This window comes from Lacerta agilis, chromosome 15, assembly GCF_009819535.1.
Source record: "Lacerta agilis isolate rLacAgi1 chromosome 15, rLacAgi1.pri, whole genome shotgun sequence".
Lineage (NCBI taxonomy): Eukaryota > Metazoa > Chordata > Lepidosauria > Squamata > Lacertidae > Lacerta > Lacerta agilis.
In genome coordinates, this window is record NC_046326.1 from 30,545,515 (window position 1) to 30,686,926 (window position 141,412).

Below are 141,412 nucleotides of genomic sequence, written 5' to 3' on the forward strand. Positions count from 1 at the left end.
GATCTGACCTCCTTATAAGGTTTCTGGGGAAGCCCCACAGTCAGCTTTGGGTCTAGCTCAGAGCAAGACATGCCTATATGTCTCCAGCTTCCATAATCAGCCTAAACTTACAAACAAAATTCTGGCCATTGTTATTTGTAAAATAGAATAACAAAATTCTGGCCATTGTTATTTGTAAAATAGAATAACAATGGCCAGAATTTTGTTTGATGTCTCTTGCAACATGACTCTGTGGCAACAGGAAATCTGGCATGGAAGCAAATAGGCATGAATTACCACATTCCACCAGCAAAGTGTTGCAGAGTTCCCTGGGGTATGGCTCATTGAAGAGTTTGCCACCTTTCCAATTTTGGAGAGCCTTCCCCCATTGGGACAAAGCCAGCTGTGCCAGCCAATCGGTCTCCACCCTCCACCCATTTCCACAACTGACCTCTGGCACCTCTGAATCCAGCAGGAAGAGGCTTAGGATAAATAAGAAACTCCAAGGCAAAGCTGCGTATTGAGATCCAGAGCAAGGGGCAAAGCCAGCTCAGAGAATCAAGTTCATCATTTATCCAGCGGCACTTTTTCTGTGGGGACTTTACAACGTTTACGTCAGCTGGGTTGCATAAGAAAGAACTATCACTGGGATTCCTTAAAAGAACTTTCAGTTCCAACTTCAGAACAGGTTAGTGGCTTTCAACCCCAACCAAAATCAGAGCAGTATAAAACAATTGGGCATGGAAGAACCACACCAGAAAAACCATATCAGAAAGCTGAAATCAGAAATCAGTTGGCTTTTTATTTGTGGAAAGATGTGTTGACAATTGCCTATTATAAGCCTGACAGAATAGAAAAGTTTTCAGCAGGTGTTTAAAAGTTGGCACAGAGGCCAGTTGCTTAAATCTCTAGTGGCAGAGCATTCCGCAAGACTGGGCTGATGACACTAAAGGCTCAGCTCCTTGTTGTTGTCAAATGAGTCTCACCAACCCAGGGAATGACCAGTGGTTCTCTTACAGATGATCTCAGCGATCGAGCTGTGATATAAGGGTTCATGCAGTCCCTTGTTCCCTGGACCCAAGTAGTTCAGGGCTCTGTAAATTACAGCCGACTCACAATTTACATGCATTTAACTTGTGCAATTACAGCTTTACATGCTGGGGGGGGGGGAGAAGGGAGGACTGTCAGTAATCTCACCCACCTGGGGGAGTGTGGTAAGTTAAGTGCTGTGCTTCTTATGGCTTTTAAGGGTTGTTTTGACTATATCTGATTCTAGCTGTAGGCTCTATCCCCAGAACATAACCCCAGTCAGTGTAAGCCAAGAGTGGACCTTGAACTTGGATCAGTGGTTAAAGGGCAGCCAGTGCAGCTGTTTAAAAAAAGGCGTTGCATGCTATTGGCCAGCTGCCTCCATCAGCAATCTGGCCGCCACATTCTGCACCAGCAGGAGCTTTTGAACCAGGCCCAAGGGCAGCCCCACACAGACTGCATTACAGTAATGCAGTTTCGAGGTTATCCATGCATGGACTACAGGTGAGGCTATCCCTGCCCAGGAATGGCTGCAGCTGGCGAATAACACAAAGCTGGCAAAAGGCTATTCTGGCCACAGAAGACAGTTGAGCTTCTAGTGACAAAAATGTATCCCCCTCTCACTCCCAAACGTGATTATTTGACAGCAAGTCCCATGGATTTCCAGGGGTCTTTTAATTTTATTTTATGGAAGTGGGCTGAAAATAGAAGCAGCAGAATCCTTTGATTAGAAGAAATGCTTTTCTATGGAAATAGCTGCTGAGTGTGGTTTAGATTTGAACAGAAGGACGCCAACTGACTGGTTAAGTATCTGCCTCGCAAACGGAAGGTCCCATGTTCAATTCCTAATGGCATCTCCAGGTAGGGGTGGTAAAGATTCCTGCCTGAAACCCTGAGAGCTGCTGCCCATCAATGTAGACCAGAGGTGGGGAACCTGAGGCCAGCCAGATATTACTGGACTCCAACTCCCATCATCGCTAACCAGCATGGCCAGTGGCCTTGGGGGGGGGTAAGGGTATCAATAGATCCTAGACACAATAATGGCTATGTTTTGGCTCCACTGTGGGAGGCATCAAATGCTTCTATTGCTGGAAACCACAGGAAGAAGAGAGTGCTCTTGCACTTAAGCCCTGCTTGGGGATTTCCCACAAGCATCTGGCTGGCTACTGTAAGAACAAGGATAAGGTTGGCCCTGGTGAATGATGACATCCGCAGACATATTTGCCATAGCCACCCAAGTACCTTTAGATGTGTTTATGCCAGGTTCAAAATGTAACACACTGGGTTTGATTTGTATTGAGGCAGAAGAACATCTAATTCTGGGCAGACTAGCTTTGCTGTCTCTTCTAGGCTTATCCTGATAGCTCCAACAGGATACCTGAAATAAGAGGAGGGTGGGGTGAGAGAGCTTGAATGATTAATCGGTATCAAACAACAAAAACAATAAAATATGGTGCAACCAATCTGGATTGCTTCAAAGGAAGATTGGACAGATTTGTGGAGGGGGAGGCTATGCACAGCCGGGAGGAAGCATTGCTTCTGGATTCCAGTTGCTGGAAGCTGCGGGAAGGGAGAGGGCTCTCGTGCTCAGGTCCTGCTTGCAGGGTTCTACCTACTGAACTATTAGTTAGCGCTTTAGAGCATCTGTGAGAACAGGATGCTGGACTAGATGGGCCATTGGCTTGATCCAGTAGGAATAAAGGGGAAAAGATACCTCAGAGGTACGCTAGAAGCCAACTTGAGTGTGAGGACTCTTTCTCTGGGAGGGTCACAGCGAAGACAACCTTTGTCACACAGCATGCAGGGCTGTTTCAGCTGGCCCTGGATGAGCTTTGTTCAAAATTGCAAGTCAGGCTGTAAAACACTACACACAATGGTATGGTGCCACCATATAATTATCAAGATTACGATGAATAATGTTTCATATTATTAGCATACGGTTTTATATAATTACTTATATAAAGGCAACCCCATGGCCTTAATAAATTCTCCTGCTGATTGAAGCTCTGGAAATGTGAGGAAATGTCAGCAGCCTGGGGGCTTCGCCTGTTTCATGGTGAGGCTGACCTCCATTAGAGACAAAGAAATGGGTTTTTGCATTCTCCTGAAAGTAAACTCCACCCCCAGTGAGTCAGTGATGATATTACTGTATTATTATTATTATTATTATTATTATTATTATTATTAAGCCTTCAGAAGGGACTTTTGGACCAGTCAGCCTGGTCAGTTTGGCACTCTTGCTGCTTTTTTAAATGCACATTTTCCTGCTGCTTGTTCCAAAAAGAAGGCGTCATAAATGCTTTATTCCAGGGGCCCCCAAACTAAGGCCCGGGGGCCGGATGAGGCCCAATCGCCTTCTAAATACGGCCCGTGGACGGTCTGGGAATCAGCGTGTTTTTACATGAGTAGAATGTGTCCTTTTATTTAAAATGCATCGCTGGGTTGTGGGGCATAGGAATTCGTTCATATTATTTTTCAAAATATAGTCCGGCCCCCCCACAAGGTCTGAGGGACAGTGAACTGGCCCCCTGCTGAAAAAGTTTGCTGACCACTGCATTAACCTAAAACAAATCTTTCAGTCTGGTTCCCCTTGCAAAACGCCCGACCAATTGGCCTTCTGGGGTACACGCCCCCAACTGCGCATGCGCCGTCCCTTTAAAGTCTGACTCCCTTCTGGTCCGAGCAGGACGGGATGTACCATTACGCGCGCATGTAGAGGGGGAGATAAAGATTGAGAGGCGCGTTGGGAGCGCCCGCCTTGCCATGAACTGGAATGGTGGAGGGGATGCCGTTTGCTACTCCCCCGCGTCTCTCAATGGTAGAATCCTTCCTCCTCTAGCTCCGCCCCCTTCTCCCCTCCCTCCCTCCCTCTTTCTCTCTCCCTGCGCGAAGGGAAGGCCCTGCTTGGTTCTGCTGCTGCTGCCGGCTTGCACTTCCCAGCGCCGCTTTCTAGAGGGGGCTCCTCGGTGAGTGGCGGGGGAAGGGGCCCGGACGCCTGGGTTCTTGGCGGGGGGGGGGGGAGGGAGGAAGAAGAGCAGGACGCCTGGCTCGCTCTTGCTTTAAAGAGTCTGAGAGCTGAGGCCGGACGCCTGGGTCCCTTTTAGAAACTGGGTGGGGGGAAAGTGGAGAGGAGAATCTGCCGGACGTCTGGGTCCCTTTTGCTTTTGAAAGAAGGAGGGAGAGTAGAGGTCGGTCTCCTGGGTCCCTTTAAAAAAGGAGGGCGGGGAGTACAGAGTCAAAGCCGGACGCCTGGGTCCCTTTCATTTGTAAAAGAGGAAGAGAGTTAGAAGCCGGATTCCTGTGTCCCTTTTGCTTTGAAAAGGAAGATGTGAGCGGAGGCCGGACGCCTGGGTCCCTTAGAGTAAGAAGTACGAGGAAAGTTCAGATTCCTGGAGGTGTGAGATGGGGAAAGCGTCTTGTGCTTGTTCTGCAAGAACGTGAGGGAAGGAGGGAGGGGCTGAAGGCAGCAAACAACTAAATAAATCGGGGACCTCCTTTTAAGGGGACGTTGCAAGGGTGTCTTACAGAACCAGGAGTCAGGGTTTCTCTGATAGTTAAGTGCGAATGGTGCTGGATTCCTGTGCTCACTAGGGACGCAGAGGAATGAAGTGAACTCAGACCTCTGAATTTTCTTTTAAGGTCTTAAAATATATATTTTGTCTTTGCTAAGTCTGTGACTTCTGAGTTCCTTTGGAGCTGCTGCAGGGCTTCCGCCTTCTTTGAGGAACAAGGAATATGCTTTGAAGAGCCAGAGTTCCCCAGCATAACAGATATCAAAGCCTTTTTAAAACAGCAATCATACGCACAGATTTTTACTGTTGTTGTTGTGGGGATGAAATGTGGATAGGTGGGAGAACCGTGTATGTGTCCTTTGAGGGAAATGGCATATAAAGACAATATACAGTGGTACCTCTGGTTACAAACGCTTCAGGTTACAGACTCCGCTAACCTGGAAGTAGTACCTTGGGTTAAGAACTTTACTTCAGGAGAAAACAGAAATTGTGTGGTGGTGGCAGCGGGAGGCCCCATTAGCTAAAGTGGTACCTCAGGTTAAGAACAGTTTCAGGTTAAGAACGGACCCCCGGAACGAATTAAGTTCTTAACCAGAGGTACCACTGTAAATAGATGTGTCTCAGGGTTGGGGACCGCCTGTGCCGCTCTGAATGTTGCTGGACTGCAACTCCCATCATTCCTGTCCATTGGCCATGGTAGCTGGGGCTGCTGGGAGCCCGAGTCCAAAAAACGTAGTGAGGCCTACATGGCGTTCCCCATCCTTGATGTTGAGGGTGGGCTCCTTCCTTCTGGACCCTGGGGCTTTCAAATACCGGTACTTGCAGCCACTTTGATCCTGGCTACATGTATGCTTTACCAGAATTGTCTGTCAGAGAGAGCTTGTACTCTGGAAAGAAGCTTCAGGGGGAAAGGTAGGGGATAGATAAATAAATAATGATGGGGATGGTGATGACAGCTCAGTCGATAGAGTGTGAGACTTTTAATCTCATGGTTGTGGGTTCAAGCCCCATGCTAGGCGAAAGATTGCAGGGGGTTCAACTAAGATGACCATTGGAGTCCCTTCCAACCCTACAATTCTTTGAATGGAGGCCAGATTCTGGAGTGTTGCTTGCTGTGGGGGTTATGCAACGTGGACACCAGGGATCTCCTGAATAAGCACAGTGTTTGTGAGCCAGGAGCATTTGTTCAGTTTTCTGCACCGTGGATAATAAGAACCAGCTTCTTTGGGATTAGATGTGACAGCAAGGAATGTTTTGACTATCATGGCCCCCTGGACTCCAGTCTTTTCTGGAGCATGGGCATCAACAGCTTTTCCCCAAGCAAACCCAGACGTCTTTCACCTGGTTTTACTTGAGAGTCTTGGTAGATGGCTTTTTCTCCCCTTGCCTTTCAAAGCACGTTTTGTAGGTGGGTTGAGATTTATATGCTGTCCCCTGGTATCGGAGGCAGTATGCTGGGGATCTTGAGCACTGTTGTGTTCAGGTCCTGCTTGTGGGCTGCTACAAGGGATCTGGTTAGCCACTGTGAGAACAGGTTGCTGGACTATAACCCCCATCCCATCCCTTTGGCCTGATTCAGCAACCAGGCACGTCTTAGGGCCATGTGACTCATTATGCTAGGCGTGACTTCAGATGTTAGTAGCTGATTATAGTGACTCTGATTATAGGAGAATGTTTTATTAGGCCACTTTTTCACCTCCCGTCAGTCAAGGCCTCCAGCTGATTTGCAAAGTAGTAAAAACAAGAAACTATGAAATGCGACCAATATTTTCTAAAAAAAATCAAGATGTGAAAAACAGCGCTGGCTAGGGCAAAACTAGCCAGAGAGTGTGCATGTGGGTAGCTTAATGAAACCCACAAGTACCCATTTCCTTCCCCATGCCTGTTTAAAACCAGTAAAAGGTTGGAGGGCGGGTAATTAAAGTCACGAGCCCTTCCCATAATTTTAGTCCTCTCTTCTCTATAGCACTGAAGGAGGATAGTCACAAAAAAGGGAACGAGTCCCCAGGATTAGTTTAACATAAACGCTTTGCTGGATCAGGCCAATGGCCCATCTAGCCAGCATCTTGTACTCACAGTGGCCAGGGAAACCTGCATGCAGGACCCAAGCACAAAAGCACCCTTGGACGTCCAATAGTTTATAGCAACTAGTGTGTGTGATCTTGGATGTGTTGGGTCTGGTTTGTTAAAAGTGGTCGGATGGATCCCCGTGACAACCCCCATCCTGGAGGACCGAGTTTTCAAAGGGCATCAAAAGCCTTGGCCTCCTTGGCCAACTAAACGACCACTAATACTTTTGTTTTCTGCTTCCTGGTTGCAATTTTAAAACTTGTATTTGTGCTGTGGTTTGTTTCCCTATGACTCCAGGGTCTATGGTTTGCTGTAATTTTATGTCATATATTCCATATTTTATGTTTTTATGGGCTTATAGCCGCAATAAATTTGAATTTGAATTTGAATACCCTTGGCCTCCTTGGCTCCTCTCTACCCCCCAATGTGAGGTAGTCAGTTCTAGGTTAGTGTTGACCTGGTCTGAAATGGAGGCAGAATGCCTTTCCACAGTCAATATCCTACAAACGTGAGATGATGGGTGCTCCAAACGTCGCAATAGCACAGCAGCAGACAGAACATTTCTGTCTGATAATGAACAAATTAGTTGTCCCCAAAGGTACATCAAATGGCCATGGATCAGCGATCACTTAAAAGCAGGCCTCCTCAACCTCGGCCCTCCAGATGTTTTGAGACTACAGTTCCCATCATCCCTGACCACTGGTCCTGCTAGCTAGGGATCATGGGACTTGTAGGCCAAAAACATCTGGAGGGCCGAGGTTGAGGAAGCCTGCTTAAAAGTGTAGTAAGCTGATCAACACCCACCAAGTGCCTCCATTTCAGTGATCTTTGACAGTGTCTTACCACTCCTACCATTCCTGTTCATGGAGCATTTGCTTGATTCTTATTAGTTTGTGACTCCATGCATGCACATATTATATGTCTTCTGTTTATGAATTTTGAAACAGTATAGTGTTATAAAAACATTGTCAGTATTATTATTGGCCGACATGTTGCTCGTTGTTGTTCAGTGTTCTGTTTTCCAGCCCTGGTTGTGCTGACCTGCTTTGGGTCCAAGCTTCCTGAGCACTTTTGTTTGTCAAAGCTGCATGTTCCCCCCTGTGATTCTTGGAAATTATTTCTCTCCCGTTGCATAAGGCCCTCGACTTTGCTTGTTCCTTTCCAACACTTGAGGAAGGAGCAACCTCAGGTTTTTGCTTAGGGTCTGGCTCCTTGCCAGGCCGTTGGATTTAAAGGGACGGTGCCACCTGTTGGCTCAAGGACGTCATTGCTTCCGTTGGGACAAGGCCTCCCAGCAAGCCTAAGCCGTTTGGGCAGTCCTGGTCTGGCACTGGCCTTTGGGATAACCTTTGCCATGACTTGGCAGGGTGGTGTCTTCTCTCTGCGCAAGCCAAGCTTGGCATGTGCCCCAGAATGCACTGGCCCTGAAATGGGGTTTGTTCCTGGTCTCTGGTTGGCCAGGTGCTTTGAGAATCTCCCTCCCACACCCCAACCACTTTGTCTCATGAAACTTTTGCATTGCATAATATTTCTCTTTCCCTGCTGTGAAGTTCTTCTAATGGAGAAGGTTTAGGGCAGGCATAGGCAAACTCGGGCCCCCAGATGTTTTGGGACTACAACTCCCAGCATCCCTGACCACTGGCCCTGTTAGCTAGGGATGATGGGAGTTGTAGTCTCAAAACATCTGGAGGGCCGAGTTTGCTTATGCCTGGTTTAGGGACACAGTCATCTCATGCATTCACAGTGTTTTGATTCCACTTTAAGCAGTCATAGCTCTCCGCCGCCCCAAATTCTGGGAGCTGTAGTTTAAGGGTGCTGGGAGCATTTGCATGAAAATACCATGAAGACCCACCACATGCTTTAAAGAGTGGCCCCATTTTAGACATGCACAAACCAAGTTTTAGACACTCAGATATAAGCTGGGCAACAGTCACCAAAACAGAATGCCTAGTTGTCGTTTTTGGGCCAGAACACCTCAATATTTTTCAATATGATTTTTTTGGTTCCTGAAATTCATTCTGATTGTGCAGATAAAATTTAATGGGTAGAATTCCTACAGGATGTGTTGCTGGTGTATGAAAAACAGTAAAGATCGTATCCCCAGGCATGTTCCGCCAAATGGTGGATATGTCAGGAGCTACCCTTGCAGTATTCAACTGTACAGCACAACTTTTACAGGCTGGGTGCTGAATTGTGGACAAAAATAATCAGGAGACCGCAGGCTTAATAGACTATAGGGTTGTAACAGCATTCAAAATTCCCTAGGCAGTGGGCACATTTTGTGATTGGTGTGGGTCCAGTTGCAACCACATGGAGATCTCTGGATGCCAGGTTGGTGATTGACATCTCTCCATCTGGCTGGCCTCTCCAGCTTTCTTAACCAGGTAAACGGAAGAGCTTATTTATTGCTTCTATATCCCACCATTTTCTCCAAGGAGTACATGGTTCACTCTCCTCCTTGGCTAATCCTAGAACGACCCTGTGATGTAGGTTAGGAGGCTGTGACTGACTCCAAGGTGACCCAGTGAGCTTCCTGACTGAGTGGGGATTTGAACCCTGATCTCCCAGGTCCTAGTCCAACACTAACCACTACACCACACTTCCTAGAGTCCTTCTGCTATGTGGCAGCTCTATAAATGAAGTACTGTAGGTGAATAAATATGGAGAAAGCAAAATATCACTTAGAGAAGGATCAGAAATATTTTCCTTGAAACGTGCATTCGTTTTATTCTGGATTGTTTTATTCGATGTTTTGATGTGATGTAAACTACTTAGAGATTTATTCTTTAAAATATAAAGCAATATAGAAATTATATTACAGTCGTACCTCGGAAGTCGAACGCCTTGCGAGACGAATGTTTTGGCTCCCAAACGCCGCAAACCTGGAAGTGATTGTTCCGGTTTGCAAACGTTCTTTGGAAGCCGAACATCCGTCGCGGATTCTGTGGCTTCCGATTGGCTGCAGGATCTTCCTGTAGCCAATTGGAAGCAGTGCCTTGGTTCCCAAACGTTTTGGAAGTCGGACGGACTTCTGGAACGGATTCCATTCGACTTCTGAGGTACGACTGTGTAATTATTATAATTATTATTTGTTAATCCCCGCAGGGCGAAAGATGGCACCTAGACATTCTGTTGTGGTGACCGTAACCTAGGTTTAAGGTGCCATTTGGCAGTTGACTTATATATCTACGTCTCTATCACTGGACCTCAAAAGGGTAATCAAATCCACCCCACTGCAATGCAGGAATCACAGCTAAAGAGTCCCTTGGGAAAGGCTACCGTAAGAAAAACTTGCAATGTTGGGGACAAGTGTTTCTCTGAGTTTCTTTTGCAAGCCATTTTGGAGAGGGTTGTGTTGAGTGGCTGAGCTGTAATTGATCTCCCTGAGACTCTGTTAGAATAAAGAGACTCTCATCCCCGCCCTGCTATTGAGATTGTGTTGCTAACTGGCATTATAAATACATAAATGCCTCCTTTGGTATTATATAACTGCCCTGTTGAGTATGGCTGGATGTTGTTCTTAAAGCTGTACTGGAGCCGTTCTGGGGACATGCGAGGTGTTATTTACCCAGGTTTGGTGGGGCATCTTGGTCTGCCTGAGGTGCGATGGGTGGAATATACAGACCATGCCCACCTCACTGGCACTGGGCCCCACCACCCTGACAATCCCCGAGTCTTGCCTTGGTCATGTTCCCATAATTCCATGCAGTCTTCCCATAATTCCTCTCAAATTACTTCTGAAAGTGGAAATTGCCTTTTAGGGAAAGCCTGGGAAGCTACAGCTTTATTTCTTTTTACACTTTTATAGGGCTGCCATCCATATATGGGGTTTGTCTGTTAAAAACAGCATCTAGGAGAACCCAGGAGTATTGCAACCCATGTCAGAAGTGTTGAAAAATTTTTTGGTCAAATTTCTTTAGAAATAGCTTTAAAAATACATTTTTGGGGGAGATTTTGCAAAAAAAACAACAACAAAAAACAACAACAACTGAGCAGCTTTGCTCCCCACCTCCACAAAAAATATCAAGAACGGTGGCCATTTTCAGTTTTTGAAATATGGCAACCCTACTGTATTCAATTTTCACATATGTTGAAGTTTTTATATTGACTGCTGTTCACAACTGTTTGGTTCTCCTTATAAAGTACAAAGTGATCTACTTGTGTTAGAAGTTTTATATACCACTTGATTGTAAGAAAACATTCTAAGTGGCTGGCAAAAATATAAAACAAAGCCTTAAAATTATTGATAAACAATTAAAAGCAAGTACTGTATATATAAAAATGGGTATTATGTGGTCCTGTTACAGCGCCAGTTCTGTGGATTGAAGTGCTTGAGTGGGTGCATATGGGATAAGGTTTTTTTATATATACTATATATAAAAAATATGGGGCAAGGTGACCTCGCAGGTAAATTGGTCCCAAGTTGTTAAAGGCTTTATATACCTTCAACTTGACCTGGTAGCAAATTGGCAACCGGTGCAGTTCTCTGAGCAAAGGCGTGTTGTTGTTTTTTTGCTGAAAAGGTCTCACTCCTGTTAGCAATTGGATTGCAGCATTCTGCACTAGCTGCAGCTTCCGGATCCAAGGGCAAGGGAAGCCCCACACAGAGTGCATTGCAGTAATCCAATACTGGAAATCGCCATTCCCTGAACTATTGGGGCCCACGTCTCCCGGTACATTATTTATGTAAGGTAAAAAAGGTAAAGGACCCCTGGACGGCTAAGTCCAGTCAATGGCGACTATAGGGTTGCGGTTCTCATCTCGCCTTCAGGCCGAGGGAGCCGTCGTTTGTTCACAGACAGCTTTCCGGGTCACGCGGCTAGCATGACCAAACCGCTTCTGGCGCAACTGATGGAAACCAGAGTGCACGGAAACGCTGTTTACCTTCCCGCCACAGCAATATCTGTTTTATCTACTTGCACTGGTGTGCTTTCGAACTGCTAGGTAGGCAGGAGCTGGGACAGAACAACAGGAGCTCACCCCATTGTGCGGATTCGAACCACCAACATTCTGATCGGCAAGCCCAAGAGGTTTAGTGGTTTAGACCACAGCACCACCCGCGCTCAGCCTTCCTCCAAAGCATGGTGCCCTCCAGATGTTGAGAGAGGAAAAATGTTCTCTACCTACTTCTGTCATGCCATGCATACTTTAAAAAACTAGAACCACGTTCCTCCTTTTGTAGTCTGATCAAGTATGTATAGTGCAGGATTTTGGAACAGCTCATTCCAAAATGCGAGTGTAACCTTAGAAGTCTGCCTCACTGAGTTGAATTGGACTTACTCCTAGATGAGTGTGTCTAGGGTTGCAGCCTGAGTGAGCTTGTGGGGGCTAACGCTGTTATCGTATTAGCAGCTCAGCATATGGTTGTGTCCTTGACAGTATCTCATCCTTTAACTCAGATAAAGGGACGCGGGTGGCGCTGTGGGTTAAATCACAGAGCCTAGGGCTTGCTGATCAGAAGGTCGGCTGTTTGAATCCCTGCGACGGGGTGAGCTCCCATTGCTCGGTCCCAGCTCCTGCCCACCTAGCAGTTCGAAAGCACGTCAAAGTGCAAGTAGATAAATAGGTACCGCTCCAGCGGGAAGGTAAAGAGCGTTTCTGCGTGCTGCTCTGGTTTGCCAGAAGCGGCTTAGTCATGCTGGCCACATGACCCAGAAGCTGTACGCAGGCTCCCTCGGCCAGTAAAGCGAGATGAGCGCCGCAACCCCAGAGTCAGACATGACTGGACCTAATGGTCAGGGGTCCCTTTACCTTTAGACATCATGGTATGGCTTGTCCAAAAGCAGGCTCCTTTATTTAACCTATTGTGAACTGATAGAATTGAACAGAACCACCATTTAGAACAGTGGCTCTTAACCTTTTTGGGACCACTGATCCCTTTGAGAATCTGATGAAAGCTGTTTGCCAGAAAAATGCACACAAACACAAAACGTTGCATGCAAATTATTTTATTGCACTGGGGGGGGGAATCTGGTTCACAGACCCCCTGAAGCCCATCCATTGACCTCCTAGGATCCATGGACCCCTGTTTAGGAATCCCTGATCTAGACCCCTGATTAGTGGACTGTTTCATTCCATACAAACACTGCCTTTGACAGAGTTGGACCATTGGTCCATCCAGCTGAGCATCATCCACACTGACTGGTAGCAGCCATTCAGGCTTTTGGGCAGGGGTTTCTTCCAGCCCCATGCTGGGGGATTGAACCTGGAATCTTTTACAAAAGCATGTTATCTCCCAGCGAGCTACAACGCTTCCCTCTAAATCAGGGATGGGGAACACGGGGTCCTCTGAAATGTTGCTGGACTCCCAACTCCTATCAGCCCCAGCCAGCACGGCTAAAAGCCTGGGATGATGGGAGTTGTAGTCCAGCAACATCTGGAAGGCCGTAGATTAAAGCACACTTTAATGATTCTTTGTGTGTATTTGCATACAATTTGGAGCGAGAGGTAGGGATCGTGCTGGTTAGCTGTGTCTTCTGGTCCAGAGGAAAAGGTTTCCCACATCTTCTCTAGAAAAGGAATTCAGAAAGCAGGAGCTTTGGTTTCAAAATTGCTTTTCTTGAATTTTGACTTCTTTATTAAAAAAAAAAATCTTGGCAAAAGAGCTGGGGAGGATCTCCAAAAACTAATTCAGTATTGTTCAAGAGAGGCTGTCAGGCAGATGTTTTCCTATCTCAGGCTGAGTGTTTAAATGTCAGATTGACCCCATTTGAGGCCACTGCAACTACTTCTCTACTCCCCAAATATGAAATTTTGTGAATTGCACCAAATTATGTACACTCAGGAAGTTCTTTCAGTCCCATTTTGCTTTCTATAGCCTCTTGTCTGAATAAAACCCAAATTACCTTTAATGGGCAGATTAAGAGGAGCAGCTCTCAAAAAGCAAATTTGCTCAGATAATATTTCTGCGCTGCCTGGGGGGTGGTTTGTGTGCCTATGTGTGTATTATGTGTCCACACCTGCTGCAAGAGACCAAAAGAGCCCTGTGTTTAATGGCTCTTATGTAAGACACGTGGGGCAGAGAATGTAACTTGACCCTAACTCTACAGCTAGCTAATCTTTGCACAAAACATTGTAGCTGGGCGGCTTCCGTGCATGCTCTCGGACAAGGTGTGTTCTTCAAAATGGATCAACACCTGAGAGGTTTGGGTTTTGCGGTGCCCAGCCCCTGCAACGTGAGCAGAGACGACGTCGTGGCTTTCAATGTTTTAGTGGCATGTGTTTTTGAAAGCCTTGCCTTGCCCTTTTCAGATGGTGCTGCCCTCTTTCAGATGCACCTGGCTGGTATTACTTTTAATCAGCCAGGTTTGGTGGTAGAGCATCTGCTCTGTATGCAGGAGGTCACAGGTTGAATCCCCAATGGCGCCTTCGGGTAGGGCTGAGAATGCCCCTGCCTGAAACCCTAGAGAGCTGTTGTGTTGCTACCAGCCTGTGTAGGCAATGCGAAGCTAGATGGACCTTCGCCCTGTGGTGCCAGGGCAGGCTGCAACAATTCAAACACGATATTAAAAACTGTTTAAAGCAACTTCCAATCGCAGAAATAGGGTGGACCCAGAAAGCGTACACCTGACCTCAGGTGTCAAAAGCCAGGGTAAATAGGAGCATCCATCCTTGGGATTTACGAGTTCACACCCTAGGGGGCTACCACAGAGAAGGCCCTCTCCCAACCCCACTGAGCCTCTGAGGATAGAGGATCAGCCATATGACCCCCTCTGCTGATTGTTGTTGTTGTTGTTTAGTCGTTTAGTCGTGTCCGACTCTTCGTGACCCCATGGACCAGAGCACGCCAGGCACTCCTGTCTTCCACTGCTTCCCGCAGTTTGGTCAGACTCATGTTGGTAGCTTCGAGAACACTGTCCAACCATCTCATCCTCTGTCGTCCCCTTCTCCTTGTGCCCTCCATCTTTCCCAACATCAGGGTCTTTTCCAGGGAGTCTTCTCTTCTCATGAGGTGGCCAAAGTATTGGAGCCTCTACTTCAGGATCTGTCCTTCCAGTGAACATTCAGGGCTGATTTCCTTAAGAATGGATAGGTTTGATTTTCTTGCAGTCCATGGGACTCTCAAGAGTCTCCTCCAGCACCTGAAGCAGCACCCAAAGGGGGGGGGGAGAGGGGTCTGTAGGGAAAGAAGCTGTCTTTCAAGCATTTGTAGCCTGAGGCCTTAAAACGCTAACATGAGCACCTTGAATTGTGCCTGAAAATGTACTCTCAACCCACGCAGCTCTTTTAGAGCAGGGGTTGTCTGAGATCTAAACGAGACCCCAGCCAGTATGGCTGATGCATTGAAGTTTCTGCGTCATCAAGGGTAGCTGGATAAGCAAATGGGTCCCTGCCCCAAGGACCATGCAGTCCTAAATTTGGAGCGGGTGGGGAGGAAAAGACGAGGGCTCAGATTTAGCTGGAGTCTTAAGTAATGAACATAGGAAGCAACTTATATGAACTCAAGCCACTGGTCTATCCAGCTTGTATTGTCTGCCCCAGGGATGTGGAATTTGTGGTCCTTCAGGTGTTGGGCTGTCTCTGTCAGCAGGATTACAGTTTGAAAAGACAAACAACAACAACAACAACAACAACAACAACAACAACAACAACAACAACAACACATATAAAAACATAGTAAAATGTCAAACATTGCACACTTCCTGGTACTAGCCTGTTACTGGCCTGACATTCTCAATTTCTAAAATAATAATAATGCCCTCTGCAGTAACGCTGACCAGTTTGGGAAGAGTCAAAGGCTTCTGTTGTGTCATGGAGTTACAGCACATGTCCCACTGGGTGGAACTCGCACCCTGATCTGGGTGGGAGGCGAGAGTGACAGGTGAAATCCCAGGTGTTCGTGTGCCAGCCTCCTCCTCCTCCCACTGCATCTTGAGTAAGTTAGTGGCCTGCCCTATCAACAGTTGCAGTTGTCCCATTCCACACGTACACAACTCTATGCACTGGTCTACCTGGGGGGTAAGTGGTTTATCTTTGCGTCTGTATAGGTGAGGTGTAGGAATTGCCACACCGCTCAGGGGTAGAGCACCCACCTCCCATACAGAAGGTACCAGGTTCAATCCCGGATACCTCCGATTAAAAGTATCTGGCGGGGGACGGGACGGGACATGGAACCTTCCTTTGCCTGAAGAACAATGTTGGGTGAAGCTGGATTATAGAATTGGAAGGGGACCTCAACGCAGCCAGGCGCCAGCCAGGTGCATTTTGCCCCTGACTATTGGCCACTTGAGGGACGTGGGTGCTGCTGTGGGTTAAACCACAGAGCCTAGGACTTGCTGATCAGAAGGTCGGCGGTTTGAATCCCCCTGATGGGGTGAGCGCCCGTTGCTCGGTCCCTGCTCCTGCCAACTTAGCAGTTCAAAAGCACGTCAAAGTGCAAGTAGATAAATAGGTACCACTCCGGCGGGAAGGTAAATGGCGTTTCTGTGTGCTGCTCTGGTTTCGCCAGAAGCGGCTTAGTCATGCTGGCCACATGAGCTGGAAGCTGTACGCCGGCTCCCTCGGCCAGTAAAGCGAGATGAGCGCCGCAACCCCAGAGTCGTCCATGACTGGACCTAATGGTCAGGGGTCCCTTTACCTTTACCTATTGGCCATTTGTGACGAAGTGAAGATGCTCGGGGGCCAAGATAGTGCTTGACGTCTCCACCATCTGGAGATGCATGTCTGGGGGGGGGGGATCATTGGGTCTGCACTGTTTTCGCACTCCAAGACCACGTCCTGCAGAATTCCACCAGTTATATTTTATCTGCACCATCAGAACGAATTCCAGGAAGCAAAAATGCTTTTTCGGTGCAGCCTGTGCAGGAACAGCGATCAATGTTCTAGTTAATTGTTGTTGCTTGTCTTCAGTTACCCCATCCCACTGCCCTGCCCAGAGTTGTGAAGAATATCCCTACATTATGAATGGTGGGTGTCACCATTAAGAAAAAAGAGGTAGGAATAGACCATTTTATGTATCTGGACTGTCCCTGGATCAAGAGACTTTTCTTCTTTTAAGTGCTCAAAGCTCTTAACCTAGCTCATGATTGTCATCTGAAATAGCCAGGTGTTTAACAGAGAATCGATCACAGTCAGTACATCATTTGAAAAATAAGACTTTAGAGCCTTCTTGCCCCCAAATGGCAAATAGACGTTCCGTTTTGGCGACTGTAACCTTGGTTTAAGGAACCATTTGGCGCCTAGCTTAAATACCTGAGTTTCCAACACTGGTTTGTGCATGGCTAAAATGGGGCCACTCTTTTAAACCAGGTGGTGGGTCTTCATGGTATTTTCATGCAAATGCTTCCTTCAGATGTGGATGGCAAAGGCAGCCAAAGCAGCGGCTACTGTCACAAGAGAGCACCTCCCTCTTCTAAGAGGTCCTGTGGCCCAGTGGTAGAATGCTCTGCATGCAGAAGGTCCCAGGTCCCAGTTGCATTTCCAGGCAGGTCTGTGGCAATAAATCAGTGGGTTGCTATATACCAAATAAATTGGGACTTTGGGGTCACCATGCTAGAAATGTTGGGAACCACTGGGCCAGAATTCATGCACTTAATTTAATTTCTTTTGGTTGGGTGATTAAAAACTTTGTAGAGACAGTTAATGCTCTTTTTGACGCAGGAAGTTTGATCTGAGTTGACCAGTCCCAGTTTTGTCTACACGGACTGTCAGCCCCTCTCCAGGGGGGGCAGTCCTATCTGGAAGATAGGGGATTGAAACTGAGAGCTTCTGCCTCCAAAGGAGATGCTCTGTCACTGAGCTGTTGCCCGTCACCTAAAAGCAAACTAAGTTTCTAGTCCTCATGCCTCTGGATAAATGACTGAATTAAACAGGAATGTGGGATGCTGCTTTAAACTGAGTTAAGCCACTGGGTCCATTTGACTTAGTAGTGTCCGCCTTGGCTGGCAGTGGCTCTTCAGGGGATATTTGCAACCCTCCGTAGAGATGCCAGGGATTGAACCTTCTACATACAGAGCAGACCACTGAGCCTGCAGCCCTTTCAGATTGGCATCTGTGACAGGCAGCAAAACAATAATAACATCACAGAGTTGGGAGGGACACCAGGGGTCATCTAGTCTGACCCCCGCTGCAGTGCATGGCTCACAGCCAAAGAATTCCTGACAGGTGGCCACCCAACCTCTGTTTAAATGCCTCCCAAGTTCTTCCTAATGTTTATGATGCAGAACTGGTTTTCCGTAGTGCTAGGCACTGTTCAGGGAGGCTTTTGCCCTGGAGTCCTTTGTCCCTCGTCTGCGCTCTCAGCTGATCACCTGGCTCCTGAGGAACGTGACTCTCAGCTGCCCTTCCCAGCCACAGGCAGATAAGCCTCCATTGCATTGCTGCACGGTTGCATCAACCCTGCTTGCACAACTCTGGAGCGCAGAGAGCTGGCACGATGTGTGCGGGAGGCTGGGCTCAGCGCCCCGCAGTAGGCATTTCCGTTTTGTGTGGGCCGTTGTGCTGGGAAAAGTTGCCACGCCGGCCTCTTTCCTCACCCGCGTTTCGATATCAAGTTTACCAGCTGGCCTGGAATAGGGGAAAGCCCCGGGTTGCCTGCCTGAAACAGGGGTGTTGGGTGGATGAGATGGCGTCAAACCACTTCTCTTCCTGCAGCTCTCCGGTGCCACCTGGTTTCTGCACGACTCCAAGCAGGGCTGAGGAAGTCATTTGCCCACACCTCACACTCAAGCCTTGCTTGTTGACACGCTACCAAGAAAATCACAGCTTTGTAGGGAATTCTTGGCCCCGTGCCCACGCTCAGCAATAAGAACGGCAGGGAGAAATCCAGGTGTTTTATCTGAGAGGCAAGGCCAGCAGGGAGAAGTGGGAGTTCAATTTACGGAACCGATCTGGGCAGTTCGGAAGACGTCAAAGTGGCCGTCCTTAGCTGGAAGATTCCGCCCCCCCCCTTTAAAATATAAAATGGCGTAGAAATGAAATGGACATCAAGAACCACAAGGCCCACTGGGGGAAAGAACGGCGCCTAGACATACCATAACTGAGCTTTAAGGTGCTGTTTGGCAATTAGCTTATTTATCTGAGTTTCTAATGCAGCCCCATTCCATTTGATTCCAGTTATTTATTGCATTTATATCTCCCCCTTCTTCTCCAAGGAGCTCAAAGTGGTCTACGTACTCCCCCTCCCCATTTTATCCTCACAATGACCCTTTGAGGTACAGTGGTACCTTGGTTCTGGAACTTAATCCATTCCGGGAGTCTGTTTGACTCCCGAAACCATTTGAAAACCAAGATGCGGCTTCCGATTGGCTGCAGGAGCTTCCTGCACTCAAAGCGGAAGCTGCACCAGACGTTCGGCTTCCGAAAACGTTAGCAAACCGGAACACTTCCTTGCGAGTTTGCGGCGTTCAGGAGCCAATTTGTTCGGGACCCAAGATATTTGGGAACCAAGGTTCCACTGTAGTTTATACTAAGAGGCAGTGACTGGCCCAAGGTCACCCAGGGAGCTTTGTGGTTAAGTGGAGAGCTGAACCATGGTCTCCCATGACACTCTTAACCACTTACACCACTACTGGCTCTCGAGTCAGAACATTGGTCCATCTCGTCCAGTATTGTCTCTACACTGACTGGCAGCAGCACTCCAGGGTTCCAGACAGGGAACCCTCCCAGCCCTACTTGGAGATGCCCTTGGTGATGGAACTTGGGACCTTCTGCATTCAAAGCACCTGCTCTCCCCCTGAGCTGTGGCACTTCCTAATCTCCTTTATACGCAACTAGGCTATTGGTTCCTCTAGCTCAGTGTTTTTCAACCACTGTTCCGCGGCACACTAGTGTGCCGTGAGATGTTGCCTGGTGTGCCGTGGGAAAAATTGAAAAATTACTTTATATATAGTCAATATAGGCACAGAGTTAATTTTTTAAACATTTTCTAATGGTGGTGTGCCTCGTGATTTTTTTCATTAAACAAGTGTGCCTTCGCCCAAAAAAGGTTGAAAAACACTGCTCTAGCTCAGGCACCCTCTAGGGTTTCAGGCACGGGATATTCCATCTCTACCTGGAGATGCCAATTGGGGATTGAACTTGGGGCCTTCTGCATGCAAGGCAGGTGCTCTTCCACTCAGCTGTGGCCTTTCCCCAAGGATGCTGGACAAGGTGAGCTTCTGGCCTGTTATAAATTGGGGCTCTTTTCATGTCCACAAGGATTCTTTGCTTTCAAGGCACAGAAGCCTGGCCACCTGATGTAATCCAGCTGCATTCTTGCACCAGATTGGAATACAAATGTTGCCCTCTCTTGAACTCTGACTCCTTTCTCTCTTCACCAAACTCTTCCAGCATTCTGCTCATTCCTCTGAGCCACTCCTGCTTCAAATCCTTTCTTACATATATTTACACACACACCTTGGTCTTTAAGCTGCCTCTTTTTCTCCCTCCGCTTTGCCATTTCATCTCCCTCTCCCTCTTCTGGACCCCACTCTTTGCCTTTCCTGCCCCTCAGGCTCGCCATTGGCTGGAATGCTGTGACATCAGAGCATCCTTTGCCTGGCCCGGTCCCTCTTAAGACATCAGAGCCTGCCACCATTTATTTATTTTTATCACCTCCAGATGTTTTGGACTGCAGCGGGCTGGGGCTGAGTAATTTGGGGGTCACAACTCCCATCAGCCCCCAGCCCGCTGAAATCATAGCTGTCAACTCCCCCCCCCCTTTTAAGGGAAATTCCCTTATTCCGAATAGGATTCCTTGCAAGAAAAGGGAAAAGTTGACAGCTATGACTGAAATTGGCAAAGGTGGGCTTGAAATGCAGATGAACCCATGCAGAACAGAGTGTGTACTCTCCTTTTACTGTTATAAACACACCTGTCAGGTTACCATTGCTGCCTGGCCTGTTTAACTGCTAACCGCCATGCTCTATAAATTCCCTGCCCACTTCTCTTCCTCGCAGGGAAAGCTCTTTTCAGGAGGCAGAAGGTCAAAAATGCACTCAGTAAAGGGCTGTGCCTTTTATTTCACCTGAGGACATTTTTGGGTCTTTGAGCCTCTTCCCCCGCCGCCCCCTCCCCACAGCTCAAGCAGGAAAGGTGTACACTGATGAGCCATGGAAAGTGTTTTTTCCCCTCTTACACAACCTGTTGGCTCTTCCCACGCCCTCGATTCCAGAGTCACAGCTTTCTTGGAGTCTTTCTGACAGTTGAGATGTCGGAAACAGCCATAATCAGACCCTGCTTGGCTTTGCATATTATCAGGGCTTGCATCAGGCATAGGTCAGCAACAAAAATCACCCCAGGCCGGTGAAGTTAAATCTTTACTCAAGGATACGAACCACAGAGCTCAAGTCTCCACAACTCTTCCTAGCAGGTCTTGCCTCGATGATGCAGTTTAAAGGACTGAGGGTCTCCGCCTTCCCACCCCCCTCTCAGACTCCTCTCCAGGCTTTCCCCCACACAATCTGCATCCAACCAATCTTTGCTCTACTCTTTTCATACTTCTGTGTGTCCTGGGAGAGCAGTGGGGAGGGGAGCTGGTTGCAGCAGGAGGGGGAGACTTCCTGGACTCTTCAGCTGCCTCTTTACCCCTCTCCTCTCCATCCTTTGCTTCAGCCTCGGAGTCTGGACTGCTCTCTGCCACAGCCTCTTCCTCCTCACTAAACCCTGTTGCCTCTTCAGCTTCTGACACCTCCTCCTCCCAGTCTGCTCCCTCTTCTCCCTCTGACTACTCATTGCCCATCTCACCACCAGTCCTCTGGCTCTCAGCTGCCTTCTCCTGGGGGTTCCCTAGGGGGTTCCCCAGCTGCTGCCTCACACCGCTCCTCTGCATTCAGGCAGTCCATGACACATATGTGCTAGAAGTTTTATTTATTTTAGGATGTGAGAGAGGGGGTGTGTGTTGGGTGGGAAAGAGAGCGAGCGAGGGGACTGTGGAAACTTTAGTGACGGACAGGAGGGGCGAAGGCTTTGCATGCAGGAAACCAATCATTTTATTGTCTGCTGTCAGGCTGTGTCCTTATCACATTCAACCCCCAGCTAAGACAGAGAGGAAAAGCCCAGGTGCCAGGGTAGATAAAAATCAATGCTTTTAAAAAAAAATTAAATCAGTTTTTTTATTTAAATTGGATTTTTTTAAATAAAATGCTTTTTGAGGAAAATATATTACCACCCAAAGGTTATTCAGTCATGAAATAAAGATTAGTTTTTTAATTATGTAGAATTAAGGCTGTATATGTTTGATTTTTTTGGTAAATAAATTCCATTAACCCATTCACAATGTCATTTATGCTCTTCCAGAGGTTTTTGTAAGATTATTGGGCAGTTTCTCTGCCTACAATATATTATCACAGATGCTTGGTTTACTTTTGCAGTTCTCAAAACTGAATTTGACTCAGCAGAGATCACATGCCTCTTCTTCACAGCAAAAATGTTATAACGTGAACAGAGTTGAGAAAAAGACCTTAATCCTATTCTACAAACCTATGAATACAGAATCAACCCCTTCAGTACTAAGTTTCAAGAAGTTCAGTGAATAGAACAGAAACAATATTTTTCTGATTGTTTGGAGTGGAATGAATCTAATAAATCTATTTAAATTGTTATTATTAAGGTAATGATTATTTTTCTCCTTCCTAAGTACAACAGAAAAGTTGTCCAAATATGAATGAATAACCAATTAAACTGGGGATAAAAAAAAACTAATATGAAAAGTTGTTATTCTAAAAATCTTCATCTACTTGCATATTAAAGTTATACCAGCGAGAATTAGTCTTTATGTAGAAAACTGTGATTTGAATCAAGCCTTACTGACTAGTGATTTAAATCAGTTTGATTTAAATCAAATCCACCCTGCCAGGTGCTTCATTGTTACTAATAAAACAAATTCTGGAGTGGGCGCCACTGTCATTTCCTTTCTCTCTGCTGTGGCCCCGTGAAAGCCAAACACAACCCACGTGCAGAATAACAGGGGAAGGCTGTGTCTCGGTGGTTAGAGCACCTGCTTTGCAGGCCGAAGGTCCCGGGTTCAATCCCCGCGTAGGTTTGGGAGAGACCTTGGAGAGCTGCTGCCAGTCAGTGCAGACAGCACTCAGCTAAATGGGCCAGTGGTCTGACTCGGTATAAGGCGGCTTTCTCTTTGAAGTTGTTCTTCTGTGCTGCTCGTTTGAATTGTGTGTCTTTCATGCCCCTCCTTACGCCATGCTCTTTTGCAGCTAAAAATAACACGAGCTGCCTTGAAGCTGACATCTAGAAAGGCAGGGTTAAAGCTTGTGCCGTTGTGAGAGAAAAGGAGCGTTTGCCCTCTCTTGTGGAGTAGACTCACTGACGCGCTCATGATCCTCCCACATGCCTTGCGAAATTTTATAAGGTGTGGCAGTGCCGACAGCGTGCTGTCAAACTCTTTAAGTCAAATCTTCTAAAGTTGTAGCGTATACATCACTTGCTCCTCTCTGTAGGTGGCTGTGGTTACTCTGTTTAAGAAACTCTGGCTATGCTCAGGGGTGCTCTTTATTATTCTTTCACAATATTCTGAGGTTGCTTCTCGCCCACTACAGAGCTGATCCCTGCTCATCTCCCCGCAGCCGGGAGGTTGCTTTGGTTCCGGAAGTTCTGCTTTCTTGCCAAGACCTGAAACCGATATGTGACATGTGACGGCTATCTCTTTTCTCCTCCTCGCTTTTAGTTTTCCCATTGCCATGGGGACAGCATCATCCAAGGATGAGTCTCTCTCCGCAAAGACCCCGGAGGCTTCGGTCCCGTTCAGCATGATGGACGTCTTCCTCTTCTCCATCATCATCGGCCTGCTGACGTACTGGTTTTTCTTCCGCAAGAAGAAAGAGGAGGTCCCCGACTTTACGAAAATCCAGCCGCCAACAGGGTGAGTGGGTTGGTGGCGAGGCACATGGGTTTCACCCAGGACGGCACACACCCAACAGCTTCAGAGAGGCGAGTGCTGGAGTCACGTTGCACACGTAGCCTTTGGAAAGGGTTTGGAAGCTTCGGCTGGCCCCAAATCCTGTGGCCAGACTGGTGTCTGGGCCCAGGTACAGGAAGCACGTTAAGACAACTTCAGTGGCTAACAGTCTGTTTCCAGGCACAGTCCAAACTGACGATTATGTCCTACAAAGCCCTAGGTGTTTTGGGTGCAGGCTACCTGAAAGATTGTGTCTCCCTACACAAACCTGCCTGGTGAGCCCCCTTCTCTTGACCCCATCAGCACCAGAGGTGTAGCTGGTGGTGACCCAAGACAGAGCCTTTTCTGTGGATGCCCCCAGATTGTGAGATCCCCTCCCAGGAGAGGTCTTACTCCCTCCCCCCCTGTTATCCTTCCACCAGCAGGCTAAGACCTTCCTCTCCAGGCAGGCCTTTAGAAACTCATGTGCAGGCAATGCAAATCTCTGGGCTTCAATGAGTTTTAGTTCCCAGTTCTAAATGTGCTTTTATTGTATTTTGACTACTGTTTTCGGATCCTTTTGTTTTACGATGCATTCTATCATGTTTGCTTTAAAAATGCGGCAAGTTGGGGAGTTAAGCCGGGAGGGGGAGTTCCCTAAATATGCCTCAGACAGGACGATTCCTCCGCACGATACTAGCATATTTCTTTTCAGCTGGAATTTTTCACAAAAGCGATTCACTGTATGAAGCGATGAGGTTCAGAGGGAGTTGACCCAGATTGCCAGGTGCCGCTGGCTGGCATCAGTCAACGAAGCTGCAGGGCTTGTGGTTCTCCTACTCTGAAATGCGGTGGCAGCAAAATAGGGGTGGTGGTGGTTTGTCTATGCAGAATCCTTTGCCCGGTTCACCTTCCACCTTTGCTTCTGCTGTGTGCAGATGGCATCCATTCCTGCAGGGGTGGTGGCCCTGCAGGCATCTCTGTGTGGCCCCTGAATCCTCAGGCCGCAAACCCTCCCTAGCCCTGCTTTGTAGCCCAGATATTTTTGCCTGGCTGGAATGTCCTTGGATGCTGATAAAGCCCCTCGCTGGCCTGGATGGAGGACGGAGAGGGGTCTGTGAGGATGTCTACAAACTAGGCTAAGGTAAAAGTCTCAGTTGGCATCGGGGGAAGATCTCAAGGGTGCCATTGTTTCCACAGTGCCATGCTAATGGTGGGTGTTGCATTTGCAAGTGAACGCCTTAAAGCTGGGGGTGAGCGCAGGTCTGCATTTAAGGGCAAGCAGGGGTTCTGAATCCTGCCCTTTGCCTCCCACCTGACTGATGGGAAGGTGCATTAGCAGGTCGCCAGTTCAAAGTCTCGACTCCGCAGCAAACCTACGAGGTAACCTTAAGCGAGCCGCTCTCACAGCCTCAGTTTCCTCCGTCTGTAGAATGGGAAGAGCGACTCGGTTTAGGGATGTTGCACCTCCTGCGGGGCTGTTGGGTGCTTACTGTGCGGGGCAATTTAACAGTGTTTTTACAAGTGCTTTGTCATGATTTTAAAGCAATCGTACAGCACTTGGGAAACACTGTAAGCAGCTTCCTAAGCCGCGGAGAGCATTTGAGGAGAATTGCTTGTTAACCACCATCACCTCCAAAATTAGCTCAGAGGGGCAAAGCTGTGTGCGAAGGGAGCACATCTAGGATTGCAGCAGAGACCACGTGGAGCATGTTTTCTGGGGTGGTGCGACCAGTTCAAAGTCTCAACCTCTTAAGCACACAACTTTTCTTTATGGTGTAGAGGAGGCTTAGAGGGTGCCCCAAGTTTGCTCTGTGTGAGAACGGTGTCATTTATTCCAGCTGGGGTCAGCAATTGGGCCATCCTCGAGGGATTAGATTCTGTTTACAAAACAGCCTGGGGAGCATGGGGAGGAATCTGGATCTGCGGTTTGGTTAATGCAGCTGTGAGAGGTGGAATGCCACGGTCCCAGTTCGCAAAAGAAAGCTCCTGTGGAACTCACTCCCACAGGAGGCAACGATGGCTTGGAAAGGGACAGGACAAATTCATGTAGCAGAGGGCTGCTAGCCGCGTTGGCTCTGCTCTGCCTCCACAGTTGCTGTGGCCAGGAATGCTTCTGAAAACCAGTTGCTGGAAACCACAGGAGGGGAATGGGATCCTGCTTTTCCACAGGCCTCTGGCTGGGCGCTGTGAGAAGAGGATGCTGGACTGGATGAGCCTTCTATCATTCAAAAGAGGGAAGGAATAAGTATTCTCCAGAATGCAAAAAAGGTATTATCCGAAAGGGGAACCAACACTGCAGTCCTCCTCGCCCCCCAGGCAATCTGCTCATTTTGCCATGGGGCTGGCTGGCTGTTCCTGTGGGGTGATGCTCCCATGTCGCTTCGTGTCTTTGCAGGGTGATGGGTTCCCCCCCCCCACTTTACAGCCATTTTGTCCCCTGTTGCTGTATATCCTGGAACGTGTGCAGTGGAGGGCAAGCAAGAGGGTTAAGGGTCTGGGAACGAAGCGTTATGAGGAACGCTTGAGGGAGTTTGGCATGTTTAGCCTCGTAAAGAGGAGACTAAGAGACATGAGAGCCATTTTCCAGTACCTGAAGGGCTGTCGAATGGAAGATGGAGCAAGCTTGTTTTCTGCTGCTCCGGAGGAGAGGACCCAAACCAATGGATTCAAATGACCAGAAAGGAGATTCTGACTCAATATTCTTGACTGTTTGACAGTGGAATGGAATTCCTCAGAAGGTGGTGGACTCTCTTCATCCCAAGTTTTTTGAACGGAGGCTGGATGGCCATCTGCCAGGGATTCTTTAGCTGCAAATTCCTGCATTACAAGGGGTTGGACTAGATGACCCTTGGTGGACCCCTTTCAGCTCTCCGATTCTGTGATTCTATCTCACAGTCTGTTGGCCTCAGTCTCTCCTTTCCGGATGCGCTCCGTACATCAACAGCTGTCTTTTCTTCTTCCTCCTCACTAGAGGAAAATGAATTAACTTCTCTTAATAAATGGAATAGAGGAAGCTTTTATTCACACTTACAGTTTGCCCCCTTTTCCCCCCAGGCAGAGGTCTGACCAGGCACGACCTTTTGGGGGTTTAAAGGAGTTTGTTGAAAATGCATCTTTTACTTTGTTTGACTATAGCCAAGTCTGCTGTCATTTCACTTATTCCTGCTCCCCTTTGACTGTGAATAATATCTCTTTTCTGCCTCTAATCTTGGCCCCTGATCGCTGGCTTTCCTTTCTTTGCATCCTCTTTCTCACGACCCTCCTCACCGATCACTTCTCAGGTGGCCGGGCCTGTCGCAAGTCCAAAAATTGAAGCAATGGTTTCTCCCAACAGCAGCCTGGTGGGAGTTGAGAGTCCCAAAACATTTGGAGAGCCCTAGGCTGGTGGGGGGGGGGTTGCCTTACAAACTAGACCCACATCACTCCCCAAACAATTGTTCAAGTCATAGAATCATAAGAGTTGGAGGGGGCCCCTGAGGATCATCTAGTCCAACCCCCTGGAATGCAGGAATAAGCAGCTGGCTCAGAAGAGAATCGAACCTGCAACCTTGGCGTTATCAGCACCACACTCTTATGTTAACTGCAAGCTCCCAGGATTCTTTGGGGAAAACCATGCCTCTTTAAAATCATTTGTTGATGCTGCTGCTTTAAATGCATACTGCAGATGGGGCTACAGCGACGGAGGGTCTGTGAGTCTGGAAGCCCTGTGTTCAGCCATTCCTTCTGTCGCAGACTCTGCAGCTTGCCTTCGGTGCAAAAGCAGAATAACACAAACCAGCTCGCGCCAAGATATGCCGCGTGTTAATTCTGTGGCCCCCTTCCTTCTGCGCGCTGCATTTTCCCCACACCGAGGCCCATGGGGCAGGCTGGCCGTGGGGAACAACTTTTTATTTTTAAAGAAAAGTTTTGGGGGAGAGGATTAACCTTTTAGGACACTCTCCCCTCCCTTGACTTCCTCTACAGGAAGGTCCTGCGGGGACAAGAGCTCTGGGGGAAGTGGCAGAAATGCTTTTAATTATTTAATTAAAAAATAGTGCTGTGATGTAAACCTGTTGTTAGGGCAACAGGCGTTTCTGTCCGTGAGACGTCTCTCTCTCTCTCTCTCTCTCTTTCTCTCTCTCTCTCTCTCTCTCTCTCTCTCTCTCTCTCTCTCTCTTCCCCCCCCCCTTCAACCCTTGAATGGTTAGAGAGATGGGGAGTGTTGCAAGGGACCCTGGGAGTTTTCATTCTTGAGTTTCTCTCTCCCCCCCCGCCACTCATTCCTTTCTGCTCCCGCCAGATGTTGGGAGTATAGTTGGGTTCGTGCCGGACCCTCCGGGTAACTTTCTCAAAGGCAGCCGGCACGAATCCCAGAGGGATCGAGCCAGTCTCTTTGCAGGGACTTGGTATGCAGAGCTCTGCTCCGCTCTTAGACAAAAGGGAGGCTGTGGCCGCTGGCTTTTTAAGCCCTGGGAGAGGGCTCAGGGGGGCGAGGGATCCCTCGTGTGCGTGCCTGTCTCGCGGCGGAGCGCAGCTCAGTCCCCTTGGCTCCCTGCAGCTGGCATGAAAGTACAGGGTCGAAACCCACCATGGGCTGCACATACTCGTCTCCACCTGAGGAGGGTCCTCCGGGGAGGTAAGTAAGCGGATGTGCGCTTTTGGGAGGTTTTGTGGCTCTGCGCCTCGGATGCAAGGCTGGCTCTTCTTGAACTTACTTGAGCCAACCTTTTTGGATGCAAAAACTTCCCTGGAGGCTGGCGGGGGGGGGGGGGAGCTCCATTGAGAGAAAAGCCCTCTGCAGTTCACAAGGATGCTGCCGCGTGAGGCTGGTTTCCTTCTCTGTGTGTTGCAGGAATGGCTCGATCCTCTTCCTTTTTCTCTCTTCTTTCCCCCACTGTTTTGGGGAAGGGCTGCAGCCAAGTGGGCAGGAAAGAGCATCCGCTTTGCATGCAGAAGGTCCCAGGTCGAAACCTCAGTGGTATCTCCAGGAAGGACCGGAAGAGTTCCTCTCTTGAATCCCTTGCTGCCAGTCTGTGTAGACAATACTGAGCTGGATGGACCCAAAATCCAACACCACCAGGATTTGTGTTCCAGCTTGCTAAAGCACCCAAAACTTCATAGGGGCCAGCATGTTCTTTTCTCGAAGGCCCAGGTGTCAAAATGTTTAGGAGGAGGGGTCCTGTGGCTCAGTGCATGGCAGGATGCTGGCTCCTGCTTCAGCACACACCTCACCCTGCATCCCCAGTTAAAAGATCCTGGAGAGCTGCTGCCAGTCAGAGTAAGTCCAGACTAAGCTGGATGGTCCATTGCTCTGACCTGGGCCTATACAGTAAGTCTCTTTTCCAGACTAATAATAAATTTGCAGGTGTGGAGGCACATGAGGCCAACAGCCACCGTGTCTAGGAAGCCTGTATATGCCACTCTGCGTTCCGCAACGGGACAAAAGGCAGGGTATATACATTTAAGGAAATTAATAATAATTGTTCTTTGTGCAAGTTCCCTGACATCAGCCTTGTAAGGAGGGTCAGTATCGTGTCTTCCCACCCACCCCTTATTTTGCACATATTCAGGGTTCTCAATATTCAGCATTGGTTTATTTGTTTGGAGTAGTTAGTTTCCCTTAATAGTTATTTACCATGCCGGCTCATATCCAGGTTGAGTGGCAGCATATCTGTCAGTTTCTTGGGAGCACCAAGATGGGGGGGGGGGCTTCTGCCCTGCTTGGGAGCTTCCTGATTGGCTAAATCTGGATAGATCCATAGTCTTATCCTCCAGGGCTCTTCTTTAATGTCATCATTAGTCACAAGAGGAGTGGAACCTCCATTTACAAAACCAGTCTATCGTTGGAGACCAGATGTAACAGGGATCTGCTGCTGCCTCCGCCTGTTCGATTCCCAGAAGAGGCGTCTTGGCCGGATAGTGTGGGAAACAGGATATTGGACCAGAGGGGCCCCTGGATCTGATTCAGCAGGGATTCTCGGATAGTTTTTTAAAGTATTCAGCTATGCAGCCGCTGTCACAGTTAGGATGGCAAAGGCGAGAGGAGAATCTCCGTTCTGATTCATGCTTGCAGATACCTATTGGGCTTGAGGGCAAGTCATAATCTCTTCCGAACAACTAGCCAGGGTGGTTTTTGTAAACCAGAAGAGTTGAGCCACAGCTGTCAGTATTGTACGAGTCATGAATTATGAGTGTATGTAGCTACGTGGGTCTCAGATTTTATCTCCTGTGGACTTCACTAGCAAGGCTGTTTTAATCTGTTTTAGAAAGTTTCCCTGCAAGGAGCCTGCAGATTCAATTTCTAGTGTAACTGCACTTCCTGCTTAGAAACAGGTCCCATTAAATTTAAGGGGAATAGCTATCCCAAGTAAGAGTGTATACCTGGGGTTTCCAAAGGCATCCCTCCTTCTAAAGTTTCTTTTTTTAAAATTACATTTTGCAGTCTTCTCTTTTCTTTTTTAATCTTTTGGCAATGGCTGGCAGGGTGGGCTGATTTTTTTTTACATCAAGGTGATTTTAAATCTGCAGCAAGAAAATCTAGCTTGGTCAGTAGAGCATGAGACTCTACTAGTTGACATTGCTCGCCCTCTCCTCCTCCACGAATTTGTCTAGTTCTCTTTTAAAGCCACCCAAGTTGGTGGCCATCGCTGCCCTCCTGCGGGAGGGAGTTCCACTGTTGTTTATCTGTTCTGAATAAATCAGTCCTGTCCTCTTTGCATGCCAGGGCAAAGGGCTCACATGCTCTCTGGTGTGAGTGCTGTGAAATGCTGATCCACGATGGACCAGCAAAGACAAGGGGTGCGTTGTTGACGGTTTCAGCTTACAGATTCTCTGGCTGTGGCTATACTGTTGGCCACAGCAGATTTTGGCAGCAGAGTTCCCCACCTGTAAAATGGGAGGAGAGAAATGTACCTCAAGAGTAGCTTTATGTATATACCCTGAATCTGCATGGTTAATATCCTGTCTTATCCTTCTTTTCTTTTCTTTTCTTTTCTTTTACTACAGCTCCTATTTATTTTTGCTTTTATTCATTTATTGTGTTTCTATCTCACCCTTTTCTCTGAAGGGCACACAAATGGCTTTTCCTCCCTCAATTCCCACAACAACCCTATGAGGTAGCTTAGACTGGGACTCAGTGATTGGCTGCCAAGGTGACTTTTGTGGCTGAGCGGGGATTCGAACCCTGGACTCTCCCAAATCCTAGTCCGGCACTCTTAAACACTCCACACACCCCCATTGGCTCTCTTGAGATGAAGCTCTGGCCTATCTGCCTTGCCCACCTGCCTTTTTCCAGTTGTAATTAATAATAATAATAATAATAATAATAATAATAATAATAATAATTATTATTATTCATTATTTGTACCCCACCCATCTGACTGGCTTCCCCCAGCCACTCTGTGCGGCCCTCGGTTGGTGAAAGCTGCTCTGAGTTCCACCCACCAGCTGACTCCTCCCCTCCCCTTTGAAACCCCCTCCAAGCTCCGCCCTTACCCCCTGGCCCCACCCACTCCAGCTCTGACCCTGCAGAATGTGACTGTCTGTGTGTCATAGAATCAAAGGACTGTAGAATCAGAAGGGTCCCCAGGTTCATCTAGACCAACCCCCTGCAATGCCTCTTTGCGTGTTGTGCTGTGCTTGAAATCCAAAGCTGGCAAACCATGCTGATCCCCCCCCCCCGCCCCGCTTTCCTTTCCCCGCCTGCCTCACATTCTTCTCGTATTGTGAAACAGGAATGGGAACCAATTCCATGTCTCTGCTCTTGGCTGCTGTTAGGAGCAGGCAGACAGCCAACTCCTCTCCTCCTCCTTTGAAAAGCATCCTCCTCGCCTCCTGTGGGATCCAATTAGGCCTCTCGCTCGCTCCTCCTCTCTCTCTCTCTCTCTCTCTCTCTCTCTCTCTGTCTGTCTCCCCCATGCAAAATAAAAACATCTCCATCTCTTTCGCCTCTTGAGGCCCACGCCTCCCACATCCAGATGTGTGCTTCGTTCAGGCCAATTTGGAGATCCCTCTCGGATGAGCTGTCCTTGTTGCTCACCACCGGAAGCGCTGCTTGCAAAGCCTCCTCAAGCACAAAGCCTTGGGCCCTCCAGGACTTTTCTGAAGCTCGCGTTTGCTTGCTTGCCTAATGAGCTTGGCTCTCTACTCCTCTTCTTCTTCCTTATTTTTTTGGGGGGGAGGAGGGGGACGTCTGCCTCCCCCCCCCCCTCCAGACAGCCTTGCCTCTCTCCAAGGCTGCTGCGCTAAAAGGCCTTGGTGAGGCAGCCTCCTCTCCCAGGACAAGGTCTGTTGACGCAGCAGTCCCGTCTGCGGAGCGTCAGAGTTGAAAGGGGGGGCCCATTGGAGGCCAGCCAGCCCGCCCGCCTCTGCTCAGGGTGCAAGATCTGCAGTGCTGGTTGCAACACAGCCACCCCTAGAATCATAGAATTGCAGAGTTTGGCGGGACCCCCAAAAGCCAACTAGTCCAACCCCCTGCAATGCAGGTAGCAGCAAAGGAAAAGCAGCCTGTTCCACTGTCAAAAAGCCTTTCACCCTTGCAAAGTGTTTCCGAACGCTCACCCAAAACCTGCTGCCTTGCAATTGGGTCCCCCGTGGGTCCTGCTCCTGCCCTCTGGAGCAACAGGGGACACAAGAACAGGTTTCCAAATCAGGCCAGTGGAATGGGGGAAACCCGCAAGCAGGATTCGAGCAGAAGAGCCCCCTCCCCTCCTGTGGCTTCCAGCAACTGGTATTCAGAAGCGTTGCCTCGGTCCTGTATACCTGAAGGAGCGTCTCCACCCCCATCGTTCTGCCCGGACACTGAGTTCCAGCGCCGAGGGCCTTCTGGCGGTTCCCTCACTGCGAGAAATGAGGTTACAGGGAACCAGTCAGAGGGCCTTCTCGGTAGCGGCGCCTGCCCTGTGGAACGCCCTCCCATCAAATGCATAGCTGTCAACTTGCCCTTATTTGCGGGAAATTCCCTTATTCCAGCGCCGTTCCCCATTGCAAAAAAAGAGGGAAAGTTGACAGCTATGGCCGTTTCCCAATGCAAAAAAAGGAAGGTTGACAGCTCTGATCAAATGTCAAGGAATTAAGCAATTATCCTACTTTTAAAAGACCTCTGAAGGCAGCCCTGTTTAGGGAAGTTTTTAATGTTTAATGCTGTGTTGTGTTTTTAATATTCAGTTGGGAGCCACCCAGAGTGGCTGGGGAAACCCAGCCAGATGGGCAGGGCAAAAAAACAACAACACAAATTATTATTATTGTTATTGCTGCCTCCGACTGTGAAGAAAGAGCAGAACCAGCATGGCTAGTAGCCACTGATAGCCTTCTCCTGCTCTGTGAGTTGGTCCAATCCTCTTTTAAATCCACCCAAGCTGATACCTTCCTGTGGAAGTGAGTTCCATAGTTTAACACTGCGGTGCACGAAGAAGGACCTTTCTGTTCAGCTTCATTGGATGTCCAAAGAGTTCTAGTGTTACGAGAGAGGGAGACAAACCTTTTCCTTTCCCCTTTCTCCCGGTTGTGCATCATTTTACAGACGTCTGTCATGTCGCCTCTTACTCCCAAATGCTGCAACTTCTCCTCATAAGGGAGTCATCCCCTTGATCATTTCGGTTGTCCTTTTCTGAACGGGGTAAGAAATCCACTGCGAACCCTGTAAGCATAGCTCTTGGTGTGAGCAGGAATGATTTAGTAGGAGACTGGGTCAAGAGCTAAACAAATGCCTGTTTGGCCATGAAGGTTTTCTGGGTGTCCTTAGCATAGTCACTGTCTCTCAGCATAACCTTAAGACTTGATTTATTTCTGACTTTTATATTCTACCCATTCCACATGATCCTCTTAGCTGCGACAACATTGTTTTGTCTATGGCTTTTTCCTGATCCTGTTTCATTGTGCCCTTCTGAGCTCCTCCTGCCCCAGACAGTGTCTGGTGGGGATTTTAAATTGTGGTATGCAAATCCTCTCAGCTAAATAGTCATAGCTCACGTCAAAGGGTGGTCGTTGGAGGAAAAGGAGTGGGGATGCAAAAGTTGCAATAATTTCACCGCTGCCAACGGTGTCTGAACGACCCTTGCATACCGTTTTCTTGTAATCCTTAAGAAGTGACCCTGCAAGGTAGGCCAGAATTGCTGCCCCCCTCATTGCTGATGTTGAAGCCTGAGAGAGTGAGACTCTGGAAGCAGAGGGCTGATTCGAACTGGGGACGACCCAGTTCCTACCTTTTGCTGGTATATTTTACCACCATTGTGTAAAAAAATAAAATCTCTCTTCCATGGCACCTGGGACAGTAGTTCTCCACAAGCGAGAGATGGTTGCACAGTGAGGGAAACTATGCTCAGGACTTTACAGCAAGGTTTGGGAATCTCGTGCCTGAGCAATGAAAGTGGCCCCCAAGCCCTCTCTACTTGGCCCTTGTATCCTCTCCAGGCCACGCCTCTCACTAGCCCGGATTTGGACCCTTGTTGAGTGTTTCTGCCTGGCTGGAATGTGTCCTTGAACTCAGATCATGCCTTTTGCTTTCCTGGTTATAGGAAAGATGGGGATTTGTGTGTGTAGGAACTAGCTTGCTGTGCAAAACTAAAAGGCCCATTTTTGCTGCTGCCTGTCACTGGAATGTGGCCCTGGGAAGGGGTTTTGCATGGCAAAAGCATGGAATAAAAGTGTCAGAGTTGGCAATTCTCGTCGTCGGTGGAGTTGGAGATCCAGCCACTAGCCCAGTGAATCTTGCTGCCATGAGACTTCGATAACTTTATCTCTCTTATATAATGAATTGAAAAATATGTTTAATATAACATTTGTAAACCAACCAACCAACCAACCCAGAAGCTTTCCTTTTGGGAATTATAGGGGTAGAACTATCTAAACAGTGTAGAAATTTATTCACACATGCGACTACAGCAGCAAAAAAGTTATTTGCCCAAAAATGGAAAGAAGAATTCCCGACGAAAGAAGAAAGGGAAAAAAAACTTACGGACTGTGAAGAAATGGTGAAACTTACCAGAAAAAAAACAAAATAAAAAATCAAGATGACAAAACTTTTTATTTAAAGAATGGAAATGGTTTATTGAATATTTACAAACAAATGGTAAGCAGATAAGGGCATTGGCAGGATTATTGTAATAACCTGCAGTTTCATAAGAGTATATAAGTAGATGAATAAAAGAATAAGTTGGTGTAGAATATGCAGGAAATGATAAAAATGAATTTAAGGAACCTCAGAAAGAGGTGGAAGGAAGTCGAGTTTTGAAATGTTAAAATGACTGTGAAACTATTGAAATGTATATAACTGAAAATCATAAATGAATGAATGAATGAATGATAACTCTTATCTCTTTTTCCTCCAGAGAGAAGACAACAAATGAGGGCAGCTTCATTGAGAAAATGAAAAAGACGGTATGTTCTTCTATTATGTTCATACTTTTAAGCTAGTAGGCTAGAAATGGAAGCTCCCCAAGGCATTGTCCACAAGCCTTGATCCTCTGCTATGGAGTGACTGAGCCAGCTGAATGGTGATACTGGTTAGGAATGCAGGAAGTAGCTTTGCCCCAAGTCAGGCCATTGATCTATCTAGCTCAGTATTGCCTACCTGGGGTGGCAGCAGTGGCTCTCCAGGATTTCAGGCTGAAGTCTTTTCCCAGCTGTTCCTAAAGGATTGATTCTAGTCCTTGTGGATCTTAGGAAAGGGCTGGAATGGGAGGATAACTGCCTTATACAGAGTCAGATCATTGGCCTGTCTAGGTCAGTATTGCCTGCACTGGCTGGCAACAACACCAGGGTTTCAAGCAGGGAATATTTCCCATCCCTACCTGGAGGGATTGAACCCGGGATCTTCTGCATGCAAACTCTGCCTCTGAGCTACGGCCCGTAGCGGGCAGGAAGGAGCCACCTCTCTGCCAATCAAGTGGCATATAAATGTTGTTTCATAATAATAATAAAAACTCCACCAGTATTTATATTGCATGCATTTCTCCCCAAAATACTAATATTTTTGCACTCATCCCCCCCCCATAAACTCTGAAAATATGCATTTCTTGAATTGAGGACCACCTTCAAAACTCAGAGGAGCATGGGGAACTGTGGTCCAATCTGTGTACTGGGTCAGGAAGTGGAAATTTGGGTTGATTCGCGTCAAACCCCCACAAAACTCCCCCGTACCTTCCCTGCTGCCTGAAATGGGTGCCGTTCAGGGACGGTTTTACCACTTTCACCTGCTGCCCCAGTGTGGAGCAGACCAACTTTGCATAGACTGTTTCAGAAACACTTAAGGCGGAGGTTGGGACCAGGCCTTTGGTGATGAGTGATCCCAGAGTTTTTTTTTTAACTGACTTGAGTTGTCTTTCCTTCTCAGGGCAGAAACATAGTGGTGTTCTATGGATCTCAGACGGGAACTGGTGAAGAATTTGCCAACCGCCTTGCTAAAGACGCCCATCGTTATGGGATGCGGGGCATGTCTGCTGACCCAGAGGAGTATGACCTGGTATGTTCTCTGCAAATCCAGCCCTTTTGGGTCCTTGACTTGATGAGGGACAAGCCCTGCCCCGCTTTCCCCACAAGTAATTAGAAAGCAAACAAAGAACTCAGGACAACAATTACCATTCAATAATGAGAATAATCCCTATTCACAACTCAATAGTAAACATAAAAGACGAGAAACATACAACCATACAATTTATATAGCGATGCAATTTTCAAGAGTATATGTCCGATCTAGAGGACAAACTTTGTCTTTAAATAGTTTTCACAAACTGAACATTTTCAAATGTAATGTCTCAGTTCAATAATATTTAATCAAATAGTTCAGGTTCCAGTTCCATTAGAGAATCTTTTGATGCAAAATCTCAATGCAGCATTTGATAGTAAGTCTTTTCAAGCAAGGTGGGGCCCACAATAATCCAAAGTCAGGACAGGGCCCTGTTTCAGTGTCTTTAACCTTTGTCAGCCAAGTTTGAAAAGGTCAACTTGTACCCATTTATTCTCTGTGAGCCTTTCCCCCACAAGCAAGGCCTTCCCTGAATTGCTTCAGTGAATCCTTTGTGTAACTATGCCTTCTTGCAACCTAAGCATGGTCCTCCCCTTAACACTGGAGATGTGGAATGAGTGGGTGACATAATGTGCCCGTCCTTTGGCTTTCAACACCTGTCTTGCACACAAATACTTGGCTCGTCCCAAAGAATGTTTCCAACCAAAGGAAGATAGTTGCCTAAGATCACATGCCAGGGGTGTTTGGGATTCTTCTGAAGAACTCTTGACATTCTCAGGAGCTGTCTCCTTACGTGCTGCCACACTCTCATTCCCAGGCCGACTTGAGCCGCCTCTCTGAGATCGATAAGTCACTAGCGGTCTTCTGTATGGCCACGTACGGAGAAGGGGATCCCACAGACAACGCCCAGGATTTCTACGATTGGCTGCAGGAAACAGACGCTGACCTCTCCGGCCTCAAATTTGCAGTGAGCATTTTTATTTCTCCCTCTGCCATTCTTTTCCCGGGGCCCAGGTTTGACATATCTATGTGGTATGTGTGTGTTTGTGTAAAAGAAGCCGCATTGGGGCTATTTCAGGCTCTTCGCCTTGAAATCTAGTTGCCTCTCCCGGTGAATCTGAATTTTGAGTTGCAAATAACCTCAGCAATTTTAGCATTGAAACATACCCAGCCCCTTAAACCTGCAGAGGTTCACCACCCCCTGCTCTTGCCATATTGCGGCTCTCATGGAAACTGATGAAATGAGCATCTCATCAGAAGAAAGTGGATGTCATGGACTGGCTGGAATCAGAGGAGTGGGGGAGGCACCAGCTGGGGAATCCCCAGGGGAAGAAGGGTCGGAGCCTGGGGATTGGTGGTGGGATGACGATGAGTGGTCAGAGGGGGGAGGAGGAGGAGACTGGGAGGAGGAGGTGTCGGAAGCTGAAGAGGCAACATGGTTTAGTGAGCAGGAAGAGGCTGAGGCAGAGAGCAGTTCAGTCTCAGAGGCAGGAGAGGTGAGGAGTCAGGAGGCAGAGATGAGGCAGGCTGCTGCAGAATCCAGGGCGTCTCCCCCTCCTGCTGTGACCCGCTCACCTCCTACCCAGTCTCCCCGAACACGCAAAGAAATGAAAAGAGCAGAGGAGAGATTGGTTGTGCACAGGCGCAGTCTCCAAGCCAGTGTGGTGTAGTGGTTAAGAGTGGTAGACTTGTAATCTGGTGAACCGGGTTTGCGTCTCCGCTCCTCCACATGCAGCTGCTGGGTGACCTTGGGCTAGTCACACTTCTTTGAAGTCTCTCAGCCCCACTCACCTCACAGAGTGTTTGTTGTGGGGGAGGAAGGGAAAGGAGAATGTTAGCCGCTTTGAGACTCCTTCGGGTAGTGAAAAGCGGGATATCAAATCCAAACTCTTCTTCTTCTTCCAATTGCTTGCCGGGAGAGAAGGGGGCATAGGCAGCTGTGGGGAGGCAGGGGACCTTCAGTCCTTCCAACTGCCTCATTGGGGAAGAGTTGCTGGAGCTCAACATGGTGGCAACCTCCCCCAGGGTATCCTCATGTAACCTACCTGTGGGTGCAGACCGACTGCCTGAAGACCTGTGGCTCGAGTTCCTTTCTCCACCCTACGCACAACTTTTATAAAACGCCTCTCGCGGTGTTGTTTTTCTTTGCTAAGCAAAGCCAAAGCCTTAGAATCTTTACCAGACCAAAACTGGTTCCTGAGCTCGAGAGATGCACCTTTTGCAGTGGTTCAGAAAGAGCCAAGAAGCTGTGACACTGGTTGTTGTTGTTGCCTTCATAGGTGTTTGGCTTGGGGAACAAGACCTATGAGCATTTCAACGCCATGGGGAAGTACGTGGACAAGAGGCTGGAAGAGCTTGGAGCCCAGCGGATCTTTGAACTCGGGCTGGGAGACGACGACGGGAAGTAAGTGAGCTGTGGTCACTTGACATGGGTTGCAGGTTTGATCCCTGTAAAATAATAATAATAATAATAATAAAATAAATATCTCTCTGACTTTTAGAAGACATCGGAAGTTTGGGGAAGTTTTTAATGTCTAATGTTTTGCAAATTTTTATATGCTGTATGCAGCTTGCTGCTGTTTTGTTCTAAATGACAACTTTGCTTCCCACCCCCTACCCCGCCATCGCTTCTCTCCTGTGCTGAATTCTGATTCAGCTCATTTTATTGGTTTATATAGGGCTTTTTACCAGTATCTGTAATACGTGTCTTTTTGATGCAATGGCCTGTAGGCTACGCAAATAAAGTTTGTTGTTGTTGTTTCATCGCTTCTCTCGACAGCCTGGAAGAAGATTTCATCACGTGGCGTGAGCAGTTCTGGCCGGCAGTCTGTGAACATTTCGGCGTGGAAGCCACTGGAGACGAAACCAGGTCAGTCCTAAAATATGGTGGCAGTAGTGGGATTGAGAACCGCTGCAGATGGAGCATCAGTTTGGGTGTGGGAGATGTGGCTCTGCTGTTGGCTTGCCGTGTGGCTACAGCTAGGCCCCTCTGGGGTGTGTGCATCTACCTTTCACTCTGAATAAAGTTAATGGATCTTGCCCATTGTTTTCAAAGGATTTACTCTGTGTCTGATGCTACCCATTGTCACTGTCTCAAGATTGGCACATGGGAACAGTAAACTCTTTTGAATCTGGTCCTTTCTGATGATGATTGATTTTATTTCTTGAAAATATATCCCACCCTTCCTCCTCAAGGCAGCAAACAGCGTACCGTTTAAAACAAAAGCAAAACAACATTTTAAAAGCAGATTCAGACACTCTAGACACATTTAGAACAACAAACACCTAAAAATCAATTACGGTTCAGTTTTTTAAATAGCAGTTTAAAAAGGTAAACACATGATTTCATCTGGTGATCCCGCGGGGTTGCTTGGAACAGAAGTCTTCAGCCAGCAATGCGCCTGAGTCAACAGGAATGTTTTCAGATGCCTGCTGCAAGCTAATAATGATGGAGACACTAGGGAAGGCCTTCCACAATTGGGGAACCACCACTGAAAATTCCCCGTCTAGGCAGCCCCCAGGGGCAGCCCCACCAACAAGGCCCCGCCTGCTGATCACAGGGTCGAATTTGGTTGGTATTGCAGAAGGCACTCTTTTAGTTACTAGGCTCCCAGGCCATGTAGGGTTTTATACCAGGGGTCAGCAACCTTTTTCAGCCATGGACCGGTCCACCATCCCTCAGACCTTGTGGGGGGCTGGACTATATTTTGAAATAAAATATGAATAAATTTCTATGCCCCACAAATAACCCAGAGATGCATTTTAAATAAAAGCACATATTCTACTCATGTAAAAACACCAGGCAGGCCCCACAAATTGAGAAGGCAATTGGGCCACATCCGGCCCCCGGGCCTTAGGTTGCCTACTCCTGTATTGTACACTAGTACCCATGTCTTGAATTTTGCCCAGGGTACCACCCCCGAAAAGGCCCTGTCACGCCACAGGTCATGCACACAGACCCCTGTCGGTGCTTCCGGAACAGTCCCAAGTCTAAGAACTGGGCGGTACCGTCTGCTTGGCTCTCCTCTGTTGTCCTCTGGAGAGCTGAGAAGCTGGCCATTTTGTCCTTGCCTCTGATTTCTCCTTCTCCTTCGCCAGCATACGGCAGTACGAGCTGGTGACCCACACAGACATCAGCCCCGAGAAGGTTTACACGGGCGAAATGGGCCGCCTCAAGAGCTACGAGAACCAAAAACCGTAAGTGCCACATTTGTGTAAGAAGCAGGGTTGGTATCAGGACTGCCCCCCCCACACCCACCCAAGAGTCGCTGTAAGTTTGGGCCTCAAATAGGATTGCAGTAATTGACCTGCAGGTTACCAGAGCCATAATCCACTGCAGCCAAAGTGTAGGTGCTTCCACAATCTCTTGCAAACGTGGAACAGGTACCATATGGCACCGGTAATAGCGCTAGTTCTGTAGATTGAAGAAGTCTAGTGTGTGTATATCGGGTAAGACAATTTCAGAGGTAAACTGGTCCCAAATTGTTAAAGGGCTTTTTATACTACTAGTAGCAACTTCTTTCTTTTTTAATTATTTAGTTTTTCAGGTTTTAGAATTTTACAATTATTCAACAACCAACATAAAAACAAGATTCCAAAGAATCTCCTGAACTTCCCTCCTCCCCTTTGTGGTTATTAACCTTTTCCTCCTGCATATTTTATATTAATCCAAATCTTTCGCGTCTCAATTATACCCAAAATTCAGCATTAAACTACAAGCGTTATTCCAATCTTCCTAAGGTTTTTAGTTGTTTGCAATGGTTTTTAAGGTAAATTTATGTCTCCCCCCCCCATTCCTTATTAAAATTTTGGTCTTCCCGGCTTCCGATTCATCCGGTCATTTTTGCCATTTCGGCATAACCCACCAACTTAATCTGCCATTCTTCTCTGGCAGGGACTTTATCTTCTTTCCATCTCTGGGCCATTAACATCCGAGCAGCAGTGGTCGCATACATAAATATGCCTTTTCTGGTCCGTTGGAATTTTGGCACCTAGAATGCCTAAAAGAGAAGCTGCATTGCTTACCAATGGTATTGATTGGAATAATAATATTTTTTTAAAAAAAACATTTTTGGCAATACCTTCATTTTGATTACCGAGATCCTTCCCAGTAATGACAAGTTCAACTTGGGGTGAAGGTGTTACTATTACTGGGGTGGGAGAACGCATTCATTTGGGGCAATCCTTGGAAGTGTCAAACCCTGTGTCCCCACTGCAGTGCAATCGATGACTTCAGGCGCGTGGGGCAATAAGTCTAATGGGTCTTGTTGGTTCATTCCAGGCCTTTTGATGCCAAGAATCCCTTCCTGGCGCCTGTTTCTGTGAACCGGAAGCTGAACCAAGGTGGGGACAGGTACCTCATGCACCTGGAACTGGATATCACAGGCTCCAAAATCAGGTAAAATGGCTAAGAATGGATTTGACCCACCTGCATACCGCCCCATCTTCCTTGAGTTTGTTGCATGACTTGAAATCTGAAGAGCTCTCCTGGAGCAGGAGAAACAGGGGTCATGTCTGGGGCTGTCCCCTGATTCTCACAGTAGACAGGTGTCTCTTCCAGGGATCCCATCTGCAGAACATGAGTGATAATAGTCTCTCTCCTGTCCTCCCTGCCAGCAAGTGATGTTCAGAGATAGACTGCCCCTGAACATGGCTGTTCCATTCGTTTTACGTTGCCTGAAGAAAAACAGTTCCTCACTCCTTTCGTGAACCTCTTGCCTGCCTGGTGTTTAATCGACACAGCATTTTGCTTCGTACTTCCAGGCATTTTAACCATCTTGCATTTTCCGAGGGCATAACTGATCCCTGAAGGGTACAAATACTCTGCTCCCCCCTGCCCCCACAACTTGTGCAAATTCTCCTATAGTAAAAGTGGGTCTGTTTTTCTCTGGTGTTTCAATCCTTTTCCCATGCTCAGCTTATGATTTTGCATAAAGGAGGATTGGAGGCTTCTATTAAAATTGGGGGGGGGGAGGGAGGGAAGGAAATGCCAAGGATGTGTGATGGTCAGGGATGATGGGAATCCAAATATACCTGGAGGGCCACAGATCTCCGTCTCTAGCCTAAATGAGTGCAGCATGGTGGAAACTCTCCCTTAGGCTGTCCTCCTGTATTCTCTTCCTTGGAAATAAGCTCTGCTGAACTCAATGGGACTTCAGTTCCAACTATAACTGTGCAGGATTTCGCAGCGAGCAATACAACGTCTTCTCTAAGTTGCTGCTGCTGTTTAGACAATGAGGTGTTGACAGCTCAGGTTTTTCGAAATCGTACTTCCAGGAAGCAAAGTGCATGAATGTAGAATAGGGCTGCCATACATCCGGAATCAGCTTTTGAAATATGGCAACCAAGAGGATCCCATAGGAATTATTTTCACAGATCATTACACAGAATCTAGATCCCAGCCTTGTGCAATAATTACTCTTTTGTACAATCTCATGCAACTGATCAGATGCATTTATCCCACTGTATTTCTTCAATTGCATTTTAAGTGGAATATAGTCAGACCCACGGTTCATCTGGCTCAGTATTGTCTACACTGACTGGCAGTGGCTCTCCAGGGTTTCAGGCCTCCCCAAGTCCTACCTAGAGATGCCATCTGGGTCTCCTTGACCCCAGTTCCATGCAGCCTGGGAGAGTTTTGTTCATGGCATGTGCCGTGGGGCTCTTGAGTGCCGAGTGGGGCACTCGGCTCTGAAAGCGAGACCAGGTGAGACAAGGCCTCTCTCTTGATCTCTTTGCTAGGTACGAATCTGGGGACCACGTCGCTGTGTACCCAGCCAACGACACTTCGCTGGTCAACCAGCTTGGAGAAATCCTCGGTGCAGATTTGGATATGGTTATTTCTCTGAACAATCTAGATGGTGAGTATTCTCTTCCCCCCCCCCGCCCCCCCACTACAGAAAAACATTCCTTCCAATTTATTCCCTTAAGTTTTGTCAAGCTGATGAACCAACCATCCAGTCTCCAGAACGGCAGTTCTCAAAATGTAAATAGCTCGTGTAAGTGTAGAAATGATCTGTGCTCAAATGATCTTTCACCCCTGCGTTTGCTTAGAAGACCCTTCACTGAGCTGACTGGCGGGAGTCGAGCTCAGATCACCAGCTCACTAGGAGATGCGACAGGCACCCTCCTCTGAGAGCAATGTCTGGGCGGAAATCGCTGAAGTGTCTGGGACGTATGGCAAGCCCTGTCGGAAGTCTAGATTTTGGTGGATTTCCTTAAAAATAGCTCAAAAACCTCAACATCGGTGGCCAAAACAAAACAAACATCAACAACCCAAACCTCCTTCATTATAATCATTTAATGCCTTACAGCACACTATGGCCACATTCACACAATACATTCAAAGCATTATGAACTTTGAGCAGCCATGGCTTCCTTCAGAGAATTCTGGGTGCTGAGTCTCTAGGAGTCTCCTATTCAGCTCCCAGAGCTAAAATTTCATATAGTTCTTTGTGAGGAGGGTTTGATTGCTTAACTACTCTAGGAATTGTAACTATCCGAGGGGAATGGGGGCCTGCCAACAACTCTCGGCACCCTCAACTAGCTGCATTTCCCAGAATCCTTCATTGCAGGGGGTTGGACTAGATAACCCTCAGGACCCCTTCCAACTCAACAGTTCTATGATTATAAGATGAGCCCTCAATCTTCTTTCCCTCCTTGGCGCTCCTTTGCGTACCAAACAGAGGTCCACCCGCCTTCCACAGCGCAGCAGGCATCTCTCTCCAAGAATCTGATAAAAATTGTCTACTCATAAAGGCATTTCCAAATCTGAACGCTCTTTATGGCATCGCGCAGAGTTGCACTTGCTTTACAACACTTGCTTCTGCTTGCACAATCTTAATTCCATGTTGGTGCAAAGAAGCTTTTTTTAAAAAAAAGAAAAGAAAAACGGCTATTCAAGTGGGAAGGAGCTTTCTGGCAGAACCAGTTTCTCTTCCCACGCGGTTCTGGATCTAAATCTGTTTGGCGCCCAGCTGTCCAATCTGGTTCCTTGGCTTGAAGTGTAGCCTGCCTTCCAGAATCTTTTTCCATGCTCTTTATGAACCTGAGATCGCCCATGCATTTTCTGTGGGCTGCAGAGCTCGCTTTGCCCCATTGAGTTCACAGTGAAGTGGTGGTGGAGACACGGGAGTGCCTTGAATAACTGTCATCTGCAGTTTCTTTGCGTTTGCCCAGAATGTTCCTTTGAGGAGCTTGGCTTTCCCTCAGGCAGGCTCCTTGCCCAGTGGCTGATTGAGGCCGTTCAGGGTGTCGGTTCTCATAACGCTCATTTCTTCTTGCTTGTCCCATTCATTTGCTGTTATTTTTCTTCAGTTGAGCCTCTCTGATTTCAAGCGTGAATGGGCTTCCACGAGTTCCCTTCAAAAGAACATGAGAAGAGCCCTGCTGGATCAGGCCAGTGGCCTATCTAGTCCAGCATCCTGTTCTCACAGTGGCCACCCAGATGCCTGTGGGAAACCCACAAGCAAGACCTGGAAAAGGTCTATCCTGTCACCTCTCACTTGCTTTTTCTCTAAACTAAAAAGACCCAAGAGCTGCAGCCTTTTTTTCTTAGGGGCGTCACTTCTGCCACCAAAACCCAGTGAGAGTGGGGGTCTGCCTTAATCTCAAGAGAGAGAAAATGGGAGAATTGCAGGATGGGAGAGACCTCTGTTGAAGTGGCCGTATTCTGAGCCCAAGTCACGTGGGCTTCCATAGCTGATGGAACAACTCACAGGGCATCCACAGGGGTGGTTCTTGGGGCCATCTCTATAGGGGAAGCCCAATTTCCAAATCGAGACCACGAACGGCAGCATCAAACTGCTTTGGTAACTGTGGCCCATGCGGACCCACCAAAGGGTTGGGGAGCTGCCTGGATTTTCAGAAAAAGACCCCTGCAGCTGTACTTTGTGGCAGCGCAGCTCCCAAACTCTCCCCTCTCCGCCTCCTTCCTGCAGAGGAATCCAACAAGAAGCACCCGTTCCCTTGCCCCACAACCTACCGCACAGCCCTGACATACTACTTAGACATCACGAACCCGCCGCGCACCAACGTCCTCTATGAGCTGGCGCAGTACGCCACGGATGCCAGCCAGCAGGAGCACCTGCGCAAGATGGCCTCCTCCCACACCGAAGGCAAGGTAGGTCCCGGCCACACCCTCATAGCTGTCAACCCTCCCTGCTGTTCCCCACTGCTATATACATAGCTGTCAACCCTCCCTGCTGTTTCCCAATTCTATAATAAGGGAATTTCCCGCAAAAAGGGGAAAAGGTTGACAGCTATGCACACCCTCCGCAGCTAGCTCCCCCTAGTGGCGTGGAGGCGACGTCTCGGAAACGTCGATTGGGTTTCTGCAATTCCGGAGCTGGTCATTGTGTGTGTCGGGCGTGGTGGGCCAAGCTGAGTGGGGCAGGGGCTGCTTTTCGGCAGAGTGTGTGTGTGTGTGTCTGCTTAACCCTTTCACTACCAAGTCAGAGGAGTCTTGTTCAGTGGTCCAGCAGGAAAGAGCATCTGGTGGTGGTGGTGGAAGAGAATCAAATACTCCCTGTCTGTTGCTTCACCTCAGTGACTGTCTGATTCCTGTTTTGATTGCTGAGAGGCAAAAACTCATATTCTTCCCCCCAACCCAGCAGTCCTTCCAATTGATTCCCTCAAGCTGATGAACCATCCAGTCTCCAGAATGGCAGTTCTCAAATTTAAATAGCTGGAGGTTTGCCCTGATTTTGCAACCCAAAAGGACTTGTTTTCCACTCATGTAAGCGTAGAGATGATCTGCGCTCAAATGATCTTTCACCCCTGCGTTTGTTTACAAGGCCCTTGACTGAGCTGACTGGAGGGAGGTGAGCTCAGATCACCAGCTCACACTTGGCTTGGTAGGACAGGGAGCAACAGGTGGTCTCCTCCTGTCCCTTTCTGCCAGGATTCTCCTTGCAGACCAGCAGTGTCTCTCCAGGGCTTTGACCAGAGAGAGAATTCCCTTCGTCTCCCCACCCCTACCAGCTTGGATGGGGAGACAAAGGGAAGCTGAGCACATGCTCAGGTCTGTTCAGCCTTAAGTATTTGTCTTCCGCAATAGAACTGACCTAACAGCCCTTTGCACTATAATCTCCTCTTAGTTCTCTGTGTCTGCATGCATCATTGTGGGTCATTTTAACAAGTGGGGGCAGGGAGGCGCACCTCTTCTGGGGACGGCCTGTAGCTCAGTAATTCCCAAATCTTTTTTGGGCCGCTGTCCCCCTTGAGTTCCATAAACTCACTCCCAGTGCCCCCTACCCTCCAAAAAGCATTATTCAGAAGAGCTGTTGGTATAGCCCATTAAAAGAATAAAATTTAAAACAGTAGCAACAAATGGCACATTTAATAAATTAATTAATCCCATTAAAACTATTTAGTTTAATTCAACAAAATGGATGAACTTGATCCAGCGATACCAGCTTTTTGATAATATATATATATCGCCCTAGGCTTGTAGATCTTGGGACAGTTCACTACATGAAATACATAGTAAAATGTACACCTCCGGGGCCCACCCCCCAACAGCCCTCCTTGCCTCTTAGCATCCCACCCCCAGGTCATCCCACCGCCCCTGTCCCCAGGGGACACTACTGCTCCCTTTAGGAACCACTGACAAGCAAGTGCATCTCTTTTTGGGCCTGCCCAGCATAATATGTGGCTCACTGGGGGGCGTCTCTTCTTTCCTTGATCCACACAGTCGCTGTACCTCAGCTGGGTCGTTGAAGCCCGGAGGAACATCCTGGCCATCTTGCAGGACACGCCCTCCCTCCGGCCCCCGATTGACCACCTCTGCGAGCTGCTGCCCCGCCTGCAGGCTCGCTACTATTCCATCGCTTCGACGTCCAAGGTGAGCGCTGGGAGGGAGGTGTTCCGGGGCTTCCTCAGGTTCTCACCCTAGCAGGCCTTGTCTGCTGGTTTAATGTGTGACATTCAGGTCTTTCCATCTGCCAGCGCTAGCCTTTAGTGGAGGTTAGGGACGCGGGTGGTCTAAACCACTGAGCCTCTTGGGCTTGCCGATCAGAAGGCTGGCGGTTCGAATCCCCGTGATAGAGGGTAAGCTCCCGTTGCTCTGTCCCAGCCCCTGCCAACCTAGCAGTTCAAAAGCATGCCAGTTCTAGTACTCAAATAGGTACTGCTGTGGCGGGAAGGTAAACGGTGTTTCCATGCGCTCTGGTTTCCGTTGCGCCAGAAGCGGTTTAGTCATGCTGGCCACATGACCTGGAAAGCTGTCTGTGGACAAATGCCGGCTCCTTTAGCCTGAAAGCGAGATGAGTGCCGCAACCCTGTAGTCGCCTTTGACTGGACTTAACCGTCCAGGGGTCTCTTTTTAAAAGTGGAGGATTCCTCCCCCAGGACTGGTCAAACTGACCTCCTACTTCCCTCACACCAGCTGCACTGACCGCTGGCATTCCGTGCCTTCATGGTGTTTCATTTTAATGCAGCAACCTGGATACTTTTGGGGGCGAAGGGTGGGGGGGGGTGGAAGACAGGGCTTGCTGAGTCCTTCTATCCCAGCTTGGTCACTGGGATCATCTGCAGGACCGTCATTGGTTGTTCCCCAACCGCACCTCCAGTGTCATCGGCCCAGGCCTGTGACTTGAAGCTCCTCCACCAACCCTGCCATCAGCCTTCTCCCTCTCTTCTCTCCCGCTTCCCAGGTGCAACCGAACTCCATCCACATCTGCGCTGTGGTGGTGGAGTACAAGACCAAGACGGACCGCATCAACAAAGGGGTGGCCACTACCTGGCTGAAGAACAAGCAGCCCAACGAGAATGGGCACAAATCCACAGTGCCCATGTATGTCCGGAAGTCCCAGTTCCGCTTGCCGTTCAAGCCTAGCACTCCTGTCCTGATGATCGGGCCTGGCACTGGCATTGCCCCCTTCATGGGCTTCATCCAGGAGCGGGGCTGGCTCAAGCAGCAAGGTGGGTGCCGTTCCAAACAAGCCCACCCCCTTTACTGGGCTCTGATTGGCCATGCCAGTGACAAATGGGATGGCTTGTTGTTGAATTCCACAATCTGCACTGGGGCGAGGGATCTCAAGGCCTAGAGTGCCCTTGGGACTCTGGCCACTCACTGGCCGGCTGCTCTATGCCGGCTGCAACTGCTCTTGTCTGCCTGAAATTTGTCCTTGGATCACTTGGATGGAGAGGTGTCCCTGTAGAAACCTCTGGCTTCTCCATAGCTTCTGCAGTTCTTTTTCCCTGTAAAATGCTGGGGTGGGAGCATGAAGCACTAACTCTGATTTGACTTAACAGTGCTTTTTAGGTCAGTGCTGCCAGGCAGCATAGCAATGTTGTGAAGTCAAATCAGAGCAAGGGCGTGAAGCATTGCCCTTGCTCTGAACTGACTTGCTGATGCAATGGAGGTCAACGCTGCCAGGCAATGTTGGCATTGCCCGAAACCAAATCAGAATGAGGGCACTCCTTCCTTTCTTGGCTCTGGCACCTTGGGAGGGAAAAGTAGATGGCACCCCGCAACCCACTTCTTTGTCTCTGAGCTCCTTTGTAAGGGCACGATACAAGTTTAATTAAAAATAAAATAAAATGAGTCTTGTGATTGGGAGGCCAGTTCAGAGCAGGGCTTCATGCAGAGACGCAGTGGGCAGCCTCCATCACAAGGGGGCACCCTCTCAATAAGTTGCACTAGAGTGAAGGATGGGGTTTTTTTGTGTTCCAGGCAAGGAGGTGGGCGAGACGGTGCTTTATTACGGTTGTCGGCACGAGAACGAGGACTACCTCTACAAGGAGGAGCTGGCCAAGCTTCACAAGGAAGGGGCCCTCACTCAGCTCAACGTCGCTTTCTCCAGGGACCAACCTCAGAAGGTATTCCTGTGTTGGACTAGATGACCCTCTGGGCTCCTCTGTGATCCTGTGCACCTCCCTTGATTTTTGCAGGGCTTTGTCTGTCAAGCGTAATTCTGACACTGCAGTGAGGCCATCCCCTTCTCCTTTTCTTTGTTGTCTTCCTCCTCTTAATTAAATTGATGCACCATCCTTCATCCGAAGGCCACATGGCAGTTCACCACATGCAACATAAATTTCACAGCGTCCTATCTGTCCGGCATAAGGATCAACACAGTTATATAAATGCAACTCCAATAAGGAATGCAAGATGAAATGCAAATTGTCATAAGAGCATCAGCATAAAAAGGAGGAGGAAATCAGCAGTGGGGCATCTGAAATACAAAGGCAGCACACAAATCACTTCTAAGGGTTGACAGGCCTCTTCAGGGGGTGGGAAAGGGGGTTGCACTGATGGGAGAGGAGGGGCGTGCCCTTTTCTCCCCCCCCCCCAATGGCATCATGGCAAATAACTCTTGCCAGGCCAATATATATGCTCCCCGATCGAGTTTGATTGTCCTCAGAGTTGTCTTCCTTAGCTCCTCTCTGTTTAAATGTGCCAAGTCACCTTTGCAATCATAAGGACTAGAATCTTTTCCGTGTGTGTGGGTGGGTGTGGGTGTGTTTTAATGAAGCAGAGGATAAGATTCTATAACGCCTTCCGGGTGTTGCTGGAATACAACTCCCATAATCCCTGGCCATTGCCTGTGCTTCCTGGGGGACTGATGGGGGCTGGAGTCAACATCTGGAAGTTACCACATTGGTTGCTCTTAGTGGATGCCACATGGTATGCTAACCCGGCACCCCCCAGATGTTTTGGACTACAACTCCCATCATCCCCAGCAAGCTTGGAAAGGACTGAACTAAAGTGTTTAAGGCAGGCATAGGCAAACTTGGCCCTCCAGATATTTTGGGACTACAACTCCCATCATCCCTAGCAACAGGACCAGTGGTCAGGGCTGATGGGAGTTGTAGTCCCAAAGCATCTGGAGGGCTGAGTTTGCCTATGCCTGGTTTAAGGGTTTGTGTGTGTGTGTTTTGAGAGAGAGAGAGAGAGAGAGAGAGAGAGAGAGAGAGAGAGAGAATGAGTGAGTGTTAGGGTAGGTGGGAGGTTGCTTTCTGCTTCTTACGATACGATTGCAGAGGATACAATTGGGAGACTTCACAAGCTTGAACGGCTTCTGTTCCCCTTTCCACCCCCTCAATCTGCTTCTGCTTCTCTAGATTTACGTCCAGCACCTGCTGAAGAAGAACAAGGAGAATGTCTGGAAGCTGATCCACGAAGGAAACGGGCACATCTACGTGTGTGGGTGAGTATGGGGCTTGGTTGTGGGTGTGCAGAGCCCTCTCTTGAGGCAGCTGCTGCAGAAGATGGAGCAGGCAGGAAAAGGAGGAGGCCAAGACCGGAACTGGCAGCTGGGAACTGCCCAGGAGCAGAATTTTTGGCTAAACGTTTGGGAGAAACTTCCTGAATGCCTCAGCTGCTCTGAGACCAGAACGAGCTGGATCAGGAGGAGGTGGACTCTCCTTTAGTGAGGAGGTATGCAGGCAGAGGACGGTTGCTGTGTCCTGCCTTGAGCAGAGGAACTGGGTTGGGTGGCTCTCTTAAGGCAACTTCCAGGTCTTCAATTCAACTCAGAGGTGAGGCTAATTTACACTCCTGGCAGTGGCTCCCTGGCCCTACCTGGATATGCTGTTGCGGATTGAACCTGAGACCTTCTGCATGCAAAGCAGGTGCTCTGAAACTGGGCTGAGGTCCTTTCCAATCTCCAGTTATATCTGTTAAAGGAGACAGTCCTGGGCAAGGCAGACCAATAGCCTGACTTACGATAGTCAGTTTCATATACAAGTATTTACTGAAAGTTCTTGAGAGTGGTGAAGCCGAACTTCTCCACCTAAAGGCTGTGTATCTCAAGAGCCGTGTTTCAGTTGAAAGAAAATGATGCCTCTGTCTCCTAAAACAATGGGGAATCTGTCTTCAAACCAACCATGAGTTCCATTTGTTGAGCAGGGTTTCCTCCCAGAACCTGGTGCCTTCTGCTCTGTCACTGAGCTGTGAGCCATTAAAAATTAAGACATACCGTATTTTTTCGCTCCATAGGACGCACCTCATTTTTAGAGGAGGAAACAAGAAAAAAAAATATATTTTTCTGGTTTTCTTCCTCTAAAAGCCCTGGTTTTGTTGTTGTTGTTTTTTTTGAGGATCAGCTAAAAGTTTTGCAGCTGTTTTTGCAAAGGCAAAAGGCCTTTTTTTAAAGGATCAGCTAAAGGTTTTGCAGCTTTTTTGCCAAGGGGAAAGCCCTGGTTTTTTTTTTTTTTTAGGATCAGCTAAAGGTTTTGCAGCTGTTTTTGCAAAGGCAAAAGGCCTTTTTTTAAGGATCAGCTAAAGGTTTTGCAGCTTTTTTGCAAAAGGGAAAGCCCTGTTTTGTTTTGTTTTTGGTGTTTTTTTTGAGGATCAGCTAAAGGTTTTGCAGCTTTTTTTGCAAAGGGAAAAGCCCTGGGGTTTTTTTTAGGATCAGATAAAGGTTTTGCAGCTTTTTTGCAAAAGGGAAAGCCCTGTTTTGTTTTGTTTTTGGTTTTTTTTGAGGATCAGCTAAAGGTTTTGCAGCTTTTTTTGCAAAGGGAAAAGCCCTGGGTGTTTTTTTTTAGGATCAGCTAAGGGTTTTGCAGCTTTTTTTTGCAAAGGGGGGAAAGCAAAGCTCCTTTTGCAAAGGGGGAAAAGCAAAGAGGAAAAGCCCCATTTTTATGGGGTTTAACTCACATTTCTGAAAAAATCTTAAGGAAAGGGAGCCATTTATACTGTTTGTAGACAGATAATCTAATCAGCCAGTCACATGTCCTGGGGAAACAAACAACCTCCCTCTGCAGCACATTCAACAAAGGAGGGCGGGGCTGAAAGGGAGCCCAGACTCTTATCTCTCTCCCGATCTCTTGCTGATCAGCTGCTGAGCGGGGTCCTTTCAACACTCCCTTTTCTCTTTGTAAAATAAAAAGCACAATCTGCTTTTGGCCCCTGGGCAATTCAGCTCCAGGGACCACCATTCGCTCCATAAGACGCACAGGTATTTCCCCTTACTTTTTAGGAGGAAAAAAGTGCGTCTTATGGAGCGAAAAATACGGTAATATTTGAATTGTAGAATTTTAGAGTTGGAAGGGAGCCCAAGGGTCATCTAGTCCAAACCCCTGCAATGCAGAAGAAGAAGAGTTTGGATTTGATATCCCACTTTATCACTACCCGAAGGAGTCTCAAAGCGGCTAACATTTTCCTTTCCCTTCCCCACAACAAACACTCTGTGAGGTGAGTGGGGCTGAGAGACTTCAGAGAAGTGTGACTAGCCCAAGGTCACCCAGCAGCTGCATGTGGAGGAGCGGGGACGCGAACCCGGTTCCCCAGATTACGAGTCTACCGCTCTTAACCACTACACCACACTGGCTCTCAGCTAAAGTATCCAGGACAGATGGCCATCTAACCTCTGCTTAAAAACCTCCAAGGAGAGTCCACAACTTCCTGAGGGAGCCCATTCCACTGTTGAACACCTCTTACTATCAGAAAGTTCTTCCTGATGTTTCAATTGAGGGCTTGCTGTTGTTTGCTCACCAGATTTGGATGCTGTTGTTTGCTCACTCCAGATTTGGAGTCCTCTGCTCATTTTCCAAAAAAACATTTCCCCATGACGCTGCATTAAGTTGCATAAAACTCCTTTCAGTTTGCTTCAGCCCTAACCTGAAGCTGCCCACTGAAATTTCACCCCTCTGTGTGTTCCCCCCCGCCGCCCACCTGCACCCAAAACCTGCCCCTTGAGTCAAATCTGAAGAGACTTCGTGTAGTTCGGTTGTCAAACTAGTGAGAGACCCGGTTGGGTATGGATGCAATAAATAAGGGCTGCACTTGACCTAACGGGACCTCCCCCTCTCTGTGGGGATCTTCCTCTTTGCAGCGACGCCCGGAACATGGCCCGCGACGTGCAAAACGCCTTCTACGAGATCGTGGCTGAATACGGGAAGATGAACCAGCAGCAGGCTGTGGATTACGTCAAGAAGCTGATGACCAAGGGGCGCTACTCCCTGGACGTCTGGAGTTAGGGGGGTGGTGCTTGCTGGGTAGTGGGGGGGGCGGTTCTCAGTGGGGGGCTTCAGGAGGGGCAGGGAAGGGACTCTCTCACTTGGCTGTGCATCCTGCTCCCCCCCTCCCCCGTGGGACTGTGCGCATGTGTGCACACCTGGCTCCCTCCTCACTACCTCCCATTCATTCCATGTTAAGAGTGTGCCGCAGGGCGACTTGGATGGCTTTCCAGGGGGAGGTTAGGCCACCTCAGGCCAGAATCACCAGTCGTGCGCTCTCTTCTCTCTCTCTCTTTCTGGGCAATTGCTGCTGCTGCTCAGAGGACTTGTGGGTGTGCAGTGTGTGTCACCCTCCCTTCTCTACACGTCAAAACTTACTTTCATTTTTTTTGGGAAATGGAACTTCGCTCCTGTCTCCTGTCTGGCGGGTGTCTCTGCATCAGGGGAAGCTGCAAAAGCGGGGCTCGGGTGCTGACCCCCTCCCCTTAACTCCTTGGATGATGCGTACCTTTCAGTTAGCCTGCAGGAAACGACCAGGCTCTTCTCTCCCCACCCACCCCTTTCCCAAGCTGCCGTGAAGGGTGCTCCTGCCACAGCCAGAGATGGCATTGCTTTGGGTTTTAGTGACCAAGTGACCTGTGCTGTTGGGGGTCCCCAGTAGAATAACAGGATGGGGGTCAAGTGGAGAGCAAAATGACGTATTTAAGAAGCCAGCAGTGTTAGCGGAGCGGGGCTCTCTTCTTCCCCCCCCCAAAATCACTTCTTACTGTGCCTAGAACAAGCTTGGAGACCTTATACCATCTGTGTGAAATTGGATCAAACGCGGGAGGTGTGCATTTGGGTTGGCGGCTGGGGCTGCATGCTGGCATGTCTCAGGCTCACCTGCGTCCCCTCCTGTTACAGCCTCATTGGATGAAACTCTCCCCCTCTCTGCTGTGCCAGCAGACAGCCGTGGAGGGTGGCAGTGGATCAGGGTGACACAGTTCAGTCTGGGCTGGAGGACAGTACCTGGCTGTCCAGTCCTCTTTCATTGGCACTTAATTTCCCCCCCCACACACACACACAGTGGGGAAGCCCATTCCGGACATGGCGGCCCCCTCCGGCCAGTTCCTAGGCCCGCCTGTCATTTCCCCCTTGCTGAGACCAATGGGGTGCTGCCCCTGGCAAGAGAAATGTGTGTGCTGTGGCCAAGCCCAGCCATGGCGCGGCTCGCCTCCCCAGCCATGCAACTTGAAGCTGCCAGTGTGTGCCCAAGGATGTACGTTTGGATTGGGTGCTGGGGCGAGCAGCTTGTCCACTGAATGTACATAACTGTAAGGAGACTTTGCTCTTGGAATAAAATATGGCCTGGTTCTTTTGCTCTGCCTCCTTCTTAAGTCTTGTGTGGGGCGGGGGCTTGAGCTGAAGCTGGAATTGGAGTGATGCTCCCAACCTTACCTTCCATGGATGCACCAAACCATTCATTGATACATTATCAAGGCACTTGTAGTGGGCAGCCACACACTTGTCAATGCTGCTAATCTTTACAGACCACTATTTGGAGAGAGCTGAGGTCCACTTGGAGTCCACAGCGTGGTCTGTGAATTTGGGGTTGGAGATGGGAGGCAGCACAGCCAATGCGCTATTTCTTACGCTGGGTTACCATTCGAATTGTAAGGAAGGAATCACAGAATTGTAAGAGTTACAGGTAGGTAGCCGTGTTGGTCTGCCATAGTCAAAACAAAATATAAAATAAAAAAATCCTTCCAGGTTGGTCTCTAAGGTGCTACTGGAAGGATTTTTTGATTTTATATTTAGAACTGTAAGAGTTGGAAGGGACCCTGAGGACCATTCTAGTCCAACCCTCTGCAATGCAGAAATATGCAGCTGTCCCATATGGGGCTTGAACTTGCAAACTTGACACCATGCTCTAACCAGCTCAGCTATCGTGTGCTTAGGAAGCCACAAAGCCAGACAGAATCTGGCACGGTGCATTACAACGGCTACAGCAGACAGAGGGGGGAAATCCTGAACAGGTCTGCAAGGATCTTCAACTTTCAAGTGGTCGGGGTGTGAAGTGTGGGAACCACTGTTACTGTCATGGTGAGGGGAAGAGGGGGTGGTGGTCTGCTTCTCCTTTTCAAAGCCCCCTAAGCTCATAGGGGCTAACCAAGCATCTTTTGGCATCCGCATAAGAGACTGCTGGTTCAGGTCATCAGAAACCTACTTCCTCCAGCAGTGGAGATGCTTCACAGCCGTTGCTTGCCCTCATCCTCCATGCATTTGTCGATAACGTTTGAAAGCCATTCACATTGCTGGCCGTCATTACTTCATCAAAAGGCTTGCAGTTTAACAAAGCCCATAAGTGAAGAGCTCATAGGATCAGAACTGTAGACTTGGGAGAGGCCCCCCCCCGGGGGTCAACCCCCTGCAATGCAGTAAACGCAACTCAAGAATCCACGACGGACAGCCATCCTAAGCTCTGTTGAGAAACCTGCAAGGAAGAAGAGTTCACCACCTTCCCAGGTAGCCCATTCCATTCAGTCGGAATCTCCTTGTGATCTCCTTGTACAAAACACTGCATCCCATGTGAAAATCGCACAACCTGAACAACACTTGCTATTTCACATATACTGCTTTCATGGGAGAAGCAAGGATAATGCAGAAATTCAACACAGCCACCTCGGTGGCTGCTTTAGGACTGCAGCACATGGGCGATACCTGCTACCCTGCGAACTGGGGGCATCGCTTCAAAAGAATGAATGGAAGCTGAACTCTGCACTTCCCTCAGGTGTTTGATGCTCTCCCAGAAGCTCCTGCTCAGAGGCGCCTTGGCACTTGCACAAGACTCCTCATTAATTTCAGGAATCTCAGCCCGAGAACTGCATTTGCTTCGGGCAACCTTTTCAAGGGTACAAGCAGAACAGACTAGTAGACTGTGCTGCCCTTCCCACAAATCAGGGTGTTTTTTTAAAAAATGCTTATGCAAGCAAGAGGCATTACCACACTTCAAAGACACATTCCCATCGCAGGAAGGCAGGGAGAGAGGAAAGAGTTCTTTCCAAATGCAAAGGTACGCAAAGGAAGCTATCCTTTTCTCTTGCTGCCCAGATACCTTACTGTAAAAAGCAACCCAATGTCCCATCTCTCTCCTCTCATCACTATGCAATGGCCCAAAATGTGCCTTGCTGTTCAGCTGGAACCATTAATAAGCCAACCGTGCTGGCAACTGCAATGGAGATTGTGCAAAACCCCGACACATCCCTCCTCTCCCCTGCTGGTTGAAAGGCAGAAGAGGCACCAAAGGCATTTACCTTTTTTCCCTTTTATTTCAATGGTCCCCCCCCCTTTTTTTAAATACGACATGCGTACATTCTTTAAGATGACTGTGACACAGACCAGCTCCTCCCAGCTTCCTGAAGACATCAATATGCACACAAATACACAAAAGACACCACAAAGCTTGAACAAGACACTGTCCCCCTACTACACCATCATGTAGCAAATTCAGACCATACTGTTTCTTAATCCCCACTTTCCTGAAAGCCTTTGGAGGCTTGTGAACAATGGCAGCACCGGACCACTTCTCACTGCCGGCCAACCGCCAAGAACCATTCCTGGGTCACAGGAGGGGGGAGGGTTGCTTGTGTGCAAGGCTGGGGCAAGCCTCCCTTCTGCCACCCATGCACCCTGCCCTCAGGATGTAAGAAACTAGACAAGGGTGCAGGATGAGGGTCCCTTCTGAGGATCAGAGCAGCACTCCGATGCAGGAAGTGATGCTCTGTATGGCAAAGGCAAAGACCTCTTGCAAGGCGGTTCAAAATGGGGGCAGGGGATGCCCTGCACAACATCCTCAACTGCTTATACATACCGTGGCCTCAGCTGAACCTGCTTCCTTGTTAAAAGTCTGCTAGAAAAGAGCATGGGGGCTGTTGGCAATCCATCGCCTGCTCTTGTAGGAGGGTTGGGCGCAAGGATACCATAGAGAGTCATGTCCAAGTGGGTCACTCTAGGCCTCCAGCATGCTGCTATGATCCTGGAGAATCTCCTCCCACCGTTGAGAACGAGGTCCTCTCCTTGGTGGAAAAGGGCACAGGAGTTTGCCCATTCACGTGCCGCTTTGTCTGAAGCACTGGTTCAAAGTCAGTGGGCTCTGGGAGAGTTGCGCCCAGTGCTGAGCGGAATTGTCCGTTCAAGACCAGCTGGAGCAGGGCCAGCGCTGCCTCCAGCCAGGCGAAAAACGGCAGAACACCAGATGGCAAGACAGTTTTGTTGGCGGGGGTGAAGGTGGGGGGAGAGGACAAGGGGAGTGGGGTGGGACAGGCCACGCAATCCGCCCTCCCTTTACTCCACCTTGGTCTTGTCCTGGAATTTCTGGTGAACAACACGCAGGGTGGTGAAGAAGTTGCCAGTGAAGAGGACGAAGAAGGGGAGGCCGCACATCAGCACCTGCCGGAGGAATTTAAGACTTGGTGAGACTTTGCACTGCCAGGAGGGTGGGGGGAGATGGCAGGGGGTCACCCCAGCAGTTCTCCCAGACAGCGGGTGGTAGTTCTTGGAGATGAGTGGACATCCAGTCCCCATCCAAAGAAAGAAGCTGTCACAGACCAACACGAAGAATGAATCAATTTATTGTAGCACGATGAATCTCATTTGTTTGAACTTGTTCCAAGAGCCGTTCAAGAGAACCTCCAGTTCCCCCCTCATTTTACATGCTGTTTCCAGAGCTCCAGCAAGTTGTGTACCCACCCCCCTCCTTTTGGATCGAGGTTCCCCACCCCCCCCCACCCCCAGCACCAGTGAAAGCAGGACATTTAGAGAATCCTAGAACTGTAGAGCTGGAAGGGACCTACAGCGGTAATCTAGTTCAACCCTCTAAAATGCAGGAATCACAGCTAAAGTTTAATTTAGCCAAATTGTATTACCATGTACCCCATCATAAAATTATTTCTATCCTGCCTTTTTCCTTGACAGGGATGTAAGGCAGCTTACAGATAAAATAAGAACAGCTAAAGGCATTAAAAAAAAAAAGTTAAAAAACAAAACTTTTAAGATCTACTAAAAGCCATAGACATAATTACAATAAAAACAGCACAGCACCAGCCCATTCATGAAAAGCAATCAGTTCCCAAAAGTCTGTTGGGAGTAAGAAAGTTCTCACTTCCTCATTAAATAATTTGCTAGTTTTCTTTCTGAATAGGATCTCTAAGTTGCACTTGGCCAGCAGAAAAGCCCACGGTTGGTTCACACAGCAGCAACCAGAATCGTGCACCCTGCCCCTCGCACGGAAGAGGGAAAGGACTTATGGGAGCTGGTGTTGTAAATGACGGCTCCAACCAGAGGTTCCCAGCCCCCCAACCCCACCCCGAAGCAGCCTTCAAAATGGGGACCGGACCTTGAGATAGAAAAGAGAAGGGCTTTCTGTCCTTGGGAGGGTCGGTGTTGACAACCCTAGCCTAGCTGGGCCCATAGGCTGATGCTGCATATATGGAAGCTTCCTCTGAACGTTTCACAGAGTTAAAACGGAAGAGGGAAAAGTAGCTCTCTGCCCCAAGGAGCTCTTACCTGCCACTCTTTGCATTCTGGGTGCCTGGCCAGTTGGAAGAGGGTGAGGGCATTGTAAAGCTGCCAGAACTAGAGTCGTCGGGGGGGGGGGGGGGGAGAGAAGGGAGCACAGACATTGATTTTATTTGCAACATGTTACACAAGCCGGTGTGGACCAGTGGTTACGAGTGCTGGACTTTAGGGATGGGGAGACCAGGGTTCAAATCCCAACTCGGTCACAAAGCTCACTGGGTGGCTTTGGGCCAGTCGCTGCCTCTCTCAGCCTAACCTACCTCACAGGGTTGTTGTGAGGATGAAATGGAGAAGGAGGAGACCCATGTGCAACACCACCTTAAGCTCCTTCGGGGACGGGGGAAGGTGGGTGTAAATGTAAGTAAGTAAATAAATAAATAATACCCCAGTTTCGGCGCCACGTGAAAGTGACAGGTGGTTGTTGGTGGAAGGCAGATGGAAGTGAGAGGCAGGGGATTGAAGATCTCCCAGGGTGAGAGATGGGGGAAAGGAAAGGGGAGATATGGGTCGCTTTCTTTGAGAGCAGATTCTGTATTTGTGTGCTGCCTTTGCAGCTGAGATACCGTGTTGCTGGTTTTCTCACCTTTTTTATGCCGTTAGGAGAATCTGCACTGCACTATGCACTCCTTATAATGGCTTTTTATTTTTTTTATATTGCATCAATATGACATTATGTGATTTGCAGCATACGTTGTAAAAACGCCCTGTGGTCTTCTGACGAAGGGCGGCCTATAAATTTAATTAATAAGAACAAAGCCAATCTTCTTCGCCTCCCCACCCACCCACCCACCCCACCCCCCATGCAAAGGCAGCATAGGAGCATCTCAGTGTTCAGGGGGTCTCGACTTCCAGGACCACAAACCACAAAACTACAGCCACAGCTTGTGATTAGAGAAACACACACTCCTTGCAGGCTGCAAGCTGAGTGCTTTCCTCAAACCTTTCCCCCCCAAAAACCTTCTCTTCCTCTACAAAGCCCAGTGCAAACTGGTGTGTATGACTGGAGGACAGTGACTGAATGAATCCCAAATCTACCCTTCAGATTACTATTTATATGTCCTTTTTGTTCCACCTAGTGGCCCAAAAAAGCAGGATCATTGTTTTTCCTCACCGCTGAGGGAGGGCTGTAGCTTAGTGGCAGACCTACTGCTTCAATCCCCATGTAGGGCTGGGGGGAAACTCCTGCCCCAAACCCTGGAGACCCACTGCTAGCCAGTGTTGACAAGCCTGGGCAGGCTGAACCAATGGTCTGACTCTGTAAATGACAGGTACCTCTGTACAGTATAGTTGTTGTTTTTTTAAAGGCAAAAGCAGGTCTCTGCCCCAAGGACCCCTCTCCTAAAGGAACAATGCATCTGCCCAGTTTTTAGGATCCACAGGCTGTTGTTCATTGAAAAGTTTGTATGCGGTGCCCAAGCAGACCCAAGCTCTGCCAGCGTCTTTCTCCAGCCCAATGGGAGACAAGGGTCCTCTCCAAACCTCCTAATCGGCAGTGCTATCCTCTGTCAGGCTTCAGGGAAATCAGCTCCCTCGCACGGGGCAGCCCAGAATCAGAGAGACGATAAGAGTTCTTACCAAACCTTATTCAGTAATTCACAAAGGACAACGAAGGAATGCAGCCTGCCTAAAAATGGAGTTGCTCCAACTGAGCTCCTCCCTTCCTAGCAACAACACTTCCCCTTACAGTGGCTGGCAGGGGCTAATTGTATCTGAGTCATTCGCTCTTCAACTTCCAATGCACACTGAGTTCTGGGAGAAGGGTGTGTGTGTGTGTCAGAAATTCTCTCCAGTGATAACGTGTCAGCTGGCTGCTCTCTCTCTGTCTCCCCCTTCTCTTCTCCCAACACCCCCCAACTCTTCTGTTCACCTGTCTCTGGGCTGTGACCTTCCTCAAACCACTGCTGTAATTCAATACAGTCGTACCCCGACTCCCCAACGCCTTGGGAGTTGAACGTTCTGGCTCCCGAACGATTGAAAACCGAAAGCGAGTGTTCCGGTTTTTTAACATTCTTTTGGAAGCCGAACATCTGACGGGGCTTCCGCAGCTTCCGACTGGCTGCAGGAGCTTCCTGCAACCAATCAGAAGCCGCACTTTGGTTTCCGAATGTTTCGGAAGTCGTACAGACTTTCAGAATGGATTGTGTTCGACTTCTGAGGTACCACTGTACTGCCTTCCTCTTCTCTGGGAAGTTCAGGAGGAGGGGGGGGGGCGGCCTCCAGCATTCCTCCTCAGTCTCGTCTCCCTCAGTCCAGTCCCTGACACCCCACCGTTCCTAGATGCCCTCCCCCCAAAATGCCATGGCACACTTACCTGGCCAAAGAAAAGGAATGGGAGCAGGAAGGTGAGGCCTCTCCACATCCAGGACTGGAAGCCCTCTGCAGGTGGCGGGACAGAAAAAAAGATACGTTGCAGAGGAGTGAAACTAGCTGCGTCTCTTGCACTACACCTTGGGCAGGAGTCTTAAGCAGTGGCGACGATCTCACAGCTGGACTGCAACTCCCAGGCAGCAGTGGCGATGGGGAATGCAGAGTCCAACAGCTTGAAGGGTCACAATCTTGCCTCTCCTAAGCTTGGGCTTCTCCTAAGCCTGGAGAGGCTTGCCTCCTCAGCAAGAGGAGAGGCGGCCAAAGCAAGAGATGCCACTTACCCACCGTGAGGTCCATGGTGTGCCGCTCACCCAGGGCTCTCAGCCGGTACAGGCAACCGCTCTGGTAATAATACTGGAGGAACTGGACAAAGCCTGTCAGAAGGAGTTGGTGAGAAAGGTCATTGTTGGGGGCAGCTTGGAAGGCCAATTCCAAAAACTGGCTTCACAGGCGTTGCAAAGGCTTTCAGAGCATCAGAGGTTAAAAATATTTTTCAAGAGGGTCCTGGGAATTTGAGCTGTGTTTTTTTAAACAGACCTTTTTGCTTGCTAAGAAATGGGACAAAAGTTTGAACCATAAAGAGGCAGTGCGGTTTAGTGGTTAGTGTTGAACTAGGGCCTAGGAAAGACCAGGGTTCAAATCGCCACTCAGCTGTGAAGCTCACTAGGTGCAACCTTGGGCTGGTCTCAGCCTCTCAGCCTAACCTACTGGTATTTTACAGGTAGAGAGATGTGTGTAGAAACCAGTCGAATGTAGGAAGGTAAAATTTACATCATCTGCTCCGCTCAGTTGTCTCTGACCCTGCCCACGGCTGTCAGGTGGCCCTCCGAAGACTGCCTAGAAAGGAGTTTGGCCCACCAGGGCTATAAAAGGCTTCCTCACACCTGCCTTCCCATTCCATCCAACAAACCCCTTTCTTTCTCAACAAGGAAATCTGGAAGTTTTGCTAGTCTCACCCGGACAATTCTGCTTGCAAGCTCATGTTGTGGAACCGGAGGCCTGTATCCTATTCAAAAATGGAACTACTGAAATTAGCACTACTGAAATTACTAGTTCACGTAGCCCACTTATGAAAATGTGCTTGGCTAATCGAGCAAGTTGCCCCACCCACACGGTTCTGAGGTTCAAGGGTGCTCAGCTGAACTTCCTGCTTCCTTGTGGGCAGCTTCACTTACTTTGATACATGGAGAAGGTGAGAAACTGATTTCTGAACTTCTGGTACATGAGACCGTCTGGCCTGCAAGGGAAAGTGGGATCAGGTGAAATGGGGGGGGGGGGTGGGGGACAGAGAAAAGGAAAAGTATGCTCATTTAGAAATGTATAACCCGTTCTCCTAGCACAGGGTGGGGACCTTCCACCCCAAACTGTGACAGCCTGCTTCAGTTGTGGAGCAGGTATTCATTTCATACAATTTATATAACACTTTGAGGGGGTTTTTGTTTGTTTGTTTTTATCCTTTTTTTGAAAATCACTTTGTGGTTTTCTTTAACAATCGTACTCATAGAACCGTAGAGTTGGAAGGAACACTGTGAGGCCCGCAGAGGCCCTCAGCGCGCCAAGACCAGGTCTTCTCGGAGTCAGGTTGCTTGGGAATGCAGCCCAAAGTGGGTGGAAAACTCCATCTAAGGCCTCAACTCCGTTGAAGGGGGTTGGACGAGATTACCCTGTGCGTTCCTTCTAACTCTGCAGTTCTCTGAGTCTATGATTGTTAAAGAAAACCATAGAGTGATTTTCAAAAAAAGGAATAAAAGCAATCCGTAAAAAAACAGCTATGCAAAACATTCAAATAAGAATTAAAATCAGTGATAAGCTAAAAAAAAAACCCAACCCAGATTAAAACACATGTAAAGATTCTACATATCTTGACAGGCTTGCCTGAACATAAATGTTTTTAGCAGACACCAAAAAAGAGCACAGGGAAGGTGCCTGACTGGTGTCAACAGGCAGGGAGTTCCAAAGTGTGGGAGCTGATGCACGGAGAGTTCAATCCTACCTGGTTGCTATCTCCCCACCCGTCCCGCAGGCAATTTTGTCAACTTTGACAGGTGGGCGGCACCACACACCTTTCATCTGATGTCCTAACACCAGAAAATTGGCAGGTGGGGCGGTCCTACCCACTTGTAAAAATTGGCTGGTGGGGTGTGATTCAGATAAAGTTCTGGCCTGCTGGGCCAAAATTGCTCCCTGACTCCATTTAATAGCAATGCTTGCAGCAAAACAAGCCAACAGGAAAATGAAGAATGAGCACAGCAAATGAAAGCTTCAAAGAAGGTTCAAGAGAGCTTCCTCCAACAATGCTGGGGTAGGCAAACTTCCTACGTGCATATGTTTAACCTACGGAACTCACTGAAGCAGGATATGATCATTTCTACCACCAGTGATGGCTTTAACTAGGGGAGCGCACAGAGCTGTACAGTGTAACCATACCTTCACAGAGACACACAGTCTTGAAATATACAGCACAAACCTACGGTACATTTTCTCAGCACAGGGGAAAATTTGTAGCTGAGCCATATATCTTGTGCTTTGCATATAATAAGGTCCCAGGTTCAATCACCGCAATCTCCATGGGTCCGACTCTGTAAAAGTTGGGTTCCTATGCTATTACTTATTTATTGGGAAAATTCCTACGCTACTTAATGTCATGGTCTCTAAGCAGCATGCCACGAGGTTACAGAAACCTTGCAGAAGATGAAGTCGGTCAACTACAAAAATCAGAAAATGTATATTTAAAATGACTACTGAAATAAAAAAAGAAAGTCTTGAGAACCTGTGTGATGTGGTGGTTAGTGTGTTGGACCAGGGTTCAAATCCCTGCTTAGCCGCGAAGCTCACTAGTTGTGACCTTGGGCCAGTCACTACCTCTCAGCCTAACCCACCTCACAGAGTTGTTGTGAGGATTAACTGAGTAGGGGCAAATGATGCATGCCAACCTGAGTTCTTTGGAGGAACAGGTGGAATATTAGTGCAACAAATAAAATGAAGGGGGCCAGCCAGCCAAGGGGGAGTTCTGCAGAGTTAGGCCCCCAATACTGAACGCAGAAATCCAGGTGAATGTGAGCTGGGGCTCTGAGCCACAGGGGAACACTGACGGCCACCAGGACATCATGTAATGGCAACAGAGGGGATGCTTAGCTGAGGACTCACCAAGTCAGCATGACGCCGGAGAGGAAGGTAGAGATGTAGTGATGGAAAACCCACCAGCCTTTAATTCTGGGGAAACACAAGGGATGTGGGGGGGGGGGGAGAGAGAGAAGGGAATTTTTGTTAGAGAGCATTAACTTTTAAGCCCTGCAGCTCAGCACACTTGCTTGGGAGTTCCTCCTCAAGATGATGAGGGAACATCAAAAGGCAGTTGCAACATGGCTCCAAGGAAGGCCATCAAGCCGCTAGATAACAACAGCCAGTGGCAACCTGCAACGCCTTGGCTCAGAGGTGACCAAGAAGGTGCCTGTGGGCCCCAGACTCTCAGCTTTCTTTTTCTTTTCTTTTTTAAAGGAAGTCTCTAGGCCTTGTAGGAAAAGTTAAGGGGCAAAAACGTGCAGGTGCTGTTCTAAGCAATGTCTTTGAAATGTCAGCTTGCCCGAATATGCCTATCAGTGTGAGTCACAAAGGGTCCTAGAGGAGATAGGCAAACAGCCAGGCTGTTAACCTTTATATTAATGCTAGCAGCCTGGCATTGTTTGCGCATGCTAAGTGACAAAAAGAAAAAAGAAAAAAAAAGTGCCGTTTTGAAATCAGTGGTTAAACTCAGTGCAGTTTTGAAAGCTTCAGTCTGCTATCTTGATTCAAAATGGCATCCAATCATGGATTGCTCCTTGATCTCAGGAACTATCATGATGAATGGGCTTAAGATCTCTTAAGAGGTGTCCAAATGCATAGTGAAGAAGCAACTATCCAACATATACAGCTGTACAAGGAGAGGCCATGGAAAAGATCCCAGGCTCCATCTTGTAGCCCTTCTAGTTAGGGGTCAGACGGAAGGTCTAGGAATGGCTTCTGCCTGCGCAGAATCCAGGAGCAATGCTGCCAATCAGAGCAGGCACAGCTGCGCCAGATGGACCACTGGCAGCTTCTTATCCTACCACCGTCTCTGTAAGCAGAAGAGTCCCTAGTTCCGCTCCCGGCACTGCCGGTTAAGGTTGATCTCAAGAAGCAAGACTTGGAGAAAGTCTTGGAAAGCTCAGCCGGTCAAAGGACACCGCCCTGGCTCATCATCTTATCACCTCTGCCTCCAGAGCTTTCAGTGGGTCTGGACAACTTACTTGGATCCATTGTTGATCAGGATGCTCTCGCGGATGGTGAGGGTGCAGTAGTACCAGACCAGGAGGAAATTGAATACAGCATCCGTCACCCTGCGCCAAGTGGTGAAAGAGGGAAAGGGTTACTGTGCATGGTGGAAAAGAAGGGGTTCATAATGGTCTTCCTTCTTTCGCCTGCAAGGCACCCCGCAACCTTTAACAACCTCGGGTTGTTACAGCCAGTCCATCAGACAGTCCTCGGTGGAGAGATGGGCAGCTCCCTCCGACGGCTCTGCTGTGACAGGCTGGCCCTATCAGGCCTCTTCTCCCCTCAACTGGTGCCTGGGGGCAGCCAGCCCATCAGGCTGCGTCAGTGGGAGAGATGGGCAGTAGCAGGATTCGCTCCATCAGCTTTGCCGAAAGACCAGCTCCATCAGGCACTTCCCAACCCTAAACGGCGCTGGCTGGTTTTTATGAGAACTCCTCTCTAAGAATGGGTTCCTCAGCTTGATTTCTGCCCCCCGCCTTCTCTCCCTCCCTGTTTTTCCTTGTGTGGTGGTGGTGTTTCCAGGTTGTAAGCCTGCAAGCAGGGACTGTCCTGTTTATAACTGATTGTACATAAGGCTCTCCGGAAGCCTTTGGGGCCAAAGAGCAAGGTGCAAATGCTCTAAGGAAGAAAGAAAAACCGCTGCTTCAGAGGGATGTCATTCAAGCGAGCAGGGATATGAATGATGGCTCACTTTTAGCAGTGCGGTCCCAATCCAAGGCTGCCGCAGACTCACCTGGAGTTAAGCAGGAACCGGCAGGTGAAGGAGATTATGAGCAGGATGATGGTGAGGTACAGCTTGAACTTCTCATACTCATCCTTGTACCTGAACCTAGAACAGAGAGGCAGAGCAGTGAATGGACTTGGCCCAGCATCCAGCTTCTGGGGCTCAGCCTAAGCTTTTCTTTGTGGCTTGGGACCCAGGCTTGGCCAACCCCCAAACGAACCTGCCTAGGCATTAAGATCATGGAAGATGCCTTTCTCCAGGTACACTGAGGAATGCAGTTACTGGGTTAATTCTCCATGAGTCAGCAGAGATGCTTCACTCCCCACAATGCACCTGCAGGCATCCTGTGACTGTTATCTGTGTTATTGGGCAGATCTGGAAAATAACTTTGTGTATAAAAGGGCTAAGGTTATAGCAAACTGTCTGGGCTGTGGTAGGAGATTTCAGGAATTGCAAGAATTGTTGAAGGCCACCTGTTGCAACTGCAGATTCGAGTGAAAGAGAGCATCTGAATAAGCTGGAAAATTGCCAGGCTTCAAAACTCAGTGAACTCTATCAGTTGAAGGACTTTGCATGCAACTGAATTCAGGACTTGGCTGTGGGCAAATAATGAGATCCATCTACGTTCATGAAGCCTGGAAAAATTCTGCATACAAGAACACACAATATTTCTGAAAACGTGTGCTTTTTCAAAAGGACATTTCTCCATGTGTCTCATCAATCACCATCTCACTTTCTCTTCTCTAATTTTGTGGAAAGGTGCTCTTGATTTAATCACCGAGTTATGTTGATTGATTAATCAGCTAAACATTGCAGATATTATATTAATGAAGCTTCTAGTCCTCATGGTGGCAAAACACACTGGAATGCAGGTGAGCAAGGCCTGTTGAAATCTTAAAATCTTGAATAATGGATGACTAAGATTTTCAGTGATGGTGGGTTTCAATGTGTGTGCCCCTCTGATAAGTAGCAAAACCCTAAGTTATGCAAAATAGTAACATATGACAGAAGTATGCAAAATGAAAAATCATGTAAGCATTTGCTTATTTGCATAATTTAGCTTCTGCTGGTGCAGAATTCTAGCTGACCATCCCATCTCTCTGCCCCCCCCCCACTCGTGTCTCCAAATTCTCCTTCAGCTACAAACATTTCCTGACTGCAAGCATTCTGCAATTCCATCCAACTGTAAGGTGGAATAAAGGAAGCAGCACTGGATAATGAGCATGGCACCAAGCATTCCAAGAACCTCAGCCTTCAGCAAAACAAACAAACCCGCCCCAAAAACAAGTTCATAGTCCATATGAGTGCAAACCACAAGGCAAGCAATGAAGCAAAGCATTAGGAGATCAGCATTTACTTTGCCTGCTTGCTGAGCAGAGTGACATTCACGTTCCCCAGCACGAGACTCAGGTACAACCTGGATCACAACAGAAAGAGGAGATATTAAATACACCTCTGCAACACGTCCCCAAGCCAAACTGCTCCCACACACCAAGTGCGCTCAACATCTAAGACTGCAGGGCAGTCTGCTGTGTTGCACGAGAGTCATGAAAAATGAAAGTCGTAAGAGCTTAAGAAAAGCAATGCTGGATCAGGCCAGTGGCCCATCTAGCCCAGCATTTTGTTCTCAGTGGCCAACCAAATGCCTGCAGGAAACCCGCAAGCAGGATACAAGCACAAGAGAACTCTCCCCCCTCCTGTGGTTTCCAGCAACTGGTCTTCAGAAGCATTACCGCCTCTGACTGTGGAGGCAGAGCAGAGCCATTGATAGCCTTCTCCTGCATTAAGTCTCAGGCCAGCTTGTGTTTAGGGCAGGGGTAGGCAACCTAAGGCCCGTGGGCCGGATGTGGCCCAATCGCCTTCTCAATCCGGCCTGCGGACGGTCCTGGAATCAGCATGTTTTTACATGAGTAGAATGTGTCCTTTTATTTAAAATGCATCTTTGGGTTATTTGTGGGGCCTGCCTGAAGTTTTTACATGAGCAGAATGTGTCCTTTTATTAAAAATGCATCTCTGGGTTATTTGTGGGGCATAGGAATCCGTTCATATATATTTTTCAAAATATAGTCTGGCCCACCACATGGTCTAAGGGACGGTGGACCGGCCCACAGCTGAAAAAGGTTGCTGACCCCTGGTTTAGGGTATGAAATGTTAAGCTATGAAAACAGTAAAAAGCATAATTGTAAAGGTGTGTGTGCTCATTACAAACACTGGATAATTAGGACAGGACTGAGGGATTTGGAGGCCCTCCAGATTTGGGACTCCCATTGTCCCCAACCACTCGCCGAGGCTGATGGGAACTGTAGTCCAAAAGCACCTGAAGGGTTCCCCACCCCATGATGTAGGACCACACTAGGAGGAACATCTTCCTGTTCTCTTGACAGCAGTTAGCTGCAAATGGCTAAAATGGAGCCTCTCTTTCTAAAGGAAGTCTCCCTTAGAATGTAAAAAACTCAGAACCAGCCAACCAACCAGGGAGGGCTGCTACTTTCAAGTGAGTTCCCTCAGAGACATCTGGTGGGCCACTTTTTGAGAAAAAGGGTGTTGGCTGGGAGCCATCAGAGTCCCATTAACCTCCCAGCTGCTGGACTTCCAGAGCTAACCTCCGTTCATTGTAAGTACTATTTAACTTGGAAAGAGCAGCTGAGTTTTGCTTCCCCCTCTTCCCTCTCTGTGCCTTTTTTCTTGTGTGCTACAGCTTGATTGTATGCAACCGCTCTGGAAGCGTTCATTGGTCGAACAGCAGAGCTCTGATGCTCTTATAAATAGAGGGTGTGGGCCCTTACCCATTCTTCTTGGGCAAGTAGGCCTCCATTTCAAAGAAGACATCCTGCCGCTCTTTGATCATGCTCTGGAGCTCCTGGAAGGACTCCTTCGGTTCTTCCTCATTGCTGTCGGCAAAAGAGCACTTGCACCTGGGCAAAACAGCACAATAGAAGTCATGCAACCATCCAAAGCACAATGAAACAGCAGCAGAAACACACCACAAACAAACAGCAAAATAATCATCCATCAAATGCCTTGTGCCAAAGACCTCACTGGGGAGAGCGGACAGCCACAACTGAGAAGGCTCTTGCAGTGTAGCTGGAAGCAAAGTAGAAAAAAGGAGAAGAAACACCCCATCTATCAGCCCCTCTAATGTTTATTGTAATAGTTAATTTAGGATTTCGCTGTGGACCAAGAAAGAGGTCCATCTATGTCAGGCATGTCCAAAGTCCGTTTCGGGGGCCTAATCTGGCCCACCAGTCACTTCAATGCAGCCCCCGTGGCATTATATGTCGTGGGGTAAAATCCTAAAAAAAGCTTAACAACTTTGGTTGGCCCTCACACATGTTCACTTCATCAAATCTGGCCCTCCTTGAAAAAAGCTTGAGCACCCCTGATCTAAGTTCATGAAGCCTGGACAATAGTTCTGAAAACATGTGCTTTTTCAAAGGGGTATATCTCCATGTGTCTCATCAATCACCATTGTATAAAAAGCACTTTCCCTTCTCTCACACATGGGATGAAGGCCTCCAGATCTTTGTACTTGCATTAAAACTGTATATATTTTAAATGACACATGGCCTAATTGCTTGGAAAGGTGCTCTTGATTTAATCACCCAGATAACCTAGTTGATTAATTCGCTCTTCTGTTAATGAAAGCTTCCAGCCCTCGTGGTGTTGAAATCTTAAATATTGGATAACAGATGGCTGAGATTTTCAGTGATGGTGGTGGATTTAAGTCCCTGTGTCCCTGTCAAGATGAACTAGAAGGGCAGTTAACTACAATTTCAGTAGCCCAGAAAGGGAAAACCTTGAAAAATCTGCATTTTTCTTTGCAGTGTAAGAACTTATGGACTTTGGCTGTTGTGGAAGAAATAACACATAAATCGCATGTCACTAGAGGGACGGAGGACTCAGAATGTGAGGATTTATTTCTTACGCTTCGGGCTTAGATGCCCAACATTCACCCTCCATGCCAGCTCAGGAAAAATGGATACCTTGATTCTTGCTGGTATACCACTTCTTCCTCTTGAATATTGTTTGCTTGCTTTGTATATGGTGCGACAGAATACTGTAACCTGCTTTTGCACTGTGGGGTTGTTAGCAATGGTCATTTATAAAAAGAATATAATTGCTGCTTGCAATCCTTAACTTGTATGATGAATACCTCCCACACCTTTTTGTTTCATTGGACTATGATCTTGCTTTGTTGAAACTCGTGGCAGTAAACAACTGACGGGTCACCATACCAAACAAATTTGGACTTGTGAGTCAGCATACCCAAAAGGTTGCAAGCTGCAGGACTAGATGACAGTCTCTGCCCACCTGGTTGCTAAACCCACCCCACGTCGCTCAAGCGATGCTTGACTCAGCAACGCTCAGCCGGTCCTGGGGGCTCCGGTAGCCGAGCCACAAATTGACCCACGGTAACCTCCCCCAGGGAAGCAGGCGATGCTGCCGCAGCTGCCCTCGACGTACTTTTTGAGGGCCAGGGAGAGCTCCTTCAGCTGCTTCTTCTGCCGGCTGATGGAGCTGGAAATCCCATCTTGGAGTTTGGTCAGCTCCTCCAGCTTCTGCTTGTACAGCCTGTGAGTCTCCTGGCCAGGAAGGAGAGAAAGGGGGGTGGGGGTGGCGAAAAGGGTGTCAACTGAGGCTGGAGCCTAAAACCTCTTTAAGGGGAAGGGAGGTAAGAACATGTTTCATTATTACATCACCCTCATTCCAATGTATTTTACCATTTATTGCATTTACATCCCACCTTTTCCTCCAAGGCACTCAAGGTGGTGTTCACGGTTCTCTGTTCCTCACTTAATCCCCGCAACAACCCTGTGAGGTCGGTTAGGGCTGAGAGGCAGAGACTGGCCTCCCAAGGTCACCCATTGAGCTTCGTGGCTGAGTGGGGACTTGAACCCTGGTCCTGAAACTCTAACCGCTACACCACACAGGCTCTCTCTCTCTTTCTCTCCTCTTGCATGAGTCAGGACCGTTTTATCGTGTTTTTACTGTTCTGCTGGGAGCCACCCAGAGTGTCTGGGGAAACCCAACCAGATGGGCAGGATATTTACTATTATTATTATTACTACTACTACTACCAGTTAACCACTCAGGGCAACACATGCACACACACTTTGACATTGGAGCACCAAACCAAGACTCTCTCAGCCCAATGGTGGGATTCAGAACAGCAAGGGGCCATGTGAGGGTATCAGGCACAGCAGGGGAGCAGGGGCTGCCCAGTGTTGGCCCCTGTGATCAGGAAGCAGTGCAAAGCTTCTGAGTCACCCTGGTATAAAAAGCTGGAGATCAACCACCTGTCCTAGCAGCACCTCCAGCTGAAGCTCTTCTCCCAGTTCCAGCCTCCCTCAAAGGGCATCCCCAAGCTGGGCTTTGAAAGCTGTCATCCTAGGTCGGGATTGGAGAGATAACATTTTAAACCAGCCTTCGACAACCTGGTGCCCTTCAGATTCTTTTTTTACTGCCATGACCAATGGCACAGTTGGAATCCAAAAGGTTGGGGGAGGGGGTGCCTGGTTGGCAAAGGCTGCCTTAAACAGACCAAAAAAAAAAAAAAAGGACAGCGGGCTCATTTGCAATGGGCTTACTCCCAAGAAATTTTTGGCACTGTTTGCAAAGGTGTTCGCTTGATTACCCACTTATAATCTATATACACAGGCTTGCTGCTTTCCCATCCACAGTTGGATGTACAGTTACGTAACACATTTCTTTCTACCCTTTCTGTCTGAAAGTCCCCAAAGGCAACAAAGCATCTACTTGAGAATGGAACAAAATGAAGTTTCTAACCACCTCCTCTTGCACGCAAAGGAAGGGGGAAAGGGAGTTGCCGCAATTGAGCCTCTTGGTCCGAGGAAAGGGGGAGGCATTGCTTAATCTGTTGCATTTCGCAAGAGAGAAGAATAAACTTTCATCTGATGCAAATGTACATCAGAGAGGCAGAGAAACGAACTCTGTCATTATTTAAGTTTCAGTGTGATCATTAGAAAGGTGTGTCCTAATCATTCCAGATTCCAGGGTGATCCAGAGATCACTTGCATCTCTGTGGTGAGCACGCAAAATGACTATAATGCCGCACTCCTCAGTCATTAACTCACAGGGGACACAAAGACGGCCACTAGCCAGATGTCTACAGCGTATAGCTAACCTGACAGTGCTGCCATGAGGTCACGTATGCAAACTAATCAACATCAATTATGGCTTTGATGCTTAGCCAATCAACCAGTTAGCAATCTGGAAATATTTTGATCCGCGAAAGCAGCCTCCCCTGACCTAGTATTGCCCAGATGTTTTAGACTACAACTCCCATCAGTACCAGCTGGATTATCTAAAATGTTTTGTGTTTTTTTTAAGTTGAAGGGTTTTTAAATGAGGTTTTTTTAAACACTACTTGAAGTTTATACGATTATGCATTACATGGAGCAAGTGGATAGAGGAAAGTCGTTCTCCCTGTCATAACACTAGAACTCGTGGACAACCAATGAAACTGAATGTAGGAAGATTCAGGACAGGTTAAAAAAAAAAGTCCTGCTTCACGCAGCACATGGTTAAACGATGGAACTCACTCCCACAGGAGGCAGGGATGGCCACCAACTTGGATGGCTCTAAAAAAAGGATAGGACAAATTATTGGAGAAGACTATCAATGGGTATGCTCTGTCTCCATGGCTGGGGGCAGTAACGCTTCTGAATGCCAGTTGTTGTGCTCACATCCTTCTTGCTGGCTTCCTAGAGAAGGAATTAGAATATCCATTATGCCCTTATGTTCTGAATCGCTGGTGGATAGCCCTAGCTTAGAAACGGATGATCCACTCTTTCGCAAATTTATCTACATCTCCAAAACACACACACACACACACACACAGAAGATGCTATCATGTTGCAATACAGCATTGTTTACAAATTCTGTCCCAGTTCTTGCTGCAGGACATTATTATTATTTTTGGACTGTATAAAACATTTGAGCAGTACACTGTAAGGCAGGATTGTGTGCATGGATTATAAACAACCAAGCTACAAGAGGGCATGGCTACTTCCAAGGGTCCCAAGAGGGACGGAACTAATTAATTAAGATATGTCTAGCGCAGTCTGCCAATTAAGACCATCATCTTGTTTTTGACAGTGGCCCTCTATTTTCATGAAGGGAAAGGCTTCTAGCCACAACAACCACCATGGTTTACCCCCACAATCTGAGGCAGCCTGCCTCTAAATGCCGGTTGCTGGCAATCACAAGTGGGAAGAGGGCTGCTGTGCTCAGCTCTAGCCTGCAGGCTTCTCAATGGGAAAACTGCTTGGCCAGGATGCTGGATTAGGTGGGCCATTGGCCTGGTCCGGCCGCCAGGCTCTTAGGCTTCTGAAAAGCTTACAAGAACTCTCCCCCCCCCCCAAGCAATTTTGTGTTCAGTCATGCTGCTTCTGATACTAGAAATATGATTTAAACATCAGGACTAGTAGCCACTGATTAAAAGCCCTATTGTTCAACTGTTTTTATTTAATACTGGGGAAGGATACTCTGTATGTGCTCCTTGGTAGCTTCAACCATGTTGCCAGGGTATGCACTGTGCACATGCTCAGAAGCACTCCATCCCACAGAGGGATCAGAATTAGAAAGCACTCTGCACATGCCCAAGGATGTGCTCCTCTTCAAAGTTATGGATGGGCTAGGAAAGCACTCCACACATGCTAAAAAATGTTGCTTACTTTTCACACACAGCAGAGGGAGGAAAGAAAGAAGGGCACTTCTTTCACATTCACGTGCACACATGGATGTGGTAGTTAAGAAGGTTCAGACAAGGACTCGGGAGACCTGCTTGGCCATGAATCTGACTTTGTTTCCCTGGACCAATCTAACACACTTCTTCTGCATACTCTACCTCAGGGTAGATGTGAAGATAAAACGGGTGGGCAAAAGACACGCCACCCCGAACTCATTGGCAGAAAAGCAGAATGCAAACCTAAGCTTGTTTTTTGAAGTCCCAAGTGAGACAAAGGAGATATGCTCAAAGCTGCTTTCCTCTTCACACAAGCCAGACAGGCACTCTATACATGCCCAGAAGCACTCATCACACACAGTCACTCAGCACACCCCCCCAGACACATTTTGCTATAAACACACAGGGGGAGGCATTCTGCACATGCCCAGAGGCACTCAACACACAAAGTCACTCAGCACATCCCCAGATGCACTCTTGCTACACAGAGAGAAAGGGGGGAGGCACTCTGCACATGCCCAAAGGTACCTTCTCTTCACACAAAGAGGTACTCTGCACATGCCCAGAACACCTCTATCTTTTTTATACAGAGCTAGAACCACCACCACCACCCCGCCTAGCAAATGGTCCCCAGTCTCAGGTCCCGCCACCTCACCCAAGCACGAGTGACGTCATGCCCTCCCTATTATGTCACTTCCCGCCACCTTCCTGCCCACCCCTGCCCTGGAAGGTGGGGGGGGTGCGTCACCTGCACGCGCTGGAAGCCGTCCTGTAGTTCCTCCCAGTCCCGCAGGCAGTCGCTGACCGAGGCCCGTCGGCTCATGGCGGCGGCAAGCACAGCGGCGAAAGAAGCCCCTCAGCAGCACTGGGGGGGCCGAAGAATAAGAAGGGGAGGAAGAGTGGCACTTCCGGAAAGCAGCTCCAGCCAATCCGCGGCGGAGCCTCACGTCTCGCCCTGCGTAGGCGCAGCCAATCGATGCCGCCTCTAGGCAGTAGGGGGCGGGACGTATCGAGGGGCAACCGTCGTCGCGAGGGCACGGAGAGGTGAAGGACTGTGGGCGGGGCTTATGGGATTCTGGTGCTTCCTTTTTCCTAGAAGCATAATCGAGGAGAGACATCGCCATGCATCATATTGTATTAGTTCAGGCATACATGATGCAGGTGTACGCATATTTATAGAAAAATAAAATGGTTGTACAGCCTTCACCAGGGAAGGGTATGCAAGCATTGTTGTAAGAATTTTAAGGTGTTTTATTTATATATAATAATTGTTATTAATGTACCAAAACAAATAAGGCCACATGTCTGAAAACCAGCACAGGAAGACAGGCCTCACTCCCAACTGACCAAGTATTTCTTTGTCTCAGGAACAAAGGGGGGGGGTGCCCTCCAGCTACTCAGCAGCCCTCTGCCTGAGTGATAATCTCTGGCATCCTGATATCTGAGTGTCAGACAAAAAGGTGTGATTAACTTGGCTGGGATATAGGGAAATGTAAATATCTTTTGTTTCAATTGATGGGTTTTTGGTGGAGGGCGAGAGGAGACATGGGGGCAGGGTCCAAGATGCTCAGGTGACTGCTACCAGACCCTCCCAATTTGTGATGTAATTCTAATGTATGGAGGGGTGGTCTTGAGCTGGAGGGGGGGAATTTCAAAAAGTGTATATAGGAGCTGGTGTACCTTTGTTCGGGGTCTTTTTGCTTGCAAAGACACCCTGCTGCAGCAGTAATAAAATAAAGGGCAACTGCCTTGCTTTGGGAGATTCTGTATCGTCTCTATTTTATTCATAAGTGCTCTTGAGAGGAGGGGAGCCCTACTAAGGTTCTCCCCCGGGTTCATGGACTCCCTTCTGGGGTTGAACCTAATTTTTATAACAGCGTGAATAGCCATTTCAGGGCTTCTGTTGGAAGATTCGGGAGAGATGAAAGCAAGTCCTTCTTGACACAGTTGCATTGTTAAATTGTGGAACTCCTTCCCGCAGGAGGTAGTGAAGGCCATCAACCTGGATTCATGGGGAAGGATGATGGGAGTCTCAGCTCAAAACACCTGCAAGTTGCCAGGTTGGAAAAGGTTTGTTACATAGAAAAACCTGTCTCCCATTTCTCCACCCACAAAATGAGTTGCCCACTGATAGTTGTAGCTCAGCAGTATCTGGAGGGCCAAAGGCTCTCCACTCCTGCTCTAGCATGAGTATACAGTGGTACCTTGGTTCCCAAACAGAATGCGTTCTCAAAGTCTGTTCGACTTCTGAAACGTTTGAAAACCAAGGCACGGCTTCCGATTGGCGCAGGCACGCCAGAAACAAGCGGAAGCCGCATTGGACATTCGGCTTCTGAAAAATGTTCAAAAACCGGAACACTCACTTCCGGGTTTTAATCATTCTGGAGCCAAAACGTACGAGTACCAAGTCGTTCAGGAATCAGGGTACGACTGTATAACTTCCATCATATGCTGACACATCTATTTATTATCCTGGCCCTTGACAACCAAGCTCTCTCTCTCTCTCTCTCTCTGGATACAAGCTTTTCTTCTGAATATATATATTTTTAACTGATTTTCAGCCGGAACTAAGTTCTGGCACCTCTCAGGTGGGCTGACTGACATCCAATGCCCTTTTCAAATGTGTTGGATTATTTGGTGTGATATTGCCGTCAGGCATGGGATCGTGCTTTCCCTTGTACCATGGCTGGAGACAGGAAATCTTCAGTGATGGTGGCAGTATCCTGGTTTTGGGATGCTCTCTGTAGAGATACTCTGCTATTGTCTACTTTACTTCCCTTGCTGGCCTAATTCTTCCCAGGTTTCCACAGGGAAGTAATTTCTTATCATACCTGGCTTTGTGTTTCTACGGCCTTTTAATTTCCTGCAGTTTTTAATATCCCATTATTGTTGTTTTCCATGCTAATACTTGCATTTTTCTCTTTTATTGTTTGGTGCCTTTTGAAAAGCTTTTGCTGAGAGGCGGGACAGAAATTGTTCAAGTTCATAAACAAATAAAGACAAGCCAGAAAGCTGCTCCCCGGTGCAAGTTATCGATTATCTTGATAGACAAGTTCCAGATACACAGAGGTGGAAGGTATTTATTTCTGAATAAAGCACACAAAAGATCCTAACGCCATTCAGCTCTGTACACAGGAGTAAAGAGAACATGTGAGATATGTCATAAACCTGGCAGGCTAGAGATAATGATAATGAAAAATAAATATTTTTTTTTTTTTAAAAAAAATCAACTTCAAAAAATATAGAGTTCTGTTTCATCACCACCATTCGAAAGCCTTTGAAATTCCACTGCAGGAAGCCAGCAGTGATTCAGGGACTTTCTCTGTCCCCCGCTCTTGGTCAGTAATTCGGTTCGGAGATATCAGTGATATCGCTCAGGTAGATGCGTTCCTCCCATTCTGACAGCTGTCGCACAAACCCCCGATTGGGCCGCATGTTGATTTTGCACTTCTGAACATAGCTCCAAGCCTTCTACAAAAAAAGCAAGCAAACAGCAGAAGTAGCAGGGAGAGTGGGGAGGAATCCGTCTTCTAACAACAGAGGAGGGATCTGGACACTCCACCCCACCCCCTAGCATCTTGGCCAGGTAACTAAGCAGCTCAGCATGCTGAAGGTCCCAAGTTCAATCTCCATCTCAAGAGTCTGGTGATGGGAAGAGACATCCTTACCAAAGAACTTGGTCTTTCTTCCCAGCTTTACCTGGTGACATTCTTTGTGCAAAGCAGGCACTACTGTTGTGATTATTTATATCTGCCTTTGCCAAGTACATGGAGCTTTACAAACAACAAGGGCAACGTCATTTTCTGTTGTGCTTCTGGATTTTGGCAGCCAAACCCAAGGAGGGTTAAAAGGCAGGATATATGGATTGTAAGGAAACAATCCTGCCTGCCCCCCTCCTGCCTCCACTTACCTTTAAGTAAAGCCTGCAGGAATGCATGAGGTAGGCCATGACCACTGTGCTGCACCTGCTTATGCCCATGGTGGAGAAAACAAGGACTCTTTCCTTGTGAATGTGACTGTCTAGAAAAGAGGAACAAATACATGTAATAAATATTATTAATATTTCCACAACCAGAAGTCAAGTGTTTAAGATTTTTTTCTACAGGGCTTGGGAAGTTCTGGCCTGCAGGCCACATTTAGCCTCCTACACCCCTGTCCTACCAGTTGAAGAGCTTGGCGCACCTCCTTGGCGTTTTCCCATGTTTAGGGCATGGGGTAAGAGGAGAAGCCACCTTGGTCTACTCACCAATGAAGTGGCAGATCTTGGGAAAGTAGGAAAATATCTCTGCATCTGGAGAATCCGGAATAGGGATATGAAGCAGTCTGTCACTGTCTTCAAGGAAACTGGGAAACAGCAAAGAGAAGACCTGCTGGGGCACTTGCAAAAACTCTACCAGCCCAGCAAAATATGGCAAATGATGCAGGTATAGTCACCAACCTATTTGCCCAATGACCAGAAATGATGGGAGCTAGAAGTCCAGCAACATCTGGAACGTCACAGATTCCAGTGTTTAGTTCAACTCCCCAGCCCACCTTGAAGCCCAAAGGGAGACATTGAGCCAATCATTCTCTCTCACCATACCCTACCTTGTGGGGTTGGGCAAACTCAGGAAGGTTAGCTCCCTGGGGGAAGGGGAGGGGATAAAAAGGCAATAAATAAGGGGGGGGGTGGACAAGGGCCCATAATCAGACACCAAGGACAGTGTTGATAATGATGAGCCCCAAGAGGTTCATTGCTGAAAGGGACTTTGAACTGGGATCCCTTTGATCCCAGCCCAACACTCTAACCCAGCAGCTCCCAAAGTGGGTGGTACCCCAAGGGAAAAAGAGTACTCCTAAACATTTTTTTAGAAAAAAAACACTGCCAAAAGTATAAAATTAAGGTACATACCTAATAGGTTCACTGATTAATTAGTTCTCTCCATAGGCAAGTTCATCCATTTTGTTGAATTAAGCAAAAATTAATTGGATTTTGAATAAATATGTAATTAATTATTACTGTTTTGAATTGTATTGTCTTATTATATTCCTTCAGGGGTTGTGCAAACCGCTGCAGTGCTTTTTTAAGGGTAGTGAGCAATGGGGATGAGTTTTGGGGACCAAATGGGTGGAGACCCAAAAATGTTTGGGAACCACTGCCCTAACCTTTATACACAACTCTGGCTTAAAGATTATTTATGGGTTTGTAACTTTTGCGGCCTTCCTTGCAAGCCTGGAAAAGAACGGACAGCCAACTACTGCTCAGCCGGTTGTCACTGGAACTTACAATGTGCCAGCTTCTTCGCAGACATTGAGATGGGCTTTGATTTTCAGATCCTTCTGTATTTGGCTGTCACAGGCCTGGGCGTAATTTCCCATGTACAAGCGAGCAGGCAGGATCTCCACTGGGTAGGGCTTAAAGGCCTCTAGCTCCTTTAGGGGAAGGACATATCATCAGCAGCAGCATCTTCATATTTATTACTCACCAATCACCAGCAAGACCATGGCATGTTCAGATTTTAAAACAGTTAAAACATATTACACCCACAATAATAGGGTTGATCCCGAAAGTATTCTTAGAGTGGTTTAACTAGCTTCCCTCTGAGAAATTTAGCTCTGTGAGGGGAACAGGGGCCTCCGAACAACTCTCAGCACCCTCAACATACTACAGCTCCCAGGATTCTTTGGGTGAAGCCAAATGTTGTGAATAAGGCCTAGGTGAGTTGTGGAGAGTGGCCTAGAACATGCGGAAATAACGAGTGGACAAGGGGAGGATGGGTCTCCTGAGCTTCTCTGGAGGCAAAGAAGTCTAATGGACTGCCAGCCTGGTTTCCTCTTCAGGCACCTGGCTAAGGGATCAACACAGGGTTGCCATAAGTCCAGATTTTCCTGGACACAGCTGGAATACTGCAGTTGGAAGCAGTGTCTGGGCGGAAATCGCCAACATGTCTGGGAAAATCCATGTTAGCAAGAGTTCAGCAACTTCTGTGTCCGGATTTTCACTTTTTGAAATATGGCAACCCTAGATCAGCAAGAAGTGACTATAAGGCAGACATGATGTCTGAAGGGGCAACAGGGTTTAGTGAGCAGGAATAGGCTGGGGGAAGAGAGCAGTCCAGAATCAGAGGCAGGAGAAGGGGGGGAGACAGGAGACAGCGATGAAGCAGGCTGCTGAAGAATCCAGAAAGTCCCCCCTCCCCCCTCCTCCTGCAACAAGCTCCTCTCTCCCTTGGTCTCCCCTAACACAGAGAGGAATGAAGAGGGTGAAGCAAAGAGAGACATGATGAAGGAGCCTCAGGTTGCTTGGGATGGACCTGGAGAAGGAATCTTAGAGAGCAGTGGAAAGCAGGGGTCCTTTACTCCTTGCAACTGCCTCATTAAGGCAAGACGAGTTGCTGGGATCACTAGGCCTGTGCTGTTTGGGTTTCCTTGACCAAAGAGTTAACTTCACTGACACGTGTTTCATTGCTGACCTGCTCCTGACTGCTACTCTATCTGTCACTTGGAACTCTCCCCGGGCCATCCTCACTGGTGGTGCTTCACACCAGGGTGTTTTGGCCCAGCTGGAAGGAATCCCTGAGCTCCGATAATGCCTCGAATGACTGGAGGGTAGAGGGGTAAGTGACCTTATGTAGAAACCAGTCTACTGCACAAAGGTATACATTCATTGGTCTGCCCATTCTTTCCTCTGGACCTGCCCACTGCCATGTGGCCCCTGGAAGGTTGCGCTTTATGGAATGCAGCCCCCCACCCTGGCCTGAAGGTCCAATCAAAAGGGGGGCGTGCACCCGAGGTACGCCAACACCCCATACCCTGCCAAAAATATGCACGCTGAGAGCAGCAGCCCAACCTTTTTTTTTTTTTAAAGATTTTATTATTTTTCCATATGCATATATAAAGAAAACTAAACATACACCAATACACTAAAAATACAAAATACAATAAACAATAAACAAATCAAACAATAACACAATAAACATAAGAAAAACACATACAAACCTGTCTAAACACTAATCTTTATCTCATTCTTATTTTATCTTCTAAGCATAAATGGGACTTCCCCCACCCCCTCCACTGCATTGTTATTCCAATATACTTTAGGTAGCTATATATCTACTTTCATAACTATTAACCATCTTATTTGTCCTTAGATTCCTTTACTAAAAACATAGTTCTTAATCCATTCTCCAAATCTTCAGACATTCTTATTTATATCTTATATTATAAAATTCTTACCAGATCTTCAACTTGAATTTATCTAGCTAAAGCCTGTTCGATAGCTAATTCTACTCAGATATTCAGTTTTACACCATTAACTAAATAATCCTTAAATTTCTTCCAATCCTTCGACACCTTCTCCTCCCTCTGGTCTCGGATTCTCGCGGTCAGTTCAGCAAGCTCCATAAAGTCCATTAACTTCATCTGCCATTCTTCCACCGTTGGAATCTCTTCACCCTTCCAATTTCTTGCCAGTAAAATTCTAGCTGCTGTTGTGGCATACATAAAAAATACTCTGTCCCGACTGGGTATCTGTTCGTTGGTCATGCTCAAAAGGAAAGCCTCTGGTTTCTTACTAAAGGTAATTTTCATTACCTTTTTGAGTTCATTGTAAATCTTATCCCAGAAGGCTTTGACCCTTGGGCATGTCCACCACATATGATAAAAGGTACCTTCCACTGATTTGCACTTCCAACACAAATTGGTCATTGACGGGTTCATCTTAGCAATCTTAACTGGTGTTAAGTACCATCTATACAACATTTTCATAATATTTTCTCTTAAGTTATTACAAGCTGTAAATTTGATACCTTCCTTCCACAGTCTTTCCCAGTCCTCTAACATGATATTATGTCCCACATCCTTTGCCCAGTCTATCATTGTTGATTTAACCATTTCATCCTTCGTATGCCACTCTAGCAACAAGTTATACATTTTGGAAAGATTTTTTGAGTTCGATTCTATTAGCTCTGTTTCCAGTTTTGATTTTTCGACTTGAAAACCAATCTTCTTGTCTGCTTTAAAAATCTCATAAATTTGATGATATTGCAGCCAGTCGGTGACCTCGCTTTTTTACCTTTCAATTTAAACGATTCACCTTCCTGCTGCAATATATCTGCATATCTTAACCATCTTGCAGACATATTAGGTCTCTTATAGGCCTTGGCCTCCACCGGTGAGATCCATCTAGGAGTCTTTCTCTCTAACAAGTCTTTATATCTCACCCAAACCTGGTACAAGGCTTTTCTAACAATATGATTTTTAAAAGTCTTGTGGACCTTAGCCTTGTCATACCAAAGATATGCATGCCAGCCAAACATGTTGTCAAAGCCTTCCAAATCTAAAACATCTGTATTTTCCAATTTAAACCAATCTTTCAACCAGCAAAAGGCCGCCGCTTCGAAATAAATCCTTAAGTCCGGCAGAGCAAAGCCTCCTCTCTCTTTAGAGTCCGTTAAAATCTTAAATTTAATTCTAGGCTTTTTTCCCTGCCATATAAATTTTGATAGGTCCTTTTGCCATGTTTTAAAGCAGTCTAACTTATCTAAAATTGGAATGGCTTGAAATAAAAACAGCATCCTTGGTAAGACATTCATCTTCACCGCAGCTATTCTGCCCATCAGTGAGAGTTTCAGTCTTGTCCATATCTCTAAGTCCTTTTTTATGTCGGTCCACAGCTTCTCATAATTGTCCTTATACAGGTTCAGGTTTTTTGCAGTGAGATTGATCCCTAGATATTTTACTTTCTTAGCAAAGTTGAGGCCAGTAGATTCTTGTAGCTCTTGTATTTGTTCTGTTTTCATATTTTTAGTCAACACTTTGGTCTTCTGTTTGTTAAGTTTGAAGCCGGCTACCTGCCCATACTTCTCAATTAATTCCAATGCTTTGGGGACACTACTTTCAGGGTCTTGTAGGGATAACATTAAATCATCTGCAAAGGCACGTACCTTGTATTCCTTCTCTCCCACCCTTATTCCTTTAATCTGGTTCTCTTTTCGTAACATATTTAGAAGAACCTCCAGGACCGTAATGAATAATAAAGGGGAGATAGGGCACCCTTGTCTTGTTCCTTTTTCCACTCTAATCTCCTCCGATATCACACTGTTGATTATAATTTTTGCTTTTTGTTCTGTGTAAATGGCGTTAATGCCATTCAAAAATCGTTGTCCAACTGCCATTCTTTCCAGATTTTTCTTCATAAATGTCCAAGAAATATTGTCAAAGGCTTTTTCTGCATCTATAAACATCAGTGCTGCATCTATATTTATGTTTTTTTCCAGTTTCTCTAAGATGTCCACGACAATTCTAGTATTGTTATTTAGTTGTCTACCTGGTAAAAAACCTGCTTGATCTTTATGTATATGTTCCTTGAGCACTCTTTTTAATCTTGTAGCCATGACATTCGCAAAAATCTTATAGTCCACGTTTAACAAAGAAATTGGACGGTAATTTTTCATATTAGTCTTATCTGTATCTGGTTTCGGGATCAGTGTGATATAGGCCTCTTTCCATGTCTCTGGTGCCCTATCTCCTTCTAGTATTTTATTGCAAACTTCTTTTAAAGGCTGTGATAGCCAATCTTTCAAACATTTGTAGTATTTTGCAGTCAGACCATCTGGTCCTGGGGCCTTTCCTATCTGCATATTATTAATTGCTTCTTCAATCTCTTGTGTCGAAATAGGGTGGTTGAGTATTCTTGATTTATCTTCTGGGACTTTTTGCAATCCATTTTTCTCCAGGAATTGGTCAATCTCTATTTCATCTATCTTCTCCTCCTTGTACAGTTGTTTGTAAAACCTTTGAAAATGCCATCTAATTTCCTCTGGATTCTCCACCATCTTGCCGTTTACTACCAGATTGTTGATGATATTTGCTTTTTGTCTTTTCTTTAATTGCCAAGCTAGTAGTTTTCCACATTTATTTGCTGACTCGAAGGATCTCTGTTTCATCATTTTAATCTTCCATTCGATATCTTGATTTATGATTTTAGCATATTGGGATTGCAAGTATTTTATTTCTTTTAGTATTTTTTGGTTCTTAGGGTGTCCTCTTAGTTCTTTCTCTTTCCCTTGAATTAATTTCAAAAGTCTTTCCGTTTCTGCGTTTTGTTGTCTCTTCTTTTTTGCCTTTTCACTTATCAGGAACCCTCTCATTACTGCCTTGCTTGCATCCCAAACAATCCTCTTTTCCACCTCCGAATTTAAATTAAATTGGAAATACTCCTTCATCTTTTTTTCTGCCCTTTCTACTAGCTTGGTATCTCTCATCAAGGTATCATCCATTCTCCATCTAAAAGAGTCCTTGGAAATTAGTTTTAGATTTGCTTGTACAGGGTTATGGTCTGAATATGTTTTAGGGCCAATTTCTGCTTTACATAATTTCGGTGTCAATTCATTCGATATCCAAATGTAATCTATTCTCGACCATGACTGCTGAGGTTCACTGAAAAAAGTTGCCTCTGTTTCCATAGGGTTTCTTAGCCTCCAAGCATCCACCAAATTTAAATTATCAACCATTTCGAAAAAAGTCCTTGGCAGTTTCCCTTCGTTTGTTAATTTAGTCCTCTGGGATCTATCCATTAATGTGGAAACTGCCCCATTAAAATCTCCAAGGCATATTATTTTGTAGTCCAAATATTCCAACAGCAGATCATGGATCTTTTTATAAAAAATTGACTTACTATCATTGGGTGCATAGAGTCCCAGAATCAGGAATTTTTCGCCTTGTACTTTAATTTCAATTGCAATGTACCTCCCTTCTTCATCTTTAAATAGCTGTCTTGGGCTGTATTTCTCTTTTACGTATATTACCACTCCTCTCTTCTTGACTTTATCCGATGATATAAATTCTTGGCCTAGTTTTTTGTTTTGTAGAATTCTTCTATGTCGTCGAACCACATGGGTCTCCTGTAGACAAATTATATCTAGATTCTTTTTTTCCAAACTATGAAACACTCTGTGTCTCTTTGGTCTCTGGTTTAATCCCCGAACATTCCATGTCATCAATTTTAGAGCCATTTTGAGTCTTTAATCTGATCCTCCTGTAGCTAGGTCTTTCTTATCTTTTTCTGAATCTCTTGGGTCTCCTGTTCCTGGTGGTGGAAGCTCTCCTGGTATCCCTGGAGGTGGAAACACCCCAGGTAGTCGGTACATATACGCTGGGTCCAAAGCAGAGCCCTTGAAATCTTCCAAATGTTTGTCTAGAAACTTTTGCTTATCAGCCGGAGATCTTATCCTGATTCTTTTTTCTTTAAACATAAAAGTCAGTCCTTCTGGAAATTCCCAGCTAAAGGAGATATTCCTTCTTCTTAGCTCAGTTGTTAGGTTGTTATAGGATGCTCTTTTATCCAGGAAAAATTTGGGGATGTCTTTAAAAAGCACAACTCTGTTCTGCTGTACCACTAGATTGTTCTTATAGTGCAGGTCCAAGATGTAATCTCTTTGGTATCTGTTGTTCAACACAATAAGGCAGTCGCTCACCGTCTTGGAGCTTTTCTTTCCTTTTGTGCCAAATCTGAAGGCCTTCACTATGAGTGCTGAGACGTCTTCTTCTTTCAAATGCCAAAATGTTGAGAATTGAGTTACGATATAGTCCTTTAGGCTTCCTTCCTCCAATTCTGGTAAGGCCCTGATACGAATGTTTCCTTCCCTCTGTTGTAGTTGCAGAAACGCGAGAGACTCTTCCACACTTCTCTGCCTGGATCCAATTTTTTCTATATTCTCCAGGTCAATATTATCTAACTTCTGCTCGACTGTCCGAATTTTCTCTTTTACTACCTTAATTTCCTCTGTCTCCTTTTTTAAGACAGTTACTTCCTGAACAACTTTATTAATTTCTTCTCTGTTTTTCCTCACGTTTTGCTCAATTTGACCAATTGATGCTTCAAGTCTTTGAGAGGATTCTTTTATTTCTGCTTGTAGTTTCTCCGTTGCAGAGTTTACTGTTGAATTAACAGAGTTTACTGAGGATTGTGTCTGTTTCACATCCTCAGAAACTTTTTTCAGTCCTTCTGTAATTTCTGCAATACTTAAAGTTAGTTTCTCAATAGCCTGGGCCATTTGTTCTTGTGTAGTTAAAGAAAAGGAGCTCTTTCTTTGTTGTGTTTTAGCTCTTGTGCTTTCTTGCATATCTTGTTCACTTTGCAGCTGCAATCTCAAGGTCACACCAGTTTTAGTAATTGTCCCAGACATTCACAGTAGAAAGCCAACAGTCCCAAAAGTCAACACCAGGTGGCCAGCACTTCTATCCAGATAACAAAGAGGCAACAGAGCAAAGCCAAAAGTCCCAGGAAACCCAGGCAGTTTCAACCAGTTCTAACCCTCCAAAAAAAAATAGGCAAAGATCCTTAAAGTTTAAAGTTCTAAAGTCTCTCAAAAGTCAAGAAGAAATTAATTTCCAACAGTCCAAGGCAACAATAAAATTTTATATAGTGTATCCACCAAGTCCACAATGTTTCCTGGGCTGCAGACAGCCACAAAAAAGTTTATTCAGTCTCTCTCTGGAAACAGTTGCAAAAAATAACAATCCAAGGGTAGGAAATGGCAACTAAATTACGCTGCCTGCTTACTGACCCGGAATCCTATCCAGAGGGTGAAGCAGTGTCTTCTTGAGTTACCATTCTCAGTTTTAAGTCTTTATATCCAATTTAAACAACTTTAAAATCACTTTTACGAAGTTCAGCAGAGTTAGCAAAACTTTTTCCCGTTAGCCGCGGCTTAGCGCTCTTGCCGCTACCTCGCTCTATCAGCAGTTCAAAGGGAGCGGGCTTCCTTTTGAAGTTTCTCTGTAAGTTTTCAAAAGTCTTAATTCCAGCAAGAAAAGCAAGTTTACTTACAGAGTCTCTACTGTAGTCCAAGTTAGGAAGTGCCAGATGCTCAGGAAAGGCGAAATCGCTGCTTCGTTCCTCAGGGGCAGCCGACTCTTCAGTCCCGTGTCAGCGCTCCGTTCACCCGTTCTCCCCCCTTACGAGGGTCGATCGGGAGCGGAGATGACACGTCTGGGACCCACGAGTCCGGAGTCCACGGGACGCTCTTCCCGTGGTTTTAAGGGGTCCGTGGCGCAGGCACGGGAACCCCTATAGCCCACCGGGGAACCGGAGCTTCTCAACTCCCGTCCGCCATTACCCGGCACCTAACCGGAAGTCCGCAGCAGCCCAACCTGAGGAGGAGATGGCAACAACCTCACTAAGAAGTTGAAAGCCTGCTCTCTGAAATCTCCCTCTCACCTGAGGCATCCAGAATATCTTCTGGGTCCGCAGGTAATGGTAAGTCGCTGTGAACAATTCGTACCCGCCCCTCAGGACCAGGACTGGATTACTGGTGAACTGCTGCATAATCCTGGCACAGCGAGCTGCGGATCCCACTGGGGCATCTAGATAAAATTGTGAGAGGCATGTGTTTAAAAAGAAAAGCACTCCAGAGGCACCTGCTTCTGGCCTTGTCACCAGCGAAACCATTGGATTTGCCATCTATTGCATTTCTCCCATTACTTTGTTAGCCCACCGTTCAAAACAATCGGATGACAATCTCTGTTACCTTTTCCTCCCACCGTTCAAGACCACCTGCCTCTGAAGGCATGCCTCTTCCCATATACTCCCTCCCCTGGGAGGGGGAATTGTAGTGTGTTTGGTGATATCACATAGAGACATAGGAAGCTGTGTCAACCTAGCTGAGTACTGTCTACACCACGGTCTCCAGTTGTTGTTGCACTACAACTCCCATCATCCCTAGCTAGCAGGACCAGCGTTCAGTCATGATGGGAACTGTATAGTGGTACCTCAGTTCTCAAACTTAATCCGTTCCGGAAGTCCGTTCCAAAACCAAGGTGCGCTTTCCCATAGAAAGTAATGCAAAATCAATTAATCCGTTCCAGACTTTTAAAAACAACCCCTAAAACAGCAATTTAACATGAATTTTACTATCTATTGAGACCACTGATCCATAAAATGAAAGCAATAATCAATGTCCTGTACTATAAAATAAATAAAGACAGTGTAGATGATACAAATAAAATTAAAAAAATTCTTACCTGCACTGAAGATAGTCATTGTCTGGATGCGGGGGGGCTTTTATCCATTTCCAGTCACACAATCCATCCATCCATCCATCCATCCATCCATCAGTTGCTGAACTGGGTTCCACGCAGTGACAAAAACAAATTAACCAAAAAGCAAAAACGCAAAATAAATAGCAAAAACAAAAGTGCCAAACGTACTCCATTCCAGAAGTCTGTTTGACACAGCTTCTGATTGGTGCAGGCTCCCCGGAAACAATAGCCGACGGCCGCATTGGACGTTCGCTTCCAAAAAACATTTGAAAACCAGAACACTCACTTCCAGGTTTTCGGTGTTTGGGAACCAAGGCGTTTGAGTACCAAGGTGTTTGAGAACCAAGATACCACTGTAGTCCAAAAGCAGCTGAAGACCCAAGTTTGGGAAATCCTGGTCTACCATGACCAGCAGTGGCTCGTCAGGAGTTCAGGCAGGAGCCTTTCCCCAGCCCCACCCTGGATATGCCTGGAACTGAACCTGGGACCTCCTGCATCCAAATCAGGTGCTCTCCCAATCAGCTAACCGCCCCCATTCATGCTGAAATCCATAGGGGGCTTTTTGATCAAAACCTGCAGAGCCACTTCCTTTTGCCTCCAGATCTCAATAATGTGTTTTGTTCACACCAAGTGCAGTGAGGACACTTCAAAACCAGACCCTTTGGCTCGACATAGTGTCTGCCTGTTTCTCTCGTAGCTCCTTGGCTTGTCTCAACAACCTCTAGACTGCCACTATCGTGATTACAGATAGAACTCACTCTCCTCAGAAGATCTCTTGGTTCTTAATTTGTTGATGTCCTCTCCCTTGTCAAATGCTGGGTGGAGGAAGGAAAAAATGAGAATTTTTTAAACAGATGATTAAGAGCTTTTACTTCAAGATGTGTCCCAGCTCTTTTTAAGCTTCGCTCTTGCGTGAGCTGGGGTTATGAGATCAAAACAGCAGAAAGAGGAAGACTTACGGGTTAGTTCTTTATCCACTTCATACAAATCATAATCTATGTCGTAAGCAGCCTCCACTGAGGTAGATTTGCCATCGTATACCACGCAGTATCGAACACACTCCAGATTGACGGACGGAGGAACTATGAATTTGCCCAACGCATTCTTTAGAAAGAAAGAAGGGTGGGGGCTGGATTAATGACTTTTTTGTGTGAAAACGAATATACTTCTTACTGTGTTGCATGAAAGATACTTGCATTCTGAAAGACATGTGTGCTTGGAGCCCTGTTACCTCTTAGGCTGAGGTCAAATCTTGTACCTTTCGCATCAACCAAACTGTAGGCACAGAGACCCTTTCAATTACCTTTCTGTTGTTTTGTTACCATTAGCATGCTTTGTTCAATTTATGTCACCTGCTCCAAAAGTCTCTCAGTGACGGAACTTTACATAAATAATTAAAGAAAACAGCCAGCAAGTTTAACGCTAAAACAAATATCCGTTCCCCGCCCTAAACAAATAATGCATTACACCCGATTGTCTCAAAAGCCTGGTAAAAAAGAGGTATGTGAGGGGAGGGAACCTCAGAACCGGGGGCCAAATGTGGTCTCTAGACCTTTCTAATTTAGCCACAGGCTAAAATTCCTCCTCTCTTTTCCCCAGGCCATGCCCCACACTGCCCTACAGTGTACTCTCCTTGAGTGTTTTTGCCTGGCTGGAATCTGACAATGCTTCTTGCTTGCCTGGTTGGAGAATGGAGGGGCATCACACAAGAGTCAAACTGATTGGATAAAGGTAAAATTTACATCTCCACCCACTTTCCTCTCTGGTTCCGTTCCCTGCTGGCATGTGGCCTCTGATGTTAAATCTCTGCCGGGGTTCCCTCACCAAAAAGAAATTTGGATCTCAGCATCCAAGGATCTATTGCACCAACATATATAACATGGCTTTTATCTTATTTTAATGGTTTAATTGCTCCCGACAACCTTTGCCTCACAGTGAAAGGGCTCCGGAAGGGGAGAACCTAATGCTTTACCTAGGGTCTGTCCAAGCAACAGGAGGTGGCTGCAAACAAACAACCAAGACACCCCAAAATGTCACTCGCCTTTCTGACTCGTATCGCTGTCATCAAGTGGCTTTCATTGTACTCCCTCCTCGTACGAGCATCTGAAAGCAATGCAACAGGGCGGTGAAGAAAGCGAATGAATTGAAAACAGTGAGAAATTTGATTCTGCCTTTGCTATGTTTTTTCCAAACGCTTCTGCATTCTCTTCATTTCTACTCTACATGAACTGTTGATCTGCAAAACAATGTGATTTACTTCTGTGAAAGGGTAAGAATTCCCCCTTGCCCTGTGTTTGTGCCTGAGTCACTGTGCTGGCCTTACCTGGGGCAAGTAATCCTGCTGCAGGTCTGCAATTGGAAGGGACACCTGATGCACAGGCAGCAGAATGACAAAGCCCCATAGAATATGGCCTACAGTTCAAGCCTTTACAAGGCTGGTGGTCTTGATGGCTATGTAGCATCTCCACATTCTGTGGCAGGTCAATCTGCTTGGTCACTGTAGACTAGATGGAACTTGCATCTGCTCCAGTGAAGCCCTCCTTATATTCTTACACGCAATGCCAGCAGAGGCCTGATGGAAGTAGGAGCAGAGTCACAAAAGTGAAAATCAAGGAGGCATGCACCGGTCAGTGAGGATGCATTCCTGGGCCTCAGGGCAGCCTTCAATTGTTTAAGCAATTTCATTTCTCACCATTTGGAAACAGGAGGAAGTCAAGAAACCCTTGACATGCTTCTGTAGGGTGGGAAAAAAATACTCATTTTGCAGCTGAGGAAACAGGTGCAGGTCAACAGGCTTGTTATTTATGATACCTTGCTATAAGGATTAAGTGTATATACAATGTCATTTGCAAGCTACAGGGTGGTTAATGATGATGTAACAGAAAGTCCAACTGATGCCAATGGGAGAGGTAAACTCTGAACAAACACACGCAACATGCGGCTAATAATGTGCTAACAAGTATTTATACAAAATACATAGACAGAAAATATATCAGAGTCACAAATAATAGAAGTCACATAAATGTTCAATGAACAGAAATAGAAGACGTAGTCAGTCAGTGTGAAAGAACATAACTTACCCATTAAACAGAGATAGTTTGGTTCTGCTAGTCTAGAGATTTTTGTGGACTGGTTCAACATATTATACAGTTCTGTTGGTTCACACAATGCCACCCCAGCCATGATGCTAGAAAAGAATGATTCAACACTGAGGACACAACTGTATTCTCAAAACACTGGACTCCTGTAAGTAGGCTACTTCACATTCAGGTAGTTTATCCACAAACAGAAAAAGGCCCCTTCATATCTCAGCTTGCAGTCTGAAAATCCAGGTAGTTTGTTCTGTGCAAGAATCTGGGTGTCTGGATACGATTCGACTGAAAAAGCAAAGGGGAAATGTGGATTGTTAACCAGGGCTTCTGTCTAGTTATAGAAATCGCACCACCTTTATATGAATTAAGAACACAAGGAGAGCCTGCTGGATCAGGACAATGGCTCATCTAGTCCAGCACTGAAGACAGAGGAACACCAACAACAATATAAAATAAATAATACAAATGCATATAGAGATATGCAGTTCCTAGTTAAACGCTGGCACTCATTTCCACAGGAAGCAGTGATGGCCCCCAAACTTGGATGGCTTTAAAAAGGACTGAACCAATTCATGGAGTAGACAATCAATGGCTGCTAGCCACGATGCCTATGTTCTGCCTCCACAGTCAGAGGTGGTAATGCTTCTGAATACCAGTTGTTGGAAACTGCAGGAGAGGGTGATGCTTTGTGCTGCCCTCCCATGTGCTGTCCCTGCAGCTTGCAAAAAAACAAAAACCCTCTCTCTGTCTCTGGAGGTTCATGGTTATATCTAGTTAAGAATATACTCACTGAAATCAATCGAGTCAGTGTAGTGTAGCAGTTAGAGTGTCAGACAAGGACTTGCAGTACCAGGGTTCAAATCCTCAATCAGCCATGAAACTCACTGGGTGACCTTGGGCCACTCAATGCCTCACACAGCCTAACCTACCTCACATCATTGTTGTGAAGATAAAATGGGGAGGAGAAGAAACTATGTATGGCAACTTGAGCAGCTTGGAGGAAAAAAAAGCTGTGATACAAGTGCAAATAAAAAAATAATAATCATGCCCATTGGACCTGCCCACCGCAGGAGTGATGCAAGGGTGAAATGGGATAAAGCCTGCAAATCACCCTTTAAGGAAAGATGGGTTATCAATGCAATAGCAAGATTTTAACTGTATGGTTCTGAAAAATAAGGCGAGACCAGACCACAACAGGCAGATTGTGACCATTTAGTCGCTTTGTGTAATAAATATATACTCCATCTTGCATCACAAAATGGTGCAATTATTTTAAAAAAATGAAACAAGGAAATGTTCCTCAAATATCAATGAATCCAATTCATGAAAACAAAGAATAATAATTGTTATTATTAATGACTGAATTATTATCATCATCACACCATGATGATGATGAATGATGGCAGCCCACCAACCTGAGTGGCCTCGGGTTCCCATTGCTATGACACCTGTGGCTCCCGTTGCCATGGTGCGTTTGTCAACTGTTGCCACGGTAACCATGGTACCTTGTATTCCACAATGCCAGCGGCTGCGATGTCATAGTCACGGAGGCCACGCCCAGCTTCGCAGCGACTGCCCTACTGGACCGGGCGCTATAGGAACCCCATCGACGGGGGAGCGGGACACCTTTATCTATCTCTTCGTTATCGGCTCGGCTTCTTTCCATCCGCGGGCTCACCGCCCCACGCCCTTCCCTCACTCTCGTCAGGCCCATCATCTCGCTCTTGCTGTTGCTGTGGAGCGAGGCTCTTCCTGGTACCCAAGGGCTCACGCCATTGCCGGTCTTCTCACGGTCTCGCGAGAGTTGCAAAAACCCCTATCCCCCCACCCCCCACCCCGCAGCTTGCTCTGTTCTATTCGGTTCGTAGGACATCAAAATCAAATTTTTTTATCGGTTTTAAATGTAAAAAGTATTGTTGTTTTAAATTAGCTTCATCTCCATTCATCCCCTTCCCCATTGCTCTACTCTCAGGGTAGTTTAAAGGCTAAGGAAAGATAAACTGACATTCTCAAGAACTGATGTACTGGCTTTAGTTTATGCCCCTTCGCTGTATTTGCACAGGAAAAATAATACGAAGTCTCAATCTTCAATTGTACTTTATTAGGGTTATTTTTCCCCTTTCTGCTACTGTGCAACTTCACGGAAAAATTAAAACATTTATATAATTTTTAGTGTTTACAGGTTATTAACATGAAGTTTTCTGTCTTTGTGTAAATGACATCCAGGATTTAAATCAGCATTAACGTTTAAAAACGTCTTACTTTTTACAGGCCAATCGCTCTTGTAAATGGATAAATGTAAATTTGAAAGTCTTTGAAATAAAGCCTTAGTGAATCCAGTGCTCGCCACTGAAACCAATCCAAATTAAGGGACATGATTTAATAGCGCATTCCTAACCAATGTATATGCAGAAATGAGTCCCATTGAATTCAGTGGGGCGTTACTTCCATGAAAATGAGGTTAGAATTGCACCAACATTTATTTAAACCCATTAATTTAAATGGATTTACTTTCAACTCATGGTATATTTTATATATGTGTGTGTATGTAAAATTCTTCCTCCACCGCCAAAATGTATTTTTGATTACTATATTAACACATATATAAAATGTATAAAAATATATTTTTTAAAATATATATAAATAAATCAAATTCCCAGATAGGCACGTACCATGCGAGGCAGTGTGCAGAAACATCGCGAGAAAACGCGAGAGGGGCTTAAACGGGGTGGGCGCGGCGAGCGAGAAAACGGAAAGCCCAAAGCGGCAAGAGACCGAGCTCTCGCGAGACAACGACAACGAAGTCTCGCGGTGCCCTCGCTGCCTGGAGGTCGTTCCCGAAGGAGAAAGAAGCTGCCGACTCTTCCCACGCCTTTCGCAGCCGACCACCATGTTCTCCCGCCTCACCCGGCCTGCCTCCGCCGCGCTCCGCAGAGGGTTCGCCACCTCCTCCCAGGTAGTTGAAGCGGGGAGGCGTCGGGGGCCCGCGAGGGTTACCTGACGTGGGACGAGGCAGCGGCGGCAGCTAGTAGCCGTGGCTTGGGCCTGCTTGAATGAGATAGTGCGCATGCGTTTGGGGTGTTCCGTGCTCGGCGCTGTGCAAGGCAGCCAGTTTCGGTGGCGCTGCACCCCGCGTGGTTACGAGGGCTGGTCGGCTGTTTCCCACTTGATTATTTTTATTATTACTCTGCTACATTTTATCCAAGGAGCTCGAGGTGCTGCATATGGTTCTCCTCCCTCTCCATTTCATCCTCAAAACAACCCTGTGAGGTAGATTAGGCTTAGAGGCAGTGACTGCCCCTCAAGGTCACCCAGAGAGCTTCATGCGGGGACTGGTCTTCCCCAAGTCTTTAACACCACACTGGCTCGGTGTTGGAGGTTATCGCTAACTTCATCTTTTCCCTTTGGCTTGGTTAATTCATTCAATCAGTCACATACACTTGCAGATGAGAGAGAAACTTCCTGATGTTGAGTGGAGGTGTAATCCATTAATCTGCATATGCAGCTGATGCATTTTGCTGCAGCTCCCAGTCATTGCAGCTTTTATGTGAAATGCATTTAGCATATACAAACACAACTGAGTGGGTAACATTGTCAGATTAAGAATTATACAAAGGGAAGATTCAGAGAGCACCATGGGTGCTCCTTATTTTAAATAGCAGTTGCTGGGAATTTTTCAGTCTTCGCTCTTACTTGATTGTGTCTCTCTACAAGGAGAAAAGTTGCATGAAAAATTGCTGAGTGTCCTGGATGAGACCATTATAATCAAAACATTTTGTCTTATTTTGTTCATCCCCTTGGTAAATGTGGTCGTCTTCTTTATTCATTTTAGAATAATTCATTTAAATTGATTTTATTTATTCACTCCAAGAGCCAGTGTGGTATAGTGGTTAGAGTGTCAGACCAGGACCTGGGAGAGACCAGGGTTCCAATCTCCTTAGCCATGACCTTGGGCCAGTCACTGCCTCGCAGCTTAACCTGCCTCACAGACTTGTGGGAATTAAATTGAGAAGGGGAGAACAATATGTGCCCCCTCAAGCTCTTATGCAGAAAAGGTGGGATATAAATGCAATAAATAAACTAAATCTTACTTCCAGAAGGAATCTATGGTCCTTGACAAATGATGTTTGTTGACCAAAATGTTTTCTAATTGATCTGGGCTCTTCACTAAGGCTCTAGAAGTCTTGGTGAGTAAACTATTGAGAATGGAGGGATGTGTTTCTGGGATAGAGGAAGAGAACTGCTTGTTGAAAGTCCACTGAAAGGATCTTCAGTAAATTGCTTAGTATGAATAGCTGCCTATTAGCCCAGGAAGTTGTGAAAAGCCAGTTCAGATAAAGATTTGGGCGAAGTCCCATTTAGATGGTAGGAAGGGCATGTGGAGGAACATGCATTGGCAGTGCCAGAATGGGGTGTGAAGAATCAAACTAGTGATGGAGGAGCACAAGTCAGGCTAGCATGGTTGGAAGGTTTGCAGGGGAACAGGATGGAAGCAGCAAGACTTGGAGATGTGTTGGTGGAAGGGCAGGTTCCTGGTGGCAGTTGACCTTGTGGTCAGTAAGTAAAGTTTCATGGCATTGTCTGCACCAGTTCCTTTTGGCTTTATGCGCTTCTCAAAATAACACAAGGACTTCCATTCTGTTACTTTTTTTGCTTTGTCCCTGATTAGCGCTCTGCTTCTGGGTTGTTTGCCAGGAAAGCACTTCATTAATGAGTTCAGGCCTTGCAATTAATTTGTACAAATGTCTTGCGACATCCCTCATCCTGGCCACTTTCCAGACCTTTCACCCTTAGGAGCTTTTGCAACTCCCACCTATTAACGGTAACATTTCTGCTCATTTCTTTTCAGGGTTGGGGCTCTCCTGTTCTTGCACAATTGCTGCTACTTTCCACTGGGGCAAGAACACTCCCTTCTGAATCATCTGTGTTCGCTGTAGAAAGCTTTGCAATATCACTGGCCCCTGATTACAGTACATTAAATCCCTGGGCTTTGCAGAGGGAGGGAGGTGGGAGACAAATCTGTTAACAGTACTCTTCAGTTACAGGTAGGTAGCCGTGTTGGTCTGCCATAGTCAAAACAAAATAAAATAAAAAATTCCTTCCAGTAGCACCTTAAAGACCAACTAAGTTTCAGTTCACTGCTAGCATTAAACTTGCAGAGCTTTTGCTCGTGCCTGTTACTTTTTGTCAGCTTCCCCCATTTGCTCTGGTTAATTCTACAGTGGTGCCCCGCTAGACGATTGCCTCGCTAGACGAAAAACGCGCTAGACGAACGGCATTTGCTAGCGGAAGGCTGCCCCACAAGACGAAAAAGTCAATGGGGCTGCCTCGCAAGACGAATTTTTTTTTTTAGCGAAAACTAGCGGTTTGCATTGGTGCTTCGCAAGACGAAAAAATCGCTCTACGAAGACACTCGCAGAACGAATTATTTTCATCTAGCGAGGCACCATTGTATTTATTAAAAGATTTGTAGCCAGACTTTCATTATAAAATAACGAGACAGTTAATAGGATAAAATCAGTACAATAAACCAGTACAAAACAAAGCACAAATACTAGAGATGTCCAGAATTTCCAGTGGAACCGATACTAAAAAAAACTGCACAGGAGTGCTTTCTTGAATGTTTTAGCCAATTGGTGGGACGTTGTTGTGGTGGTGGCTGCTTGTGTCTTTAGGAGAGTCATCTTTCTCCAACCTGCTTCTGCCCAGGTGTTTTGGACTAAAACTCCCCATCAGCCCCAGACATGGCATGATACAGGTCTAGGAGGGGCAGGAGCCAGATTGCAGCTGGTTCCAGGCACACTGGTGGTGGTGGTGGGATTGCTGCCTTGCTTCCCACAGATGTAGCCTGGTGGAACTGCTGTGGATGAAGGCAGTTCTATGTAGCAGGGAGCTGTGTTGCAGTTGGCTATGTTTTACCCCTGTGGATGGGTCAGTGGCCAGAGCTGTGGAAAAGTCTAGCAACTCTTTGAACTCAAAACTGTTTGACAAGAGAATGGACTCCCTATGAAGACAGTGGTTCTCCTTGATTGAAGCTTTTTTAAGCAGAGGTTGGTTGACCATCTGACATGGATGCTTTAGTTGAGATTCCCGCATTGCTGGATTAGAGGGTCCTCAGGGTCCCTTCCAACTCTACAGTTATATGATTCTAATAGTTTTGCACAGCTGCATCTATCAAGATACATAAGCAGGAAGTTATCCTGGTTTGGCTGAGAATGTGGCATGGGGCTCAAGCTCATTAGAGGGGGAGGCTTCCTCAGTTTATTTTAACAGTAAATGGGACACTGTAAAATATTAGTAGCTTAAGTGCCCTCTATTTGAAATGCTAGTCTAAACTCGTCCATCCAGTCAGTCTGAACTGCACCAGTGAGGGCCTAAGCTTCATTTCTGGGCAAACCTAAATATTAAAAAAAAAACCTGAATTATTTAACAAAAATTGTATACTGCTTAACTGAAAATTAAATCTCTCAGTGGTTTGCAAACAATATAAGTTGCACATTAAAATTGTCAACCAAAATATTTAAAATGCAAGTTTATAAAAAGCAAAATGAATAATATCAGCAGTTTAAAATTGTATCCTAAGCTAAAATTATGGATTGAAATACACATCAGCTTTATGTGTCTGGTTGGCTTGTTCAAAATGAAATTCCCTCTTCCCGTCTTCTGGACTCTAGAAGTAATAGTGGAGAATGGGGGGATTAAAGTATGCGCAGATCTTTGGAGGTGAAATGCAGTGACTGTGTCACTTTAAGCATTTACTTTGGGCAGGGGCGAGGCTACATTCCCACGGGACAACCTATTGGGGAAGGACTGTGTGCCAACCCTTCTATTTCTCTCTGCCTTTCTCTCCCCTTGATTTTTCCTTCCTTGCCTGCACACACACAGAGTTAGACGCCAGTGGTGCAGGTTGCCCATCCTTGATCAAACTAGCTTATTGTGACAAGAGCTTTTGTGGGTGCAGTGAGCTGGCTTGATGAGACAGGGCTTTCTGTTCACCAGAGCATTCCGCCTAAGGAATAAAATGTGTGACTTGGCAGGCAGCTTTATTCTGTTTCTTGTCAGTTGTTAATACATACCCTGAGAAAGTTACCCAGTTTGTTAATCTGGCCCGTGGATCCTCTTGTCCTTGTTGACCTTGAAAAATCCTCCATTTTGAGTCTCAAAGCCCTGAGGTCAAAGTCAGAGTGCCTGCAAAGGCAGGGGGAGCAGTTCAGCCAATATTATCCTCAATGTTTTTCCTTTTCCTCCTTCTTCGGCTATTAGCCACCTGTAACACAGGCATTGGGATAACCTTTGCTTGGTTCATTAGTCTTGGCAGTTTCCTTCTTTTGTAACTGCACTGTCAGCAGCATCCGTCTGCCATGGAAGTAATTGGAGAACTTGGCAGTGGCTTAACTTCTCTCAGCGCCTCTGCCCCTGCAATATGAAAGAGATAGAGGACTTTTTATGTTTCTTTTTCCAGTGTCCTTTATACAACTTAATAAGACCCAAACTTCTTTTCCTGATCCTGTCCTCCATTATATCTAAGGATGACTGCCTGAAATTCCTACTAGTAGATGCAAACCCCCAAGTCTCACATGGAGTGGCCATTTTTATTCTGCAGGCATGGAAACTTGGGGTTCCCTTGACAGGGTGTGCGACCTAGCTTAGGACTATCGTCATTTTGTTTTAGTTCAACCTTTAAAGCCTACCCTAGGTTTCTATTTGCTTGGTATTTATTAGTAATTTTAGGTAATCGGCCTCAGGTGTTTTAGATATTAGTTCTATTTGTTTTATTGTAATTTAAGTCTTATTATGCCATGCTATGCCTGCAGCTCAGTGCAACTTATGTACTCTGTTGTTTGTACCCGGCATTGTTTGTTTTTGTTTGTTGGGTTTATGCTATGGCTAAATGCTAATGCAATAAAGAATATGACTTTGACTTAACTTCTACTTGGCCAGAGGATAGAAGTCTCTCTTGTCTATCAGCAAAGCTACTTACAAGTCTCCTATAGTCCCTAATCAATTACTTCTAATAATATATATAGTGAGAAATTCTTTAAGAAATGAAGGAGAAGGGTTTGGTGCTCACTTTCCAGCCAAGCCAGAATCTGTGCTGAAAAAGTGGGGCTTAAGGAAGGATTTGAAGGAAGGGTGATTTAGTAAGCTGCAGAATTTTGTTTACAGAAACTCCTGTATAGGATATAGGGTGCTCTTTCAAATTTGAGATCTTTAGTTCCAGGAAGGTTACAAATTCTAACCAGAGAATACCAATTTGTTTCGCTATTGCCATAAACATATACAGTGGTACCTCGGTTTACAAACACTTCAGGTTACAGACTCTGCTAACCAGGAAGTAGTACCTTGGGTTAAGAACTTTACCTCAGGATGAGAACAGAAATTGCGCGGCAGCAGGAGGCCCCATTAGCTAAAGTAGTACCTCAGGTTAAGAACAGTTTCAGGTTAAGAATGGACCTCTAGAACGAATTAAGTTCTTAACCAGAGGTATCACTGTAAAGTAATTTGTCTACTGATCTCTGGTGTATGTTCAAAAACTCTTCCTTGGGTAGGGAAAATACTTAGACCTCTGGTGTTTGGGACAACTGGGGAACTGTTTTGTGTTTCCAGAAGTGAGACAGGAACTGTTGGGTGATGAAGCAAGATTTGAACTTATACTATATGGCAGCGTTTGCCAAGCTGGTACCCTCCAGAAGGTTTGTACTACAGCCAGCGCAGGGCATCCAGGCTGTCGTGCAAACTTCAGATGTTCTTCATGTTATGATGAAGGATGTGATGTGACCATATAAAGCTTTGGGAAGCTCTGCACAAGAGCATCACTTGACCACTTCTGGTTAGCGCCTGAGAATATTCCATTTTAAATCATTTTCTTCTCTTTGCCTGCTCTTAGAACAATGCTAAGGTGGCCGTGCTTGGTGCTTCTGGTGGGATTGGCCAACCTCTCTCTCTCCTACTGAAGAACAGCCCCTTAATCAGTCGCCTCAACCTCTACGATATTGCCCACACACCTGGTGTAGCAGCTGACCTCAGCCACATCGAAACGAGAGCTGAAGTGAAAGGTATGAGTTGCCAGTTAAACTTCTGGCCTAGTGCTCTGTGTTTATATGTAATTTGTGTGCTCCTAATCCACAGCATTTATAGATGCAGTTGGTTGTAAGAACCCATAATGGATACACGTTCCCCAGAACTAGAGTCCGGTCCAGGGTGTACTCAGTCTTATCTGGATTAAGTTTCAGATTATCCAGTACATTGCTTTCTCTAAATGATTGTAATAATCATTCATAACAGGAGCAGGGAACCTGTAGCCCACCAGATGTGGATTAACTTGGACTCCCAGTGCCATAGCCACTATGGCCAGTGGTCAGAAACTGATAGGACTTTGTAGTACAGCAGCAACTATTCATAGCCAACCTCCCATCCATCCGGTCTAGGGAACCGCCCACTAACTGTGCCTCAGTCTTATTTGGATTGAGCTTCAGTTTGTTGGCTCTCATCCAGCCCATTACTGAAGCAAGACGACAGTCTAGCACATCCACCGCCACACCTGCCAATATAAAGGAGAAGTAGAGCTGTGTGTCATCAGCATATTGCCCAATACAAGGATTACACACTTTAGATTCTCTCCACCCCGCAAAACTGGACAGAAAGCCTGGAGGGGGGGGGGAAGAGAATTTCTATATACAGCAACTCCCCTTGGTGCCCTGGTGCTGCACCAAGTACCCAGGTGAGCACAGCCAGGTAGGACCAAATATGGACTTTAGGCTGAGAAATGTTCCCCACCCCTGCACTAAACCATAGTTTAGCATTGCAAGAATGAGCTGCAGTGAGCCATTGGCTTGGGCGCTTCTCTGCTGTGGCTGTAGAAAGGGATTAAAAAGCATTTGCTTCTGTTTTGGATTGTGTCATCTTGCTGCCTATTGTGTCATCCAAAGCCAGACAAATGTGGTGGCTCTTAACTATCCCCACAAGGTTTTTCAGAGCTTTGCACACAGAGTCAAATTGTTTGCAGAACGGGCTGGTTGCTGAGCTGAAAAAAACTAGAAAAGTATTGGGCTACCTACCACTACAGGCTTCCCACAAATGTACTTGCCCAGTGGAAAAGTGTGTGCGAGGTCCTTGGAACAGTTCCTGTTCTTCTCTGCTTTGGAAAAAGTGGAGATGCTTGTCATAATTGCAGTTGGGCAAAGGGTATTCAGGCTGGTGATGTGGCATCAGTGTGATTTGTGTTTATTGCAAAGGCATATCTGTGTGCTAAAGTGCAAACCCATGAATGCTCTGGAGTGTAGAACAAGGGAGAGCAGGGTGGTTCCTTTTTTGTGTTGTGGTTGTTAGCAGAGTTGAAGGTTTGGCCTCATCCTTCCATTTCTCACCATGAATCATGTTGGTGGGAGGTGGAACTACAGTGACAGAGAATCTCTACTTATCTACCTCTCCTGAACTACCTCTGTCCTCTTATTCCTGGAGGACATTGTAAGAAATGCAAGTTTGTGTGTGTGCGGCTGCAGTGGCTATGACTCTTTCCATGAGTTCCTCTTTCCCTGTTGGAAGGTTGCCTAGAGAGAAACACATTCCCATTTGCAGTATCCCACATTCTGAATTGAGCAAGCAGCAAAGGGTGGCCCGTTGTTTGTCCTCCACAGTAACCGTATCTCTGTGTTGAGAAGGACAAAGCTTCAGTCACACTCAACTGCAGGTTTAATTAAAAATGATATAAAGCTTATGGAGAGGCTTCTATTGCTCAGCTCAGAGCTCTGTTTGTAGATTCCCCCCCCCACTCCCGTCTTAATATGCCTTCCCAATTTGAGTAAGTGAACTTGGCTAGCTAGCTTGCTTGACATGCTGCCTGCTGCTGCTCCATGAAGCTCTTAATCTGCCTATATTTGTGCCCCATTGAGGATCAGTGCATAATGCTGTTAATAAAGCAATAAATGGTTTGGAACCCACTTATAGAGGCATCTTGGCCTGCCCATGTCTTAAGATGAAGGTTAAGACGTTTTTATTTATCCAGAGATTTTAATTTGTGTAATCGTCAGGGTGAATATTTAAATTTTGATTCCTGATGTTAGTGTGCGTTGTCTTAAGTTTTAATTATAAATGATGTATTGGGTTTTAGTTAATGTATTGTCTATATTGTCAAAATCTGTTTAGATGAAGGGTGGTATAGAAATGTGTTAAGTATCGACTGGAAGCTGCAAGGTGCTGCATCTTGATGCAATGGAATACTGCTTCAGGATGATACTTTTAAAATAAACAATAGAAAAAATTAGGTTCATCAACAGCAAATTCCTAAGGACTGCTCATGTCGTGGTCTGTGCCTTCAGTTCCTGCACACACACGTAATTCAGCATGTTGAATTCATCTGGATGAATGATCTGCCAATAGAAAAGTGTAAATGCAGCTATCTCTTTTTTTTTTTTACTTCAGGTTTCCTGGGACCTGAGCAGTTGCCAGAGTCTCTGAAGGGCTGCGAAGTTGTTGTTATTCCAGCCGGTGTTCCTAGAAAGCCTGGTAAGTCTTTTAATCTACGGAAATTCTAAAGGGGTGCCAAGTCGTGTGGGATTGTTGGGTGAGTGCACCTGGCATCTCCTGGTGCCCCTGTTGAGGCACTCAACTTTGTGCCTGAGGGATAGGTATGGGATTCTGGGACAACTCGCACCTCTGCCTCTCCTTGTGGGCTATTGATCAAAACAGTTCCTGCTTGAGCTTCTATTAGACTGAAAGGGCTGTGCATAAGTCATCTCTTGGTGGCTGTTCAGTGAAGCTGGAATAAAGCACTTGACACCTAGTGTTTTATTTTTATTTATTGTGTACAATTATTTATATCATGCTTTCTGAGGCAGCTTACAGGAAACATTAAACTGCATTTTTAGAAACCACAATAAACAATGTCGGCATGCATAGACCATAACTGGGAGTCTTCCCACAGGGCAGTTGGCAGCAGAATGGCCTGAGGAGAAAGCTCTGAGCAGACCCATCCAGCAAACTTAAAATAGCTTGTAATATTTTATTAATTCCCCCGCTCTCTGTTCTCCAGGCTTCTCCCAGTATAGGCTCTTGTGTCCTCTGGCAACCTTCCCTTTTCCTTTAAATCCAGGGGAAGGCCCATTGCTCAGTGGTAGAGCACCTGCTTTGCATGCAGAAGAACCATTGTTCAATCCTTGGCATATCTAGGACTGGGGGAGATCGATGCCTGAAACTCTGGAGAGCCACCACTAGTCAAGGTGTAGATAACACTGAGCTAGACTCTCAGTGTAAGACAGTTTCCTACGTTCCCTTAATTTGCTGCCTTGTCCAACATTTGCTGGCCTGAATTCCTTCCTGCAGACCTTCAGTGCTTCTAATCCCCCATTCCAAGAATGTTTGGGGGGAGGAGAGAGGTAGGCTGGAGCCCTTTTAGACAGTGCAAAGTCTGTTTTTCCTTGAAATACTTACCCACTGGTTGTGCCTCCTGCCACTGTCTCCATCTGACACTTGAAAACTTTGCTCATGGGCTACCCAGTGCTGCAGGCATCCACAGACACGCTTGCCAACTTCTGGCAACCATGCCTTTTAATTTAAATTTGTCCACAGCTCCTGCCCTGCTCTCAAACCTGAGGGGAAAATCAGTGTGAGGCCTTGGGGAGATACCCTGCTCTTTGGTCAGCTTTGGGGGAGGTATTCTTTGTTTGGCATTCAAAGTGGTTCAGTGCAATGCAGCTGAATCCTGACCTTCAACCCAGTTTGCCGTTGGGAAGAAAGGCAGAGACCTTCTGCACAATTACACTGGGCCACAGGTACTTGTAGCGCTCAATGTGAAGTTGCCACCAGGGGCGTCATTCCTCCCTCCACTCTGGAGGGGATCAGGAAGAGCTGAAATTTTCACTGCCTGCTGCTGCCAGAGAAAGTGCTTCAGCCTACTCTGTTCCATGCTGGCAAGCAGAGATGGTTGAAGTGCAGTGGTGTTGCAGACAAGGGAGGCACCTGCCTTTTCCTGGGGCACGTATGTCGACAGCACAGGTGGAGCCTCTTTTTCAGCCCAGGGACTGCATTCCCTCATGGGCAGCCTTCTGGGGGCTGCCAGTCAGTGATGGGCAGGGCAATGGATATACAACTCTTGCCTTGGTGTGGTAAACTACATTCCAGCCATGCAAAAGTCTCCACATCTCTCCATTGCCCTTCCAGACAAGCAAGAGGCATTAGCACAGTTCAAAGGCACTCATGGTGGGTGTGTAGCAGGAGCAGAGAGAGGCATGGCCTAAGGAGTGCCCTGAGGAGGAAGTCAATTGATGATGAAATTGAGGAAAGTAAGAAGTTCTGGCCCAGGAAAAGGGCCAGGTTTAAGTAATGATTTATACAAGTTAATTGGTTAAATTTGAAAAGATTTTGTATGTGCTCCAGTGAGAGGGGGGCTTGGTTATCTGCTCCCCCTGGTGGGAGAAGGGGGAGTATGAAAAAAATTAACCTTGTAATGTCTGTGATTTAAATTTTAAAAACCCTATAAATTTTTAATGAAAACAAAAAAGAAGAAGTGCCCTGAGAGCCAGAGAGCCATAGAGGGCTGCATTCATCCCACAAACCCTCAGGTCCCCTGCTTCTGGTGTGTAGTGCCCAGCTGGGGACTTACCTATGAGTGTACCTATGATGAGATTTCTCTTTATCTGAATGGGGGGGGGGGTTAGATAGATACTGGAATGCAGCTAATAAGTTTCTCCACTGTGCTCTGTAGGCATGACCCGTGATGACCTTTTCAACACGAATGCCACCATTGTTGCTAACCTGGCAGCCGCTTGTGCCCAGCACTGCCCTGAAGCCATGATCTGTGTGATTGCAAATCCGGTAAGCAAATTCCAGCCTCCCTTTGCCTGTGAGTAAAGGAGTGCAGTGTGTCTGACAGGACCCAGATTGGGAAACAGGTGTGTGCATTTTTCTCTCTTCTCCCCTGATATAGAGGGAGCTTTTGTGCATTAAAGGGGCAATGAATTTTTCTTTTTGCTTTCAGGTCAATTCTACCATCCCAATTACTTCTGAGGTCTTTAAGAAGCATGGCGTATACAACCCCAACAAAATTTTCGGCGTCACAACACTGGACATTGTCCGAGCAAACACTTTGTGGCTGAACTGAAGGTATGTTGTTGCAGTCTGGGCTCATATTTGGCATTCAGGACTCCATTAATGCCCTTGTAGCATAAGGATTGGTGGTGATGGGACTTCCCCAGATTCCTGTCTGTGGTACAGGCCCAATCAGAAATGAATTTTTGGCTCTGTCCTTTCATAAGCCCAAGTCCTTGAGCTGCCTCCACTCCTGCCAGAAATGGCTCTACTGTAGAAAAGGTACCTGGATTTTAATTTTCTTAAGCCAGTGTTTAATGCTACAAACTTGGTTACCGAGTGCAGATTTGGGACTTTTCTTCCAGCATGTGTATAATCTAAACAAAGGACTGTGAACAGAATCTCTGGTTCAGAGAGTAGCAGCTGCAGGAGGAAGTAGCCATCTAGAGGGCAAATCATATTGCACCTAAGCAGGGGCAGCCAACGTGATGCCCTCTGGATATTGTTGAACTGTTGTTGAACAACAGCTGGATTCCCTGTACCCTTTAATCTTTCCTCAGCAACTACAGAGGGCTAAATCAAACCTATAAAAATTACAAGCTGCCATGCCCAGCAGGCTGTTGACTGGGTGGCAGACACCCTGCCGTGGGTGACACATTAGCTTTTACTGGGTGGTTTGGTGTTCAACAGCCGGGTTGCTGCCTCAAGGTCTGCTAGGATGATCAATGCCCTAACCTCCTTAGACTCTGTAGGTCCTGTTCTCTGCCTGTCCAGTCACAAAGCGGAAGGCAGCTTGACGTTTCAACACCCTGTGATCTCTTTGCCAGCTAGGCACACTTTGTGAAAGATATGGAAGGCCTATTGTCCTGGGCCAAAGAAAAACTGATCTCAGGCCAACTGCTGTCCGCTGAAACAGAACAGCATGTCCTCCCTTCACCTTGGCATAAGGTTGCAGGGATAATAAATAGAAATCCCATGATATGGTTTTGATTTACTCCTTTGCACTTCAGCTGCAGGCCAAAACATTTCCAGATCTATCTTCTGCATATATTAGCCCGCTCTTGGGGTTGGGAAGAAGCGGTGGCCGAAGAACATCTTAGCACAGTTCAGTTGCACAGATTGTGGGTTCAAGTGCTCAGCTATATTTCCAGAAATCAGGCCTCTCAAATCTGTGCTCATTGCTCTTTAAATACCTGCTTTTTCTCGGGGTTGCAGTGTTGGGTTACTTTGATGTTTCCATTCTGCCCACACCTGCAGTTCATTTGCATTTTGCAAATTAAATTGAATATCTCTATACCTTACAAAGGTTTTTACCTTTTACCACTTATTTTTGGGAAGGAAAGATAGGCATGCGAATTAGGAGAGACAGAATGGCAGAGGTGCTAGAGCCTCACTTCTTATCACACCCTGTAAGGGCCCAAGTCTTAACTGAATGTTTCCCACTAATTTGGGTGTTTCTCAGTTCCATGAGGGATAGGAACTCCCCACCCCCACCACCCAATCATAAAATGAAAGTCAGGATCTTGGGAATATTGGTTCTGTATCATCACAATCCATCTGCAGGTGCAAAGAGCCTGTACATACCTTAATTTTTTTTAAAAAAAGAAAAGTATGTTCCGTCATGCAAAAATACATAATACCTGTATTTTGGGGATTGGTGCCCAAAACCTTCCTTTCAATTCAGCAGTTCCATTTTACACTTTAATAACAACATGCATTACATCATTTCCAGATTGGAAGTGGACATATCAATCTTGGGCCGTGTTCACACCATATATGTAAAGCACTGTGATACCACTTTAAGCCAGCATGACCTCCCCCAAGGAATCCTTAGATGTAGTTTTTTAATGGTGCTGACTGTTGTTAGGAGGCTCCCTATTCCTCTTCTCAGACTACAATTCCCAGAGTTCCATGGGAAGAGGATTGGCTTTTAAACCACTAGGAAGTTTAGTTCTGTGAAGGGAATAGGAGTTTCCGTAACAATTCTCATCAACCTAAAAAACAAACAAACTACAACCCCCAGAATTCTTTGAGGGAAGCCATGATGGTCATAGTGCTTTAAATGTATGGTGTTATTGTGCCCCTTATCAGTCCTTAAACTGATATCGGCCCGTCTGGCTACCAGCCCATCGCTAGGCACAAGTTTAAAGGGCTGGTGTACTTGCAATACAGTTGCGTCTGCTGGCCTTGTTAGTTCATACGATTGCTGCTGATTGTGGCAGAGACAGTGTGCCAATTCCTACTCTCAATGAGCCCATCCAGCTTGTTGCAGATGTCGACTACAGATTCTTGCTGAAACCTGCCTCTCTTCCACAGGGCTTGGATCCAGCTCGTGTAAATGTCCCTGTGATCGGCGGCCATGCAGGAAAGACCATCATCCCTCTGATTTCTCAGGTCTGTGTTATTCCTAACTGTTCCAGCGTTTCATGATAGCTCTCGCTCTGGAAAAGTAGCCTCTGTGTATATGTGAGAAAAGTGTCTGTTATCGGAAGTATAGCTGCAGAGCCTTCCAGGAGAGTTTGGCTATGAATGGGAAGGGGGAAAGGCTTATGTGACCAATTGGAAAGAGAAACTGAAAGCACTATAGTCAGTCTCATTTTAGGGCATGTGATGGTGAGTTCAGAGGGGGCTCCACAGGAGGCAGTGATGGCTACTTGGATGCTTTAAAAGAGAATTGGATAAATTCATGGAGGAGAGGGCACTTGATGGCTACTAGCCTTGATGACTACCCTCTGCCTCCACAGTTGGAGGCAGCCATGCTTCTGAATAGCAGTTTCTGGAAACCACAGGAAGGGGGGAGTGCTCTTGTGCTCGGATCCTGCTTGCTGGTTTCCCACAAGCTGCTGTTTGGCCACACTGAGAACAGGGTGCTAGACCAGTGGACCATTGGTGTGTTCCAGCAGGCTCTTTTGTTCTTGCACGTTAAAATTCTCCTGATCAACCGATGACAAAGTTCTGCGTGGGGAGCTCAGTGACACGGTCGATGCCAGAAGCTTGAAGTCAGTGGCTGTCAGCTGATAGGCACTTCCTTCAGGCTCTACTTCCTGCAAGGGTTGGGTGTGCTACTGATTTCCCCAGGGGGGCAAGTGAGTGTGATCTGGAGGAAACACCCTTGTGGGCCAGATAGGAATCTCTGTCGAGCCTCATTTGACCTGCAGGCTAGAGATCCCCCACCCATGTTGTTGTATCCAGCCAAACTCTACTTGGGAGTCAACCCATTGATACCAGCAAACCTGAGTTACGTCATTTAATTTCAGTGGGTCTCCTCTGAATGTGACACATATGTTGGATACAACCCTTAATCTGATAAATGCTTAAGCAGGGTACATGTAACGCTCTTAAAGTTAAATAATTTTAATGAAATAAACAAAACTTAATATATGACTCATACATGGGTGAATCATAAATCTATTCCTTCTCCTCTTAACAGTGTACGCCTAAAGTAGATTTCCCTCAGGACCAGTTGACAGCCCTTACTGGAAGGATTCAGGAGGCTGGGACAGAGGTTGTCAAGGCAAAAGCAGGTGCAGGTAGGTTGACTCATGGGAACGTTCCCCCTCTGGATTCCCATGTAGTATCCTTAAGTGGGGCAGTGCTTCCAGTGGGGCCTAGTGAGTCATCTGCCGCAGACGTCCTCCTTGTGCCCCTTCCTCACCAGGTGTTTTGCCAGCCAGCAGTGCAGCTTGTTCTTCCTGTCCAGCTGGACTGATCCCTCTCCCAGTCCAGCAACGACAAGGAAGCAGGTGAAAATGCTCCAGCTGAGGCAAGAGTGTTGAGCTTCCCTTCAGCTCTGCAGTTCCAGAACAGCTGGCAGCTGGGAGTGTTCTTTGTGCCAGGGCCAGTGGAAGCAAGGTCCCTACAGTTTCTTTCTCTGACCAGTGGATAGAGTTTAGGCTGGTCCGTCCCGCCCCCCCCCCCCCGCCCGCCTTCATATTCTTTCTGAGAGACAAAGTGGTGCAGTTTCCATTGACCCTTGTTCTCATTCAATGAAGCTTTAGGACACTTCATAAATGGCTGTGTGAGATGGTTATTGCCATGAAGGTGACGGTCCAGATTTAAGAAATGGCATGAAAGGAAAAAGGAGAAGGAGGGAAGAGGAAAAGGAGCAAGGAGTAAAGGAACAAAGTTCCTATAAGGGCCAACTGAAATGGGGGGGGGGAATGGTTCAGGAGGAAGAGGAGCCATATAGTGGCTGGTATGTAGCTCAGCTGATGAGTGTGGGTTTCTACTGTCTCATCTCCCATTGCTGCAGATGAATTCATTATTTCGTAATCTTTAAAGGGGGGTGGGTAACCTGTGGTCCTCCAGGTTTATCATACTGTACCCCCCCCAAAAAAAACCCTGGCTATTGACCATACTGGCTGCTGGGAGTTGGGAGTCCAACCACATCTAGAGGAGGGCCACAGATGTTTCTCTCTCGTCTTAAAGCAACCCTGTTAAGTGGGGGGGGGGAGTATTACTGTCCTTGTATTGCAGATCGGGGTACGCAACATGGTGCCTCCCATATGTTATTGGACTCCCAACTCCCATCAACCCCACCCAATGTGGTCAGTGGTTGGGGATGCAGGCATTAGGAGTAAAAAATAATAATCTAGAGGGCACCATGTCGGCTATTACAGATGGGCAGCTGAGGCTGAGAGAGAATAGTTGGTCCATGGCAAAAGTGAGATTCAAATGCAGAACGCCTTGATTGTTAGCTAGTAGGCTGCATCAGCATACATCTTTTGAGGCCTGCTGTGTGCTGGGAAGCTTTTGCTGTATTCCTTTTGGGGAAATTTCCCACATCACTCCTGATGATGGCTTCAGAATTGTGCTGGCATGTTAGGTAGGCAGACCCCTTGTCCGTGTTCCTCCACGCTGTTGAATCTTTTCCCATTTCCTCCCAACAGGATCAGCCACACTCTCTATGGCTTATGCTGGTGCCCGGTTTGTTTTCTCCGTCCTGGATGCGATGAATGGGAAGGAGGGGGTCATCGAGTGCTCTTTCGTCCGGTCAGAGGAAACTGAGTGCACATATTTCTCCACGCCGCTGCTGTTTGGGGTATGGAGCTGTGGTGACACTTGTGTCTATTTGCATATATGTGTAGACCACCTTCCAACCACTTGATTCTCGAATTCTGCCTCATCTGTTATCCCTTTTTTGAGGCATATGCCAGTCACTGGCATTGCATTGGAGAAGCCTTGGTCTCAGGCTCATAGACCTAAAAAGACAAGATACCCAAACTGGGGGAAGGTGGAGTGGAAGAAAAAAGGGTAGAGGAGGGAGATAACTTTGACAATGCCAGAAGGAAGTGGTGGGTTGTGAATGGGCATTGAAATCCCTCTGGGGCCAGACTGGGTGACCTTGCTTGGACAGAGAGAGCAGAGTTCAGGGCAAGGGTTTTACACCGGGCAGATTTTGCAATGGAGGTCTTCAGCATTGCCCGGCCCTAGGTAGTTTAGGGAAGCCTTCCCCAACCTCCATGTGTTTTTCTTGCTAGGGCTGATGGGAGTTGTCATCATAGTGTTTTAAACATGTGGTGTGAATGTAGCCTTTGTAACAGACACTTTTTCCAGCTAAAGCAACATTTGTCTCTCTAGCGTCTGCTTCATTGTGCTAATCTCCCCACCCCTCACTTCCTCCTTCCTTCCCTTTCAGAAAAACGGCATTGAGAAGAACCTAGGCATTGGCAAGATTTCTCCTTTCGAAGAGAAGATGGTGGCAGAGGCGGTTTCGGAGCTGAAAGCTTCCATCAAGAAAGGGGAAGAGTTTGCCAAGAGCATGAAGTGAAGTTCTGTTGATGACAAAAGAAGAGAACTGAAGCCCCCTTAATTTATTTTAAGGTGCATCATGTCACTTTAAAGGCTCCGGAGCAAAGCATTGAGTTCTGCTTCCAGGCCTTGATGTTAGCCCTCTCCCTATAAATCTGTTGATTGGAATTCCGTTCCTCAATTAAAAAACAACCTGTTTATTTTTTCCCAATGTGTTCCCTGGGTGTAACCAATGTGTGGTGATCTGAGTGTGTGTGTGTGTGTTTATCTGGGCCTGTTCCCTAAAAGAGGCACCCCAAGATCAGTGCTTTGAGACTCAAGAGCTTTTCCGCAAGGAAGTTTTGGGGTCGTAGTAGGGTTATCCCCACATACCTCTTTGGGCAGATGTTGAGGTGGTTAGTAGGGAGCCCTAAAATAGCTTTGCTGTTGTGTGAGCAGTTTGTTATGCTTTCAGCCCTGTGGTGGAGACATGTGGCCCATCTGATGTTTCTGCAGATACACCGCTTGATGGGAATCAGGTTCCCCATGCTTGATAGAGCAGTGCATAGCCTCCAACATTTATCCACTGGAAATAGAGACGTCCCCTTCAATAATGATAATCTTACTATTTATACCTCACAAACTTTACTAGGTTGCCCCAGCCACTCTGGGCAGATTCCAACACATATAAAAACATAATAAAACATTAAACATTTAAAAAACGTCCCTAAACAGAATTGTCTTCAGATGGGTCAGGTGTCAGATAACTCCATAGCCTCCAACATTTCTCCAATGAAAATAGGGACATCCTAAGGAAAAGTGGGACATTCCGGGAACAAATCAGAAACCGGGATGTCTTCTCGAAATCAGGGACATCCCTGGAAAATAGGGACACTTGGAGGGTCTGGCAGTGTGTTGTACAACTATAGGTAGAAAGGCTGGATGTTTGAATACTTAACACATGGAACATGTCTGACAAGAAGATAGCAAAACACTTTCCCTTCTGGGCTCATTGTGTATATTCAAGGAGTTTTACTGGAGGGCAGGGTCTGTAAAGTTGTGACCACCGGCAGCTTGGAGGCGAATAGTCTGCAAATAATTCCTTGAGCATCCTGAATCTGTTGGTTCTGCCTGTAGGTGTCATGCTGTCCCTGGAATGCAGATTCTTTCCCTGCTTGTTTATATGGTGGTTGAAATTTGGCAGTGAGATACTAAAACCCTCTTCACATCATAAATCCACTACGATACCAATTTATGATACATTCTGAGGTTTACAGAATTGTATAGTTGGAAGGGGACCCCGAGGGTCTAGTCCAACCTCCTCCAATGCAGGAATCTCAACTACATCATACATGTGAGATGGCCATCCAACCTCCTCATAAACCTCCAAAGAAGGAGAGTGTTCTGCTGTCAGAAAGCTTCCTGGTGGTTAGTCGGAATCTCCCTTCCTGTAACTTGAAGCCATTGGTTCAGGTCCTACCCTCCGGAGCAGGAGAAAACAAGCAAGCTTGCTTCATCTTCCATGTGACGGTCCTTACGATAGTTGAAGATGGCTATTATACCCCTCTCCGTTCTCCTTACCAGGGTAGACATTCCCAGTTAACACAGAGGAGGATGCTGGACCAGAGATGGGAGATTGGCCTGATTCAGCAGGCAGGCTCTTAATGTGTTCCTGGACAGGGGAAGTGGACAGGCAGGAACAGCAAGGATGAGAAGTAGATGCTGTCTACGGGGACCCACACTTCAGCAGACGCCCAGCCCTGACACCAGCCTCAGAACCCTCTGTTTTCTGTGTGCCAGCCTCTCAGATGTTTGCCATGCCCTCCTCATGCCATCAGGCCGAACTCAGCAGGAGAGAAGTCACTGAGGAAGGACAATCTCGCTTTTTCTCCATTTCTTCCTGGTTGGTGTCAGTGATGCAGGGCAGGGGGAGGGAAGATGCCCAACTCTAGAGCAGCCTTCCCTGTTGTTCACCAAGCATAAAAGACTCGACTGCCATCGATCAGAGTCCCCTTGGCTGGCAAGAAGCAGTCCCCCAGAGGAGGCCGATACAAAATCATAAACCTGTAACACAGACTGGAGAAGCATGAGACACGTATCTGCTTAATAATGGCTATTTGGGAAGCACCAAGAAGAAAAAGGCAGAGATAAAGGGGAACGGGCTTTTTAAAACACTAAAATCGGTTTGGCAGTTATGAGTGTACAGATTCTGAGGCCTCATTCACACCATGCATTTAAAACTCCAGGATACCACTTTCAACAGCCACTGCTCCACGCAAATAATTCTGGGACCTGTAGTTTGTTAAGGGTGCCAAGGAGGAGACCCCTATACTCTCCACACAGAGCTACAATTCCCTGGGAGGAGGGATTGATAATCAAACCACTCTGGGAACAGTTGCCTGAATTTCTCCCTCCCGGTTATCTTCTTTATCACAGAAATTCTACCCAGCAAGGACAGTTTTAGTTTTCCCATCTTAACATACCCTTTTGCATTTCCATCCATGTCTTAACAAAATTATTTTGAAATAACACAGTTCATATTTGTCATGGTAAAACCTAATTTTTTCACTTTTAAATCCAGTTTTCTCTGTCAGAGTCTTTTCCTCTCCTATAGTCATTTTGGTTTTCTGATGGTTAACCTTAAAACCTGCTAGCATGGTCCAAAATCTTCCTGTACAATCTTCTTTATTTTCCAAACCACATGGTTCCCCTCTCATTGCTTATTGTAATGTCTATAGTCTGATATCAGCACAGTTCACTCAGTTGGAAATTTATGTCCTGTCCTCTCATAGTCTCTAATCCATTTTAGAAAAGGAATTTCAAGCATTTCAAACTTCCAGCAGTCCTTTAACAGACCTTACTTGTGATACTTTCATTTCTTAATCCAGAGGGTAGGTGTTAAGCCCTTGCAGACTTTTAATAATAATAATAATAATAATATAATATAATAATAATAATAATAATAATAATAATAATAATAATAGGGTCCCAAGAAAGAAAGAGCCACATAAAGGGAAGTCAGGACTAACAACTTACCTCCTGGTCCTCTTCATTGACTTCACCCACAGCTGCCTGAAAGGCACAATGCAGGATGGTCCTGCGAGCTTCAGCGGGGAATTACAGCTTCATGAAGCTGGAGAGATGGAGGGGAGAGTGTTAGACTCTGCCTCCTCCGAGTCTCCCTTGCCCCAGTCTCCCTCCTCCCACCACTTGTTCCCCACACTGAGCTTATCCCAGAGCTCTGCCCTACCACCACAACCCTCATCCGTGAAAAGAAACAGCTTTCAAGATCCAATGACTGAAACGGCAAAAGTCAGGCTGCTGGTTCATAGTGAGGTGAGGGCTTCTCCACTTCAGAGACTGCAGAATTGGGGCCAAAGACCACAGTCAGTGAGCGGGCAGGGGTCTGAGGGATCCAGTCCCTACTCCTTGTTTTCCCCAGTAGGCCTACTAACCTCAGGCTCCGTTGAAGAGCTGTGGCACAACTGCAACAAGAGAAGGACATGGGAACAAGTTAGTTCATCCCTTAGCAGCTTCCAAGATTATTCCAAGAATCTTCTCCTTGATTTCCCTGCTTCTACACTCCTACTACAGGGTACGGCAAACCCCAGGCCTTGGGGGCCAATCTTGGCCTGCAGCCCCCAGAATGTGGCTCGCAAGGAATGTGGCTCTCTAACTGACAACTGTCGCCCAGCCCTATCCTATCAGCTGCCTCTGCCACCTGCTTCCTCCAGAAATGCCTTTTCTCCTTTCTCAGTCAATAGCATCAGACCCCACAAAACTGGCTGGCCACTGGGGTGGGTTTCCAGATGCTGGACCAGATGAGCCATGGGTCGGATCCAGCAGTCTAGCTCTTTTGATTATTATTTTTTTACTAGCTTCCCCTCCCCCACAAATCCTGTACCCTGAGCTTCCACCTTAGCCTATTCCTGCCCTTTCTTTCCCAAAAATGGCGGTGGCGGCAGGGCACTTGCTCACCTGTTGCCACAGGCTGCTCCTGGTGCTAGAGCGGGGCCTCTTTGTTGCTCCTTTTTAGTGTCAGAAAATTTCTCAGTCACCTGAGTCTAGAAGAGATGGTGCAGAACAGAAATACGTTTAGCCTAAAAAATGCAAAATTAGAAAGAAATTTAGAAAGCCATTAGAAGGGGTTGAAGGAAGTCTTAGGCTGTGATAGCCAAAGATTTGTTATGTGGTTTTGGAGTTGTTACGTTGGAAAATGTGCGCAAAAATCATAAAAAATATTATTTTTAAAAAGAAGAAGAGTTTGGATTTGATATCCTGCTTTATCACTACCCAAAGGAGTCTCAAAGCGGCTAACATTCTCCTTTCCCTTCCTCCCCCACAACAAACACTCTGTGAGGTGAGTGGGGCTGAGAGACTTCAGAGAAGTGTGAGTAGCCCAAGGTCACCCAGCAGCTGCATGTGGAGGAGCGGAGACGCAAACCTGGTTCACCAGATTACGAGTCTACCGCTCTTAACCACTACACCACACTGGCTCTCAAAGAGAATTGCCGGCACACCCTACCAATTCCTTCCATCTTTCTGCCATTGAATGAACTGTAGGACTTCATAACACATGTAAAGAGGCAGCCAAGAGCATCAGGGCTTGGAGAGAAAGGAGGTACCAGCTCTTGCCATTCCAGGACCAAGAGAGCCTGGCTACCATAGTTCATGCCCTGGTTGCTTCAAACTGGATTACTGCCATGTACTGTACGTGGGGTTTCCCTTGTGCTTGACCTGGAAGCTGCAGTTAGTGCAGGATGCTGCAGTGTGATTGCTGACAGCAGCAAGGCCTTGTTGACTATAACACCTACATTGTTTTACCTTCTTGTAAACCGCTTAGAAGTTTTTAGAAGAGTTTGGATTTGATATCCCGCTTTATCACTACCCGAAGGAGTCGCAAAGCGGCTAACATCTCCTTTCCCTTCCTCCCCCACAACAAACACTCCGTGAGGTGAGTGGGACTGAGAGACCTCAAAGAAGTGTGACTAGCCCAAGGTCACCCAGCAGCTGTATGTGGAGGAGAGGAGACGCGAACCCGGTTCACCAGATTATTATTTTTTATATACAATGAAGTGGTAATAAATTTTACGAAACAAATAAAATAAATAGGGAGACGGGGGAGGTTTTTGCCCCATCGATAGCAGAGCTTTGGGTCATTCATTAACACTGATGGGCACTTCTTCACATAACACTTAATGGGTTTGTGAAATTGGCAGCCGAAAGATGTGCAAAGGATGACGGCCTTGCAAGGCTGGGAAGAGGGGGTCACACCTATCATGGAGGAAGAAGAGAGTATCTACAGTTATAACTGAAATAGCCACAGTATATAGAACTTCAAGGTTCAGAGGTAGTGTACCTCTGAAACCACCTTTAGAGGACAACCAACAGGATCGGGCTGTTCCTTGTGGGCTTCCTGGAGACATCTGGTTGGCCACTGGACTAAACAGGCCTTTGCTCTCCTTTTCCTGCTATGCTATATCCCATGAGGGATTGCAACACTCCACCCCAAAGGAAAGAGCATTGCCAGCATTTAAAGGGCACCTCTGCCTAGTTTTTTGAGGACAGCCCTGCCCAGAGAGGGAGGAGTCCGCTAGATGGGTTCAAGAAGATGAGCAGAAGAATGTTGGGCAACTGAGAGAAAGGGGGGAGAATGCCTGTTGGGCTTGAATGTTGGAGAGATGGAAGATGGAGGCAGGGAGACATGTAGTGGTTATAGTGCTGGACTAGGAGGACCTGGGAGACCAGGGTTCAAATCCCCATGAAGCTCGCTGATTGACCTTCAGCCAGTCTTTTTCCTCAGCCTAGCCTACTTCGCAGGGTTGATGTTAGGGTAAAAACTGGTGTGGGAGAATCCATGTATGCCATCTTGAGCTCCTTGGAGGATAGCTGGCCTATGATGTAATGAATGTAATGATGAGATGGGAGAGGAGAGGAAATGGGAAAGAGTGTGGAGGAGCTGAGCTCTTCGGGAGGGGAGCTACTGGCCGAGACGATTTCAAGGGGCTGAGGCTGTGCAGGGGATCCCAGGACCCCACCCCAGGAGACAAAGAGAAGGGGAAGAAATCCTACTTACAGTCTGAGCATGGTGTCCAGAAAAGTCCCTCTCTCCTGTCTATACTACCTAACTAGCTAAGATGCCCACCCAAGCCTAACTCCAACCCTCACCCCACTCCACCCCACCCCACTGCAGCCCTAAACCTAAACCCTAAGCCCAGCCCTAATCCTATGCCTAACTCTACCTATCCCTCTATATAAAAATTAATATATGCACAGGTGTGCACTAAAATAAAAATGCAAAATAAAAAATAAAAAATATAGAATAAAGAATAAAGAATTAAAATAAAGAACAAAGGTAAAATAATAAAATAATTTTAAAAATAAAATTATTAAAATAAAAATAAAATATTAAAATAAAGAACAAAAGTAAAAAATAAAACAAAAAATATTAAAATAAAAATTGAAACAATTAAAATTAAATTAAAAATTGAACCAATTATATTCAGATTTTAAAAAATCAAATACAGTAAAAGTCAAAATGAGAAAATCCAAATAAGAAAATCCAAATGCAAAGCCTCTTCTAAATCTCCTTCTGCCAACCAAACCCACACCTCTGTCTCTCCTGATCTCTCCTCACTAACCCACAATGAACACCTGTAGTTGGTGACTTTTAAGGGAGAAGCAAGAGATGTCACAAAGGAGGGCAAGTCATTGTTACCGTGGCAACCCACCCACCTTGACCCTGGGCCAATCTTGCCCCTCCTAATGTTTCTTCAGAACTTTGAAGCACCTGCTGTTCCAGCTGCAGGTTTGCTGAATCTTCTCTTTCGGAGTTCATGTTGTTATATCAGATCGGCCACATTTCCAAAGCGAGACAATCCCAAAGTCCCTTTAATTGCAGTAGAAGATTCCCAAGTCTAGGGGTGTCCATAGCACAGGATTAGACAATCAGCTTTGCATGCATCAACATCTTCATCCTCATAGATAGTCCTGGATGACATCTTGAAACCTGGAGAGCTGCTGCTGCCGGTCAGTGTAGACAATGCTGAGGTAGATGGGTCAATGTCCAACTCTGTCCAAGGCAGTTTCCTATGAATGTTCCTCTTAAGTCATTTACCCTGAAGACAAGCAAGCTAACTTGCAGTAAGCAGTAGATGTAAGAACAGAAGATGAACCTCCTGGATCAGGCCAGTGGCCCATCTAATTCAGCATCCTATTCTCACATTGGCCAACTAGACCCTGTGGGAAACCTTCAAGCAGGACCCGAGCACAAGAGTCCTCTCCCCTCTTGTGCTTCCAGCAAATGGAATTCAGAAGCATCACTACCTCTGGCCATGGAGGAAGAGCAGCCATTGTGGTTAGTGGCCATTGAGAGCTTTCTCCTCCATTAATTCCCTAAACCTATTTTAGAGCCATCCAAGTTGGAGGCTATCCCTGCCTCCTGTGGGAGGGAGTTCCATCATTTAACTCTGTGCTGCGTGAAGAAGGACTTTCTCTTATATGTCACGAGTCTTCCAACCATAGCTGTCAACTTTTTCCTTTTTTTAAGGGAAATTCCCTTATTCCGAATAGGATTCCTCGCAAGAAAAGGGAAAAGTTGACAGCTATGCTTCCAACATTCAGCTTCATGGGAGCGAGTTCTAATGTTAGAAGAGATTGGGGGGAATCTCTACCCACTTTCTCCATGCCATGCCTAATTTTATAATCTTTTGTCTTGTCACCTCTTACCTTTTCTCTAAATGAAAAGCTACAACCTTTCTTCATATGGAGCTGACCCTTCATAGGGGAGTCAAACGGGCAGTCCACTTTCAACTCCTAAAGAAGTCCAACTCTATAATTCTATGATTCTTTGATTCTAAGTCCTGACACTTGCTAGGTCCAGGAAAGATGGTGGCCAAAAGGGCCCTATGGGAAACAGGGCCATCCACTAGGAATTCCATCGTCCAGACCCAGGGCCGTCTTTAGCAGATGCGGTGCCGGGGTGCAAATATCCCCCCACCCCCAAATTACCATGGATAGTGGTGGGGTGGTGGTGGGGAATCTGCACACTGCCAGCCATTGGGGTGTGGCACAACTCTCCCCAGGGCTGTCTTATCCATAGGGGCTACTGGCGCAGTGCGCGCCGCCCCGCCAGTATACTGTGCGCCCCCTCCCCAACCCGCCCCCACGGCGCCCGGCGCGGCACAGCGCTGCTGCCCTGCTGCTCCCAGGTGGGCTGCAAGCCACCGCCCTCGCCTCCCATCCCGCGGGGAGCCCCAGCTGGAGCACTGGAAGGGTGTGCAGAGCCCCGCACCGCTCCAGCGCCACGCCCTCATCCCCCGCTCGCCCACCCCTTCCCGAGGGGCGGCCAGCGCGGGAAGGAGGTGCCCCAGAGGCGGAGAGGCGGCCGTCAGGGGCACCGGAGGGATTACCGCCCACGGCGGCTGATCTGCCTAAGACGCCCTGACTCTCCCCCATGCTGCTGTGGGGAGTGATCCCCGCAGAGGCCTGGGAGGGAAGCTGTATGCCCACCAGCCATATAGTGGCGGGGCGCAGCTGGCGGGCATGCAGGGATGCCCCTGAGAGGCCAGCGCCTGGGCACAACACACCACTAAGCCCTATGGGAAAGACGGCTCTGGTCTGAAGCCGTTCTCACTGGTTATCGATCAGAATAATGTGCCACTTGTCCTCACCATGCTAAAGTAGAGAAATCTGTTAATTTCGTTTTCTCTCTCTCCAGTTTCTCACCCCCCACCCCCTCTTAAGTTCAGTTCTCCACATTCCTGCATCAGTTTTGCAAGGAAACCAAACCCTGGCTAAACACTGGAACCCATAGAGTCTGTCACTGCTCAGGGAGTGATCCAAAATCAGAACCAAGGGTCTAGTCGATGCTTTGTCCCATCGCCTCATTTCCTCTAAATGCCCTGGCTCCTCTCCCAGTGTTTCACCACAGAACTCACTCGTTTTATTTCTTTATTGCTAGATTTCCCTTCTCAGAATGAAGGTCGCACGGTAAAGCGCTTGTGGAGATTAATAGCCAATTTCTGCTACAACCGATGCCAGCGTGTGTGGGAATCATGCCAGCAGCATGTCGGCAGGGCACAAGCAATACGTCTCCATTGCCTTGCTTGGAATCTCAGAAAGTTGCAGCGTTCCTGGCTGAAGCCAAGAGGAGCCTGAGGTGGTTTGGGCTGAATTCTGGGTGGTAGATTATAGGCTGTTATGTGCATCCCCAACCTCTGAGTGGCAAAAGACTCCAAGGTTGCCTGCACTTTGGTTTCCTTGGCATGAAGGTCAATGGAGATGGTGGTGTCTTTAGGATATTTTTATTTACACACATATACAACCAGAGCATAGTGTCAGGGACTGGGCAGAGGAGAAATGGTGGAGACCGCCTCCACATCCTGACCCTTCCAGGGAGGAGGAAGAAGAAGATGACGACGACAGTACAGTGGTACCTTGGTTCTCAAATTTAATCCGTTCCGGAAGTCCGTTACAAAACCAAAGCGTTACAAAACCAAGACACGTTTCCCCATAGAAAGTACAGTGGTGCCCCTAGACGAATGCCTCGCTAGACGAAAAACTCGCAAGACGAAAGGCATTCGCTAGCGGAAGGCTGCCCCACAAGACGAAAAAGTCAATGGGGCTGCCTCGCAAGACGAGAAAAAAAAATTTTTCGTCACGGAAACTGCGATTTGCATTGGTGCTTCGCTAGACGAAAAAATCGCTAGACGAACACTCGCAGAACTAATTCTTTTCGTCTAGCGAGGCACCACTGTAATGCAAAATGGATTAATCCGTTCCAGATTTTTAAAAACAGCAATTTAACATGAATTTCACTATCTATTGAGACCAAGATCCATAAACTGAAAGCAATAAACAATGTACTGCAGTCACACAATCAATCAATCAATCAATCAATCGTAGCTGAACTGGGTTCCACACAGTCACAAAAAGAAAAACAAAGAGCTGCAAAAAGCAAAATAAACAGCAAAAATGGACAGACCTCAGCGTAACACTCAAAATGGAGCACGTTCGGCTTCTGAAAAAAGTTCACAAACAGGAACGCTTGCTTCCGGGGGTTTGCAGTGTTTGGGTTCCAAGTTGTTTGAGTATCAAGGCGTTTGAGAACCAAGGTACCACTGTGTAGATTTACAACAAGGGTTTGAGGGAAGTAGCAGCTCAGGGGAAGATGAGGGGGAAAGCTGGGAAATCATGGGACAGCTGGAACAACACCCAGCTGACACGTTGTCATTAGAAAGCATTCCGGACCCTCCATCTCCCAAACCTGACAAGCCTTAAAAATAGGAGAGCAAAGAGCTCAAAGACAGAGGGCTTGTATCAGCACCCATAAGTGACAAAGGAAGTGGGAGAGACATGGGGTGGAGATTCACTCGGGACAACGCCATTATCCAAGAGGCTGGGTTCTATAGCCTCTCTCTGTAAAGATCAAAAAAAAAGGATGTTAAGAAATTTCCTCTCTTTATACTTTCCTGGGCAACTAGCCGGGAGCCGGTGACAGCATCCTGACACATATGGAGCAGCTCACAGCATTAATGGTCCCATAGATCTAGATTAGATTTCCAGAGAAGTCCCAAAGTTGACCTTAGGCTCAGCACAGAGCCAAACATGGCTGTTTCTCCAGTTTCCAGCATCACTCCATGCTCTCATATATACCCAGCCCTGCTTTGGCCTCTCGTTCTTCATCCTAGGATGACATGTCCTAGGTGAGGGGAATGGGGAATGCCTAGCCCTGCTTCCTAGGGAACACCATGCCTTAGTGGGAGCTATTGATTTTGAGCTGATGCAAATGCTTACCTGGCCTGGTTCTCATAACACTGTAATTTGTGGACACCCAATGAAGTGAATTTTGGAAGATTCAGGACACATAAAAGAAAGGACTTCTTCACACAGCACATAGATGAACTGTGAAATGACTCCCACAGGAGCCAGCGATAGTCAACTTTTTTCTTTTTTTATAAAAAGTTGGACAGATTCATGGAGGAGAGGGCTATCGATGGCTCCTAGCTGTGAGGACTATTCTCTGCTCCACAGTTGGAGGCAAATGCTTCTGAATCCCAGTTGCTGGAAGCCACAGGAGGGAGGGCTCTTGTGCTTGGATCCGGCCTGTTGGCTTCCCCAAAGAGGCATTTGGGTGGCCACTGTGAGAACAGGATGCCGGACTTGGTGGGCCAACTGGCTTGATCGACTGGCTCCCCTTAGGTTCTCGTGTTCTTTGAAACAGAGACATTTCATTTAGCTATGTGAGTTAATAGATACATCTAGTTTTAAACTCGTATTCCAATGCACCCACACAAACACCCCTCTTTCAAGGCCAACATTTCATTGATTCTTCCGCACTCACAAGACTTGGCCATTCAGCTTTATTCGAGAGTGTTGCGTTGTTTCACAAGCTGGCATTTCACTGTGTCAGCAAGTTCGCTGTGACTGGTTCAGAGGCTTGTTTGACCAACCTGTGTCACGTTTACCAAGACGTGTTGGCTCAAAGTTCCCAGCCCTAGAGGAGGACTCTGTTCCTTTCATAAGGGCAAACAAAGGAAAAAAATAGCCTTCACCACCAAAGCCAAAGCACGTAAATCTCAGCGGGTATGCCGGGAAGCTGCGTCCTTGATGGAGGAGCACTGTAGAGATTGGAAAGCCCTACATAAAGAATAGAAATGAACTATCCCCCATTCACACAATAATGCATGCTAAAAATAGATGAGATGTGAAAAATGAAACACAAATAAATAAATAAATCTGCACCCAGAGAAACAGGAATCCGGTGACCTGTATCCATGATGCAAACCGGGGAAATTATGCATCATATATCTTCAAAATAACTGAGAGACTTCAAATGGTCTAAGATGCAGCGGCCAGATTACTGGCTGGGGTTCCATTTAGATCTCGAATAACCCCTTTTCCAAATGAACTGCATAGGGTGCCAGTTCATTTCCAGCTCCAGTTCATGGTGCTCATAATATTGTACAAAACCCTGAATTTCTTAGGTCCCAAATTCCCAAAAGTAGATATTTTTAGAACCCACCTTATTTCTGCTAAGTTGCTTTAAACTGTTTTTAGTATCACATTTCAATTTCTGTAACCTACCCTGGGAATTCAGGGTGATGGTCCATTTGGCTCAGTATAGTCTAACTCCCTCGGCAACAATGACTCTCCAGGGTTTCAGCCAGGGGACATTCCTAAGCCTACCTGGAGGTGATGGGAATTGAACCAGGGAAACTTCTATTTTTGGTAACCTGGTTTTTATTCATCTTCGTCTTTAAACTGTTTAACATGGTTGTATTGAGTACATCTTTGCAAGTACACCGCCTTGTCTCTGCGACTGAGGGGGCAACATCAGCTAAGTTGTACTGCCTGTGTTTTCTTGCTGCTGTATGGAAAAGCACATGAATCTGACCTTTGAAGAGTTAGTAAGTAAACCAATTTTAACTTTGGAAAAACTTAGACAGGGATATTTTACAGGTCTAACAGCCTTTATTTCATGCTTTACTTTGCTTCATGTTTTGCCATTTTAAATCTCTATTTGCCTCATATCTGGATCTAGGCATCCAGGGAATTCTTTTATTCTTTTAAACCAGGGGTCGGCAAGGTTCTGGGCCAGTTCACTCCGTAGGGATCCCTCTGTGGGCTGGATTGCACACACATATGAGTGCACGTGCCTGCGATTTCCGGCGTTGCGTCTATGCAGATGCGATTTTCAGCATCTGCACATGCGCAAACGTGATTTATGGCGCCGCGGAAGCGAGCCCCCGTGCCGTGCTTTGCTGGTTTTGCGCAGTGTGCGGGGACTCACCAAGCGGGCAGCTCATTTGGGGGGCGGCTCATGGGCCGGTTAAACGACCCCCGTGGGCTGCTTGTGGCCCATGGGTCTTAGGTTGCCTACCCCTGTTTTAAACCAATAGCAAACATTAACCTAAAAATACCAACATAGAAATGGTTGCCAAGTGTTGTAAAAGCAAGGTACTCTTTTTTTTTACATGTCCACAGAATTGTAGAGTTGGAAGGGACTCAAAGGGTCATCTAGTCCACCCTGCAATGAAAAAAAGTTTTGCCACAGAGGTTGTACATAATGTTTTTTTTTTGCTTCCCCCCTTAAAAGTAATGTTTTTGTTTTTGTGAAAATTAATAAAAATATTATAGATAATAAATAAATAAATAAATGTTGTGAATGCGGCCTGAGAGAAATCAAAACTGACAGATGACTTGTTCCTGGGATGTGCCAGGGAAATTGGGCTCTCGCAGGCCAGGCCTGTTGGTGCCAATAATTCTCTCTCTGTGTGTGTGGATGACCTCATTGGTGCCCCCACACCCCCTGCCATCATCGGCCGGTGGAACCTTGACCATATTTCACTCCGGGATTCTGAACCTTCTTCATGGTCAAATGAGTTACCCATCTGTTGAAGGGCTTTTTCCTGTGCAATTAACTGCCTTCCTAAATCTATAGCCACATACTGTAGTCACTTTCAGTTTATCCTCGTTTCCTTCTATTATTATTAACGATTATGGTTATTTCTTTCTGCTATTATTATTGTTATTATTTCTTGATTTCTTCTCCTGTGTGCCTGGCGCGACCCAGATGATTCCTTGCCTCTCTCTCCAACACCTACTGATCTTAGGTATATTATTGTTTATCATCCACATCCTCATCTACACAGCAGCGCTGCGTTCCCGCCCCCCTCCCCCGGTCCAAAAAATCTTTCATTCCCTCCGGCCAGTCCCCACCGGGACTTGGATTGGAGCAATTTATCTCAATTTGACCTGCGGGCTCCTGGGCTAGTGATGTCCACACAATTCAATTACAAGTGGATGGATTCCTTGCGAGGAGGAGGGAGTGCTGTGGCGAGTGATTAGGTATAAGCCTGTGTGTGTGTGTGTGTGTGTGTGTGTGGTGTGTGTGTTGCCGAAACCTGTCTCATAACGTTGCAAATTTTACTCCTCCACGAAAGAGGAATCTGTATTTCTATCTCATTTGCAGAACTCTCCAAGACTCCTGTAGAATTTTGCTGTTGTATCTGAAGAAGTGTGCATGCACACGAAAGCTCATACCAAGAACAAACTTAGTTGGTCTCTAAGGTGCTACTGTAAGGAATTTTTAATATTTTTATGCTGTTTGAAGGGTTGAGCTTACCCTATCCTTAGGGAATGCTGGTGTGGGTCGTGTGCTGGTGTGTATCTGGGGAGCGATACATAGGTGTGCCCTACTTTTTGGGGGGGGGACACACGGGTAGCGCTGTGGTCTAAACCACGTCAGCCTCTTGGGCTTGCTGATCAGAAGGTTGATGGTTCGAATCCCCATGGGTGAGCTCCCATTGTTCTGTCCCAGCTCCTGCCAACCTAGCAGTTTGAAAGCATGCCAGTGCAAGTAGATAAATAGGTACCGCTGCCGCGGGAAGGTAAACGGCGTTTTCGTGCTCTCTGACTTCCGTCACTGTTAGGTTGTGGGTGGACACAGCAGACGACACAGTGATTTCCAAGCAGCTCTTGTTTATTCTCAGGCTGGGGACAGAAGTGAGTTGAAGAGCTCAGCAGCCTTGCTTATATACAAGCAACAGTAACAACTTTCTGTAGTTACCCAATCCCTGAACGTCACTTTTCAATCCTTTATTTGCATGTGCAGACCTGATTGAAAACAGCAGCAGAATGAACTATATACACACACCCCTAGTGGCCTAGGGTGAGAACTTCAATACATAACACCCACAGTGTTCTGTTGTGTCAGAAGCGGTTTAGTCATGCTGGCAACATGACCCAGAAAGCTGTCTGTGGACAAATGCCGGCTTCCTCGGCCTGAAAGTGAGATGAGCGCCGCACCCCATAGGTGCCTTGGACTGGACCTAACCATTCAGGGGTCCTTTGCCTTTTACCTTTTTACATAGGTGTGCCCTATTTTATTTTTTTTATAAAAAGAAATGGGGGTTGTGGAGAGGGTATGGAGTGTCTCCCTCAGCTGCCTCGACCTGTGGGGAAGCAGCAGTGGAGGAGACACAAAGGCGGAAGGGAAGCGAAGCAGAGAGAGATGCCAGGCAGAATAAAAGTCTGTCTCATGGCATCCGAATGTGGTCACCCCTGTTGCTCCCCACAAGTGGTGACTGATGTCTCATTTTCTAGGGCAAGAAGATGAAGGGATCTTAATCTGTCTTGGTCAATTTGGGGTTAGCTCACAAACTAGTCAAAGATTAAGATCATGGAAATTGATTGTAATTTTGGGGTCCCAAGTTCTGCTTTGAGGGTTCCTTTCTGCAAAGGCAAGCAAGTACGCATAGAGAGAAAGCAACAGACGCCAACAAGACTTATCCTCTGAATAACCTGATGTTCTGGAGGTGAGCTCTGGCCTAGCAAACCACCGCCACTTACACACTGGCAATTTACAGTTTTCAACCCTCCTGAAAACTGGTCAGCGTTGTAGTGTGATTTCTCTGAAAGCAGTGACCAGGAGCCATCTGGCCTCCACATTAGGAGCAGCTTCATAAAGGTAAGATGTGTTTGACAGTGGAACAGACTGCCTCAGGAGATGGTAGGCTCCCCTTTGCTGGAGAAACCCCACTTCCCAACAGCTCTTACCTTTGGGAAGCTTCTCAAAAATTGCTCCCCTGCCATATCTACCTGCTGCTTCCTCTCCTGCCCTCTGGAGAAGCAGAAGACGATTATGCATGATGGATATTTGAGAATGGCTATCAGGACTCCCCTTAATCTTTTCTCCAGAAGCTGTATTGCAGTGATACTCTGTTCCTTTCATTTTTGGAAGTTGCCCTGAATATTTATTAGAAATGCTGAAAATAAATAAGATAAATGGTTCCTGAATACCAAAGGAGCGCTGAGGAGGGATTATTAATCCTCGTCAGCAGCTGGTTCTGGTCAACGGCCAAACTGAGGAGGTGATGATGGGTGGGGGGCCAGGGATCCCCTCCATATCCTAAAATGTGGCCTCCTTAGCTTCTCTCTCTCTACATGTACCTGTTTTGTGTTTGTAGAAAGAGCCATTTGAGCAAGAACTGGGGATCCCAATCAATTACGACCTGCGCACGAGCCCTTATTGTGATGAGGCAGCAAAAAAGGCTTACACAATATTTTTAACAGAACCATAGTTTCCAAGTCCGGGGATATCATTGCTCCCCTTTATTCTTCACTAGCCACCAGGACGACTGAGTCCAATTCTGAGTGTCACATTTAAATAAGGATGTAGACACATTTGAATGGGTTGAGGGGAGGGCAGGAAAGATGGAAAACAAATCCTAGGAGGAAAGGAGCCTGGATAAGAGAAGTTTCTGCAAATGCCTTGAAGGGCTGAGACATAAAAGAAAACAGATTTTTTTTTTTTAGTGATTTAACACACTCTCATATGGAATATCCCCAGGTGATGTACAGCCTAAAAACACTGGAATAAAAGCAAGGAACACATCAGTAGAAGCTGGTACAGACCCTCCAAGTGTCCCTATTTTCCAGGGACAGTCCTAGTTTCTGGTTTGATCCTGGAATGTCCCACTTTTCCTTAAAGGTAAAGGGACCCCTGACCATTAGGTCCAGTCATGGACGACTCAGGTTGCGGTGCTCACCTCGCTTTACTGGCCAAGGGAGCCGGCGTACATCTTCCGGGTCATGTGGCCAGCATGACTAAACCGCTTCTGGCGAACCAGAGCAGCACATGGAAACGCCGTTTACCTTCCTGCTGGAACGGTACCTATTTATCTACTTGAACTTTGACGTGCTTTTGAACTGCTAGGTTGGCAGGAGCTGGGACCGAGCAACGGGAGCTCACCCCGTCGCAGGGATTCGAACCGCCGACCTTCCAATCGGCAAGCCCTAGGCTCTGTGGTTTAGACCACAGTGCCACCAATGTCCTTTTCCTTAGGATGCCCCTATTTTCACCAGAAAAATGTTGGAGGGTACGGAGTTATGCAATCTCTGGGCCAAGGAGATAAGTAACTATGCAACCTTTAGGAGACATCAGAAGGATAGGGAATATTTTTTGATGTTTATTGTTTAATTATGTTTTTATATCTGTTGGAAGCCGCCCAGAGGGTATGCTGGTGTACAAAGGATCTCAGGTTCGAAAGACCTCTGTCTGAACAACACAGGTTTCAGAAGATGTCTTAAAGCAAGCAGGGATCATGGCCCTTCCAAATTCCTATTGTCAAGGTATCCCACAGCCCTGCTGTGCTAAAGACTCAGCGCCTAGTGGTAAACGTAAGCCCCTCTCCCTTGGGGCTGAATGGCTCCTGCTCCCGAGATTTCTTCCTGAAGCTCCCGCCTCCATTTGCAGGAAATATCTGCAAGACGTTTCTACGTGTCCAGCGGCATCTGATTTGCAGATACTCCGAGACGGCAGAGAACTGACAGCTCCTTCGGGGCCAGATGACGGATGTCTTAATCACTGACCAAGAACGGTCAGCTCACCTGTCGGGGGAATGATATAGCGATTCAGTCAACTGGAGGAATGGAAGAGAAACCTGGCACAGATCTGGAAGCTGTTTTCGTTCCCTCACTAATTGGTCAATCTTTTTCTGTTTCCTGAAAATCAAGAGAAGTGTCTGTTGTTGGTCTGCGGAGGGCACCGTAGATGTAAACAATGTTCCCTGTGTAGTCTCTCGACCTGACTACACCGAATCTCCGGTTTTAATTGCTGTGATGAACACAAGAGAATAAGAAGAGGCAGCTGGATCAGGCCAATGGCCCATCGAGCGAGCCCAGCATCCTGTTCTCACAGGGGCCAACCAAATGCCCCAGTGAGAAACCCACAAGCATGACCAGAGCACAAGAGCCCTCTCCCCTCCTGAGGTTTCTGGCAACTGGTATTCAGAAGCATTATTGTCTCTGACCATGGAGGCAGAGCAATCACGGCTAGTAGCTATTGATAGCCTTGCCCTACATGAATTTATCACATCCTCTTTTTAAAAGCCGTCCAAGTTGGTGGCCATCACCACCTCCAGTGGCAGGGAGTTCCAAGGTTTAGTTATGCAGTGCATGAAGAAGGACGTTCTTCTCCCAACACTCAGTTTCATTGGATGCCCATGAATTCTAGTGTTATGAGATAGGGAGAAAACTGGTTCTGTATACGCTTTCCCTATGCCATGCGTAATTTTATAAACTTCTATCAAGCCACCTCTTGGTCGCCTTTTCTCTAAAGGAAAATGGTCCAAAATGCTGCATGAACTAATGAACAAACGGTAGCTCCAGGAGAATTTCTTTCTCCATTTAAAAGGCTATTAGCTTCTTGCACCTTCATTTCCAAATTAATGCCTGCATGGAAAAAAATGAAATAGAATTCACCCCCACTTCCTTTTCCAGTTCCTCCTTTGGTCGCTGCTGCAGAGCAGATGGTTTAAAAAGCAATTGAAGACTCTCCCCTTTCCCCGAAATCATTTAAGCGAACGGTAAGTGATTTTGTTAAAGGGGGGAAAAAACGGATCTGTGTTTTGCGCAGAAGCCTTTGAACTGGAGTTCCTTTGATGTGTCACAAGCGCAGAGGGACCATCGCCGTGTTGGCGGGTCTCCTTGGGACTCCAAAGGGCTGCGGAGATGAAGGCAACTCGGTGATCCATCAGCGCCGAACAGGATGAAAGAGCCTGGAATGGCGGGAGATGGGGAGACGGCAGAGGACGGGCGGGGGTCTCAAATGAAAACGGAACAGCCTCGCAAAGCAAATAGGGCAATCGCAGCCAGAACTGGACTATGATTATATACACAAATTGTGCCAATATCAATCAAATTCATGTGCCAGCCGGCAGCTGATTTTGAGTTAGCAACAGCTCCCCCCCCCCTGCTGCCCATGGATTTGGTAATCTGTATCTCTCTCCTTCTTTTGCAGCATCTGACTTGCACCCATCCATCTTTGGATATACTACGTCTCTTCAAGTTCTCTCCATTGTTCTCTGTTTAGCGTGTCCACCCATGCATGGGTGGTTCTCTCCAGGGCTGGGCCTGCCCATGAGGAGAGGCAGTTTCCTCAGGTGGCAGGCTGAGGGACAGCTGGGAAGAGGGACAGATCCTGGCCCTGAAGAGTGGTCTTCTGAGCTTGTTGCCCTCCTCCTCCTCCTCCTCCTCCTCTTCTGTTTTGGCTCAAGTGGCAAAACGTCAACCCTGGTCATCCCTCTTGGTCTTTCAAAATTGTAGGGTCTCCATACTAACACTGCTTTAATTATTCTGTTGGCCTGAGTCGTCTTTTCTTGTTCTTATTTTTTCCTTCTCCTCCTCCTCCTCCTCCTCTTCTATATTTATACTCTGTCTTTTCCCCTGACAGAAACTCAAGGCAGCTTACAGATAAACATTGGAACAGCAAAAACAGGGGGGGGGGGGTCATAACTAAAAAACAATAAAACATTCATAGAATTAAAACTCTATCTCTTTCTTTCTGTCTGTCTGTCTGCATGGGACATGGGTGGTGCTGTGGTCTAAACCACTGAGCCTCTTGGGGTTGCCGATCAGAATGTCAGCGAGGGGTGAACTCCCGTTGCTCTGTCCCAGCTCCATTCTCTCTCTCTCTCATTAAATTTTCTGTTTTACAATTTAGAGTACTGTATTCATTTAAACCCCCTTCATGGATCACTGCCTTGTCGTGGCGAAGGGGCTTGAATTACTCAGGGAAGCTATGGACAGGTCAAGATGGACAGGTCATAGTGGAGAGTTTGGACCAAACGTGATCCACCTGGAGAAGGAACTGGCAAGCCACTCCAGTATCCCTGCCAAGAAAACTCCATGGACAAAGACAACAGGCATATAAAATATATGACGCTGGAAGATGAGCCCCTCAGGTCGGAAGGCGTCCAACATGCTACTGGGGAAGAGCGGAGGACAAGTACAAGTAGATCCAGAGCTGATGAAGCGGCTGGGCCAAACCCGAAAGGACGCTCGGTTGTGGATATGCCTGGAAGCGAAAGGAAAGTCCAATGCTGTAAAGAACAGTATTGCAACTATTTAAAATTTTAAAAGAGGAGACTCCCTAGAAAAGACCCTGATGTTGGGAAAGATGGAGGGCACAAGGAGAAGGGGACGACAGAGGATGAGATGGTTGGACAGTGTTCTTGAAGCTACTAACATGAGTTTGGCCAAACTGCGAGAGGCAGTGAAGGATAGGCGTGCCTGGCGTGCTCTGGTCCATGGGGTCACGAAGAGTCGGACACGACTGAACGACTGAACAACAACAACAACAACAACAACAACAACAACAACAACAACAACAAATTCATTTAAACAACCCTAAAATACCAAAGACTTCCCTTCTTCTCTTTCCATGGTTCCTTTGGCATAACATAAATCCCTGCATATTTTACGTAAACTAAACCATTCAGTATTCCACTATCACATCCATCAGAACTTATTTACACTGAATGCTGTCAATGTTTTCAAATATACACAACCCCACCCCCATATATTCAATAAACATGTTCCAATCTTCTTTAAACATTTGTTCTTCTTGTTATCTTATTCTGTACGTTAGGTCTGCAAACTGCACATATTCCATCAGTTCAAGTTGCCATTCTTCTTTGGTTGGGACCTTGCTCGTTTTCCATTTTGGGGCTAACAAAACACGGGCAGCAGTAGTGGCATACATAAATAACCTTTTTTGACACCTGGGAATTTCTGTCTGAATTATCCCCGACAAAAAGGACTCTGGTTGTTGTTGTTGGGGTGCTTTTAAACATTTTTTCCAGTTCATTATGAATTATTTCCCAGTACTCCCACATATTTATCACCTGAAACCTTCAATGAGCCTCCTCCAGCCAGCGCTGCATGGATTTGTGCCAACTTCCTCCTCCTTGTTCCCAGAATGGCTTCCCCCCAAAAACCTCTGTGGAAAAGGACATCCTCTTTTCCTGCAGTGACATCACACACGCGCGCACACAGACACCCCCCCCCCCCGTTACCCTCACAACCTCCCCCTGTGCCTGGCAGAGCCTTGTGCCTGGTTGATGACTTCCACTGAAGGACCAATGGGGTGGCCATCAGCTCTATTGTTTCTTCAAGGACCCACCATCCCCAAGCTGGCCTCATCAGGGAATTAGCTGGTGCTATTCCTAACCCTTGTTAAGTCCAGGAATCCATGTGTTTGCTCAAACTCTGACCCTTCACTGAATGGAGGGATTATGGGGAGGCTGCCCCCTCCCCAATTCACAACAATATCTTCAGTTAGCTTGGACCTAAACCGTGTAGGGCTTTATCAGCCATAACCAGCACTTGGAATTGTGCCTGGAAACAGACCAGTAGCCAGGGGAGCTGTTGTCTGCTCCCTATAACCGGCCCTGGTCAATAATCTGTCTGCAGCTATTCAACTGAAGCCCACACTCTTTCTTTTAGGGTTAATGGATGCGCAACTGGAAAAGGACTATGGAAGATTATTCCTATACGATTACGGCGGAGAGATATGCACAAAGATGGAAAGATACAGCCCTGCCTACTACGAAGGAATGGTTGATAAAATTATTGGACTCAGCTAAGATGGCCAAGTTAACATGCTTAATTAGAGAAAAATCATTACTGACATTTATCAAGGATTGGCATCTTCTTATGGACTTGAAAGAGAATATGAACTTGTAATATCAGGATTTGGAGATTGAAAAAAAATATTGGCTTATTGAATAGCTGGATTTTAATGAGTGAATATTACCTTTAGCTGCAGGAAAGAGAAACAGAAGTATTTCTTTGCTTTGCTTTGCTTTGCTTTGCTTTGCTTTGCTTTCCTCCCCCTCTCTTTTTCATTTTCTTCCTTTCTTTCCTCTTTTCCCCTTTTCTTTCCCTCCTCTTCCATTCCTTTTTAGATAAGATTTTAGAAACATTTCTTTTATTTGGGTGTACGATAAAAATATACTTTGTATTGAGTATGAACTTTTGCACAACTTTGGATAAGTATTTACCTATATCCATCCATCCATCCATCCATCCATCCATCCATCCATCCATCCATCCATCCAATTTGGCTGCAGCTCTCTGAGCCAGTCGAAGTTTCTGACCATTTTTCAAATGCAGCCCCATCATGTGGGACTGCATCTCCTTAATCCAAATGGGATGTACCTAAGGACCGGTGTGTTTCATTGCGGTCAAATCAGACATCTCATATGGCTAGTCAAACTTCTCAGCCTTTTCCACTGCATCCGTAACTTTTCATCTTTGTCATATCCAATTTTTAGTTTTTCTATCTTTTAACGTTATTCCTAACATCACATGTTCTGTGGCATGTTGTGTTATTCTTAAAGCTGTTCATGTGTCTCCAGTTCTCCACTAAAGGTAATATGCATGTACTGGATACTTTAGCTTTCAAGTCTAAGGAAATATTGTTGTTTTTCATTGTAAAGCTGAGTTTTCCAAAGGCATTGGTTTTGTTCTTCTCTTTATTTCCACTGTTTGTTTTCCTCTTGCCCGTGTGATTTCTTTTGTCCAAATAGATGTATTCTCCAACTTGCTCCATTTATTTAAGCCACGGTTTATTGTTGCCTCAGTAACAATGGTTTGTTCAGGCGAAACATCCTGGACCCAGAGACATCATGCTAAGCTATGCCCACTGTGGAAAGTGTGCAGTAGGAAGGCTGACCTTATGCTCAGTCAGGTTTTAATGAAGCCAACTTTTAAGGGTTCACATGCTGTGCAAATGTAGCCTTTGTCTGCTTCAGAAGGACTCTCCTTCCTATCTCCTTACGCATTTGCACACTCCTCTTATTAGAAAAATAAAATTTGACTTAAAATGGCATTTCAAGGTCATGCCGCTGCACCTCCCTGTCGCTGGGGAATCCTCACTTTACCAACTTCTGCTGAAAAGGCTTTTTGTGAGGCACCAGCAAACCGAGAGGCAGAGAGGCGATTGTCTCCTTTGCTCTGCGATGAGACGAGCGATGGAAATGGGATTCCTCTCGGCTTTACAAAACCAGCCTCCTCTGGGAACAGGAGAGGACAGAGACCGCGTCTGCTGCAAAGATAGCTGGCTGTGTTTTCATTTCCCGCTGCCTCAGTCTCCTTCCTTCCCATACGATCTCTTTCTCACTCACTCTGCAGACAGCCGGGTCTCCTTATCTCAACCATTTTCCTCTTTGGTTTCTTGCAAATAATCTGGGAGAAATATTCTGTTTGGGGCCTCTGGATGGTAGGAAGTTCTAGGGTCAATTTCTGGCTCCAGGTGGGGGGGGCACCTCAGGCCTAGGGGCTAGATGTGGCCCCTTAGGCTGCTCTATCAGGCCCCTGGCATAGCTCCTGGGCCATGCCTCTCACTCGTGATTTAACCAGGAACTGTGACAATACCTGAATGGAAGATGGAGAGTGGGGTGTGTCTGGCCACACCCCATTTTGCCACACCCACCACTGGGATGATGTGCCCCCCCCCCCAGAAGGTAACCCAGGAAGGAATTTGGCCCTCTGGCTGAAAAAGCTACCCCTCCCCTGCTGAAGCCACACTTTCTTTGTTTGTTTTTAAATATGATTTTTATTAAATTTTCTGTTTTACAGTTTCAGATAAACATTTTACATACTCAAGATACCAATGACTTCCCTTCTTCTCTTTCCACGGTTCATTTTACATATCTTATATCCCTGCATATTTTACAAAAACTATACCAATCAGTTTTCCATTATTACATCCATCGAAACTTATTTGCACTGTTGAATTTATCTTAATGCTGCCAGCGTTTTCAGCTGTACGTAATTATTTCTCATATATCCAATAAACGTTTTCCGATCTTCTTTAAACATACGTTCATCTTGTTCTCTTATTCTATATGTTAAGCCACAATTTTGACAAGGCTCAGCTGGTGATTTTGTGAGATCTGTTGAAAGCCAGCGTGGCATTGGGGTCAGAGTGCTGAACCAGGACGTCAGAGACCAGGGTTCAAAGAATCATAGAATTGTAGGGTTGGAAGGGACCCCAATGACAATCCATTCTAGACCAACCCTCTGCAATGCAGGAATATGCAGATGTCCCATACGGGGATCGAACCTGCAACCTTGGCATTATCAGCACCACGTTCTAACCAACTGAGCTACCCAGGTTCAAATCCCCTCTTGAGCATACAGCTCACAGGGGTAGTCACAGTCTCTCAGCCTAAACCTATTTTGCAGGGTTGTTGTGAGGATAAACATGGGAAAAACCATGTGCGCCACTTGGAAGAAAAGTGGGACATAAGGATATAACATAACGACAACAACAATTTCCAAATATACGGTAAGTAAGCCCTGAATGGGCAGACTTTGCCAGATTAATCTAGCCTGTAGTGAGGATCCTCAGGCCTGGAAGGGCCAAATGTGCTCCCCCCGCCCACTCCCTATCTGCCCCTTGAAACTCTGTCTAGGCCACACACCCCTCTTCCTAACCCCCCCCCCCCGCCTCACTGTGCCTTTTCCTTGGCGTTTCTGTTTATTAATGATTGAATGTTTTTTTCAGTTTATATCCTGCCCTTCCAAAGGAGCCCAGGACAGCAACCATGCAAATACTAAAACAAAAGGCAGTGTGGTGTAGTGGTTAGAGTGTTGGACTAGGAACTGGGAGACCAGAGCAGCCTGATGGATCAGGCCAGTGGCCCAACTAGTCCAGCATCCTGTTCCCACGGGGATCAACCAGATGCCCATGATGGGAAACCCGAAAGCAGGACCCAAGCACAAGAGCAGCCCTCTCCCCTCCTGTGGTTTCCAGCAACTGGTATTCAGAAGCAATACTGCCTCCAACCATGGAGGTGCAACAGCAACCATTGACAGCCTTCCCTCCATGTATTTGTCCAATCCTGTTTTAAAGCCAGTTTGGTGGCCATCACTGCTTCCTGTGGGAGGGAGTTCCATAGTTTATTTTTTTTTTCAAAAAGTTTTTTATTTTCTGATATAAAAACACAAAAAAGAAAACAAATACAAAACAACAACAATACAAACAATAAAACAACAATATCAATACATTATCATATTCCATTACATCTTTCTTTTACATTGTCTTAAAGACCTCCTCACACCCTCTCCTTCTGCGTACATTGTATCACATCTGTAGTAACCTTTAACCTCATAGTTCTAACCAATAAAATATACTATTAAGCTTATTCCTTTAATTCTAATTTATTCTAGCTGTTGCCTTTTAGGGAGTTCCATAGTTTAACCATGTGAAACTTTCTTTCATCTGTCCTGAATCTTCCAACATTGAGCTTTGTCGCATGTCACTGAGTTCTACCCTCAACTAGATAAATGTAGTTATCTAGCATCATAATAAAAGATTTAAGGCGCTACAAGACCCTGCTTGTTGCTCTATCCAGGACAAGGATCAGACATTGTAAGGACCGCCCCTGATAAATAGAGTAACTTGGGGTACATCATATTTAATCTCCAAAACCCTACAGCCCTTGGCCCTTGCTCTCTGAGGCAGGTTGGCCCAGCCCGGCTTCAACCTGGGCACTCCAGCTATCATTTAGCACTCTCCTTCCTTACTCTGCCAGCACCAACACAGGGAGGAGAAGTTTCATTTAAAAGCACTTGGATTCACCCCCTCTCCCCCTCCCTCTCCTCCTCCGATCGGCAAGATTAAAAAGTGTGCACCAGAGGTTGTTTTCAAGCAGAGTTGACCTTCTGTTCCGGCTCCTGATTGCCGCGGAGAGCCGAATGTTTTAATGGGTTGGCGTCTTGGAAATAGATGCCGCCGGGAACATAACGGATGGCTCCATCAATTTCTAACAGTCCTAACTAGTTCACTCGACACTTCGGGAATGGCAATGCTGCTAGGCGGGTGCTGCTGCGTTTTGCTGGGGGTGGGCTTTGCCAACTTGGTGCCCTCCAACCCTAAGTCAGCACGACCTGGTGCCCTCTGGACATTGCTGTACTACAACTCCCATCAGCCCCACCCAGCACAACATGGTGCCCTCCAGACATTGACTTCAAAAGAGGAATAAACAAATCCATGGAGGAGAAGGCTACCAATGGCTACTAGCCATAACAGTTATGCTCTGCCTCCTCCGTTGGAGGTAGCAATGTTTCTGAATACAGAAGAAGAAGAAGAAGAAGAAGAAGAAGAAGAAGAAGAAGAAGAAGAAGAAGAAGAAGAGTTTGGATTTGATATCCCGCTTTATCACTACCCAAAGGAGTCTCAAAGCGGCTAACATTCTCCTTTCCCTTCCTCTCCCACAACAAACACTCTGTGAGGTGAGTGGGGCTGAGAGACTTCAGAGAAGTGTGACTAGCCCAAGGTCACCCAGCAGCTGCATGTAGAGGAGCGGAGCCCCGAACCCGGTTCCCCAGATTACGAGTCTACCGCTCTTAACCACTACACCACACTGGCTCTCTCAGGAGAGAGGAGGAGGGGAAAGGGCTCTTGTGTTCGAATCCTGTTTGCAGGTTTTCCCCATAATGGGCATCTGGTTGGCCACTGTGAGAACAGGATGCTGGACTAGAGGGGCTGCTGGCCTGATCCAGCAGCCTCTTCTTGTATTCTTATGGTTACACTTGGGGCTCATTCACTGGCACCTGGATTCAAGGAACCCACTTTGAGTGCCCCTGGAGACAGAGCCAGATTAAGGTCTTTAGAGGCCCTAAGACCCCCACATGTAATTCCGAATATAAACAACGGGGGGGGGGGAAACAAAGTACACACTCATTTTATGTATTAATTATTATAATAATATAATATAATATAATATAATATAATATAATATAATATAATATAAATCAAATCCAGAACTCATACTTCAGAATAATGAAACATGGATTTACTGCCACACATGCAGGATTCAATTCCTTTGCATTATTTTGATTTACATTAATAGGGCACTCACACCATGCCAATTCAGGTGGGGATGAGTCATGAAAAGAGACCAGAAACAGGGGGAAGAGTGTGGAGGGCAAGGAAGTCTAAGAAAGTCCTGATTCCACCACCCCACCAATGTTCTTTTTGAAATATCAGATCCTTTCCTTCCTTCCTTCCTGAAACCCCCCCCCCCCTTTTTAGAGTCCCAAAGTGTTGGTGCTGCCACACTAAAAGATTGAGCCCCTACATGAGCCACCATCTCCAACCCACAGGTCATTGCCCCTTTCTGGGTAACTTTGTTTGCTGGTTCCCCGTTTGAGTGACTCCCCACCTGGATGTGAATTGCAGAGAGGTGGGCGAGACGCCATAGCTCTTGGCTTCCCTCTCTCCAGGAAAGGAAAGGAAAATTAATTACCGGCTGTTAGCATTTGGATCCAGCTCCTTGTTTTCGCCACACAATGTGTTTACGGGTAGCCCTCCAAAACAACACGATCCAGGCGCTTGGAAACGGACGCCACGGTGGTGATGGAAGTTTTTAGCGCAGAAGGAGCTGGGGGGGGGGGAGGAGAGGCAAGGATCCAAAACCCGTGTGAATCATACAGGACAAAGTCCTGTTTACTAATTGCCACCTTCCCCATCACTTGTGAGATTTAATATGGTGGAGGTGGATAACCATCATTCAGGAAAAATGCAGGGCCTCCAAGGTATGCTTTTGCTGTTGTTGATTTGATCTGATCTATTGCATTCTGGACCATCAAGAAGGCTGATCGCCGAAGAATTGATGCTTCTGAATTATGGTGCTGGAGGAGACTCTTGAGAGTCCCATGGACTGCAAGAAGATCAAACCTATCCATTCTCAAAGAAATCAGCCCTGAGTGCTCACTAGAAGGACAGATCCTGAAGTTGAGGCTCCAGTACTTTGGCCACCTCATGAGAAGAGAAGACTCCCTAGAAAAGACCCTGATGTTGGGAAAGATGGAGGGCACAAGGAGAAGGGGACGACAGAGGATGAGATGGTTAGACAGTGTTCTCGAAGCTACTAACATGAGTTTGGCCAAACTGCGAGAGGCAGTGAAGGATAGGCGTGCCTGGCGTGCTCTGGTCCATGGGGTCACGAAGAGTCGGACACGACTGAACGAGTGAACAACAACAACACTTGCATTTGTATCCTGCCTTTTTCTCCAAGGAGCTCAAAGTGGTGTACATGGGTCTCCCACTCCTCATTTAATCCCCTCAACAGCCCTGTGGGGTAGGTTAGGCTGCAGTGGTTAGGTTACAGTGGTGTGTGCTGAAATTTTTTGTAGGGGAACAGTTAGGGCCAGAGGCACCAGCTTGTAATGTTGGTTAGTTAACTGCTACCAAAACTCTACTTTCTCACCCCTGCTCTTATCAATGTGATTTTGCATAGATGTCCCTTACCCACCTTAAACCCCTTCCCAATAAATCTCTTCACCCTCCTCTCCTTTCCAAAATAATACCAATATTAATAATACTAATCAACACAAGATGAGCCCTGCGGAATCAGGCCAGTGGCCCATCTAGTCCAGCATCCTGTCCTCACACTGACCACCCAGATGCTTGCAGGAAACTCACAAGCAGGACTCAAGCACATGAACACTTTCTCTTCCTGTGGTTTTCCAGCAACTGGTATTTGGAAGAATTCCTGCCTCTAGCTGTGGAGGCAGAGCATAGACAACCGGGCTAGTAGCAATTGATACTCCTCTCCTCCAGTAATTTGTCCGATGCAATTTTAAAGCCATCTAGGCTGGTGGCCGTCACTCCCTCCTGTGGAAGGGAGTTCCACAGTTTAACTATGTACTGTGTGAAGAAGTATTTTCTTTATCTGTCCCGAATCTTCCAACATTCAGCTTCCACAAGTTCTTGCCTTATGAGAGGGAAAGAGGGGCGATTGCCAATCTTTTTAGAACATTTTTTGTCACATGCATATAATTTTATTTCCCCCCAGTATATAATAATTACAAAAAGAGAGAGAAAAACAAAACAAAAACAAAATCCCAATGCTCCCCACTGCAGGACGGATCAATCTAGTTAAGTTTGCCAAAATCCGATCTGTAATTTTATTCGTTGCCACTCTTCAGGGTTATTGGTACAGTATTTTATAAAAGGTTGCCATATTTCAACAAAATCGTCTACATCATTTGTCTTATTCAATGCATGTAACGTCTTTGTTAATTTTTGTGATAGACCATACATTCTGTTTCCAATGAGAGATGTGCAGATGTTCCAATCCTTTCCATTTTTATGCTACATCTGTTTGCTGCTCTGAGCTCTTTGGAAAGGGTGGGATACAAATTCAAAATTTAAAAAAAATACTAATTTAAGGATACAAACCTTGCAACCACTTAAAAGAGAGGAAGAAGCCAGTGGCCAGTGACATTCACCTGCCCCGTGAATATTTTTGTGCATAAATCTAGTGGCTGAATCTCCTGGGGAGTAAAACCAAAGCAATGACCCCCCCAAGACAGACATTTCCAAATTTGAAGTGCCTGCATCACTCCCTTTCAAATTGCATGCAAGGTCTCAAATATGCAAGCCATAAAAAAGAGGAGAGGAGAGAGAGAGAGAGAGAGAGAGAGAGAGAGAGAGAGAGAGAGAGAGAGAAGCTAAAGCTCAGAGTAGGCTCATGAATTTTTCATTGTCAGGGGAAAGAAAGGGCAGCTGAAATTGGCTAGGTGGGCTGCTTGCACGGCTGCTGCGACAGCACGAGGATTGCCAGACCTCCAGGTCTTGCCTGAAGTCTCCAGGTTTGCCTGGCTCCCAGCTGCCGGGGCCGGTAGGACTTGGGAGTCTGACAACATCCGGAAGGCACAGAATTGGTTAACCCCCTACCGTAGTAAAACAGGATAGGCCCCTTGTAAAAAAAAAAAAAAAAAGACAGTGTGGTGCAGCTGGTAAGAGTTTTGGACTAAGACCTGGAAGACCAGGGTTCAAATCCTCACGCAGCCAGAAAGCTCGCTGAATGACCTGAAGCCAGTCACTGCCTCTCAGCCCACCCTACCTCGCAGGGTTGTTGTGAGCATAAAACGGCATGGAGGAGCAGCATCAATGCAACGAATACTTTCCCTTTCCTTGCCAGTTTCGCTCCCCTCCCCAACTTCTCCGTCTGCCTCTTGTCTTGGGCTGAATCTTTCTGAATCATCCTATAAAAATGCATTTCTTTGGTGGCTAGCAACAGGAAACCTCCAAGTCCTCGGATGCCACAATAAATGTATTTGTCTTCAAGGTGCCACATGGCACACACACAATTTCCTACCTCCCTGTGTGTATATCTCCTCCTTTTCTTTCAGCACACATCATCCCCACTCCTATCCAGGAAGAACACAGATACCTTTTGGGCACACAGATGCTTATTTTTGGTTTCTGTTAGTGTCATGGGCAGAGATCTCTCCTGGCAGCTCCAGGGGGAAATCTCAGAAATGCATCGTTAGAGCTGACAAGTGTAGCTGTGTGTGTGTGTGTGTGTGTGTGTGTGTGTTGTGAAAGGTGGGGTGGAGAGTTTTTTTTTAAGTTTTTTTTTTTTTGCAAAACTAGTATCATCTTAGCACAAATATTTGAGGGCCAGATTGTCCCAGCTCTACCGCTGATGGCAGATTTGAATGACTGCCGTGACACAGTGGAGACCCGTGGCCTTTAAAATGGCGTTGGACTCCAACTCCCATGAGCCTCCGCCATAATGTTCAATGGTCAGGGATAATGGGAGTTGATGTCCAGCAAATATCAGGAGGGCCCCAGCTTCCTCATCCTTGCTTTTAAAAAGAAAATGGTCAGGTTTCTAGTCCTTATGCTTGAAAGTAGGTATACAATGGCTATTGTTATTTCAGAAGCCAGAAGATTCCAACTCCCAGCAGCCTCAGCCAACACGGCCAATCATCAAGGGTGATGAGAGTTGGAATCCAACGACACCTGGAAGGCCACAGCTTTCCCACCCCTGCTTTTAAAAAGAAAACGTCAAGTTTCTAGTCCTTCTGCTTGAAAGCAGGCACACAATGCCTATTGTTATTTAAGAAGCTGGAAGATATCAACTCAGCCAGCATCGCCAATTGTCAGGGGGTTGGAGTCCAGAAATATCTGGAGGACCGTAGAGAGTCTTCTTCTCTCAGTGCACAGTTAAACCGTGGAACTCCCTCCCACAGGATGCAGTGTTGGCCACCAACCTAGAAGGCTTTGAAAGAGGACTGGACAAGTTCATGGAGAAGGAGAGGGCTATCAATGGCTACTAGCCACGATAGCTCTGCTCTTCCTCCACACTTGGAGGCAGCAAATGCTTCAGGATACCAGCTGCTGAAACCACAGGAGGAGAGAGGCCTCTTGTGCTCAGGTCCTGCTTGTAGGCTTCCCAAAAGGAGGCATCCGGTTGGCCACTGTGAGAAGAAGATGCTGGACCAGATGTGCCATTGGCCCGATCCATCAGATTCTTCTTATGTTCTTACCTTCTGCATGC

The 141,412-nt window shown here is 46.8% G+C and overlaps 4 protein-coding genes across 10 annotated transcripts; 2 read left to right on the plus strand and 2 right to left on the minus strand.

Annotated features, from left to right (window-relative positions):
* Positions 1-585: 585 nt before the first annotated feature.
* Positions 586-54,105, plus strand: LOC117059712 (NADPH--cytochrome P450 reductase). Of its 4 annotated transcripts, none has more exons than XM_033171479.1 (16): positions 586-667; positions 23,191-23,385; positions 34,710-34,758; positions 35,714-35,842; positions 36,663-36,812; positions 38,125-38,249; positions 38,625-38,714; positions 39,944-40,042; positions 41,127-41,243; positions 42,587-42,705; positions 44,785-44,966; positions 46,539-46,688; positions 47,500-47,767; positions 48,522-48,667; positions 49,910-49,995; positions 52,624-52,768. In XM_033171479.1, the coding sequence occupies exons 2-16, from the start codon at positions 23,204-23,206 to the stop codon at positions 52,766-52,768; spliced, it is 2,037 nt and encodes a 678-aa protein (XP_033027370.1). In that variant the 5' UTR covers positions 586-667; positions 23,191-23,203. The 4 variants fall into 4 exon arrangements, with proteins under 4 accessions (XP_033027370.1, XP_033027369.1, XP_033027371.1 ...); XM_033171478.1 differs by lacking the exon at positions 586-667 and adding an exon at positions 3,883-3,974; XM_033171480.1 differs by lacking the exon at positions 586-667 and having other exon boundaries at positions 23,204-23,385; positions 52,624-54,105.
* A 1,966-nt stretch (positions 54,106-56,071) lies between these two features.
* Positions 56,072-74,258, minus strand: TMEM120A (transmembrane protein 120A). Of its 2 annotated transcripts, XM_033172009.1 has the most exons (12): positions 74,141-74,258; positions 70,149-70,267; positions 68,471-68,599; positions 67,042-67,101; positions 65,694-65,789; positions 64,936-65,025; positions 63,818-63,883; positions 61,846-61,907; positions 60,952-61,044; positions 60,615-60,679; positions 58,292-58,360; positions 56,072-57,175 (listed from the first exon to the last, which is right to left on the minus strand). In XM_033172009.1, the coding sequence occupies exons 1-12, from the start codon at positions 74,213-74,215 to the stop codon at positions 57,071-57,073; spliced, it is 1,029 nt and encodes a 342-aa protein (XP_033027900.1). In that variant the 5' UTR covers positions 74,216-74,258; the 3' UTR covers positions 56,072-57,070. The 2 variants fall into 2 exon arrangements, with proteins under 2 accessions (XP_033027900.1, XP_033027901.1); XM_033172010.1 differs by lacking the exon at positions 67,042-67,101.
* A 2,383-nt stretch (positions 74,259-76,641) lies between these two features.
* STYXL1 (serine/threonine/tyrosine interacting like 1) lies at positions 76,642-92,076 on the minus strand. 3 transcript variants are annotated; one of them, XM_033172304.1, is made up of 10 exons: positions 92,012-92,074; positions 90,495-90,791; positions 89,456-89,517; positions 88,374-88,518; positions 88,173-88,229; positions 86,594-86,739; positions 78,659-78,804; positions 77,639-77,736; positions 77,303-77,412; positions 76,642-76,863 (listed from the first exon to the last, which is right to left on the minus strand). In XM_033172304.1, exons 2-10 carry the CDS (start codon positions 90,595-90,597, stop codon positions 76,732-76,734), a joined length of 999 nt encoding a protein of 332 aa, XP_033028195.1. In that variant the 5' UTR covers positions 90,598-90,791; positions 92,012-92,074; the 3' UTR covers positions 76,642-76,731. The 3 variants fall into 3 exon arrangements, with proteins under 3 accessions (XP_033028195.1, XP_033028194.1, XP_033028196.1); XM_033172303.1 differs by having other exon boundaries at positions 91,922-92,065; XM_033172305.1 differs by lacking the exons at positions 76,642-76,863; positions 77,303-77,412; positions 77,639-77,736; positions 78,659-78,804 and adding an exon at positions 79,883-80,221 and having other exon boundaries at positions 86,527-86,739; positions 91,922-92,076.
* A 1,204-nt stretch (positions 92,077-93,280) lies between these two features.
* On the plus strand, positions 93,281-110,487 carry MDH2 (malate dehydrogenase 2). The gene is given in 10 exon segments (XM_033171721.1): positions 93,281-93,462; positions 99,394-99,562; positions 101,928-102,011; positions 104,209-104,318; positions 104,482-104,584; positions 104,587-104,606; positions 106,848-106,925; positions 107,962-108,061; positions 109,421-109,572; positions 110,170-110,487. Coding segments are annotated over 10 exon segments (1,014 nt in total). The 5' UTR covers positions 93,281-93,396; the 3' UTR covers positions 110,302-110,487.
* Positions 110,488-141,412: the final 30,925 nt, after the last annotated feature.

What these genes read in the sequence shown, in the direction of transcription:
- TMEM120A (XM_033172009.1), bottom strand. Translation starts at nt 74,215, where the DNA reads ATGAGCCGACGGGCCTCGGTCAGCGACTGCCTGCGGGACTGGGAGGAA. An exon ending in CTGCTCAGCAAGCAGGCAAA is followed by an intron (nt 65,790 to 67,041) that starts GTAAATGCTGAT and finishes TCTCTGTTCTAG; the next exon opens with GTTCAGGTACAAGGATGAGT. An exon ending in CTGATCAACAATGGATCCAA is followed by an intron (nt 63,884 to 64,935) that starts GTAAGTTGTCCA and finishes GTGTTTCCCCAG; the next exon opens with AATTAAAGGCTGGTGGGTTT.
- STYXL1 (XM_033172304.1), bottom strand. Translation starts at nt 90,597, where the DNA reads ATGGCTGGGGTGGCATTGTGTGAACCAACAGAACTGTATAATATGTTG. An exon ending in AGTGGATAAAGAACTAACCC is followed by an intron (nt 88,230 to 88,373) that starts GTAAGTCTTCCT and finishes TCCTCCACCCAG; the next exon opens with CATTTGACAAGGGAGAGGAC. An exon ending in CAAGATCTGCCACTTCATTG is followed by an intron (nt 77,413 to 77,638) that starts GTGAGTAGACCA and finishes CCTCTTTTCTAG; the next exon opens with ACAGTCACATTCACAAGGAA.
- LOC117059712 (XM_033171479.1), top strand. Translation starts at nt 23,204, where the DNA reads ATGGGGACAGCATCATCCAAGGATGAGTCTCTCTCCGCAAAGACCCCG. An exon ending in TTCTCTGAACAATCTAGATG is followed by an intron (nt 42,706 to 44,784) that starts GTGAGTATTCTC and finishes TCCTTCCTGCAG; the next exon opens with AGGAATCCAACAAGAAGCAC. An exon ending in CCTCCCACACCGAAGGCAAG is followed by an intron (nt 44,967 to 46,538) that starts GTAGGTCCCGGC and finishes TGATCCACACAG; the next exon opens with TCGCTGTACCTCAGCTGGGT.